This window comes from Myotis yumanensis, unplaced genomic scaffold (assembly GCF_028538775.1).
Source record: "Myotis yumanensis isolate MYYU_CA2020_CCGP unplaced genomic scaffold, mMyoYum1.0.hap1 SCAF_2, whole genome shotgun sequence".
In the NCBI taxonomy this organism is placed as follows: domain Eukaryota; kingdom Metazoa; phylum Chordata; class Mammalia; order Chiroptera; family Vespertilionidae; genus Myotis; species Myotis yumanensis.
Window position 1 is genome coordinate 190280792 of NW_027223753.1, and position 144179 is coordinate 190424970.

At 37.7% G+C, this 144179-nt stretch overlaps 1 protein-coding gene and 1 long non-coding RNA gene across 4 annotated transcripts; one reads left to right on the plus strand and one right to left on the minus strand.

Annotated features, from left to right (window-relative positions):
- Positions 1-773: 773 nt before the first annotated feature.
- Positions 774-97950, minus strand: LOC139004127 (uncharacterized). The gene is made up of 3 exons (XR_011470336.1): positions 97883-97950; positions 65912-66018; positions 774-928 (listed from the first exon to the last, which is right to left on the minus strand). It is a non-coding gene; the product is annotated as an uncharacterized lncRNA (long non-coding RNA).
- Positions 97951-109062: 11112 nt separating this feature from the next.
- SLITRK3 (SLIT and NTRK like family member 3) lies at positions 109063-121077 on the plus strand. 3 transcript variants are annotated; one of them, XM_070406874.1, is made up of 2 exons: positions 109063-109147; positions 114966-121077. In XM_070406874.1, exon 2 carries the CDS (start codon positions 114984-114986, stop codon positions 117930-117932), a length of 2949 nt encoding a protein of 982 aa, XP_070262975.1. In that variant the 5' UTR covers positions 109063-109147; positions 114966-114983; the 3' UTR covers positions 117933-121077. The 3 variants fall into 3 exon arrangements, with proteins under 3 accessions (XP_070262975.1, XP_070262974.1, XP_070262976.1); XM_070406873.1 differs by lacking the exon at positions 109063-109147 and adding an exon at positions 110206-110420; XM_070406875.1 differs by lacking the exon at positions 109063-109147 and adding an exon at positions 112422-112560.
- The last annotated feature ends 23102 nt before the right edge of the window (positions 121078-144179 follow it).

Genomic DNA, 144179 nt, shown 5'->3' on the forward strand with positions numbered 1-144179 from the left:
TGTCAAAAATGTCTACTTTGATAATTTAAAAAATTTGAAAGTATTGAAATAAAAATTTATAAATAGATAGAATAATTTTTATATATGTATATATAATGTGTCCATTCAGCACTGTCAGTTAGGAGAAGCGTAATATATATCGAGAGAAGGAGACTATTTGTACAGATTTAAGAACACATGCTGCATTTTCATACTTAGACAACTGGGCAATCTGGGATTTTTAGAACCATGAGAGCGAAATTCTTCTAAAGTACAACATTGATCACAAGACCAGTACGCAGATGAGAAAGCTGAGATCCAGGATTCGTGAATATATAGAGAAAATTATTTAAAACAATAATCATCATGTTCATTTTCTGACAGAATAGAATTGAAACTATTAGATAAAATTGAAATTAGTGTTCTTCGGCAACACTAAGATGAAGCCAATATGTTTAGTACTAGAAAGAAAAACATATAAGTATTCCAGAACATAAACATTATTCTGAGTATTAAGTTTTATAACCAAAAATAATCCCTAAATTGATATTCTCCCATTTTTTTGTGTCTCAGTTAGAAATTTGTTAAAATTTTTTTTTCCCCCAAATGGTTTTCTTGAGAAATCCTACTTTATGATTGGATACAATCCCCAAACAGCTACTACTGACATAAAAACAGAGAAATATTCTGCCTAAATCATGGGCTCCATTTCACCGCATAAACAGCCAATAGTTTTCCAGTAGAGAAACCAGCAATGATCACACAGTTAAATAATAGCTACATACCTGCCAGGTTACTGTGATTTTTGGCATCCTTGGCATACACTCTTAATTTGGCCAAATACTATTTCAGTTGCTGCCATGCCATTCCCAGAGGTACTCTTTGGCTTTGTAAACTGATCTGACATCTGCAGTGCTTCCAGGAATGAAGTTTAAAAATATAACAGTGTCTGTGGAGAGGTATATAGAGACATGAGAGTTAAAAATAAATATACTTTTTTTCATTTGGGAGTTAAATATATTCTTTATCCATGACAAATTTTTGAAACATACATATTTACTTTTCATCTAAGCCTTAAAGCAAAATATAAACATACTAGAGGCCCAGTGCACGAAATTCGTGCACAGATAGGGTCCCTAGGCCTGGCTGGCAACCAGGGTTGATCATGGTCTTACTTCTCTATGCTGCCAGTTGTCAGCTGGGGCTTTCTTCCCCCAGCTGCCTTCCCCCAGCTGCCAGCTGCCGACTGGGACCATCCTTTGCTTTGCGCCACCCCCTGGTGGTCAGCACACGTCAAAGCGAGCGGTCGAACTCCCGGTCTCCCGATCAAACTCCCAAGGGGATAATCTGCATATTAGCCTTTTATTATATAGGATGATGAAAGCTCAAAGCACTATAGCCATGTTGGCAAATTTTATTAGCTGAAAATCAGATTTTTTACAGCAGCTTTTTAAAACTATCCCTCATATTGTAGTTAAGTATAGATTTTATGGACTTATTCCTCTCAGTTTAATCTCACTAATCCTTCCCTTGATTTAACTTTGAATTTCTGGTTTTACATCACTTTCCCTAACTATAACCAACATAGTCATGTTGATACTATCCCACCTTTTTTAGACTTTCTAAGGAACAAGTTTGATAATTATAAATTTTTATCAGACTATATTACTTTTGTGTTCAAAATTTCCCAATAATATTCTTCTAAATCTGGAACTACTTGAGAGTATCCACTTTTTAAAAAAAATTTAAAATAATTTGCTATTATTGTTTTGTGGATTTTTACTCTTGTTTACTTACCTGAATATTTTTCCTCTTCTCTCAATGCTGTTATTTCTAATTTCCTATCAAATTTTTAAAAGTAAATGTGTTTTTATTTATTGAGGTTTTATTAAAAAATGTTGAAAAAAGATGTTGTCTTCTTGCCACCTTATTTTTCAAGGGAATCTGTGTTGATTTAGACCAGTATTTTCAAAGGCTAATATGTTAAATGATGAAAGAAACCATTTCCAGGCCAACTAACTTTGGAATTCATTTCATTAAATTTGATTAAGTAAGGTCCTTTGCTGTAAAACTTTACAGAATAATAGACAAAAAATTTTATAATTCTCTAATAGAATTATACAAACTCATTTACCTAAAGAAACTTCTTGTGTCTAAGAGTCACTTAGACTTGCATGTTACTAAACCAGTTTAGGGAGAATGTGGATTAAATGTCAATCACTTCAATATCATATTGTCATTAAACTATTTCTGTCTTTTGTTTATTTTGTTTGTTTGTTTTATATATATTTTAAATAATTTTCGAGAGGAAGGGAGAAGGAGGAAGAGAGAAACATCAATGATATGAGAGAATCATTGATCGGCTGCCTCCTGCATGGCCCCAATGCAGATCAAGCTCACAACCAGGGCATGTGCCCTGGCTGGGATTCAAACTGTGACCTCCTGGTTCATAGATTAATGCTCAACCACTGAGCCATGCTGACTGGGCTCTCTGTTCCTAGTAAGACATTTCATGTGCCAACTAGAGGCCTGATGCATGAAATTCGTGCAAGAGCTCAGCCCTTGCAGCCTCAGTTTCATCCAGAAGGTCATCCAGAAGGATGTCAGGAAGGTCATTTGGCTGTCTGGTCTAATTAGCATATAATGCTTTCATTATTATAGATACCCTCCCAGGACAAATATTGAGTGTATCCTAATTATTTTTCCACAGGTTGAACACAGAGTCATGAAAGGTTGAACACAGAGTGATGAAAGTCAGAAAAGGTCACTGTTTAAATAGAATTTATATTTTAAAGGATAAAAAATAACATACAAGTAGATAAATTCAAGTACTGATGAGTGCCATGTACAAAATAATAGTGGATAAAATGGGAAGAACTGAGAGAAGTTTAGACAGATTCTCAGGAAAAGTGTCTATTAAAGGATGACATTTGGGCTGAGACTGGGATTAAAAGAGGAAACCATGCATATGAAGATTATAGGCCAGAGAGCTCAAAGTAAAGGGAAAAGCAGCAATGCTGCAAAGGTAGAAATGAGTTTGGTGTTTTCTAATAATTTACAGTGTCCTGACATGGTCAGAGCAAAAGCAAGGAGAAGGTAAGAGAGAGATAAGCAATAAGACTGGAGAGGGAGGCAGTGACCATGCTATGTAGAGCCTGTGTGGAGCTTGGATTTTAGTCTACGTGCAATGGGAAACCATTGGAGGGTTTAGAGCAGAAGGATGCCATGAATTTTAAAACACCACTATGGCTGCTGTGTGCAGAATGGCTAATTAGGGAGCAAAAGTAGAAACAGGCAAACCATTAAATAGACTATTGCATTAGCCCAAATGAGTGAAGATTTCTTGAACTAGAGGAGTAGCGATGCAAATAAGGTATATTTTAGAAAGAAATAACAGGATTTGCTGCTAGGTAAGGTATGGGAGCTGAGAAAAAGAAAATTAATGATAATTTCTACCTTAGTTTAATCAATAGAGTAGATATGGTGTTATTTATTGATATGATGAAGATTGGAGAAGGAAAATGAGGACAATAGGAAGACAAGAGCATACTTATGTTTTGAGATCTTGGTAAAGAAATCAAGTAGACATTTAGATATATAAACTTGAAGCTGAGAAGAGAGATAAAGGCTGTAAAGTATTTAGTATAGATTGGAAGTTATGGGATTGAATAGGTTACCTAGAGGGATAAAGTTAATAGGAAAGAATGAATGACCTAGGCCCATGGTCGGCAAACTGCGGCTCACTAGCCACATGCAGCTCTTTGGCCCCTTGAGTGTGGCTCTTCCTAAGCCTTAAGAGTACCCTAATTAAGTTAATAACAATGTACCTACCTATATAGTTTAAGTTTAAAAAATTTGGCTCTCAAAAGAAATTTCAGTCGTACTGTTGATATTTGGCTCTGTTGACTAATGAGTCTGCCGACCAAAACCTGGGAGGTAACATATATTTTGAAATTTATAATATTATACATTTTTTAAATGACCTTGTGTCTTGAGAAGTGGGTGCCGGAAGCCAATTCCAGCAGGTCAGCAGGGCTGAACCATCTGCAGATGGCTGAGGGCATTTCCCCAAAAGTGAAAAGGATGCAAAAGTGATTGCTTACTGCCAGATAGCTAAGGGCATCTCAATCTACATGTTCTTGCCTCTTACTGGCCAAACACCTGAGCAGCCATAGGCAGTTTTTCACCAATCTGACAATGGACTCTGTACCTAGCCCTACCTTTGATGTGCATATCTACCTTGCCTTAGGACAAATTGTGTTAATAAATAGCAAGGGGTCCAGCTACAAGGAGAACTTGGTTTCTTTAGCTAAGCTCCTCTGGCCCCCCAAATGCCTTTCAAAATTATGTTTCGTCTCTGGACTCTTATTTAATCTACACACAGCTCCTTCTCCAGATTCCTGAACCCTTCTAGATGCTGGATCAAGAACCCCAGCATTAGGTGGGCATAGTCAGGAAGCTTCAGTATTATCTGAGAATGTGTAGACACAGTTCTGGGGAAACCAAAGGGAAAAAACACACCAGATCAGACCAAAGCCAGATATTGGAATTATGTTCTCAGTCAGAATATATAACTCTGTGAAGGCAAAATCCTGAAGTCATATCATTCAGAAGAAGTACAACTGATAGGTTTCTTACTCCTAGCTTATTAAAAAAAAATTTTAATTTCTGATATATTAAGTCATAACACTTGATTTTCTGAGAGCAGAACTAAAACATTAGTACTGATCCAGGCAAGGAAATTCAACACAGTTATACAGGTCATACACTAAGCAAAACTTTATTTACATTAAGAAATCTATTATGAAAGGAGTTTTTAGCGGTAAAATAGGCAGGTTTATGGAGTTTTAGAAATAAAGAGGGTCCATGGGGGGAGCGCTACAAAGGTGAGGTCTATGAAGCTGCCAAAAGGCATATATTCACAAAGGACAAAAGGTGCCACCGGATAAGGGGAGAGGAAGACACCCATTCACAGAAGACAGGGAAAAGCCATCACAGAAGATAGGGACAAGCCACCTGAGATAGAGAAATGCTGACAAATGGGAGAAAGAGGAAAACAGATTTTCACAGGAGATAGAGAATTCTACCACTGAAGGGGGAGAAAAAGATGGGGTTCCCATGTTGGGTTTGAGCTCTGAAGCTGTTATAGTGACCAATCAGGGGGGAATATCAAGAAACAAATAACTGCAGCCTTTATAAACCTTAGAAAAAGGGGCTTATTGGGTCACCCCCTTGGGACCCCCTTCCTACGTGGGAGTCTGTACTTGTTTCCAATAAATTTCCACCTTTTCATCTACCACCTTTTGTTCGCGGCTTCATTCTTTGAATCCACCTGGACAAAAACCCAGGAAAGAAATCACCTTTGCATCCAGCTCAAAAGAAGCCACGCGTTTCAGTTAGAATATATGCTTCATTGCTATAAAGGATTTAGGGACTTCTTTTAAAATGCTACTGTTAGCATAGGTAGCTAGTTAGTTATTAATAAAGGAAGGGAACAAATGGAATCAGACATCATCCTGCTTAAGTAGGAAGTGGCAGCTTTGCAACCATAGGGTGGGGAGTGGGCGGGGGGTGGGGGGGGGGGTAGTGAGGGATAAACATAAAAGGGAAATTACTCTGTTGAGGCAAGCACAGTAGAAGCCAGATGACAGGCAGAACTGTGAGGCATGGGCAGTAGGAGACAAAATGGCAATCACAAAGGGAAGGAGTCTACCCTGGAAGATTCAGGAAAGGCATTGGTTAGGGGGAGGGCCCAGCACAAGCCCACAAAGAACTAGGAAGAAGATTGGTTAGTTTGAAAGAAAGCTTATCCTTCCCAAGTCCAAGGTAATATCTTCAAAGCTTAACAAAGGCCTGATGTTTGTTTGTGTGCTCTTTCTCCCTGGCAGCCCTGTGGGCCTGGCAGCGGGTGGGCCCAAGCGTATCACAGTCCCAGGTACCATCAAGCCTTGAGGCAGAGGTACAGAGAGGGAAAAGAGACACCGAAAGTTGTGCATCTTTGGACCTTGGCCCTCCTGGGCCTGACAGGTGTGGGTGCAGAGCTGAGGCCCCAGAGGTTGGACTTCTGTACCAAGATGGAGCTGAGCCACCTGGTCCTGGATGAGACATTGAGCACCTGGAACAGCCCTTTGTTTTCACTCCAATAAATCATACCACCATGCCTCAAGTGCTCCAATGCATGGGTCCCTGAAATGCATTTTAAATATATATATATATAAATAAATTTCAGAGAGGAAGGGAGAGGGAGAGAGATAGAAACATCAATGATGAGAGAGAACCATTGATCAGCTGTGCCCTGAATGCCCCACACTGGGGATTGAGCAGCAACCCAGGCATGTGCCCTGATTGGGAATGGAACTGGGACCTCCTGGTTCATAGGTCAATGCTCAACCACTGAGCTTTGCTGGCCAGGCCCTGAAATGCATTTTTCACAGCTCCATGGAAGAATGTTATTTTTGCCAGCAACACCACTGCTATTGCAATGCATACCATCCGATATAATAAAAGACTAATATGCAAATTGACCAAATGGTGGAAAAACCAGTCGCTATGATGCACAATGACCACCAGGGGACAGACGCTCAATGCAGGATCTACCCCCTGGTGGTCAGTGCACTCCCACAGGGGGAGCGCCACTCAGCCAGAAGCCAGGCTCACGGCTGGTGAGCACAGTGGTAGTGGCGGAAGCCTGCCTCTGCAGCAGCGCTAAGGATGTCAAACTGACGTCTTAGGCCTGCCCCCCTAAGCCAGCAGTTGGACATCCCCCGAGGGCTCCCAGACTGCAGGAGGGCACAGGCAGGGCTGAAGACCCCACAACAGTGCACGAATGTCATGCACTGGGCCTCTAGTATTTAATAAGTTCCAATCTGAAAATCTGTTTCAGCAATTAAAACAATTGAATAGAAACCGAGTTGATCCACAATAATGAAAATCACCAGCACTTATCAATCTATCTATGATCTATCTTTTTATTACTTAGTGCATTATTATATTATCCATAATCAATTAGCCAGTTTATAATGCCCTTTAAATTGGATCTTTAAAAAGCTGACCTGGTCATTCCAGTTGCTTGGCTTTTATATATGTAGTTGTATAATCACTTTCTGGCTTTGCACTCTATAGGTGCTGATGGAATCAGGAAATGTTTATAAATTATAGTAGAGTATTATTTACAGTCCATCTGCTTTAGATTAGATACACTGGGCTGTGATTATTCTTTTGAACAATGACCTAACATTGTGGTGGTGAAGAGTAGGGGAGCAGAGGAAAACAGTGATAAAACTGAGACTGGAAATATCAGAAGCATTGCAGCAGGTCGATGAAAAGGCAATAAAGTATCACCAACAATTGGTCTGGAGCTCATCTGAAAATCAGTTATTGTGATAAAAATATTTTTTTACTCAGTTATAAAGAAAGACTTTAATTTAGTCAACATTTTCAAATAACCAAAACTGTATTATCTCCATCTTTTCATTTTTCCACTTTTTCCTTCTTAATGAAAGCATAATTATTCACTATTAGATATTCTATAGCTCAACTATTATATAAATTTTCTTAAAATCTGTTATATTATTATCTATTAAAAATAAATTTAATTATTGTGCTTATATTTTTAATCCTACCTACATTTACTTTACTTTAGTGTTTATAAATAAAATCAGATTAATATATTTGAAGATTTTATTGGGCTTGTCAAGGATAATAAACAATGGTCTGATCCTCAAGCATCTTAAAACTTGGTTTGGAAAACAAATTAAAATCATGTGGAAATATAATTCCTACAGAACAGAAATTATACTGCAATTTAAATATATTTTTTATAGATTGTTAATAAGCCAATAATCATTAATAAAATATGAAAAGCACAGAAATGCTCAGAGTGACATTACAAAACAGTGGAATAGGAGGTCCCAGCCCTCAACTCCCCACAGAAACAACAAATAGAACAGAACTCATAGACAAGAATTACATTATGGGAGTTTCAGAGTGGAGTTGAAAAGTTCAAGCACCTCAGTAGAGCAAGACATTCAAGAATAGATTCAGAAAGAAGGTAACCATACCTCAATAAAGTAATAAAAAAGAAAATGCAAACATCCTGATATATTTTATTCACATTTCTTTTTTAAAAATATATTTTGTTGATTTTTTACAGAGAGGAAGGGAGAGGGATAGAGAGTTAGAAACATCAATGAGAGGAACATTGATCAGCTGCCTCCTGCACACTCCCTACTGGGTATGTGCCTGCAACTAAGGTATATGCCCTTGACCAGAATCAAACCTGGGACTCTTGAGTCCACAGGCCAATGCTCTATCCACTGAGTCAAACCAGTTATGGCATTATTCTTGTTTTTATACACTAATAACACATGTCCCAAAAATAAATTAAGAAAACAACCCTCTTTATAATAGTATCAAAAGAATAAAATATTTAAGAATATTTTTAAAAAATCTTTTTTGTTGAAAGTATTAACTGAGTAAAAGGTATGCACATTGAAAACTACAAATCATTGATGAAATAATTTGAAGACAAATAAATGAAAAGATATCTCATGTTCATTGATTGAAATAATTAATACTGCTACAGTGTCCATACTTAAAGTGATCTACATATTCAATTCAATCTCTAACAAAATTCTAATGGCATTTTTCACAGAAATGGAAAAATCAATTCTATAATTCATATGGAACCACAAGACTCCAAAAAGCCAAAGTAATCTGGTAAAAGGAGAACAAAGTAGAACATATCCCATCTACTGATTTCAAATTCTATTACAAAGTTTTGGTAATCCAAAGAGTATTATGCTGGCATAAAAACAGATATAGAAACAAATGGGACAAAATAGAGACCTCAGGGAAAAAAAGCAACTATATATATTATATATATATATATATATATATATATATATATATATATATCCTATCTAATAAAAGGGTAATATTCAAATTAACCATCACTCTGTCTCAAAGATGGTGGCGCCCAGTCCTCTCAGCCCTGACGGAGTCATCCAGTCCCAGGGGAGCAGCCACTGAGAGTGGGCAGCATGAGCGGCCTGGCGGAATGCTTGCTTCATTGCCACACCTGGCTCAGGTCAGCCCCCTGGAGCTGGAGCGGACACAGACAGGGGCAGGGGGGCCAGCCCGCAGCCTCCGCGGCTGAGTGCAGGCCCAGATAGGAGACAGCGGGCCCACCTCCCGCGGAAGCAGCAGGGGTCTCTCCCGCCTCCTGTGGAAATGGTGTGGCTCCCTCCTGGCTTCCATGGGTGCTGCAGCTCGCTTCCGCCTCCCATGGAAGCAATGCGGCTCCCAGCGGAAGCGGTGGGTGGCCTACTGGACGCGATATTGCGCGATGGGCTACTAGTATATATATAGCCAAGTAATCTGTCAAAAAGCCTCCTTGACTACAAAATGGGGACAGTGTAGTATCTTCAATAAATAGTACTGGGAAAATGGGGTATCCACATGCAAAAGATTGAAATTGAAACCATATCTTGCTATATACAAAAATCAATCAAAATGGATCAAGGACCTGAAGCAATGAAACATTAGGGGAAAAAACTCCTTGACATCAGCCTTGGAAGTGATTTTTTTTTTTTTGTAAATAAAACCAAAGGCACACAAAGAAGCAAAAATAATTAGGTGACATTACATCAAGCTAAAAAACTTCTGCACAGTTAAGGTAACCCACAGAATGGGAGAAAATATGTGCAAAGCACATATCTAATAATGGTCAATTTCAAAAATATATAAGGAACTCATACAACTCAGGGTCTAAAGGAGGAGAAAATGGGAGGTGGTGGTCGAAGGGTACAATGTTTCAGTTATTCAAAATAAATAAATTCTGGAGCTCTATTATATAACACTAGTAGCCCTGTGCAAGAATCCTCGTGCCAATAGGTCGCTACCACCCTCCTGTAGCTCTCCACCCGCTCTCCTGCCCTCCTGTAGCTCCCCCCACTCCCCCCCTCCCTCCCCTCATAGCTTGCTACCCTGTCCCCTCCTGTAGCTCTCTGCAGCCGGCTTGTACCTCACTGGCCCACCATCCTGCTGATCTGTGATCTGGTAGTGATGTGCTTGGTTATTATGCCTCAGGTCATAATGGCTAATTAGCATATTCCTCTCTTATTATATAGGAGGATAGTATCTATAACTAACAATACTTGAAAGATATTGTTAGTTAGAACTTCATGGTTTCTTCCTATCACACATCACATGCATGCATGAACCATGTCCAGCACAGCCGGGGTGAACCTGAGGAGAGGCAGTGAAGGATTAAAGAAGACAGACAAGAGAATACAGTTAGGGCCAGGTAGGATCACTATGCCTGGATGGGGAAACAGTGACATTGCCTGTAAGTGGAAGCTTTATTTTATAGTCAGATCACACAAAGCAAAACAAGGGGAGTGGTCAACATGTTTACAATGTTCTTGTGAGTTTCAAATCTATTTTGTTACTCAAGCCTTGTTTTGGCAGCACTCCCTGCACTTCCCACAGCCCATTAGCTACCTAGGAACAAGGGAGGACTATAAGGTTAAGCTTAATTGTTCTAGGAGGGCTCTGCCCTCCAAGCTGGGACTTGTATGTGGCTCTGCCACAGGTCAGTCTGAGGCTTGACCCGATAGCTGCTCCCTACAATCCACACACATAATAAAAGCAATCAAGGGGTAGGAGGAAAGTTTGGGAGATGATGGAATGTCTACGTCCATGTTGATGGTGATGATGGTTCCATGGGTGTATGCTTACCCCTAAATACATTGAGTTGTACATGTTAAATATGAGCAGCTTTTTACATTGTAATCATACCTCAATAAAGCAATAACAATAAAATGCAAAAATCCTGATATATTTTATTCAACAGTTTAAGTGGAAAATGGTTATATGAAAGAATTCTGTGTTCCCCTCCAGTGCTGTAAAAAATTCTAACATTTTTGTAATCCATGTTTCTGGCTTTCCTTCCTTATGAGACATTTTAGTGAAATAGATTAAGAAAAAGAAAATCTTACCAAGAAAGAAGTTTCAATAAATCCATCTCCAATTCAATTGAAAGAAGCAACAAATCAATTAAATTGAACAATTATTCATTCTGTGGCTAATAAGTGCAAGGAAGAATGCTAGACTTTTATTGTAATAGAATTTGAATATATTTGCTTATTTTGCTTACTTATAGGATCAACTAAATATAGACTTTGGAAATGTGAAAAATAGTAGGCTGCAAGACTGACCTAATCCAGAAAGGGCATTTATCTGCTACCTCTGAAAGTGTTCAGGCTATTTTGCATACCAAACAGCTCTGAATTGGACTTATGGATTCCATGGAAACAGGGTTAAAAGGTGAAAGAATACAAATGAAAGCTCACCATCACTTTCTTTTAAGGTATATAGACAAAATGACTACAGTTTACAAATTAGGCATTGTTTAAAGCCTTAAAATTTTTGCATTGAAAAAACAAAGGAAGTATGAGAAAATTTAAAAATAACAAAAGCATACAAGTAGAAACCCTCTCTTAGATGTGTGGCAATATTTTTCTGGAACTTTTTAATATAATAAAATGGGGATAAATCCTTGAAGAATCAGGAAAAAGAGGTAAAAATGCTAGATTTTGGGAAATGACTAGGATAAAAAGTAAAAGTGACAACTGTATTTGGGTAAAATTCTATAATGCAGGCGTTTGTATAATGCCTCATTAAGCAAATATTGATTGAATCCTATATAATAAAGAGCTAATATGCAAATGGTCATCACACCCTCACGCCATCACGCCATAACTGCTCAGACACTCAACACTGGGGAATGGGGAATGGGGACCAGTCAGGCACAAATGAGCTCACAAGAGAGGAATGGGGACCAGCCAGGCTGTGGACCGGGAGAAGGACAAGCCATCTGCCCCACAGTCCCAGGAGCCTGAGGTTGCAGCCTGGGCAAAGCTGCCTGTCCACGGTCCCCTGCAGCTGTGACCAGCCCAGGCAAAGCCTGCCTGGGTCCTGGGTGCCTGCAGCCAGCCAGAGGGAGGGAAGCCCGGGTCTCGGGTGCCTGCGACCAGCCAGAGGAGGGAATCCTGGGTCCCAGGTGTGGGGTGAGGCAGAGGCAGTTAGGGGCAATCAGGCCAGCAGGGGAGCAGTTAGGGCAATCAGGCAGGCAGGCAGGTGAGCGGTTAGAAGCCAGCGGCTAGGAGCCAGTGGTCCTGCATTGCAAGAGGCAGTTGGACATCCCCGAGGAGTCCTAGATTGGAGAGGGTGCAGGCCGGGCTGAGGGAACCCCCTCCTGTGCACGAATTTTGTGCACCGGGCCTCTAGTGTATAAATAATCTAGGTTCCCTACTCAAGTGACACAAAACTATACCAGCAAAACAAATGTTGCCTAAATTAGCAGAATAATTCACCAAAAAGTAACATATAATCTCTATGGACAAGGAGGAATTTTTTTAGTAACCATTGTAGGAGAGGATATTCCAGGCAGAGCAAATAGCATAAACGAGTGGATAAGAAAGGACTAGACACTTGAAAGATGCTGAAAATCTCCATTACTGCATAGATTGCTGGCAAGGATGGGCAGCAATGTATTAGAAAAAACTTAATTAACATTTATTAAATACCTCCTGTGTTCCCAACACTGTGGTGTTTTACATGTACTTATTCTAATTGTCAAGACATTTCTTTATGACTCCATTTACAGAGGGGGATCCTTTTCTTTAAAGAAATAATATTTTTTTAAAACTCGACACAACTAGTTACATTGTTTTATCAGTTGCTAACCCAAGACTGATTACAAGATTCTGCTTTTTTAAAAATAAATATATTTTTATTGATTCCAGAGAGGAAGGAAATGGGAGAGAGAGATAGAAACAACAATGATGAGATAGAATCATCGATTGGCTGCCTCCTTCACATCCTGCACTGGGGATTGAGCTTGCACCCTGGACATGTGTCCTGACTGGGAATCAAAATCATGACCTCCTGGTTCAGAGATCAATACTCAACCATTGGGCAACACCATTGAGGCCAAGGTTCCATTTTTGAATATCATGTCTCAAGGTTTGTGAGAGGGATTTTTTTGGATATTGTGATACATGGGGGGAGTAGATTACTTTTAAATTTATATTTATATTTTAAGAAGGCAAACCAAATTAATGCTGCTGCTTGTGACCTGAAGGCTTGGGAAGTAAAGAGCCATTTGGAAGGTTCCTGTGATAGATCTGACAAGAATCAATGAAGATGCCAACCAAGTCAGTGGAAGTCAGAATAGAAAGTAGGGGTAGGTTTCCAATCTGCATAATGATTAGAATAAATAATATTTGGAAACTACCTACATTTAGATAATTAAGGAGTGAGAAAATTAAGGAGAGACTACTACTTTTCAAACTTGAGAAATACGGTATTTTTGAAAAAAAATGCATGGTATTTTACTATTTCCAAATACAGCTACTCATATAATTTTTTTCAAAAGAACAATAATTCTCTTTGTGGGAAAATTTCAGCACCTTTGAATACAAGGAGAGCAAATCTAAGCCTTAAAGTCAGTTCTAATTCTAAACCCCACAAGCTTTTGGATTTATCATAGGAAGCCTCTTTTATCCATCAAGCCCTGGTTATTTTGGACAGTTAGGGGGAAGTTGATGTTCAGAAGAATTACCCTTGGATTTGGTATTTGGGCTTAAATAAATCCTGGACCCGCTATGCACAAGCTGTGCACAAGCTGTGTGAGCTCATTCTCTTGTCTGAACCAGAGGGTAACAATACCCTTCCTTGAGCTTGACTGTGAAAATTAAACTTGAAAGCAAGTGAGAAACATGTCATAAGGAGCACTAAATGTCTTCCTCTAAGTTCTGTAAAAGAAATAGTGCCTGCTTATTTATAATATGACAATATTGTTAGTAATAATTATTGTATTAGCTAAGCAAGTGCAATAAATACTGCTAAAATTCTGGTATTAAAAAAAAATGCAAATGAACAGGGCTATATTCACAATCAGAAACAATATCCTGTTATCCAGTCTCTGCAATTGCTTTACAGGCCACCCCGTATAGGATTGGGTATTTCAGATTTAAATATAATTTAAATAAATTTAGATGCTAAAATTCTCAAAAGCATTTATAATCCCTATAAAATGTTAAGGAGGATACAAAACAGAGTATTTGAAAGTACTTAGCACTAGTTAATATTTAGGTGGTTCTGAGAAACTTAAATGAAAGGAGAGAATAAACAGTGAAGAAGCAAACTGTATTTATTCATTTCAGATGCATAGTGAAGTATATTGGCATTGGTTAAAAGCAAAGATTTGTGCCGAAACCGGTGTGGCTCAGTGGATAGAGTGTCAGCCTGTGGACTGAAAGGTCCCAGGTTCAATTCTGGTCAAGGGCATGTATCTGGGTTGCAGGCACATCCCCAGTAGGAGATGTGCAGGAGGCAGCTGATCGATGTTTCTCTCTCATCGATGTTTCTAACTCTCTATCTCCCTTCCTCTCTGTAAAAAATCAATAAAATATATAGAAGAAAAAAAAAGCAAAGATTTGTGAGTCCAAAGGATCTGAGTTTAAATTAGTTTATTGCCTAAATTGTACTCAGCAACTTAACCATTCTAAGCTTCAATTTTATCTAGAAACTGTAGAAAATAAAATTAATTGCTGATTAAATTAATTATAAATATATGCTAATTACTTAGCATATTTTATGGATTATAAAGAGTACTAAAATATTGATAGCTATTTTGTTGTTGCAGCAAGCACTGCCATGATCATCATCACCATCTTTAGGTGCCCATTATCTTTAATCAAAGATAATTGATGAGCTCGGTCTTCAGATATGGACCCAGCAGTACCCTTAGATTTATAACATCGGCGTTGTCAGAAACACTGTTTACAGAATGTTTTATACAGAAACACTTTATACAGAAACACCCTCCCTGGAGGCCATATCCATTGAATGCAGAGGCATGGGTATAAAAGCCCTTTGTAAACTTTCTATAAACTAATTTTAGATTTTTGTCATATATTAAATATTTATATTTGTTGGAGGAGACACAGGTCTGAAATCATTTACGTGAGTAATACTCCAGACTCTGGGAAACAAAGTACAATTACTACCATTATTACTGTGATTCTTTTCATCAAATGTCACCACAGGCCACAGAAAAATTTAAAGGTTAATTTCCCAGTGAGTTAATATAACTATCATCCAGAACAAAGATTATCTTTACTGCATTTAAAACATTCCTGAGCTATAGAACCATGTAAAGAAAATGGATGAAACTATATTAAGACATTGGATAATATCTGGTATAATCTGAAGGAAGATATAGTTGAATAAACAAAAAGGAGACATAGTGTCAAATAAACTATAGACACTGTAATAGCAAACAAATTTGGGAGCTTATTATCTGTAAAACTCCATGTTAAGCCCTTCAGGATATACAAAGATGAATACGTTTACAATTTAGTATGCAAGAAATAAAAGTGCACAAAAATCAGAATATAGTAAGTATAAAAATATTGCTAGCAGGGATCAAGAGAAAGAGACATCAGCCCTAGCTGGTTTGGCTCAGTGGATAGAGTGTCCACCTGTGGACCAAAATATCTTGGGTTTGATTCTGGCCAAGGGCACGTACCTCAGTTGCAGTCTCCATCCCATCCCAGGCACTCAGGGGCATGCAGGAGGCAACCAGTTGATGTGTTTCTCTCACATCGATATTTCTCTCTGTCTTTCCCATTCTCTTCCACTCTCTCTAAAAATCAATGAAAAAAATATCCTCGGGTGAGGATTAAAAAAGAGAGAAATAGATATCACATGTGTTTGGTTGAAGAATTCAAACAATAATGATAAAAATAGCTTTCATAAATGGTATCTGTGATCTCAACATTTAGGATCGGGGAGAGACAGGGTGGGAAAAGCCTACCAAACAGAAAAAAGCAAGAACAGATTGCTCATGCTCAGGATTATACAAAGGAAAATGTTTTGTGAACAGAAAATAGTAGAATTGAGAATGTGGGGTTTGTTTAAAGAAGTAGGTAGAGATCAAGGTACCAGAGATGATTGGGTGGTAAATTATTGTTTAACTAGAGGCCCGGTGAATGACATTCATGCACCCTTTCGCAGTCTGGGAGCCCTCGGATATCCTCAGCTGCCAGGGAGGTGGGTCGCTGCACTCACCAACTGTCAGCCCGGCTTGTGGCTGAGCGGCACTGCCCCTGTGGGAGCGCAATAACCACCAGCGAGCAGCTCCTGCGTTGAGTGTCTGCTTTTTGGTGGTCAGTGTGTGTCACAGTGACCGGTCGTTCCACCATTTGTTCAATTTGTATATTACCTGTTTATTATATACTAGAGGCCCGATGCACGAAGATTCATGCAAGAATAGGCCTTCCTTCCCCTGGCTGCCGGCACCGGCTTCCCTCCAGCACCCAGGACAAGGGCTGCTTTATTCTGGCTGCCACTACCACCCACTGGGCCGCTCGGAGCACGTTACCACCCCTGGTGTGTGTCCGTTGGGATGCGGGTGTTCTCCAAGTCGCGCTGCAGCTGCTCAGAGCATGTCCTCACCCCTGGTGTGTGTCCGCTGGGCCTGGGGGCGGCACGCAGTCCCCTCCCGCCCATCTGCGTGCGCAGCTCCTCCTGAGCCATTGTGACGCAGTCTCCTCCTCACCTGGTCATGACCGTTATGGTGTCCCAGCCTAATTTGCATATCACCCCTTTATATCCTATATAATAAAGAGGTGATATGCAAATTGACGCTCACTTCGTCACACCATCACAAGATGGCTGCACCCACAGCGGAGGCGGGGTTAACGAGCCTTAACGAGCGATCAGCAGGAACCTGAGGCTGCATGGTGCTGGGCTAGGACGGGGGACCTCAGACCACAGCCCTCACCCCAGCACTGGGCAGGGGGACCAGAGGCTGTGCCCCCTGCCTGGCAGGGGTTGACGGGGGTAGGGATAGCTGGGTCTGGATCTCACACAATTTTGAGGTGCACGCGGGTGGATGGGGACTTGACTCTGGGTCCCGCGGCGTGCCTCAGACTCTAATAGGAGGAAGATTTTCATATACATTTTACTAATTTTCTTTCATCTCTGACACTTCTATTATAAAGGGCAAATAGCAATATTAAAATATTTCCTCATAGGCATGCCCTGGAAACCCACCGGGTCTTCTGCCGAGTGCTCCTCTCCGGGACTGTATTCCCAACTCATGGCGTGACTGCGGCTGCCCAGTGTTAGCTGCTTGGCCCTACTTATCTGGGTCTTCTCTGGATTCACTGTGATACTCGGCATCTTTCTAATAAATGCTCTATTTGCTCAAAAAAAAAAAAAAAAAATATTTCCTCATATTCCCTTTCAATGTGCATGAATTTTGTGCACCAAGCCACTAGTGTATATAAATAGAGAGGATAAAGATATACATTCATACAATCTTATATTCTAAATTTAAAAATATGTCCTTAGTAAATAAGTGCATGTTTGCCTCATTTATACATAGACATTCTTAGAACGAGAGAACATGTAATTTAGAATGATTTTTTTTTTAAAAAAACTCTTCTTCCCTTTGGCTTCCAATATCAGTTTGGAGATATATCACTAACAGGGATGTGGGTAGAAAAGGTGGGTTCCTAAAGTGCAAAATAATAACTTCTTAAGATTCACCCTGTCTGCTTCATCCTATTGAAACCTCTAACACATATAAATGTGTGTGCTTGTAACTTTGAAGGCTCAGCCTCTCCCGAGGACTCAAATTCAAATGAAAGGCTGTGATCATTTTAGAGGTGTTGTAACCTTCCCCTCTACTAAACAATGGAATATCTCAGAAACGTGACTCCTTTGGCTAAAGAACGATGAACAGCTGGATTATTTTTCTCCTTTTCCATTTTCCCATCATCTTTCAATCCCACTTTTCCTATTGCCAATCCATTTCCTACCTATTAACATCTTTCCTTGGCATCTGTTATCTAATGTATACTCTGAAAGAGGATATAGTTGAATCAACAAAAAGAAGACATTAGGATCAAATTAAAAACTATAGTCATATTATGTTCTGCAAGTTCCACAACATACTCTCATCAGCATGTACATCACACAGAACCTCTCCACCTTTAAGATCTCAAATGAGGTGTCTTCTCTTCATTATTATAAACCCTTTACATTTTCTTTTTTTCAGGTTCATTAAATTTGCTTTTTTTCCCTCTCAGTGTGAACTCCTTTCACTCACTCCTGCCAAATTACTCAGTTCTTTAACCTCTAATTATGATCAACTCCAGAATTCATCTTGACCTTTGTTTCCTCCACTGTAAACATCTCCAATCTCAAATTTCCCCAGAGTTTACTGCCTTTTCTCTGCTTCCAGGACATGAATTATTGTTGATTAAAGATTTAAATGCATTAAGCCAAAGTTCTCTGAAAAAAAAAAGGATGACATTCATCTCTTACTGGGAATTCACTAATGCAAAACATTATTTAATTCACACATTTTTTTCTCATTTCTTAGCATACTTCCAAAGAAGCAATACCAAAATTTACATATCCCCATATCTTTCAAAATTTTCAATTAACATATGCATATTTTAAAAACATATTTTCATTAATTTCAGAGAGGAAGGGAGAGGGAGAGAGAGAGAGGAAAAACATCAATGATGACAGAGAATCATTGATCGGCTGCCTCCTGCACGCCCCCTACTGGGGATGGAGCTCACAACTTGGCGTGGAACCCAAGGAATGGAACCTCATCTCCTGGTTCATAAGTCCATGTTCAACCACTGGGCCACACTAGCCAGGCATCATATGCACATTTTAATAACAATTTTCATTATAAACTTTTTTCTGGCAATATGTCCCAAACTCAGAAAATACATTTACCATATTTATCTTTTATTCTATCATGTGGTATCAGAGGAAAAGGTGTTTCCCTTCTGAATTTTAATCCCAACATTTATATTTTTAAATGCTCAACTTACATACATAGCCCCTTTGTCACCAATGTTTATCCCCCAAACTGAATGTCTACCAGAATGTTGCACAATAAACCCTATTGAGACAAAAATATAGTTCATCACCTAACTCTCTTCTTTTCAGATAATCAACATAGTAAACCAGTAAACTTTTAAACCATTTCTTATGTACCCTCAGATCATCTATCAAGTTCTTTTAAACCTCCTCACACAGTAAGTCCTGTCCCCAACTGTTTTCAATGTTGCTGCCTCCATGACCGAAAAGCGGGACTCATGAGATATTAGCTTCACCATTGCAAAAATCTCTTAACTAGTTTAACTGATTCTGTTCTTATTTCTCATCCATATATTACCGACAGATTAATCTTCTGAAGATAATGCACCATTACATTGTTTGCCTCCTTGCTAATATTATCATTTGCCAAATAGTTTTAATTCTTAAGACTCTCCTGAATTGGCCAGCTGTATTTTCCAACTTTACACTATTCCTCAAATGAGCTTTATACTCCACTGAAACAGGAACAAACACACACTGTCATAGTAGAAATTGCTTGTGTATTTTCAGTTGCCCAGTACCTTTTGAACACACTTCATGTGTTGGAATTTTTTACTATATGAGTCCAGCCTCCATGGCTGTCAGGAAACAGGCATATAAAACTGGTTCTCTAATCAGATATACTGGCTTGAAATGAAAGAAGAGAAAAAACAGATAAGAAATTGTGTGAAGTTTAAGGCGAGGAGGCTAATGAGATACTCAGCATTAAAAGGCAAAAAAATAAACTTTTCTCCACAAAATTCTGAATTTGGTGTTTTGTGTCAACTATTTTTATTATAACCCCTTCATTTTTATTGATTTCAGAGAGGAAGAGAAAGTGAGAAAGAGATAGAAACATCAGCGGATGAGAGAGAATCATTGATCACCTGCCTCCTGCAAACCCCACAGTCCAGGGATGGAACCCTCACTGGAAATTGAACTGTGACCTCCTAGTCAGCCCTCAACCATGGAGCCACACTGGCTGATCTAGCAGTTGTTTTTTGAATAAAGTTTTATTGGAATAACACAACATTTATTCTTTTACCTATGACCTATGACTGTTTTTGTGCTACAATGGCACTTAAATAATTAGGACAGAGATAATATGGACTGAGAAACTTAAAATATGTACTATCTAGCTCTTTATAGCAAAAGATAGATGACCCCCTAAATACTTCTTGGTTTCAAATGCATATTTGTAAAATAAAATTCATATTACTATAGTTTAAAATTTTTCAAATTCTTAATAATAAAAACAAAAGCTATATTTTGTAATGTTCTTTAACAGCTTAAAACTTCTAAAATAAAATAGGTTTTCTAAGTACCATTTTAATGAAGTATTTAGTTTTATTAATTTTATATATCTGAATTACCACAAGGGAATGCAAACTCTACAATTATTTTTTGTGAAATGAACTTGGCACCTTCATGTACATATGCAAAAATAATCTAGTCTACATCACTGATTAGTTTTATCCTTCTTATTAGCAATTATTTTTTAAATTTTAAAAATATTTATAATGAAACATTTTCTCTTATATGTGCAATTACCTGTATTTTCACATTTGTTTAAACAGATATGCACTGATTTCACTTTTTTTAGCCAACCAAAGAAAGGCTATGATTAGAATAAGTATATGTTTTTATAAATCTATCCTAATAGGCCTCATTTTTTTTCTGATTTTTTTTAATTAGCAATTCTTAGCTCCTGTCAATCCGTAAACTATCTTCATTTCAAGAAAGGCACTTTTTCTCTGCTACACAGATATCTTTCTAAAAAGCATAATTTCTGATGATGTGGAGATTAACATATGTGCGAGTCACTCAAGTAGTCATTATTCAATTTAAATCTAACTTTTGCATAATTACATAATGTAGCTTCCAATCAGCTGCTTAATATTCTTGATATAATGTAATCTCAGGGTAATCACTAACCTAAGAGCAACCTCTGCTGGCAACCAGAGGCTGAGGCCCTACAACTATTTTCACTGTAGTTTTACAATGTAATTTGACCAAGTCAGATATAAATATAAAAAGTATATTTGGGGGAAGGTCTTAACATTTTTATTACATACAACAGGGCTATACATTGTATATTTTTAATATTAAAGTGAGGTGATTATGGTATATTTGTTTTAGGACTAAACAAAAATCAGAAGTTCTACACTAAAGGCTTGTTTCTCAATTCTCAGCTTTGTGGCCTAAGAGTCATTTAGAAAGGAAAATTAAATCAAGTGTCATATTTCATAAGACTCTTAAAATGTTGAATGAGGGGTTGATGTACCCAAAATATTTACTGTAAAATACAAAGTTCTGTATAAATAACTTAATTCTAAATTGTAAAGATGGTTTCAGTATAATTCATCTAACCAAGGTGAGCACCATAATGCATTTTCTTTTCCAGATAAATATAATTGTAAATGAGAGATCATACAGAAGGGATAAGATAATACTTCCCTTTTAGAATCATATAAAAGAAATGCCACCCAGATAGACCTTTCAAAAATTACAGCTGTTAAGAACAACATCACTCTTCCTGGGTTTATGTTACTGAAGTATACACAGAGTTTGGCTATAAAATATGTCTTGCATAGAAGTCATTCATTGTTCAGTAAGTATATATAATTAACTTGTCCTTTGGGCTTGGTGCATAAGGATATATATCATGGAAAGACATGTGCATCTACTGTAACAAAACTAGATACACAAAAGTAGCACACTTGAACAAAGTGAGCATCTCAGATTCGCAAACACTGTGTGGACTATTTAGTTACATGGCCTATATTCATCTGACTGCTGTACATATTTTAGATAGAATCATTACTCTATGTTTTATAGGTACATTCTGATACAGTCTGAAAAACTAGTAAAATGTTAGGTCTTGTTTTATTTGTTTCAATACAATAAAGCCACTTAAACAAAATCTGGCTCTTATATTTCCAAGTATATTTCCTACATGAATATGCCATTCACATTTATCTACTCTTGCACAGACCATGCTTCTTAATAGTAATGATAGCTAAAATGAATGCCTCGTACAATAGTTCTCAAAGTGTGGTAAGAAATCATGGAGATCCCCAATACACTTCCATGGGGTTCATGAGATCAAAAATATTTTTGTAATTTTTTTTGGTAAATTATTGTCTGCCATTTTCACTATTTTGACATTGGCACCAAAAGTGCACAAACAATAGTGGAGAAAACTGATAGTGTCTTAGCACAAATTAAGACAGTGGATGCAAACTGTACTATTTTTTACTGTATCCTGTCCCACCACACACACAGTCAAAAAGTAAAGAGAAAGTCAGATGCACTTAAGAGTATCCACGAAGTAGTAAATATTAGTCTCATTGAATCACAATTCTTGAATGTCTTTTTTTACTTTTCCATGTGATCAAATGGGAAGTTTACCTAAGTACTACTTCTGCATACTAAAAATACAACAGTCATCTCCAGAAAAATCAGTTGTGCAATTATTTGAGTTGAGAATGGAACTAGCTACTTTTTACTTGGTAAATCATTTTACTTGAAAAAACAACTGACAGACAAACTACAAGTATTCAGGTGGTTATTTGGCAGCTTTCTCAAAATTAGATAAGAAAGTTTATACTTCAAGGAAAACAACTGATGTTATTTATTAGTAACAAAATTCAAGATTTCAAGCAAAAACAAGAAGTATAAAAATGTTGTATTCATTTCATAAGCTTAAGATCTTCACCATAATTGAAGACCTTTCTAATGTGATTAGTGGTGGGTGACATTATTGAATGTGATTTTCTGATATAGTATAATGAAATGTGTCAACATTTGGAAGATCAGCTTGATTCAATCAACCAATGTTTTTCAAATGACCGATGCAAGATGCTAATTCTGCATTGGTAAAATACCCATTCAGAGTGCATGATAGGTCAATGGACTTTAATATGGCAGTGATAAAAAAAGTTTATATAGTGTTTCAGATTCCACATTTCAATTAATCTTTAAGAAAATCCCATTTATTGACTGCTTGTATAGTATCGAAGAGGAAAATTACTATTATATGAAAAGCTTTTGAAAACATTCCTCCATTTCCCATTGCATATCTGTGTGAGACCAGATTTTCCCACATACTTCTAAAAAGTAAACATATCACAACAGACCACATACAGAAGATATGATAATCCAGATGTACTTTATTAAGGCACATGGTAGAGACTCGCAAAAATATAACAATGACACTTTTTACACCAAATATTTTTTATGGACAACATAGTTATTTTTTCTTAAAAAAAATGACTTATTTTAGCTTGTAATGGGTTTTATTAAAATATCTAATTAATAGTGAAATATTTTTAAAGTCTTATATGGTAAGTATTGGTAGCTATGACCCACATAAATTTCCTTATGTGGAACATAATTTTTAAGTTTATCATAGGGCCCTAAAAGCCCAAACTTGAGAACTACTAACCTAATACAGGCTAAATATTAGACTAAGTACTTTGCAGATATTATTTCATTTAATTCTCAAAACCACCTTATGAATGAGTCAGATTATTTTTATAATTTATATTTGAAGAAGAGGTGTAGCATTTGTCAGAAGTCACAGAGCTCAAATGGAATAGGGCCAGGATCTGAACGCAGGTCCCATACTCTTTACCATTATAAGTGCCTCCATGTTTTGGTAATAAAGTTTCCCACAAATGGCCTACCTGATGGTCTAAGAGTCCTGCACTGAATAGCATTGTGTCCCAAATAGAATAGGTAACAAAACAGAATGCCTGAATTTGATTCCCAGTTCTATCAAAGAATTCCTTGAGGTTCAGTTGCTTAAAAAATGTGCAAATTAATAATGTTTATGATTCTTGTAAAAAGCAAATTAAACAACATATGGAAAATTTTTGTACAACCATGAAACATGCTAAAATTATCACTGCCTTTGCTTTATGTCCCAACTGAAGGCATCCTTCTCCACAAAGCCTTCCTGTCACATATCTTTATATCTGTGGCCTTCCGAAAGAATTATGGCACTTTTGAATGCACTCATTTATAACTCACTTTTCTGTTTATGTGTGTCGCCTATCTCCCAACTTAAATTATAGGTCCTACGTAGCAGGCAATCTCTTATACCTAAGTGTATCCCCAACATCTTATCTAAGGCCCTATCTCAATAAGCACCCAATAGGAATTTTCTGATAAAATCAATGATTACTTTCATCACTCTGGTTTAAGATTAGTCAACTCCAAGCTTTATGGGTCTGACCTAGCTTTTATTAGGGAAGAGAGCCAATAATGATCTTCTTGTTGAGTTATATAAAAGCTAGAGGTAGAAGAGATTTTAGAAAGGTGTTCATCTACCTTGATACATTAAAGTAGACAAAAATGAAACTACAATTAAAAGGAAAGAGTATTTATGAGCTATATGTATAATAACATATCATGAAGAGCTATCTACATCTGTTTTGACTCTTAAGTCCCTGTACCTGCATTTATCTCCCTATTTGTTTAATCTGCATGTAGAATATATCATATGAAAAACAGGGCTAAAGCCCAGCCAGTGTTGCTCAGTGGTTGAGCATTGACCAGGAGGGTCACGATCCAATTCCCAGTCAGGGAACATGCCCAAGCTGAGGCTCGATCCCCAGTGTGGGGCATGCAGGAGGCAGCCAGTTAATGATCCTCTCTCATCATTGATGTTTCAATCTCTCTCTAACTCTCCCTTCCTCTCTGCAATCAATAAAAATATTTTTAAAAGAACCAAAACAAAACAAACAAAAACAGGGCTAGACTCAGAGGAAGAAGAAGTAAAAATTGGTGGAAGGAATATCAATAACTTAAGATATGCAGGTGACACCATTGTATTGGCAAAAGTAGCAATACTTTGAAATGACTTATGATGAAATTGAAAGAAGAAAGTGCCCAAGCAGGACTGCATTTGAACAACAAAAATAATGACTACAGAGCAAATACACAACTTTAATATAGACAATGAAAACAATGGAATTTTTGAAGACTTTTGTGTACTTTGGGCCATTCAAATGTAGACTGCAGCCAAGAAATCAAGAGAAGGCTGAGTGTTGGAAGGGCAGCAATGGAAGAACTAGGAAAGATCAAGAGTAAATATTTGTCAACAGAGACCAAGGCTAAGGTCGTCTACACCCTTATACTCCTTTACTATGTATGGATGTGAACGCTGGACTGTGGAAAAGACTGATAGGGCAAAAAATTCATTCATTTGAAATATGGAAGAGGAGCGCTCTACAGACACTCTGGCCCATCAGAAACATGAACAAATGGGTCTTTTGGCAAATATGCCTGAAACATTGCTGGAGGCAAAAATTACAGAACTGAAGCTGCCCTACTTCAGGCACATGATGAGAAGGCATAACTCTTTGGAACCAATAATAACTCTTAGAAAAATAGAAAGCAGCAGGGAAAGAGAAAGACTGAATATGAGGTGGATTGACTCCATAAAAGAAGCTACAGGCATGAGTGTGCGAGGTCTGAGCAGGGCTGTTGAGGACAGGACACTGTGGCCATCCATATGGTCATCTATCCTCGAAGTTGACTCAGTGGCACCACACACACACACACACACACACACACACGTTGTAAATATTTTCTGTATTGCCTTTGAGGTGTACAAATCTTGAGAACTCAGTGTCTAATGAATGCTCTTAAATACATCACAAAAAATGTACTGGGTCTCTGGATACCACATATATGAAACTAAAGGGTTGAAGGTTACAAAGTTAATGAACTGGTTTCTTCATAAACCCTATAACATGATCAATGTCAGTGTCTAGTAAAACACTGGGACTCCCTCCTCTCCACTCAGCTGGAGATTTTCCAATAGCCTATTTTCCCCTCCTTCTGATAAAATGCCTTGTGGTATCTGCCAACATTACCACCCTCCATTTCCTGTTACAGTACTTACAGTTTATTTTTAAACATTTTCCAAATTGAGATAAACTCACGTATTCTTCTGGACTCACTAGTAAGATTTGTTTATCCCCTGAGTATTCTGTAAACAATGTTTGGGTCAAGAACACCACTCACTTGCTATATCGTAAAATGTTTGAGTGTATCAAAAAGTATATATATATTTTTATTGATTTCAGAGAGGAAGGGAAAGGGGGAAAAAGATAGAAACATCAATGATGAGAGAGAGAATCATTGATTGACTGCCTCCTGCAAGTCCCACACTGGAGATTGAGCCCACAACCCTGGCATGTGCGCTGACTGGGAATTGAATCACGATTTCCTGGTTCATAGTTTGACACTCAACTACTGAGCCATGCCAGGCAAGTGTATCTTTTTTTATAAAAAAAAAAAAAACACACAAAACAAAATGAAACAAAAACAGGCTTCATTTTTCTTGTATAAAATTATGTGGTGGCCACAGCTGGAGTTTCCTCTGCTCAGAAACTGTGGTGTGAGTCTTCACAATATTTCTGATAGGGTGACTTAGTGAACACAGTCTCTTCCCAGAGATCAGGGGTAAAATAGTTGTAGGTCTTAGAGATGACATCAAAGTTGGCCTAGCCCTAGGCAAAGTTGCCTGGGATGGCAATGCACTCCCTGGCTGAGGTGTTGCAGTCCTTGATACTGGCCATCAGCAGCAGCGTACTGGGCACAAGGGCAGGTTTGAGGCACAGGGGCTGGTCACCTTGCAAGGAACTGTATGGAGCTTGCCAATGTTGTTTCCCCAATAGCCTCGCCGCACAGGGACAATAGAGAGCTAGATAGTTCTTAATACTGATATGTTTTATAATATTCACGAATTACTTTCCAAAAGTTAAAAACATCCAATTAATTCAAAATAATCACTTTTTTAAAACTCCACATTCCTTTATAAGTTTTAACTACTTCTGAATAACATCAGACCTCTTTCATTGGAACATTTAATTGTTCATCTTCAGTTCACTGATGCATCAGGGTGTCGTTTTTGATAAAATATCGGCTCACTTACTGTATCAAAACAAAATTATTGTGCAGTAATTTAATGACATAGCTCTTCCCTTTTATGAGCTCTGAAAATATCTCATTAACAGTTTCACAAATTACCACAATAACTTATGCTGACATGCTCATTTATTCTCATTTATGAATAGATTTGGTTGACAAGCCTAATGAAATATTGCAGGGGAATTCCCATCCTCTGATATGGATCAGGCATCAAGAGAAAAATCTCAGCGTGGGGATTATTTGAGCCCAATCACTTCACTGTAAATGTAGAATGTTAGGTTCTATCAACTATTCCAGTAAAAACGTACTTGTTAGCTGACACTTGTCCATGGTACAACATGGAAATGTTCTTACTTCCCACTCACCAGGAACCACAGTGATCTCCACCATCTGCCTAATGCTTAATGAGAGAAAACAATCCTGTAATGTAGAAGTTTTCAGTCTTTAGAATATTATTTTGTGATAGTTTTTGCTTGTTAATCATGATGTCATGCTCAATAATTAATTTCTATAAAAGAAAAATTATTTTGAAGTTGATCCAAATCCACTTTATATAGAAAAATAGCAAAACGTATTTAACATTGCTATGATGAGACTAATTAGACAAAAGGTTATCCTGCAATCTTTGAGATTTTAAAAATAATTTTAATTGTTTAAGCAAACAAAGATGAAATTTTAAAACATAATTTGCTGTATATATTCATTTAATTAAATATGTATAGGAGATAATCAAATATCATACAAAGACTAATAAAACAGGTATAGTTCCTACCCTTAAGTAATTATAGTTTAATACATTTTGAATGTGTCCATACAAAAATTTATATTCACAAGTGCATTAAATGTATGAGCTGCACCTTAAAAAAGGGATGATTATATGATGTTTCATTCATATTGGGATATATTTGAGAGAACAAGATTATATTAAACTAGAAAATAAAATATTGGGTATGTGTGGAAGAGGGCAGAGAAGCTGGAAAGGAGAAAATTTTGGCATAGCATGGGGTCAAATTACAAAGTATATACAAAAGAGTGTAGATTTTATCCTGGAGGCAGTGGGTTTTATTAAGGGCATGGGAATGGCAAGATGACATTTGTGTACTTAAGATGCTTCTCAAACATGCAATCTCTTCATAGAACTCCCCTAAGCTCCCATAGGTCAATTTGAGAGTGAAAAGAATGTAGGTGGGTAGAAAGGTAGAGAAAGAGTTGAATAATGAGATGATAAAAATGGGGTAGTAGTAGCTCAGCCAGTATGGTTCAGTTGTTGAGCATCGACCTATGAACCAGGAGGTCATGGATCCATTCTCAGTCAGGTCATATCCCCAGTTGTAGGCTCGATCCCCAGTGTGGGGTGTGCAGGATACAGCCAATCAATGGTCGTCTATCATCATTGATGTGTCTATCTCTCTCTCCCTCTCCCTTCCTCTCTGAAATGAATAAAAATATATTTAAAAAAGAATGGGGTAGTGGGGTTGCTCTTCTGTGCTACAAAAACTTGGTTGCACATGTCCCCTGGTCTTCTCCTACATCCAAGAGTCTTTGGACTGCATTCAAACCAAATGAATTAAAACAGAGATCTGAATTTCAGGTGGAGAAAATGCAAAAAAGAAAATCTTGGAGTTCAAATAAATGTGATAGCAATGAAAACAACTTTTTAAAATTATAGGCAGAAAAATGTCCTATTTCAATAGAAAATAAGAGAAAAACAAATAGAAAGCCAGATTGTGCTCATTTGTTATATACCGTCTGATGACAGCTAAACTGATCACATGCACTAACATAATAAGTATTCAATATATATTTTTAATAGAACAGTGAGCTTTATTGGCCATTTCCAACATGAAATAAGACAACAACAACAAAAATTCCCTCTACTTTAGTTAAATTGATTAAACAAGTGTAAATCTGATGTATACTTTTGATGATTTCATGCTCTATTTTAAATATCATTTGCTTAAAATTTCACTGCAATTGGAGAATGAAAGCTATTCTCAAGGTACAGTTTTCTGTTAGAATTTAAGATAACTAAGCAAGATAAGGATATAGAAGCAAAATACAAAGTGAATGTTGGGTCGTGTGCATTAGCTTGCAAAAGCAGGACTGGATTACTATATTTCATACCCTTAAAGAATATTAGGCTCTTAACAGGCTGTTTATACAGTGGTCCTTTCTCCCCTTGTTAAAATGCAGAGCTGTTTGATCTGCTCGGACATCTTTTTTGCCATAATGGCTTTACCAGTAGCAGTGAAGAATAATTCATCTAATTGAAACTTAGCATGCTATAGATAGGCAGAAAGTAATTACCTATGATACAAACTACCTGGGTTCCTGGGAAGAACATCCATATCTTTAAGAAAAATGCTGTGAAATTATTCAAGACCATAAGCATCAGGACACCCATTTACATCTTATCTGCACCTCTCAGAGTTCTACGGGCTGCATAAATAAAAGTAGAGTAAATAAGAACAGCAAGGTAATCCTCCTTTTATATTCAGCACTGATGAGATCCTACTGTGTCTAGTTTCGCATCCCAGAACTTAAGAAGGATGAAGCCAGTTTAGGATAGAGGAAGATAAATGATTGAAAAGTTAAAAAAAAAAATAAGAATTCCAAGAAGGGTTAAAAGATTTATGTTATTCAGGATAAAGAAGAGGTGCTTGAAAAGTCATTTTTAATGGTCTTCAAGGAAGGGTTTTTCCTCAGACTGTGGGGATCAGCTATTTTCATTTTTGTTGGAAACATAACAGACAAAAATAAATTTGAATAGCAAAACAAGGGGAGAAAGAAAGAAGCTTTTGATCATGGAAAAGGCTGCCCAACACTAAATGGGTTTCCAAGGAATTTTAGATCATTGCAATTGTGGAAATCTTTTAAAAATAGAATTTCAAATATGTAAGGGTTGGAGGTCAAGGGAAGGACAAGATGACCTTTTACAATGATTTCCATGAATGCAATTCAGAGACTATTGAAAAAGAGGACAGAACTTCCATTATTCAGTAAGATGGATTGTATAGATAGGGGAAGTAAAAATAAGTGCAAAATGCAGACAAATGTGGTATCTCTTCTTGACACTATTTACCTAATTTCATTGTACAAAAGTTTTCTTCATGTGAGGGCAAGAGAAGCACTTTAGTTTTCCTTCCTAATATGCACTCTTCAAAAAGCAAGAAAAGAAAAAGAAAACAATTGCTTCTAACAATAAGAATTGTCCTCTTAAGACAATTTCCTTCCTGATTCATATGTGATGGAATCTCTCACATTATGTTATAGCAGAAATAACAAGGAAAAACCTTGCACAACTATTAACATAACCCCTCTTGGCAATGTGGGAAAGCCTACACTGTCATAGAAGTGGCCCTATATTCATAACATATTTTTTAAATACATGTTTATTATTGTGCAGAAGCTTTTTATTTTGATGTAGTCCCATTTGTTTATTTTCTCTTTTGTTTCCTTTGCCCTAGAACAGTGATGGCGAACCTTTTGAGCTCAGCGTGTCAGCATTTTGAAAAACCCTAACTTAACTCTGGTGCTGTGTCACATATAGACATTTTTTGATATTTGCAACCAAAGACTTATATTTTTGATATTTATTTTATATATTTAAATGCCATTTAACAAAGAAAAATCAACCAAAAAAATGAGTTTGTGTGTCACCTCTGACACACGTGTCATAGGTTCGCCATCACTGCCCTAGAAGATGTATCAGTAAACACATTGCTACAAAAGATGTCTGAGATTTTGCTGCCTATGGTTTCTTCTAATATATTTATGCTTTCATGACTTAAATTTAAGTCTTTTATCTATTTTGAGTTTATTCTTGTATATGGTGTAAGTTGGTGGTCTAGTTTCATTTTTTTGTATGTATCTGTCCAGTTTTCCCAACACCATTTACTAAAAAGATTGTCTTGACTCCATTGTATGCTCTTGCCTCCTTTGGCAAATATTAATTGAACATAATGGCTTGGGTTGATTTCTGGGGTCTCTGTTCTGTTCCATTGATCTATATGCCTGTCCTTGTGCCAGTACCAGGGTGTTTTGATTAGGGTGGCTTTGTAGTGTAACTTGATATCTAGTTTTGTGATTCCTCCAACTTTGTTCTTCTTTCTCAAGATTGCTTCAGCTATTCTGGATATTTTTGGGTTCCATATAAATTTTTGGAGTGTTGTTTTTTTCTATATCTATGAAATAAACAGTTGGAATTTTAGTAGGGAGTGCACTGAATCTATAGATTGCTTTGGTTAGTATGGACATTTTAAGGATGTTGATTCTACCAATCCATGAACACGGTATATTCTTCCACTTTTTTTAACATTTTCTTCAATCTCTCTTTTCAACATCCTGTAGTTTTCCAAATACAGTTCTTTTACCTCCTGGGTTAAGTTTATTTCTAAAATATTAATTTTTTGTTGTAATAGTAAAAGCTTCTGCACAGCAAAAGAATAAATCCTTGCTTATAACATTAAATCCCCACACAATTTTAAAATACTTATCTTCTTAACAAAATACATATGTTCTTTCTCTATTTTTTGCCAACTATTTGGAAATATAAACTACTAATGTCTGTAGTCTTACGTTCATTTTCTTAAAACAGATTTTGGCATCCTTTTAATAGTTTCTGATAAAGTAATGCAGATTTGAATAAGCATTTCTGACTCAAATAATAGAAATACATTATATTGATAGTGCTATTAGAATGCAGACATGAGATGGTATTTTCATTATAATTATTCAAAAAGATAATATGTATCACTTTCCAATATTTGGGAGAGTATCACTTGATATGTACATTTGAATTCAAAGAAAAATGAATCCTTATGCCTGTTTAAGACTTATTTCAGAACCTTTACTATATTTTTGTTTATTATATGAATTTTGGTGGGTTATAATTCTTCTCATAATGTATTAACATTTCAAATAAGGAACTCATTGTTACACTTGGTGGAACTCAGCCTATTTCTTCACAGGGAAAAAATAATTAGGATGAAGGAAAACTCTATCTTTTGTCAATCCAGAAATGTCAAGAGTAAAACAGAAGCCCTAGCTTGTTCTCAAGGAGGAAGTTCTCTTTCCAGGGGGGTCTGGTTCAGGGATAAATAAGGACATTCCTATTCTAGGAGGCAGGCTGTTCTCTGTCAGATACAAATGACCCAATGAGAATGAAGAAAAAGTTGATTGAAGGGAAAAAACTGGGGCCCTTCTTGAGGCTAGAGTTGTGTCTCAGACCTCCTGCTGTCTAGAGCTTGTGTTTACTCTTAAGTTGAGCAGCCTTGGCTAGTATCTTTCTGTAGGGTTTGGACAACAGGGGAAATAGGAGCGTTAATCTGGGAAAAAACAAAAAGAAACAAAAACAGAACAGAAAAGGAACTGCCTTCTGTACAGGCACAAAAAAAAAGGGAAGATTTTATTCAAATTAATACGTTATTTTTCTGTGGCAAGTGTTTTACCCCCCAGTCACAAGCTTTTATTTGACTCTTTTTTCCCCCTCCTTTGGCTATTTGTGTTTTCTTTGTCATTTTGCACAGAAAAAAAAACAATAAAAATGAAAATAAACTAGGCATTCACATGGTACGAATCCCTTGAAAATAAAATGAGTATCACCTTTCTATATGGTTTCTAATGAATTCATCAGTTTAGCTTACATTTATATTGGAAATTACAGCATGTCAACTATGAAAAATGCTGTTTATTTACAAAGCAAATCATTTACATTACAAACCGATTAAGAAAGGGAAGCTATGCCACAATTGGAAATTCAATAAACTGAGAGATCCCACCATACCTGGGGAGCCTGAAAGCAAACTGCAACCAATTTTGCAGAAATTCTATATTCAAATACAGTAATAGTAGTATGAGACCTTACCTTTAGGCCAACTTCAATGTAACACTTATTAATAATACTAAAAACAGCAATAACCTGAATAAATAAAATCCTTTTTTTCCTAGGATCGCAGAGTGCTTTCCCTAAAAATTATCTCATTTATTCTCATGACATATTTCTGTAGGGAGAAGAAAGCAAATATTGTAGGTATTCTTAGCCTGCACTTTACTAAACAACTTTGAGAGGATCCTATGACATCCTGGCACTAAAATCTACGGGTCGATAGCCAACTGGCTGCATGCCTGGTAGGCCGACAGCAGCCGGGCTCTCTAATGGATGTCTTGGAGCTGGAGGAAGGGTTGGCTTTATAGAGACGGTGGAATAGGTGATTAGCCAGACAGTGTGCATGAGGGATGCTTAGAATATATGCTAACATTTTAAAGCATGCCCTACCAAAACACACTATGTGCTGATAGTGGAATTTCACTATTCGTTGGGGTTTAGGCAATACCCTAGTTTAATGCAAGCCCTTCCCCATAGGTTACACATTCACTTAGGAGGAACTATAATGATCTTAGCATGAGTTATTTTACCAATACTTTTATTGATAGTTTACAATGGGAGAAAAAAATGCCAATTTGGTTTGGGTAGGAAGATAAAGTTTATCTTTTCATAAGAATTTCATAATTTAGCTGTCATTTATGATCTTGACATTGTAATATGTCTCATAGAGAAAAAAAAACAACAACAACAAAGGGAACCAAGGACATTCAGGCACAGACAGGGCTCCAGAATTCTAAAGAGGTGGTAGGAGAGCCTGGGACAAAATACATTAACTAAAGAGAAGATTTATCAAGAGGAAAGATGATGAAGACACATTGTGATATATTTTATAATTTGTATCTCATTAGAGCTAGAAATTATATGCCCATGACTCTGGGTTTTGTAGATTGTTCTAGATTTTATGCTTTAGTAATAACCTTCATATCTAGAATTATTATGAGATTTGCTCTCTGATGAGAGAACCAAACATATAAATAAATTCAAGAATGTCCAAGCAACTCTGGCTAACCCTCTGGGCACAAAGCAAAGTCCATGTATTTTTCAGGTTTGCCAGGACAGAGTGAAACTCCTAGAGAACATAGCTTGCAGTAGCCATCATCCAAGAGGAATTAGTTACATAAACTAAGTCTACCATCATTAAGGTCACCCCAACTATCATTAAGGTAACCCCAACTACAACAAGGTTCTTTTAGGTATAGCAACAAGATAGCAGAATGGTCTATCTTAGTCTTATTTAAACTGTATGGAGTTAATAGATGAAAGGTTAAATATATCTAAAACCATATCAACCTTTCCACTTACTACAGCAAAGAACTTCACATTGCTATACCCATTTTACAAATGAGGACATGACCTATCCAGGAGAAAGAAGCAAGTTGTCAGTGGTCTTTCAGAAGACAGTTTATTTCTTGGTCCACTACATACACTGTCCAAGTCTTCCTCACACGTAATTTCCCTCAACTCTCTTTCTCTCATTTTCTTCTTCTACATTTTTCTTATTTTTAATGAAAAACTGATAAGTTAAGCTAGGAATCTCTTTACACAGACTCTCCAGTGACAAACTGTATTCCCATTTAAAGTGCCCAGTAGAATGATATACTTTTATTTTCAATATCCTTACTCTGAACCCCATAATCCTATATAATAAAAGGGCAATATGCTAATTGACCCTCATGCTGTTGCAAAGATGGTGGTACCTACAGCCAATAAGGAGGGACTATGCTAATTAACGGTCCCACCCTCAAAGCTGGTGGCACCCACAGCCAATAAGGAGGGACTATGCTAATTGACTGCCCTGCCCTCAAAGATGTTGGTGCCCACAGCCAATAAGGAGGGACTATGCTAATTGACTGCCATGCCCTCAAAGATAGCGGCTCCCACAGCCACAAGATGGTGGCGCCCAGTCCCTTCATTCCCACTGGGGCAGCAGGCGCACAGCAAGGCTCCACACACCTGCCTCCGGAGTCCCCCAGTCCCCTCAGCCCCCAGCCGCCAAGAGCCAGCCCATGGCACAGGCAAGTCTCGGATGGCCAGTCACTATGAGGTGCACTAACCACCTCTTGGTCCCTCCCCACAGCCAGCAGGCTCCAATCACTTAATGGTGAATGGGGAACTGGGGGTGGGTGGCAGTGGGGGGCGGGGCTGGCTGCAGGAAGCCAGGGAAGATGGCCCTGATCACAGCCAGGCCGAGGGACCATACTCGCACACGAATTCGTGCGTCAGGCCTCTAGTCATATGATAAACTTTTAATTAGCTGTGAGCTTGCATTCTGGCTCACTTTGTCAGTAGTGTCACACAGAGGATGCCATTTAGGGTTTTGAGTATAAGTCAGCACACCTGCTGAAATGGAGAAAATCAGGGTGATATGATGGCTAAAGCTTTAAGTTGAAAAAGAAGAGAATGAGATTTAAGTACTAGCTCTATATGTAGGAGCTGTTAACCTCAAACAAGTCATTGAAAGTCTGTGGACTTCAGGGTTTTTTTTCTATGTAAAACATGGACATGATCTGTTTTGTTTTCATGATGAGATTGTTACAAGAATAAAAAAGGGCCTGGCTGGTGTGGCTCAGTAGTTGAGCACTGACCTATGAACTAGAAAGTCACGGTTCAATTCCTGGTCAGGGCACATGCTCAGGTTGCAGACTCAATCCCTGATGGGGGCATGCAGGAGGCAGCCAATCAATAATTCTATCTCATCATTGATGTTTCTTTTTTTCTTTATTGATTAAGGTATTACATATGTGTCCTTATCCCCTCATTGCCCCACCCACTCGTGCCCTCATCCCCCTAGTGTCTGTGTCCATTGGTTATGCTTATATCATGCATACAAGTCCTTTGGTTGATCTCCCCTTCTTCCGCCCACCCTTTCCTGTCTTCCCTCTGAGGTTTGATGGTCTGATCGATGATGTTTCTATCTCTCTCTCCCTCTCCCTTCCTCTCTGAAATCAATAAAAATATATTTTTAAAAAGAATAAAAAGGGCATGTAAATGTGTTTGAGAGCATTTCTAAATATAAAACTTTATTACTGTGGGCCTCTCTTGTACTAATTACTCTGCCAAGTCTTTCCTAGGCTACAAAGAGATAAAAAGATTAGATCATTGGTCTCTGTCCACGTTCTTATAAAAAAGGAGATTAATGAGAAAAATTAATATGATAAGGTAAAGTGAGAAAGTTAACAAATTTATAAACTCTTTATTTCAGGGCCATATTCAGCAAGGGTCATCTTCTCTGGTATATAAGATCCATCATGACGGTGCATTAATAGTTATCACAAATTCCTGTAACCTTTGAAAACCACTTTCTCATGCCATACTGCTTAAATACACTTGCAGTTCCTGTGCAAAGGCTTGTCCCCCTCGTTACATAAAAAATCTAGAAGTGATCGTTCTCACTTTGATATCTGGCTGTCAGTTTCTGGAACTCACTGTACCAGAACACTATCTCAGACCATCAACAGCTACATTTCAGGTTGTTAGCACATCATTTCTGATGCCTCTTGGGGCCAGTCCCCTCTACTTGCTTTCAGTCCTGTGTATTAAACTACCCAAGCATTCATTTATTAGTAGCTAAACCAGACGCAGTGAAATTCTGCAGATATCTCAAGATCAGCATCCATCTGTGTTGAGTTTTGCCACAGGGTGTTGCATTGATTATGAGCTAGGATAAATCCCAAAAAATTGTGTTCTCTAAAGAGAACCAGAACGTGGCTTTGAACCCAGAGTAGCTCTGCTGTTAGAGAATTAAAATTCATCTGCAGAATGAATGCACTCATATTTGGAAAGAAGACCATTACTAGTCTTTGTTTTTTGGGTGTTTTTTTTTTAATCTTTTAAAGTACGCTGCTTTATGAAGGATTAATAAACTCATTTGCTTCAATAATTTAAATATGCTTGCTTAAGTTGGTTGGCGAATTTTCCTAAAGATTTTGTAATACATCTGTCTGTTCTATTTACATTGTAGGATTCTTATAATTATAACACATAAAGGCCATCTAGTCCATTGTCTCTTATCTTTACAAAAAACAACAACAACAGCAATAAAGCTTATAATGGAGTAACTTGTGCAAAACTACCCTCCTGGTTAGTAGAAATTGTTTCCTGAATATTGTTTTTACTGCAAAAATGCTGCCTTCATGAGGAGAGGCATCATTTTTATTACTTCAAATATTATTCCCTCTTTTCCCTATATTCTTCACTCTCTATTATACTAATAAAGAAAATAAGAATATCTTTGGTGTGTGTATTCAAAGTAGGGCTGAAGGGATGGTGGAAGAAAATAAAAATGTGGCATTAATAGATAAAAATTTACACATAATTTGAATTAAAATTTGTAGAAGACAGAAATGAGAGCTACATTTAGAAAATATCGATAGAAACTAATTAGAAATATTCAATAATAATTGATGATTACTTAAAAAGTCTACTGTAGAAACTTTTATTATCTCCTTTTAATCTCAAGACAACTCTAGCCCTGGGCGGGTGGCTCAGTTGGTTGGAATATTGTCCTATACACCAAAAATGATGTGGTTTGATTCCTGGTCAGGGCACATACCTAGGTTGAGTTTTTGATCTCTGATTGGGGTCTGATTGGGGTCTGTATGTGAGGCAACCAATAAATGTTTCTCTCTCTCTCTCTCTCTCTCTCTCTCTCTCTTCCTTCCTCTCTCTTTAAAAATCAATAAAAATATCCTTGGGTGAGGATTAAAAAAAAAGGATAACCCTTTGTCTATGAGTTAGGTCTTATTTCTACCATACCATTTTGCAGAAAAGTGAGGTGCTATATGACTTCACTGTTAAAATGTACATGACAATTATAAATATTAAAGTATTTATTACAATGTATGGATCTATTTAAAATGCATAGTACATGCATACCATATATTGGCAATTATCACATATTGTAACACTTTGTGTTCATGTAATCCTTATTTTTCTGTATTCTAAACTTCTTGAGGGAAATATCTGGGTAGCTCATAAGATAAATACTGCAATAAATACTAACATAATAAATTATTAATTTTGTAAATGCCAGCATTTGTTATAATTGGGGTAAATGATAAATTGAAACAGTGTTGAGGACAACAAATAATTTTCTTTCTTTTTTTTTTTACCTGTAAGTCATATTTACAAGGCTTAAAAATATTGACTTATAAATTTCCATCTCCTAAATATATGATTTATAATAGTTTGTGCTTCTCTTACTATTTGTGTTTTACCTCATTAGGAAATTGAGGTCAATCTGATTACTTTTATCTAAAGTAATTGTTATTTAACTACCTCAGAGACCAATGAGCTAAGCAGAATACAATTATAGACTTAATGAAATTATGAGTAAATATTTTAACAAATGACTGTATCTAATTTATTTTTACAAGTACATAGTCTGTCTACAGGAATACACTCATAATCTGTCATCATATATAGAAGATATTACTTTTAACTTTTCTTATTGAAATGATAAATTAGGAAATAACATTCTTCATCTACTTTATGAAGGAACAGAGATGAGAGCTTAGTTAATGCAGAACCTAAGGACTTCAAAGCATGCCTGTTTCATAATGGATGGAACATGTAGTGCTAATGTTACTCAATAAATCTTAACAGTTATAAGTTAGGGCAAAGCAACGGAGTGAGGAGCATTACTCATTCATTCTCTCAAAAGGAAGGATGTTATCCATTGTTTATATTGCTAGATATTTTAACTCCATAAAATTGATTAACTTGTGTTAGTACACAGGATGTAAGTGGAACTAATCGCTCCCAAAGACTTAAATTTAAGTTACTTTTTAAAGCTAGAGTTAAAAATTAATTTTGTAGACTTTTGACTCAGCACATCTGACACACTTCAATGCTATATTCTGTTAATGGAGTTGTCAACATCTCAAGAGAAATTGAGAACTCATGAAGTAGTGAGTTGTTCTTTCCTAGTGTTAATCAAACAAAGGTTCTCCTAACATTCATCCTTGCTTCCTACCAGCCAGAGTCTATGTTTAGCAGGGATATGATATAGCAGAATTGCATCCCTAGGGTTTATGCTAAATAAATCACCACTAATCACTACATCACTACATTGTTCCTATTTTGAGATAGAACCATCCTCACTTCCATTCCATAGCACTGAATTTACTTTCTGTTTTGCTGATGCTGGATAAGAAAAAGCCCCAGGCATTAAGAGCAATACAAAAAAATTATCTTTGCTATCTCAGTTATCAAAAATTACTGTGTTAAAATAAAGATACTACAAAATCAATATTTTGTTATATTTATTATTTACAAGACAATTACTATTTGCTTTCATAAAACAATTTCTAATACAAAAATACAAAATATTTAATTCCCTTAAAATATCTCTCTTTTAAAATGAAGTTCACATAGATTAAATTCACTAAAATAAAGCACATTTCACCAAAATTACAGACATTCTTGGATGATCTAGTACCACAGACCATCCTATGATGCTCCAGTGTCAGATGCTGTGAGTAAATCAGTTACACATTTAACCCTACAAAAAAAAATACGAGGCTGGTAAATGGAACTTTCATGAGTCAACAGCATAAGCTTCCAACTATGTTCAAAAATTGTACCTAGGAAATATGGCTCAATATGAAGTACATACATGAAAACACGTTCTTTAAATCACATTAATTTTAAAGAAAAAAGAGTGCAAAACAGGATGGGTGGAGGTGGAAGAGGACATAGAAGGCATAAATGGTGATGGAGAAAAACAAACAAATAAACAAATACATAAAAAAGTGTTCTAAATGGACAGTAGCCTGTAAGCCAGCAGCCCTACCCTAGCCTCCACCTGTAAACTCTATTCATAACTGAAAGCTCTGATTTAAACTGAAAATAAGCATTTGAGACACATAAGTGAATAGACTTTTCCTATGTATTTTCTGTCACATCATATGGAGGTTTGGCTGCCACACACAGATTATACCATGTAGATGTAAAGAACAAGGTACCTCAGGAGTAACAGTGCAACAGGACCAAACATAATTATTGCATATACAATGGCAATACTTGTTTTTAGCAGAGTTAACAAGCAGCTGCATTTTCTCTTTACATAATACAAATACATTGCCTCTTGTTTTAACTTTTTATTTTCTCTCTGTAGTGACGTAGATAATTCATGTCATATTGTTTCCTTTCATGTTATAGGCTATATTATATACAACTGCTAGTATTTTATTTGACATAGATTTATTTTTCTTAATATACTTTTATTGTTTTTAGAGAGGACGGGAGAGGGAGAGGGAGAGAGAGATATAAACATCAGTGATGAGAGAGAATCCCCTTGGGGATCAAGCCCACAACCTGGGCATATGCCCTGGCCGGGAATCAAACTGTGACCTCCTAGTTCATAGATCAATGCTCAACCACTGAGCAACACCGACCAGATTTAAAGTTTTCATTATTTTTTTTTCTGAGTTTATGGAGGCTTTGTCCATTATATATTCAAAACTATAACTAAGGTGAATATTTTAATACTGGTAATATAAAGATTCCAATAGTGAAAATGCATCCTATTTTAACTATTATCTATATCCTATATAATAAAATGCAAATAGACTGAACGGTGGAACAATCAAACAACCGGTCTCTGTGACATGCACTGACCACCAGGGGGTGTGAACGGAACATGGTGGGCATCGGCAGCAGGCAGCAGAGCACTGAACATGGCGGGCATCGGCCATGGCGTGATGGTGGAGCAGGTGAGCAGGGGCTGCAGACCAAGGCAGTGTGCTAGTCGCTGTCATTGGGGCAAGCCTCTGGTGGCTACTGAAAATTCTTTGCTCCCGCATGCCACAGTCCCACCTGGCACTTGCACCTGCTGCAGCCACCAGCCCCGCTCACACCCGCTGCCAATGCCTGGCGCTGGCCCCGATCTCTCAGCACCATCAGCAGGTGCGAGTGGCAGCTGCTGGCCCTGATTGTCCCTCAGGGTTTCTCCAACTCCCCCTGCTCTTGAGGGGTGATTGGGGCTGGCAGCGGCCTCTCACACCAGCTGCAATCAATGGCCCCACTTGCACCTGCTGCCAGCACCAGAGCTGCCACTTGCACCCACTGCAGGCGCCCAGGGCCAGTCCTGATCGTTTTGTGCCATCAGTGGGAGTGAGTGGTAGCTGCCAGCCCCAATCACCCCTGAGGGCTTCTTCACCTCTCCCTGCTCCTGAGGGGTGATCGGGCAGCAGCCACCTCTTTCACTCACTTCTGGCACCAGCCCCAATCGCTCCACGTCATCAGCGGGTGTGAGTGGGGCCAGCGCCATCAGCATATGGGAGCGGCGTCAGCAGGAGTGGGGCTGCTGGCAGAGAGGAGACCAGGGGCCACGGCAGGAGGGGCCAGGTAGGGGCACAGAGGAGGGGACAAGACCCGCCTGAGTGTCTACCGCAGCCTCGTGGTCCACAGTTCCTTTCAAGGTGCACGAATTCATGCACTGGGCCCCTAGTCTACACTAATAAAAGAGAAACATTGTAATTAGCATACGACCGCTACCCTTCCCATTGGCTAATCAGCATATCCTTATGCAAATTAACTGTCAGCCAAGATGGCGGCCGGCAGCCATGCACTGAAGCAAACAGGGAGGCTTGCTTGCTCCAGTGGCTGCGGACTCCAATGTTCCCCTCCTGACTTGCCGGCCTCTCAGCTGCAACTCTAAGCAACTATGTACTATGTTGCAAATAAGAAGCTAAATAAAACCCCAGAAACCGGCTTTCAGTCAGCCGGGCTTCAGCCAGCTCACTGCAACATTGTATCAATGTTTTCAGCAGCGAGGCCTCAGAGCTAAAGCTGGCCCAGAATAAAAAAAAAAAAAAAGGAGCAGTTGGGAGCTTCAGTCACCCGCCAACCAGAAAATGGCCCTCAGCCCCTCAGCCAGGCACCCCAGTGGGGACCCCCACCCTGATACAGGACACCCTTCAGGGCAAACCAGCCGGCCCCCACCCATGCACCAGGCCTCTATTCTATATAGTAAAAGGGTAATATGCCTCCCAGCACCAGGATCAGTGGAGCAGTGAGGCTCCCGGCACCTGGATCAGCGTGACAGGGGGCAGCGCCCAAACCCCCTGATCACCCTGCGGCTCTGTGTGTGACAGGGGGCAGCGCCCCAACCCCCTGATCGGCCCTGCTCTATGGGTGATAGAGGGTGGTGCCCCAACCCCCCTCCACAGGCCTTGCTCTGTGTATGATGGGGTAGAGCCATAACCTCCCCTGATCCGCCCTGCTCTGTGTGTGACAGGGGGTGGTGCCCCAACTCCCCTATGGGCCCTACTCTGTGAGTGACAGGGGGGAGCTCCTCAACCCCCTGATCGGCCCTCCTCTGTGCATGACAGGGGGGAGCTCCTCAACCACCTGATGGGCAATGCTCTGTGCGTGACAGGGGGGAGCTCCCCAACCCCCTGATTGACCCTGCTCTGTGTGTGACAGGGGGTGGCGTTGCAACCTCCCCATCGACCCTGCCTTGAGTGTGACAGGGGGCGGTGCCCCAACCCCCCAATCGGCCCTACCCTGAGCGTGACTGAGGGTGGCATCACAACCTCCCGATCCGCCCTGCTGTGTGCATGATGGGGAGGTGCCCCAACTCCCCAATCGGCCCTGCTCTGAGCCTGACCAGGGGCTGCATCTAGGGATTGGGCCTGCCCTCTGCCACCCGGGAGCAGGCCTAAGCCAGCAGGTCGTTATCTCCTGAGGGGTCCCAGACTGCAAGAGGGCACAGGCCGGGCTGGGGGACCCCCCTGCCCCCCCCCCCAGTGCACAAATTTTTGTGCACCGGGCCTCTAGTCTATATATATAAAAGCTTAAGCAACCTAATGACCAAATGACTGCTTGACTGGTTGCTATGACATACACTGACCACCAGGGGGCAGACGCTCAATGCAGGAGTGCACGCTCACAGTGGGAGCTCAGTTCAGCTGACTGATAGGTGTCAGATGAAGGGCTCATGGCTGGCTGGCGAGCGCCACTGCGGTGGCGTGAGTCTCTCCCGATTGGGATTGACTGGGCACGAGCCTGCAGCAGGCACATTGGGGCCAGGATAAGTGGGTGCAGCAGGCAGGAGCAGCAGGAAGCATTGTACTGCTGGTTTCAGCCTGTTCCCCGCAGGCCATGCCGAGTGCATGAATCTGTGCACCGGGCCTCTAATTATAATATAATTAAGTTGAATTTTGGATTCTGATACATGCAAATAAACATAAATAAAACTTAATCTATGCACTCTCAGAATTCACATTCTAGAATTTAATTTATTAAATAGAATCACTATATTAGAAAAACTTATTTTAAGATGTTCCTTGTCCTCAATTAAGAAATGAAATAGTGCTTATATATTATACCTGCTAATTAAAATCAAAATGTTCTAGATGAAAAAATTCTGTGTAAATATACTTATTTGTCATAAGAAATATATATGAAAAAGCACAAGTTAGTCAGTACCAAGGAGTATTAGAGTTTAGTATTAGAATTTAAATTTGGAAACCCTGGGTTTCCAAAATTATTCTTAGGGCATAATCTGTCAATAACCCTGGGTATGTGCATTGGAATCTGGGACTTTTCCAAGTCTCTTAGTTGTTTTGTTTTAGATTCAGCCAGGAAATGGCTTAAGGTACCAGTATAATAATTAAAGTGGGGGCAGGGGGGAGCATATATAGGGTCTGGGTAGATCCAGGCAAGTTTCAAATGATGATAATGCCTTAACTTAAATATGATGCTAGAGTGTCATACACAAGTATGCTTCTATAATTCCCTTCAAACACAACCAGGTGAACAGTAGGAGATAAATGTTAAGTAAGTAAATAATTAATTAAATAGTTAGATGGGGCCATCAATCCATCAACTCACTCTAGCAGATTTAAGTTTGTGGAGGGGATGGTTTCCTTCTGACAATTCTAACAATATTGTTGGTGCTCAGATTTTTATTTCAGCCCTATGCATTTATCCTATATAATAAAAGCCTAATATGCTAAGTGTCTGGTCATCCGGTTGGCTATTTAACCAATCAAAGAATAATATGCTAATGATATGCTAAGGCCGCTCAACCGCTCCCTATGATGTGCACTGACCACCAGGGGACAGACAGTCAACTGGTTGACCAGTCGCTATAATGTGCACTGACCACTGACCACCAAGGGGTAGACACTCCGACTGGTAAGTTAGCTTGCTGCTGGGGTCCAGCCGATTGGGACTGAGCAAGACCGGATGGACACGCAATTGCACCCTTCCACGGTCCATCCCTGGCTGGCCAACCTCCCATGTCCCTCCCCGGACCCAATCATGCACCAGTGGGGTCCCTCGGCCTGGCCTGTGCCCTCTCACAATCTGGTACCCCTCAGGGCATTTTGGAGAGCCAGTTTTAGCCTGATCCCGCAGACCAGGCCACGGGACCCCACTGGTGCACAAATTCGTGCACCTGGCCTCTAGTTGATCTATAAAATTTCCCCAAGCAACCAATTAATCCACATTCCCTTTAAATTCATGTACTTGGATTTTTTTCAGACAACAAATCTGGAAGAATCTATTAGTAGAAGTTATGTCTGTGGAAACTAAAGCCTTGGTGAGTTAATATTTCCTTACTAGGGTAGTCCATAAACTCTTAAACATGTTATTCAGGGTTTCTACCAAAAATAGTATGAAATACTCAAACCAGTAGGTAATTGTTTCAAGCAAGCTGTGTACTCCTATATCTAGGATTCTAGTCTGCCTATGCTTATGGTAAGATTTTTGTTTCAACAATGTATTATTTAATTTGGTTTGAATACTTTGTTTCCAAGAGAATTCTTCCAATAAGGCTAAAAAAATCACCATTCTTTAATTTATGAGGAACTGGTCTCCCAAGATAACTTGTTCGATCAGCAAAAATCTGATGAGGATCAACCAAGAAGCCAGGTTTAGAAAGATAAAATAGTTGGCAGTGAAAATGTGTTGTGTTCTCAGACTATGGTGAACATTGGCATATAAACAGACGAATTACATATAAGTGAGGCTTACTGTGACAGAGATATAAATTTAATGCTTCAGAGGATTCATCTCTGTGTGAGTCGGAAAAAGTCTCACAGTAGATATGGCATTTAAATAGCACTTGAAAGCAGAGTTTGCCAGGTGAAGAGAGGGTAAGTGACTCTGAAGGGGAGTGGGGGGGAACCTTGGCAAAGGGCAGAGCCAAAGAAAATGTCTCATGTTTGTGAATCAGTGAGAAATGTATACTAGTAAATGGCATAATGTTTATGAGGGGAGAGTACAAGGGGTACGAAAGAAGGCTAGGGACTGGAGGAAGGAATAGATCGGCCAACATGGGAAGAGGCCTATTGCTGGCCAAAGGAATTCTGATTTACCTTTGTAGCTAATGGGGAGTGTACATAACTTTTTTTAAAAAGTAACTACTGTGGAAGACGGTTAACACCTGGAATGACCAGAGAGGAAGACCAAATGGCAAGTAGTTACTACTAGGCAGACCAAAGGGTACACAGTTACAAGAGGCCCAGTGAGGGATTATGAGCTGTTTAGCTGGCAGCGATCCTGTAGGTCTAGAGAAGCCAGACCTGAGAGGCTCTCAAAACTCAGTCAAGGACAGTGTGAGCACAATGTCTGGGGTTTTTTTTTTGTTTTTTTTTTTTTGCATGTTTCTATGGCTGAAATCTTTCAAGGACCACCTGAGGTGCCTTAGAAAGTACTAGATTTGCACAATCTAAAATTTCCATCTGCCTTTGCTGTCCTACACCCATTATTCTCCTTTTTGCATTTTCTGCAGGGTACCCTTTACAACTAAGGGCTGTTTCATCCACCAAAGGCCATCTCCCATCTTTGGAGAAACCCCAGTTAATCATGAGATTGTTTCTCTCAACTATATTATTCTTGGCGGCTGTAGGAGATACTCTTCCTCTTCTCTTATGAGAATTAGTCTAGGTGCCTTTATCATGCTGTCGCCTGTCAAATTTTCATGAGTACAAAAAGCCGGAGTCCCTCAATTTAGGAGTTCTTAAATTACTGAGATGTATAAGTAAATGCCCCAACAAAGTATCTGAGAGCCAATGGTTTTTAGGCAACTAGTTTTCAGCAGTCCTTGAGTGGCAGTTGCAAATGTGAGTAGCACTACATATTTAGTTTAATAATTAGCCTCCTAACCAAAGATTCTGGTTTGGTTGAAAACACACTGAAGCATTGATGGCCAATGTGAGTTAATGGCAAGTTTGGTGCACAGATCAGGTAGATTCACCAGACAAAAAAATAGTTTCCAATGTAGGGTCACTTTCCTTTTTCTAGTAGAATTAAACAGACCTATGCAAAGCTAATTCATTCTATCAACATGTTTTAACTGTGTGCTTCCTATACACATTTACCAGGTTACAAATTTGATTAAAGTAGACATGGCCCTCAGCTCACCTGGGGATTATACCCAGAAGAGATGGAAGACACACCATAAGCAAAGTAGCAAATAAAACTATTATAACTTGTGAAAAAGACTATGACAGGAAAGCTCCATCTGATCACACTCCAGATCAGACAGACACCAAAGACTCAAGTGATTCTACTTTCTGCCCGTCCTGCAATTCATCTCTCCCATGACATTGAGCTCAGAGGAAAGTATATTTATTCATTGTAATCATATTTATTCATTCCACAATTATTTGTTAATTTCTTATTATTCACTAAGTTCTGAAAATTGGGAAAGCTGACACAAATCACTTTCACATACTAAGTAGTTCCTCCAATTGTGCTTATTCTTTCTTTTTGATGCAGTTCTTAATACAAATGCAACAATTATGCATTTTTAAAGGTTCTTTTCCTGGTGATGGCTAAGAAAAAAAAAAGTAAAAAATAAAAACATAAAATGTTTGCTTAAGTGCATAATGACCAATAAAAGTGTAACTTGAGAACAGATTAAACAAGATAAAATCCAGAATAATACATTTTCTACCTTACTTTGAAAGAGGTAGAGGATTCATTGTCATAAGAAAAGAATAAATGGCTATAGTTTAACATATTCAGAATTATAAAATCTCAAATTTCAATAAAGTGCAGTTTTATCAACATTAAAAATAAAATAAAATTTCAAAGTAATGATTAAGGTAATTGAAAGTATTTTTCAGATGTACAAAAGTGGTTTTAAGAAAGTTATAAAAATAACTTTTTGTAATATTATACAAAATAGATGCATGGGATTGATGTCAAGAATCAAAGAGAAGACTAATCTATAAGAATGAAGAAAATACAGTATTACATAGGAGCAATATACATTGCTATTTTCAAAATACAAAAATGTGTTAATCTACTGAAACAACAGAGAGCCAACATCCTCTTTTCTATATGTAGTATTTATTCAAATATATCCTACTGTTTATTCTAACAAGTACATGCTTTCCTTAAATAAATTAATGTTCTATTTTCTTCTGCCAAGATTAAGAGCAGCAGAGTGTGAACATTTTGGTTACACACTTCACTTTCCAATTTACATAGTTTCCCACCTACTTCAGAGTACCAGTGGATAACTCCATACAAACTACTACCAACATGAAAATTAGAAAGCCAGTGTTTTTATTTAATGTGACGAGATATGTATTTTATAAATATTTCAAAAAGAAAACTCATAGAAAATAAAATAATAAAAAACTATAAGAAAGATGTAGGAGGTGGCCGATCAGTGATTCTCAGTCATCATTGATGTTTCTATCTCTCTCCCTCTCCCTTCCTCTCTGAAATCAATAAAAAATATATTTTTTAAAAAACTGAAATACTGAAACCCTTGGTTTCACATGTTGAAATTATTTTTGCATCATTATTTCAACTCAGATGCAGTTTCACTTTACTCGTTTTTGTTATTCTGAAAAATAATAAGCCATAAGCTAGTCTTAGGCTCCTTCACTCTGCTGTTTAATAGGGGTTTCTCATATTTTCTATTGGTAAATCTCTCTGGCCTCATTCAGTGAAGCATTATCCTTCATTAAGGAGTTGGTTTGCAGGCTATCAGGGAACACCATGGTAGGAAGGGAACTCAGAGATAATTTGCCCCTCCCTTTTATTGTAGAGATTAAAAAGGGATTTCAGAAAAATGCTGCCTTTTCAAAAATCTCCTTTGTTCTGATTAAAGTTTATCCTTTTTGGTATACAAATAAGTTTCTCATGTCTTCTTTACATAAACAATCTCACTATTATGTAAGCCCTGCTCACGGGAATTGAACTTCAATCAGATATCATTATCATGTTGGGGAAGGAAAAAAACACACACACAAAAAAACAGAAAACATCAGCAACATGTGTGGGTTTTTTTGTTTGTTTGTTTGTTTGTTTGTTTGTTTAAAATTTCACACATAAACTCGATGTTCATAAATTACACCTATAAGTTACAGTTATCTTAAGCAAGTTCTCAACTATGAGCCAATAATCCCTATCATGTCTTACTTTTCATTTTTTTTTTTATTCTATGTTATTTAAGTGGAATGAACTAGAGAGATTCCTGGGAGTAGTCATTTTAGTGATATTTCTAAAAATAAAGAGATATTTTAGTACATTTTTTCTGATCAGTAAAGTAATGCAAATTGTGGAACTAAAAAAAAAAGTAATAACAGTGATCCATTGTGTCACTATTCCAGAGGTGGAATATCTTGAGACATTTCTGTTTTGTCTTAATCCGATAATTTTATAAGCATATATCCATGCATATTAAATTTGCAAGCCAGGTTACTATCTTAAAAGATACTTTATCAGATTTTTAAAAATTGTAATTCACCAAGGACAGGCCTGCAGGGTCATTGTCAACAATTCCTCCCTCTGTGTCTGCCATTAAGTCTTAGCTCAACTCAGGAAGAAGGGGAATATGACTTAGAAGAAGTAAGGGAAAAGTTTCCCTCAGTTTCATCCTGAAAGAAATTGTAGAAAGAAGAAGTGTTTTGCTGAAAAAATTAGTACCACCAGGGAAATCTCCCCTGACTACCTACCTAAACCACTGTCAGGAGGTGACTGCTGGGTATTTTGTAAATAACCCAGAGTAAAGTGTGATCAAGAAGAGAGAAACTGAAATTTCTCTTTCTCAGGCTGATTTCACTTCCTGTATGAATTGGAAGTAAATTGAGAACCAGAGGACTTCCCTTGGTATTGTCATGATGGTGAGATGACATATTCAGATTGCGGTAGTTAGCAGGTCAAGAGTCCTGAGGGGAAGGTGAGTCCTTAACAGTGGTTCTCAACCTTCCTAATGCCGCGACCCTTTACTACAGTTCCTTATGTTGTGTTGACCCCCAATTTCATTGTTACAAATTGAACATAATTAAAGCATAGTGATTAATCACAAAAACAATATGTAATTATATATGTGTTTTCTGCTGGTCTTAGGCGACCCCTGTGAAAGGGTCGTTCGACCCCCAAAGGGGTCGCGACCCACAGGTTGAGAACCGCTGCCTTAGTAGGAAGATGGCTGAGAGGGTTCAGTACCCATCACAAAAGGACAGAATGCAATTTCACCTGCAGGATATGTCCTGAGCAAAGATTTATTACCCAGGACACCAGCAGGTACTTTTACACCTAAAGACCGACACAAAAGCCCTTTATCCTCAGATTTACAAAGACACAGAAACCTCACCCTATCATTCATATGGATGATAGTGGTTTCTAGGGGTGAAGAGGTAATTCAAGAAATTGAAAGGTTTTGTGCCAAAATAAACAGACCACTACATAATACTTTAAATAATTGAATTGTTTTTGACAGAAGCATTTGAATAGTCGCTCCTCTTCGCCTCTGCCACACACTCACTGTTCCAAGGTTGGGATTCAGGAGAAATATTCACAGATGAATATGATAAATATAAAGCAGTTCCTTTTTTCTGTACAACCACACTGTGAAATGAGTTAAAATTCACAGATTTTCTTCATCTGAATTTGCTTTCCTTACATTTGTTAGAGCATTTCCTGTTAGTGATAAGGGCAGGGATTTAATGTCAATGTCAACTAATTTGCCATCTGTCTATCTAGACTTGAACTGTTTCTAAAAGCCATCAGGCAAAAGCATGCCATTGTGCAGAATACAATAGAGCAGTGGTTCTCAACCTTCTGGCCCTTTAAATACAGTTCCTCATGTTGTGACCCAACCATAAAATTATTTTCGTTGCTACTTCATAACTGTAATGTTGCTACTGTTATGAATTAAAATGTAAATATCTGATATGCAGGATGGTCTTAGGCGACCGCTGTAAAAGGGTCGTTCGACCGCCAAAGGGGTTGCAAACCACAGGTTGAGAACCGCTGAGAGAGACACTGTGAGGATGGCTCACCTCCACTCTTTACCAATGGGAGGAACACAAAGAGAGGCCAATCTGATTTGATGAGACTAGAATAAATAGTGGTTTTATATGAACGTTTTATACGAAAGGTAGTGAAGCACATAGTTTTGTCACTGCTTAAATTATGTTTATTTTTAGTTAAAACCTAAATCCTTTTGTCATATATATATAAAATAATTATAATATAGAAGATATGCTCAAAGCAAGATCTCTATCACTGAAAATGTAATGTATTTTTTCAGTGATCCATCTCTTTTTTTCAAAAGAATTCCCTGGAGTTATGAATTCAGGATTCCTGGTCTCGAATAGAGCCCATCTTCTAATCACTTGGTTAACTGTAATTAGTTGCTACAGGTTGCTACCCCAGGATTCACCCCTCTCTTCACAGCAAGATTAAGAGAAGTGCCCATTGCTAAATAAAATAAGATCTAATTGAGACTTTTTTGTTGTTGTTAATCCTCACTCGAGGATATTTTCCCGTTAATTTTTTAGACAGAGTGGAAAGGAGGGGAAGAGACAGAGAGAAACATCGATGTGAGAGAGACCCTGACCAGTATGTGCCCTTGACCCAAATGGAATCCAGGACCTGTCGGACCACATGCCTATACTCTAACCATTGAGCCAAACCGACTAGGGTCTTAATAGAGACTTTATAATCCAAAGTCCTAAAAGAATGTAAAAAGGGCCGAAACCAGTTTGGCTCAGTGGATAGAGCGTCGGCCTGCGGACTGAAAGGTCCCGGGTTCGATTCCAGTCAAGGGCATGTACCTGGGTTGCGGGCACATCCCCAGTGGGAGATGTGCGGGAGGCAGCTGATCGATGTTTCTCTCTCATCGATGTTTCTAACTCTCTATCTCTCTCCCTTCCTCTTTGTAAAAAATTAATAAAATATATATATAAAAAAAGAATGTAAAAAGGGACATCTTGAAAGAAAGAATGGAGAATTTTCTTAAATATTTTATGCAAAAACAATATTTCATTACTTTGCTTATTTGAGTGGTTCTGTGACTGAACAGATCTTCTGTATTATAAATATATATATTTTTAGAATGTTCAGAGAGGGATATTTTTCCATACCTCTAGATTTGAATTTAGAAAACAGAGAGCCATAAGGTTAAGTAGTGTTATTCTTAGGCACAGAAACAGTGGACAATTTAACATGGCACCTGGTTCTGGAAATTTTGTCTTTGAATTTAGTTTGGGTCATCTACAGACTTGAATGCTAATGACAATTGGCTAAAATATCCTTATAAAAGGTTACCATTTACAAAACGCTTTCACAATTTCTAAAAGAAAAGGCAGCGTGAATATCCTGAATCTTACTTATCTATATACTAGAGACCTGATGGATGAAATGTTTTTCCATGGGCTCAGCCCTCGCAGCTGCGGCGTCTGCCTTGGCCCTCGCAGCCCCAGCTCCGTCTGGAAGGTTGTCTGGATGGTTGTTCCACTGTTTGGCCACCTGGTCTAATTAACATATTATGCTTTTTTTATTATGGATATAAAAGCCTAAGTGACCAAAAAACCATTCAACCGTTCAACCATTCGACTGGTAGCTATGACGCGCACTGACCACCACGGGGCAGACGCTCAATGCACAAGCATAGAAACATAGAAAAGACTGATGAATCTCAGAGGAAAGGAGGGAGGGGGAAGGGCGGGAAGAGAATAACCAAAGATCTTATATGCATACTAGAGGCCCAATGGATGGATTGGTGCACCATTGGGGTCCCTCGGTCTGGCCTGTGGGGATTGAGCTGAATTGTGCACCAGGCCTCCGACATCCCCAAGAGGGGTCCCAGATTGTGAGAGGGCACAGGCCAGGCCGAGGGACCCCACCGGTGCACGAATCAGTACATCAGACCTCTTGTTAATAATAAATAGCATTTCTCATGTTTAGTTGATCCTATTTTCTTCTATTTAGAACCAGAAGGCTTAGCATGGTTAATTAACTCTCCCTAAGTAAAACAGCTTGTAAATGTTAGAGTTTAAAAAATGTGTTTATTAATTTTTTTTAAATAACAAAAATTCATTACATATTAACCAAAAACATTTATAAGGACAAAAATTATACTTTTTATAACAAAAATATTGAGAAGCATGACATTTTATCCTTTTGTAAATCTCTTTATTGGCTCAGTAGAAGGCAGCTGGACAAACCTTTGGCATTAAATCCGGTAGCCTTTGGAAAACCCATTGTATAATCATGTGAGAATAAAAGTTAAAAACAAATACTCTATTAATAATGATTATTAAGAAATTAGTCTTGACCTTACACTGTCCCTGCAAGAATCTCAGAGATGCCCGATTTTGATTAGAAGATTTCTATAGTCCTGGATTAGAAGATATCTATGGCTTTTTCAATTATGTAATCCTAAATCTGAACTGGTGATTTACATCTCAGAAACCAGGATTTTGCTTTGTAGTTATGATCAGAATCTTTTTTTTTTTAAAGACATCTTAAGTCAGCAATGTTTCCAGCATTGAAGGGAAGAGCCTGAAAGGAAGACAGAATTCAGAAAACTACGGTAATAAGACATACACAATAGCAGTAACAGGAGTGCAGAGTAGAATAGATTCAAAAATAGTCTAAATAGAATCAGACCCATCGTTGAAGCTGCACTGAATACAGATGGCATAAATGCATGATTGGATATTGATTAGTTCAAAGTCACCAACAAGAGGCTGACAGATGATTAAATATTTGCCAATGTTAGTCCAGTCTATGACATCCAGCTAAATGAGGACTACAGATATTTGCCACTGCCTTGCTATTAGAACACTGCCCAGTTTTCTTAGAAGATATGCTGAAATAATTGGAAATTGAGGGATAGCAAAGGCACTAAAAATGATACACCTGCCAAATATCTCTCACCCAAGATGAGATAATGTTTTAGTATAAAAGTCCTTGAGCAGGGTACAGAAGTTTCTATCTACTGTGAGGTAGAGGTATGTAGGTTACTCTCTGTAGGCTTTCATTTAGTAATTCTTTCATTTAGTAAGTATAAGTGAAAGATATGGACAGAATGATTTTTAACATTTTTAAAAAGTCCAATAAATTATGTAACAAACAATAGAGAAAAAAGACATTTAAGAAACATCTGATTAGTGTTACCAATTTTAAATAACAAAACATGGGGTGTCCCAAAAATGTATACACACTTTGAAAGATTATTAAGTCAATGTTTCTTAAAATACAGATCACTTTCTAAATTCAAAAGAATCTACAGAAATATATATATATTCGTGAATACCTGTTTCAAACTGATGACCATTCTGTCCAAGCACTGCTGATAATGCAAAGCAATGGAATTGCAAACATCAAGAATACATTTTTTTTTTTTTTTTTTTGGTATTTGTGCCCTCAATTTGTCAACTGTTACTGTCAATTTTACCTTTTATGTAGCCCCATAAAAAAGTCCAGTGGATAAATTTTCTTTGTTCAAAGCTTAGTCTGGCTTCACCCATTCTTTCAAATCAGTTAAAACTGAAAAGGAGTTATCAGCTGTTACCATGGGTATACATTTTTGGGGGACACTATGAATAAGTTTACAAACTCTGAATAATTATAAAGGCAGTGTTTGTACTTCAACTGAATTTTCAAACTTCCAGTAGCATTTTAGGATGAATTTCTTTTTTTCAAAGCTTAGTCTTGCTGGGGAAAAAAAAAAAAATTGAGCTATGAGCTGTTAAAGTGTTTATACATGTTTTTGGGACACCCTGTAAATTTAATACCCTCATTTTGTATGGAGAGGCTCTGGTTATTTTATCATTGTTTTGGGGATAGCTTTAAAATATTTTCAAAATATATATTGAAGAATATTTTAACTACTGTAAGAACAGTTTTATTTCCTCTTAAGAACTGAGAGAGACAGGCAAGTGACCAGTTTAGAAATATATTACTGGGAATTAGGAAAGTATAAAATAAGATCTATGTCCTCAGTAAGAAAAATGATGTAAAAATGTGACAAGGACTCAAAACCAATCCCTGTAGTCAGACAGCAGGCACACATAAGCAAAGGAAGACGAAGTAGATTCTATGAGGAATTGATAAATTAAGTAGAGAGGAGATTACTAAAGAACTTGCATTTCCTAGTAGAGCAAGGAAAAGGGATAGGGAACATGGTGGTATTTCCAAGAAAATGTTTCCAAAAAGGAAATGAACTGAAGCAGAAACAATAATCTATATTATAAATTAATCATAAAATTTTTCAGATGAAAGAAGATGCAGATCCAAATTATTACTACATTCTAAGAAAAAAAGAAAAAAGGATATAAACTATGTGTAGCCTCGCAAATGTTGATTTATAAAGATACATAAATCTGAGGCATTCATATATAGAAATAAATAAAAGGTTAGTGCCAGATCCCTTTTCCACAGAAAACAATGCAGTAACGTGGTATGATTTTTAAAATAATGTTGAAAATCAGAAATTTTATGCCACTTCAAACAATTTTCCGTTCATGCAAAAAAACTAAAAGACATCCTTAGGATGTATTGTCTCAGAAACAGTGGCATTAATAAATCTTTTAAATTAAAAATAAAAATGCATTGAATCTAACTCCAAAATATCAGGAGGTAGATTATATTTTATAATTTAAAAATAAAAAATGTCATATTAAGAAATTTACAGAACTCTGTATTCTATTTGTGCCCTAAACTCAAAAATCAATTCTAAACTGTGCAGCTGTATTTTTTTTTTCTCTCCCTACATCAGGAAATATCTCTTGAGCATACATCCTTCATCAAGAGTGCAGATGGAATATTTTTCTTGACTTGATAGATGCTTAAAACATGAAACCATGCATTTTTCTTCAAGCACTTGCTAATGATATATAAAATATACAGTTGAGTTACTAGGCTCAGTGAATTATTAAAACCAAAGTTCTGTTTTATTCTGTTTGCCTCTCTCAAAGTTATTAGTTTGCTTAGAGCAACATAAAAGGCATTTTAATAGCCAACAAACAATATCTTTTGATAATTAAAATGCATAATGGATTACTTGATCTATTGTGTTCCTTTGATTTTAATTGAAAAATATTAACATATAATTTAGGATGTAATATTGTCAGTTGGTCTCCTTTTCATATCCTCTTGAATCTCAGATCAATGATGTTACTTCAGTAAATATACATATATATATATATTTAATATATAAATACACTTGTATATACAAAAATAGTATATTCAAGAGTGTGCTATAAATATTGAGTTGTTATTTAAATTCTAAGACAGTTTTAGTATTTTGAATGTACATATTTTTCTAGTGAAAATTTGGTTTCCTACATAGAAATCAAGATGGAAAGGTCAATATTATATATATATATATATATATATATATATATATACATATATATATATATATATATATTCATAACTAAATAAGATCAGAAAACTGCAGCTAAAATATTAACAGTTTTCTCAAGATGTTGGCATTGTGGGCATTTTTATTTTTATTTGTAAAATTTTATAGCTTCCTATATTTGTCAGATTTCTACAATGAACATTCATTTTTATAATACAAGAAATACACTAATGAATATAGTATGTTTTGTCATGTTAATCTACCTTCTGCCGTGACTGGGCATAGCTAGCGTTTTGGAACATGCCATTAGAGCTCTTCACAAATACACAGATACTTGCTTGGGTCGTTGTGTACATTTTTCTCCTCAATTAAACTGCTGTCTCCTAAAAAAGCAAATCTGGGCTGCCCCTGGCATTGATAGGACCTGGGACATGAGTACAACTGCAGGCCCACATATCATACATCTTAATATTTAAAACTATAAGTTAAACTAACAAACTGTAAAATAACGTGTTCTATCCTCTTACATTAGCAAATTTACCTTCCTAATGAAACAATGAAAAAAAAATATCTCAAGCTATCATTTTCAAAGACTGAGTCAGCATTATATCAAAGATATACAAATGAAGCTATCATTGCACATATCTGGATGCTGTGTATTAGATAGCTGCATAAGTACATATGCATACTCTTTCTCTCTTATATATATTTGTGTATATATATATGTTTAATTAATGATTATATCTTGTTACATAAAACAGATTTTTCCTACTTTGTTTCAGCAAAGTTAATAATCATGGCGATAATAATCAAAATTTTCACATAATGGTCTATTAAAATGAATAGTGTAATTATTCCAAAGTATGTGAAAGTTTAAAACATTTTAATCAAATGTCTAATCAAATTGAACATAAAAATTGTTTTCATATATACTTATTTTTCTAAAATATTCTGAATAGTTTAGTAAAATAAAAAGAAATACATACATTATCGTTAATGGATATCAAAATTAAAAATATATACAGATGAATTTAATTTTATAAATTTTAAAAAAATTAATCTTATAAAAGTAGAGCTATTCACAAGTTTATCATCAGTGACCACCTCCCCATCCATGTAAAGAATAAATATCATGTTTTATGCACATTAGGCCTACATTTATTTAAGATTAAGAGTATATGAATTATTAAATATTTAAAAATTTGCTCTGGCAGAATGTGCAACAGTTGAAAAAATGTGCTTATTTTTGAGTACCTTAAGAATCACAAATTTAGGAACAAAGATGTAAGAAAATGAACACTCAGCATTCAAGGAAAATAGTTCTTTCATTACGTAAGTACCTAAAGCATTCAGCTAAACTGAAAGAAAGGATATTATAAATTGTCTTGTCATTTTCTTTTCTTATATTTTCATTTATTTATTTATTTATTTACTTACTTACTTACTTACTTATTTTTTGTTAATCCTCACCTGAGGATATTTTTCTATTAATCTTTAGAGAGGATGGAAGGAGAGGGAGAGACAGAGAGAAATATCAGTATGAAAGAGACACATTGATTGGTTGCCTCCTGCATGCACCCTGACCAGGGCAAGGAAGCCTGTTACCAAGGTACATGCTATTGAACAGAATTGAACCTGGGACCTCCAGTCAGCAGGCCAACACTCTATCCACTGAGCCAAACTGGCTAGGGCTGTCTTTTTCTTTTAAGTGCTTCTACTATTCAAATTTTCTTTGCATTCCAAAGCAGTATGTCAGTCTCTGGCATTGGCAATAGTATAGGCCACAAATCTTCAAAACATTCAATACAGTCACCTTTTGCATCAAGAACAAGTGCTGAGATAGGTAATGAAGCTTTTCCTGGGATCTGAACTGTCAATCATGAGAGCAAATGTTTAAGATTATGGGTTGTGCTGAGCAGAAGTGTTCATGTGATCTTTAATAACACTGTTATTTATTTTTATTCAAGGCTGTCTTACTTTGGAGCTCTTGTGCACTGATCTAACCCCATTACTGGTACTAACCGTGTCCTCTCCACCTTGCCACACAGTTATTAACAGAGCATCATATAGAACATTAAGTGCTCAGTAACTATAAGATTTTTTGAATTAACTTGAAATATAATAATCAAGAAGTTGCTAAAGATATACATGGGAGAGGGTCTTAAACCTGTATTATGATATTTTTGAAATCCATCATATGAATGTAATTAAGTATTTCAGATTAAGAAAGCAGCAAAACAAAAGGGGATGCATGGTCGGGTCTGCCTGCAATATTCCATAAATATCCCCTCCTTGTTTTACAGTATTGGCTATACACCTGAAAGTTTTTGACTTAAAAATAATAAAATAAATTATTAAAAATAATACCAATAAGAGTAAGAAAATAAATATGGACAGCCTTTTTCAAAAGCAAGTCCAACTTTACTTCTAAAATGGAATCTGTTTGCACTATATATTCAAAGCATGCCTCGTGAATCCAAATATGTCTTCTTTTGTGCCAGAAATGTCTTAAATTTTATAAGCGTGGAGCATGCTTAACATAATTGTGCCCCTAAGAGACATTAGGAAGTAGAGCTTAATAGTTATTGATTAAGGAAAAAAAGTATTTTTCATTGTCAATTTGTTGAAGCAAGTATCAGGCAATGCCACTCTACTATGGTCATAGTTCAAAATATTTCTATTTTTAGAATAAAATAAGAAACACTCTGCAAAGTATTTGTGTATCTCAAGATGATTTCACTAAAACCAGTACAGGGTTTCAATAAGGCAGTCAAATCCTTCAGAGACACTTCTAAATATAATTCTTGACTTATAAGGTATTTTATATTCTCTTAAAATAATACTGTGCAGAAATAAAATATGAAAGGATTTCTTTTTTAGTCACCAAAGACATGTAGTGGATCTGAGTCTGTTTCAGCCTGCAACAACAAAAGGTATTAATGGAAATACTACAACTCAGTATGCTCCACATTGCTGAAGTTGACAAAAATAGACTAAGGACAAAAAAACAAACAGGCTAGCAAAGTTTAAATTTTAGTGGCTCATTGTGAACCTTGAAAATTAAAGAGTTATTAAGTCTGTATTTTGATAATATATTATTTGAAATATATATTCAATATATTTTAAGGGAATATATATATTAAAGTGATTTATATAATCATGTTAATGGTTCAAAAAACTACTTCCTTAGGAATAATTATTATTTTAAACATTTTTTAGTGCCATATGACAAAATATAATTTTCTCCTGCTGTGTATAGTCACCTAAAATTCCAGTTAAATGATTTGTAAAATACTATTCTGTCAGTTTTTCTCAATAACTAGAGCATCATTTTGTTTTCCCAAATATTCTGAAACTGATAGTAATTTAACATTTAGAACCAGAGAAGATGTTTTAGCTAATTTATATTTGACTTATGGGCTGTTCTGAAAGATAGATCCTTTCTGCTATAATGTTTATTTTTCTATAAAGGATTAGTCAAATACTACTGGCAAATAGGAATGATGTCAATATGATGTGGAAATTGCATTGGTTCATACATGATATTGATTATTTTGTCTAACTTCCAGACTAATGCAGAAAACCTCTCTATAATATTTTGATTAGATTGTCCTCTAGTAACTGAAAATTTATGTTGAAGAAACACTCACAGCTTCACAATACAGCCTATTTAAATTAGTATTATAACCTTCTATGGTTTCTAAAGTACAACTTTTTGAAATATATTCAATCCTTACTTTTAATTTTTACTTTCTCTTATGCTAGTCTTTTTCTCTGATTTTGCATTTTTAAATAAATTTAAAATAGTGTTTCTTTAGGTAAAACAAAACTTAATGAGGTGACTAAGAATTTGGTATATAGCCTGGATGGTGGGCTCAGTGGTTGTGCATTGACCTATGAACCAGGATGTCACAGTTTGATTCCCAGTCAGGGCACATGCCCAGGTTGTAGGCTCTATCCCTAGCCTGGGGCATGCAGGAGGCAGCCGGTCAATGATTCTCTCTCATCATTGATGTTTCTATCTCTCTTTCCCTCTTCCTTCCTCTATGAAAACAATAAAAATATATTTTAAAAGATAAAAATAATTGGGAGAAAATAAACCATTTCAGAAATAGAAAAGAAACTAGGAATTTTATATTTCCTTTTAAGAGAAGTAGAAAATGAAAAGAAGGAAATTGTTTTGATTAAAAAGAAGAGACTAAGTAGATACAAAGTACTTAAAAGATATTGAGAGACACAGGCTAATAAAATCAAAGAAATGTAATAAACATTAAAAACTAAAATTTAAGAAACATTTTTCTGAAATAAAAGAAGACTTAAAACAATGTATTTTAATGATGGACTATGTACCTGGAAAAATTGACCTAGAAGAGCTAAAACACAATACAGCGGTAAAGTCATTGGACTTTCTAAACAGATACCTTTTCCCCATATAAGCAGAAATAAAAATAACAAAATAGTGACTTAAAAATAAAAAGATAGCAAATTACTATCAGATTACTTAACCTTAATGTGCCAGAAAGCAATAGAATGATATATTTATCAAACTCCAAGAAAGAAAATGTGAGCCAAATATTTAATTTGCAACTAAACTTTCAAGTCAATAGCTACAAACTATTATGAACAATGAATATTGTTCTTTCTTTTTTTTCTTTGGTGCTCAATTTCTCCACCCCCCAACACATCTCAATGATCCCTGACCTGAGTAGCATAAGTGTTAATCATACCTAAAATTAAATGATAGTTATAGGGTAGTTAAATAGTACACCATGTCTATGTAATCTGAAAATATACAACTATCAAAAATGGAGTGGGAGAGCTAAATGAAAAGTGAAGAAACTCACAAAATATCTTACTGGCATTAAAGTAAAATAATATTTCAAATTAGGTGTTTTGGAGATTCATTATACTTTTCTCTCTGCATTCACATATGTTTGAAATTATCTCTACATATAAAAGCCAAGCGACTTTACCAACTGGAATGACCAGAATGACTAGAACGACCAGTAGCTATGACACGCACTCGGCCCGATCTAGGGTGGGGCCGGCTGGCCAACCTCCTGTGGCCCCTCCCCTGGTTGGCCTGTCCCCAGTGGCCCCTATCGGGGCAGGCCAGCTGAACCTCACCCCACCCCACCCATGCACGAATTCATGCACCAGGGCTCTACTTTGTAATAATAGTGTAGCTAAAATAGATAACTTTGAAGTTTACAATTTAGACTGCCTACAGTAAGCCAAAAAACAGACAATTAAGACTTGAAGCACAGTAATAATGAGGAGAATTAAAAGGGAGAATAGATATATTATTAGATAGAATTGGCGGGAATTTGTGATCAGTGGCGTTAAAAAGAATAGAGATGCCAAAGATGACTCCAAGGTTCTGGCTGAGATGATCTGGTAGATTGTAGATGTCATAATTGAGACATGAGACAGATGAGGGAGACTGTGATGCAATTAACTTAGATGGAGTACAGAAGAATAAACTGCTACAAAGACGATAATATATACCTGGAGAGATTAAATTTACCAAAACACCAATATTGTATAGAAGAAATTAAAGAGATTTTTGAGTTAAGATCTGCTGAATTTTGGTGTATAATTAGTCTACCTTAGTTCCTAAAAATGTAAGCTGTAGGGAAGCATGGAAATCATCTGATTTAGCAGATTAACTTTTTTTCTATGAAGCAACTAATACCTAATATGTATTAGACATAATTCTTATTTCTAGAGAAATAAAAAATAATAACAGAAGAAGAAGAAAAAAAGAAGAGGAGGAAGAATGTATTACTTGTCCTCAAAAATCTTACATTCTACTGAAAAGAGGCTGATAAAAAGCAGATAAGGAGATTAGGAAGCATGCTATTATCAGAAAGTGATCATTTTAGGTAATGTGAGTAACCAGGAAGAGACTGTGAATTATTGCAACTTAAGGAAAAAAAGGAGAATAGTGGCATAAGGTAACCTTAAATAAGTAGTTATAATAGCATTTAAAATTCTAAGCCCAAATTAATAATAAAATCTATCAAACAACTTCAGAAATAACTCTCTTTCTCATTTACTTTGGTTGTGAAGAGCTTCACTTTGTCAATTAGTCTCTCCTGCTTTAGTCTCTACTTTTACTTTTTTAAAAAAACTGTTTTTAACAAATTTAAATGTGCATACTCTTTGTCCCAGAAAGGAATCTATCTTACAGAAATAACATTATTCACAGAATTTTTGGGAAGAATGAAAAACAAAAACACTCAATGTCCATCAATAATGAATGGTTAAAAAAAATATATGGTGCCGAAACCGGTTTGGCTCAGTGAATAGAGCGTCGGCCTGCGGACTGAAGGGTCCCAGGTTCAATTCCGGTCAAGGGCATGTACCTTGGTTGCGGGCATATCCCCAGGAGGAGATGTGCAGGAGGCAGCTAATCGATGTTTCTCTCTCATCGATGTTTCTAGCTCTCTATCCCTCTCCCTTCCTCTCTGTAAAAAATCAATAAAATATATTAAAAATATATATATATGGTATGTTTGTCTTAGGGAACACTTCATATTTAAAAAGTAAGATCTCATTATATAAAATCAAAACCACAAAAGACATTTTAATTACAAATTTTTGTGACATTAAATTTCCCTGTGAGGATTCATCTGTGAAATATATGGCAATTATTTCTTTTTTTTTAATTCAAAGTATGTCTGCCCTGAGCCCATACAGAAAAAGAATTGAAAAGGAAACAAACAAAAAGACTACTTAAAATAGAAATAGGAGAGATATATCAAAAGGGGGTTTACAATACTATTTTATAATACTTTATGTATACATTTTTATTTTCAATATGTTTTTATTGATTTTAAAGAGAGAGGAAGGGAGAGGGAGAGATAGAAACATTGATGAGAGAGAAACATCTATTGGCTGCCTCCTGTACACCTCCTACTAGGGATCCAGCCTACAACCCAGGCATGTGCTCTGACACAGGAATTAAACCAGCAACCTCTTAGTGCATGGAACAATGTTCAACCAACTAAGCCACCTGCTGTGCCATTTACTTTTTAAATACTAAGCACCTATTTGCCTTTTACTTTAGTCTTACAATATTTTTAAAATGTGTAAAGAAATATGGTAAATGTAGTTTCCAATTTCTTCGCGTCTTTGATGATTTCCCTTGCAGTAGTGTTATTATCCTCTTTTAGTGCCTATTAGCTGCTCTAGTTCCAATTACTTTGGTACTGCCTTTGTAGGTATACAAAATGAAATAAAGTTCAGTAATGGTTAGTAAAATGATGCAAAAAGTTTAGGAGAAGTGATGAAATGAGCAATATCACTAAGCTGCTGAAATGTGCTGAGATGCACTAAGTCCTATATGAAAAGAAGCAAAAAAAAAATAAAAAAAAAAACACACAGGACTTCATTACACAGTTGACTAAGCTGTGCGACTGAGGGGCAATCCTCATTGCCTTGTGACATTCAGGCTCTCATTAGAGATTTCAGGCCAGCAGAAAAGACAATAAAATTGAAAGCACGATGCCAAGGTGAAGCTTGAAGAGTTATGAATCTGAATTCATTAGGAATCATATAAGATTAATAGATGACAGTCACATTTAGAACTGTCCTTACATCAGAAGTTAGGGGGCTCTAGTCCTGAATCCAAAAAACATATATTTTTAAGAGAGACAAAGAAACACAGAAGTTGTCAAATAAAATCAACTTACATTTTCAGGATTTACTTTACATAAGAGATAATAATAATAAATAGTGACTATGCCCATAATTCTCCATTATTTTCTTCTAAATTTGATTTTAAGAAAATCATATTAATGCTTCATGGGGATGTGATATACAAACAAAAACAATACATTTATCAGTACATAAACTATAAGATATGTAGTAACATCTCTGATTGCCTGAAATGCAATTCAAAATCCAAATCTGTATATTACCATGAAGTAATAAACCTCTCAGCAAGAGAAGCACATCACAGGTCATATTTCTATTCTGTTAGTAGCAAAACCAAACAGATTGCTCTGTGAAGGCTTCTGAACTTGATTTTTTTTTAAAGTCACAGGTAACCTAGCTACCCATAATAAATCACAACCAAAGGATTCATAGAGCTTAATCTACTAGATTAAATTGAAAAGCAGTTTGCAAGGCTCTCTTGGTCTAAATAAGAGTGGTGTAAAATATTTCAGAAGCATTACTAGAGTTTTGAAAACCTGGTATTAGTTTACTAAAATTCTGGTTAATATTTCTGTTTTCATCAATCAATTTATCATGATCACATTTAGAGCTTTCTTTCTGAAAAGTAAGCTTTAGTACTATGCGATGCATAATATAAAGTCCTTTGACATTATCCTCTTTTGTATAAACCTAGACTGACTTCATTGTTTACTTTTAAAAATTCTAACTAAACCATAATTTTTTCTTGAATATCTTAGTTTTCCCAACCTAGATTGTAAGAATTATAAAAGCATATTATGTGAATTAAGAAGAAATAGTAATTTTAATAACTAAACAAAATTAAAACTATGCCAGTAAAATTATACTAACAATATTCTCAAATAACTAAGTGATCAAAAGTTATAGGGTCAGAATCATCAGGAAAGGCGGGGGCTAAGGGGTAAGAGATCAACCAAAGGACTTATATGCATGCATATGAGCATAACCAGTGGACACAGAGGTGGGCGGGGATGGTGGTGGTGAGTGCATGAGCTGGGGGTTGGGGACGGCCGGGGAGAGGTCATCATGGGGAAAAAAGAGACTTATGTAATACATTAAACAATAAAGAATTTAAATTTTAAAAAGTTATAAAGTAAATCTTAACCATATGACTTTAAATTTAGAATATTTTTCAATATAAATCTGTTTTTGAAACAATGTGTTTTTAAAATATGAGCACTTTTACAGTTTAATTTGGTATACCAAATAACTTAACTCTAAGCAAGGGTCATTTGAAAAAAGTATATATATATATATATATATATATATAAAATAAAGAGGCCTAGAAGTTGAAACTTATAATTTTAAATTAAAAGTTAAGTCCAGTGAGATTAAACAATTTAATATATAAAAAAAAACCCTATACAAAATCATACTGGTGGAAAGAAAGAAGCCAGCTCTAAGACCTAGGGTCTCCTGCCTATAAGTCTATATTTTTCTCTATTCTTTTGGGCTATTATTTTCAATTAAATATTAACTATTAAAAGTTCACATAGTTGGATAAATAGAAGCAAACCATCGAATATCATAAACTAAGCTTTGTTTATCATTGTTAATAATCTCATAAAAATTCAGTAAAGAAAATTTTTAGAAATTACAAGTTTAGCAGATATTCTGAACTATATCATAAATCATATCTTGTCACAGAAAGGCATTTTTAAAAATATCTATTTTTTATTGATTCCAGAGAGGAAGAGAGAGGGAAGAGAGATAGAAACATCAAAGATGAGAGAGAATCATTGATTGGCTGTCTCCTGCACGCCCCCGCTGGGGATTGAGCCCACAACCTGGGCTTGTGCCCTGACTGGGAATCAAACCGTGACCACCTGATTCATAGGTTGATGTTCAACCACTGAGCCATGCTGGCCAGGCATAGAAAAGCATTTTAAGGTAAAAATATAGCAAAACTCTAAACTTGATTTTAAAGGTAAATTTCATATAATGCAAGTATCACATTTTTTTAAAATTTTTATCAGCCATAATTAAACATTTATTTTTATCCACACACCTGGTGGTCTTTGGGTTAGTTGCATTATTCATCAGTCCTAAAATACTACTGTATGTTTAATCAACTTAAATCTACTCATTCTGTTAAAATGAATGCTTAAATGTGGAACTCCAAAGAAAATGTGACCCTAAACTATAGATAAGTATTCACAAAGACAGAAAGACTGTTTTTCACTTTTCTTATCAGAGATAATTTATACCTTACACGAGTTAGGACTAAACACCTCAAACTCACTCAATGGGGAACTATTACATTCAGCAAATAGCATTTCTCTATCCCATTTTACAGGTCATCTCCTATTAAGCCCAGTTCCTACCAAACTTCTGCTTAGTCACAAGGGCCTACTGCAGGTACAGCCCTTTCAGGCATTGATATACGGTGAGTTTACTCTCCAAATTCAAGCACATGAGCAGTTCAGCTCAGTGAAAATGCTGACTCAGGGCAATAAATGTTTTAGCACGAGGCTCTTCACTAGCAAAGAAAAGTGTGCTTCTGTATGTTGTATACTAAAAAGGTCAGTGATTCTCAAGTAAATAGCTCCCTCCACTGGCCCAACCATCACTTTATACTCTGAAGTCTATAAAGTCATGAGTTCTCCTACTACCAAGTTTGCATACAGACCACAGAAAGCTAGAGCTGCTTGAGAATTCAGAAATTCTCTATTAGAAGGTGAGTCAGCCAGCAGATAAGAGGTGGCAACCCCTGTTAGAATACTAAGAATTCAACGGAACTTTAATGAGATGCAGAAATACTTAATACCTATAAATGCCAGAACTTTCAGGGAAGCAAGACTGACAGTCCAAACTCTGCTGTACTAAGAAGTAGGTTCAAAAAGATGAAATGGTAACTAATATGTCCTTACCTGAGCCCTGGGCAGATGACTTAAGCTGGTATTCTTCCTAGGAGAACAGTAGTTTCACAGAGTGTAGTTCCTCGACCACCACAGCATCAGCATCACTTGGGCCCCACCTATAAATTAGAAACAAGGATGAAGGTCAGCCACCTGTATTTCATTGATTTTTTTTTTACAGAGAGGAGGGAAGAGGGATAGAGAGTTAGAAACATTGATGAGAGAGAAACATCGATCAGCTGCCTCCCGCACACCTCCTACTGGGTATGTGCCCGCAACCAAGATACATGCCCCTGACCGGAATCGAACCCGAGACCTTTCAGTCCGCAGGCCAACGCTCTAGCCACTGAGCCAAACCGGCTAGGGCTAGCCACCTGTATTTTAACAAGCCCTCCAGTTGATTATGATGTACATTAAAGTTTGAAAGCTTTGCTCTGATAAGTGTAATCAAAATGTTAAAGTTAATTATCAGCATTAATAAAAACAAGATATCTCAACAATTTTATGAACTACATTTTAGTGAGTAAAATCAACTCTTTTTTGTTCAACTTCCAGCATCATTTATTTTTCCTATAATTTGGATACAACTAATTACAGCAAGACAGCGCTCAATACTATTTAAGCCTCACTTTAGGTTCTTAAACCAGCTCAGCATTTGTAAATGTGAATTCACATTCCAGTAAAACTGAGAAACTAAAATTTGACATACCAATAAATTTACTCAATAGTGATGTAACTACAAAGTTTTATACGTAACACGTGGACTCTACAGAATTTGGCCTTTAGAAACCAGTTTACAACACATAAACAGTTACTCTTCCCTTACCTGTCCTAACCTACTTAGTGTTACACCAACAGACCCCCTTCCCATAGCTTTTACCATGAAGAGGCAGGTGATTCCTCCCTTTAAGACGAAGTAAAAAACAAACAAACAAACAAACAAAAAAACCCCAAACCCCAAAGTGTCCACCCAGAAAAAATGTTAACAGAACTATTCAATTGTAAAGTGTCAACATATATAACACTAGAAACAGGTCATGGGCAACTCTGAAGTCTTTTACCTAAGTAGCATAACAGAAAGTTACAGTGGTGACCAAAAGAACACACGGGTTTCTCATTAAACTTTGTTATTTTAATGGGTCTCACAATTCTGTGACAGATTTTTGGTCATGTTGTTTCCATTAAAAAGTACTGATTTTAAAAACCAATAACTTAAAAACTGCCACACACACACATGAAAGAACCAAGCGGTCCACAAAGCATTCCCCTTTTTTTCTGAAGGTTTTCCGATGCATTGTAATCATTAACCCGGTCTTTTACTATTAAACTTAAATGGCCAATTGAGACAAACAGTTCTGAGACGTTCTTCCACCACTGATTCAGACTGGGGTGGCAGGTGTTGGGAATAATATCCATTAGCTTTCTAAGCTTTCTGGGCAGACGTGATGACTTTGCCAGCTCCAGCTGCCTTCTTTTCCACTGCTTTGATGACACCCACAGCAACTGCCTGTCTCATGTCACAAACAGTGAAAAGGCCCAGAGGAGGGTAGTCAGAGAAGCTCTCTCTTGAGTTACATTCAAGTTGATTGTTTTCAGTTGACCAAAGGTGGACAAATTGTCCTCACCCATGGTGATTGTATCCCTCCCAATATCCCATTCCATTTGGTCCCAAATAACTATTCATTGTTCAGGTTCACTCAAGGACAGTTCCTGTGGGATTTTTTTTTCCCTACTAGAACTTAACTAAGTTCCAAAGCAAATTGGCTTTTCCACATTACTATAGGCATATTTCTTTTAAAAATATTTTTATTGATTTCAGAGAAGAAGGGAGAGGGAGAGAGAGATAGAATCATCAATGATGAGAGTCATTAATCAGCTGCCTCCTGCACTCCCCTTACTGGGGATAGATGCCACAACCCAAGCATGAACGCTTGACTGGAATCGAACTTGGGACCCTTCAGTCCGCAGGCTGATGCTCTATCCACTGAGTAAAACCAGCTAGGGCACTACTGGCATATTTTTAAGAAAGCAATTTTAAAACTTCTGTTACTCATTTATAACTGACTTTCATTATTAGATTCCATATGTTTGAGGGGCCAAAAATGTTCATTAATCTTCCCATATCCGCACAAACAAAGTATTATCTAGTATAGAGTCAGCATTTACTTCATATCTGCTACATGAATGATTGGATTGATTAACCTTATCTGGTCCTCATGGTATTAAGATTTTCATAGCCACCTGCCTTATGGAGAATTATAGTCAATATCATTTAGATAATTCTCTGCTCAACCTGAAGAGTTAAAATTTACTTAAGTCTGGATCACTCCAACACCCTACCAAAAGGCTCTTATTTCATTGTTTTGGAATGCAGTCAGAGAAACAGAATTTTTAAAAGTTCCCCAAGTGACTCTAATGTGAAGTCAAAGCTGAGAATCACTGACCTACAGTGATCTCCAGGTTGGTATCAAGACTTGTATTAAAATAACAGGAGTCCAGGTGTGTCACCACCTCTACAGCAAACGTGCTGTGTAAATACGTCTGGTTTAGGTCTACTGATACGGCTTACTGAGCTTATCTACCAACTTCACGCACTAAAGAAGGAAAAGGTATTTAGAAAATGAAAGATTTCAGTGCGTAGAAAACAATAATGAAGAGCAGACATTTCTAAAACTGAGAATTCACACTAACTGCTTCAAATGCCTTACCTAAGTCTTTCACCAAGGCTCAACGGTTCTCTCTTGTTGTTGATGTTTCTATCTCTCTCTCCTTCTCCCTTCCTCTCCAAAATCAATAAAAATATATTTAAAAACATAAAAATAAATAAAATGTAAATTATGGTTATTTTAAAAATAAAAACTGTAATGTTTAGCCACACTGGGCAGCAACCCTTCCTGACATGTGAGAAGAAAGCCAGAAGCTGTATCTCCAAAGCTTATTCTTTATAGGTCTCACAGGCCTCAGCTTGCCCAGGGTCCCCATGAAGTCTTCCTGACTCATTTATTAATGGTTTGGCTCTTGTTACTCTATGCTTAGGTGGGCCTCAGGTTTCACTGATGAGGGTATAAATGCTAAGAGGGAAAATGGGGGATGATAAAGAAATGTCTCCCTGTTAAGTGGACCTGATGACTTTACCTTTGTTAAAACCAGTTCTACAAAGTGATCAGAGCCAATCTTATAGAAATTTTACCCAGTCCAAGTATTTTAGAAAATAACTAAGGACAACATGGCTGGGAGGGGAGAAAAAAGAATGAAATTAAAAACATATATATATATATATATATATATATATATATATAAAGAGAGAGAGAGAGAGAGAGAAAGGAAATTTTAATTTAGAAAAAAAATTGCCTGGGTATAGAGATGGTTTATGAATTTCAACTGTCAACATGTCTTATAAATTATAATTTAGAAGAAACTAAATAAATCAGCTTATACATATGCATGTGCACACAAAGTAGAAATTATTTCCTCATAGTATCATATTTTCTCTTCATTCTTGCTTAAATTTCAGATAATTGACACCTACCACTGGCTTTATTTTGTCTTTACAAATGCTCCGAGGTGGGTGACTACAACTTTTGAAATATTTTTCTTGATACAATTCAAAATATGTCAATAATAGCTATTATATTTTGTTTTGAACTGCCTCCAACTTCACTGACTACATTTCCTTGACTATCTTTCTTTGATCACTTCCTGTGGTAGTCATTTACTATACCTCCCACCTCTAGTCCAGTTGAAATGTTCTCTTCAGGTGGTTACATGTCTATGTATATAAAATTAAATTAAAGAAAAAAACTCTCTCCCAAATATGCCAAGAGAAAAAGAAATTCTGAGAAACATTTTAATGACATAACTTTCAAAATCTTTATCTTTTCATTGCTTCTCTCCACACTGACAGAGTCAAAGGCTCAAACATAATGATATTCTAGAACTTTAGCATTTTACTTTGTACTGTGTCATCTATAGTCTATCATCATTTTTTTGTGGTATTTTGGACTAGGGATCTACTATCAGAATGACAGTCATTTCTTTGTCTACTCTATGTAGAACTAGAGAATATACACTCCATTCAAGAAAATTGCCAACCAATATTGCAGCATTGTCAGAGAAGACAATGATAGATTGTCATAGTTTTCTATCCAATAAAAAGGAGGGGCTGAATTTCCAAATTTCCAGAGAATCACTAACACACATACTAATACACATTATCTAGATATCTACTCACATATTTGCTCTCTCCATATATAAACTTATGTAGCCTGGGGACCCATAACTTCAATACTATTGACATTTGGGCCAAATAATTATTTGTTTTAAGGGACTGTTCTGTGTCCTGGACGGTGTGGAGTATCCTACACCCACTAGATGCCAGTAGCACCCTGAGTCTTATAGTCACAATCAAGAATGTTTCCAGCTATTGACAAACGTCCTTGTAGAGTAAAATTACCCACTGTTGAATACCATTGATTTAGTCCTTTCTAAATGTATATGGCTACTCATTTCTAATAAATAGATTTACATATGAACTTCAAATGAAACTTAAAAGACTATTAAAATCTAGTAATATTATTTGTGCTATATAGTAAATCATTATAGTCATCATTAATAAATAGTTATGGATCACCATAACTATTAATATGACCCAATATGAGATATAGGATCAAACTTACATAATCACTTAATCAGATATGGCATGATTTCAGGTAGTTAGAACATTAATTATGAACCCAAAAACTGTTTGCTGTACTAATTTCAGGAGACCAGACCACTCTTCACATTCATATCCGATATAATAAAAGCCTAATATGCTAAGTGCCCAGTCGTCCAGTCATCCATTCAACCAATCAAAGCATAATATGCTAATGAATGCTAAGGCTGCTCAACCACTCGCTATAATGTGCACTGACCACCAGGGGACAGACTCTCTGACCAGTAGGTTAGCTTGCTGCTGAGGTCCGGCCGATCAGGACTGAGCAAGATGGGCTGGACATGCCCTGGAGCCCTCCTGCAGTCCCTCCCCAGCTGGCCAACCTCCTGTGTCTCTCCCTGGCCCTGATTGTGCACAAGTGGGTCCCTCAGCCTGGGCCATCTCACAATCTGGGACCCCTCCGGGGATGTCAGAGAACTGGTTTCGGCCCGATCCCACTCAACACAGGAACTGCCCCGTGGTGGTCAGTGCCCTCCCACAAGGAGAGTGCTGCTCAGCCAGAAGCCAGGCTCATGGCTGCCAAGTGTAGCCACCTCCACTGCAGCACTAAGGATGTCCGACTGAGGGCTCCCAGACTGCAAGAGGGCACAGGTTGGGCTGAGGAACTGCTCTGCCCCACAAGTGCACAAATTTAGTGCACCGGGCATCTAGTTCTAAAATAAAGCCTATCTCTACACTTCTTCAATTACATCTTTGTTTTATGAAACCTCTACTTGTCTCTTTTTTTTGAGATGTTCCTCATTGATGAGAGGTCTTCCAGTTATAATAGCCAGAATAAAATCATAACCTTAATTGTTTGGTACATTCTGCCTTTCACATTGTTGTTGTTGTTGTTTGTTTGTTTGCATCGTTTTGTTCTCATTTATTTGTATTCAGGTAGGGTGAGTAGAGAAGTCCAGCAATCTCTGAAGATCATGAGACTATCTTGCAAGCTATACTTGAGCAATCTCTCATCATTTAACAAGATTCCTAGTTATTTGTATGCACACTCAAATTTGATTTTCATTATCTAAAATTTTTCCTGTACAGCCCTTCTAGTAATGTGTTAACTATTGCATTTTCTTGTCTTTCCTTGCTTTTTATATCCTGTGATTTTCTTCCATTAGTAGACTAATTTAAAGTGGGTAAAATTATGCCTGAATTTCAAGAGTGTCACCATTTGTGTATCATATTATTTCATAGCAGCCTTCTTATATGTTTCTCCACCTACAATGACCTCTTATCCTATCAAAATCCTATGTGTACTAATACAGCATTAAACATGTCTTTCTCCTCTAGATCATGAATGTCCTGGGATCTGAGACTGCATTGTATTCATTGTATCATGAACACTTAGGAAAACAATTGAAACACAGTGTGTGCTCAGTATATGTTTAGTTAAGCACCTGAACTGAAGAAAAAGAACATAGCAGAAGGAGATTTACTCATTTATTTATGCAACAAATAATCACAAAGGACTTGTTTCCATAGCAAACACTGTCTCAGGTCACAGGAAACAGAGGTGAACATGACATACAAAGTTTTTACCCACAATTCATGATTTCACTTAATGGTATGTACTTTGAAGTAATATGAACTATGAAGTGATAAAGTAGATGTATAGAAAGTAAGTATCTGGTTTACATAAAAGACCACTCACAGGACAGGGTAATTGAGCTGAGGCAGGACAAACAAAGGGCCAGTACATACACATGGAGAAGCAGGTGACAGTGTACTACAAGCAGAGGTAAGAAGGACAAAGTCTTAGAGATGAGAAAGAATTGGGTGTTTTCATCTGACAGAGAGGATGCCATTGTGGCTGGATCATGGTAAACAATTAGAGGAGTAATATGAACTGAGAATAGAGGGAGAGAGATTTCAATTTTAAAACATCTCTGTTATTGCTCTATGGAGAAAGGGATGGGTATCAAATGAAAAAGCAGAAAAAAACTATAATAATAAAAGGGTAATATGCTAATTAGACTGGACATCCTTCCAGACGTCATTCCGGATGCCCTTCCTGACAAAGCGGGGCCAGCGGGAAGCAGCCCGGGTACCAGGTGCCTGCTGGAAGCCGGAGGAGGAAAGCAGCCCAGGTCTTGTGTGCCTGCCAGTGGCTGGAGGAGGGAAGCCTGGGTCCTGGGTGCTGGAGGGAAGCCAGGGCCAGAGGGAAGCTGGTGCCAGCAGCCAGGGGAAGGAAGGCCTACTCTTGCACAAATTTTCGTGCATCGGGCCTCCAGTATAATATGAAATAGATGCATGCAATGGTAGACTTTACCTAATTTGAAACTTGCCTGAATCAGTAATGCTTAGAAGGATAAAATGACATTCCCAAAACAGAAGAAATTGACTGGACAGAGGTAGAAACAAGGAAAGTCACAAGAAAATGCCTTATCTTAAATGTCACCAGAGGAATCTTCTTTCCCAGAGACTAAGGATGAGGCCTTCAGATCAGTGCTTCTCAGATTTAATACACATGGGAATCAACTGGTGAACTTGTCAAAATGCAGATTCTAATTCAGGAAGGCTGACATAGAGCCCCAAATTCTTCATTTTAAACAAGCTAAACATAGTGGTCTGCAGACATATTTTGAATAGCAAGGTTTTAGATGGCCTAAGTAAAGATAAACCATCTTAAGAAAAGGAGCAAAGCAATTAAGGCATTTTGAAAATAAAATACAACCATTACTGGTTTTAAGAATTCTCAACTGCAGTTTCAAGTAGTTAGGCATAAGGGCATGAATAAGCTTTATTCTGATTTACTTAGGCCACTGTTAGAGACTGGTCATTTCTTTTTTCTATAATTGTTATGATCCCTTAAGTCTGAAAGCATTAAAAGAGAAAGAAGTTTCAAAATCATGTTGAATATCTACTGGAGGCTCGGTTCCTGGGTAGCCTTGTTTGGTGAAATCACATCATAAAATATTACTGTTGGCATTTCTTTTGACCTCTTGGGTAGATCAAAGACTCATTGATTCTTTGTGGAGCATGCTATGGTGGGGTTTGTGTATTTGTGAAATCATTTCCTTTTTAAAAAATATTTTTTATTCCATACTTCCATGTCTCCAGACCCACCCCATTCATCAGCGTATTTTGTTCCTTAGATTCCAGATATGAGTGACATCATATGATACTTGCCTTTCTCTGACTGACTTATTTCACTTAGCATGATACTCTCCAGGTCCCTCCATGCTGTCTCAAAGGGTAAGAGATTCTTCTTTTTTACTGCTGCATAGTATTCACTGGTATAAATGTAACATAGCTTTTTAACTAATTTCATTGTTGTTAAGACATTTGGCAGAGTTAGGAAAATATGCTGCAATAAGTAAAGATAAACACATCTACTACAATGTCCTTTTTAAAATTTATATATATATAATTTCAGAGAAGAAGGGAGAGGGAGAGAGAGATAGAAACATCAATGATGAGAGAGAATCATTGATCAGCTTCCTCCTGCACTCCCCACGCTAGGGATGGAACTCGCAACCCAGGCATGTGCCCTGACCGGGAATCTAACCATGACCTCCTGGTTCATAGGTGACACTCAACCACTGAGCCACACTGGCCGGGCTGTCCTTTTCATAAAAACAGTTTTACTTTACATATTTTGGGAATGAGTAAAGTGACAAAATGAACCTCAGAAAAAAATAAAGATTGCTATTCTGACTTTACAATTTAATTTGCTAATTTGGAACTATATCAGGCATCTCAATATTGAACTATGGACAGTCAGGTCAAGGAATTAGTCACATTTAATTTTAACATTTACTTTCTATTAATTGAAGATAATGGTTAATTGAATGATTTTCAATTTTTCTATGGTGTTTGAGTTTTATAATATACATTTCAAAGATCATTCTAAAATGGATGTAATTTGTATGATTAACATATGTTCATGCTAAGGATATTATTTGCAAATTTTAGACATTACACACTTGTGGGTTTCTCTGGGTAAAATTTTCAAAATAGTACATTCGAGACACAGAGATTAATAGATTTTCTATGTCTTTCTAAAACATTTCAGGAAGAACTCATTTAAAAATAACAAACCTCTATTTTCAGTATCACCCAGGCACACTATTAGAGAGATTTAAATTAAGAACAAATTGCAATAAATACCGTAATGATTTAGAGATTTGCAAGTCCAACAAAAGCAAAACATGATTTATTTTGTCTTTAGAAAGTTAATATGCAATTTAATGTCTTGCATTTCACACATTTCATCTTCATCTAATTTTATAAAAACTCTTAAAATATTACCTTTTGTTTGACAAAATTATAACTCATTGTCTTTGGACGTTTCAATCCTTCGATACTATTTATTGTTGTTTTATTTTTTTTCTGAAATACATTCAAACCTCTTCCCATTTTCATGTCTTTATAGAGTATGAAGTGTTTCACTTTAATTCACACGAATAACATGCACAAAGCTTAGTACACTACATTTCAACTCAGAAATTTCTTTCAATTTAATATGTAGGTCAACAAAAATGACCTCCAGTGCATTTGAAAATTTTTCTGAGACGATGTAACATAGAAACCCACACCTGAAACCTATCTGATCATATTAACCAATGTCACCACAATAAATTTAATTAAAAATAAATAAAAAAATATTATAAGGCAGCTGACATATCTATGTTTTAAGATAAAAGGAAGATATCAATTTTTAAATAGGTTAAAATGCACACCTTTCATATCTGTTACCTTTGACAAATTAATCTAATTATTGTTTTTCTATCATTTTCATCAACTAAAGGTTTTTATTGTCTCCAGTAGTCATTCTTTTCACAATTTTTCTCACTTTGTTTTATCATTTCTGAAAGCCCAAACAATAAGCTGTGAATTTTGTTGTCAACCTAAGAAATTTAACTTACATCTGTTTTCCATGACATTTCTTTTGTTCCAATAGTACAACCAGGATAATTTTTATCGAAGTAAATACAACCCATGATCTCCTAGCTTTCTGTACTGCTCTGCACTTTAAACATAATGATATACTTGCCCATTTTAGCTGAACTAAAGATGCTATAATTATTGAGGCACAAGCTGATAAAGGAAACTAGAGGATGAGTCAAAGGAAGAAGAATGGAGGCTGAGACACAAAGTAGTTTTAAGTGAGGAGAAAAGTGTAAAAAAAAAATGTAAGATTGGAACGCAGTAATTTACCATTATAAATATGTCCAGAATCTCTAACAAAATAAGCACTTGGGCCCTAACCAGTTTGGCTCAGTGGATAGAGAATTGGCCTGCGGACTGAAGGATCCCAGGTTCGACTCTGGTCAAGATCATGTACCTTGGTTGAGGGCACATCCCCAGGAGGGGGTGTGCAGGAAGCAGCTGATCGATGTTTCTCTCTCATCAATGTGTCTAACTCTCTATCCCTCTCTCTTCCTTTCTGTAAGAAATCAATAAAATATTAAAAAAACAAACAAAAAAACAAAAAATAAGCACTTGGTATATAGCAGGGATCTGGCCCTGTCAAAGCATTAGGGGTGAGTTAATTAATGTTTGGCCAAATATAGCAGGCTAAAACTTAAAATTAGCAGCTTAAATTTTTAAGCTGATAATTTTGTATACCCGTGAATATAAACATCCAAATGGCCTTTGGCAGAAAAAAGGTTTCCCACCTTTGGTATAGAGCAGTGGTAGGCAAACCGCGGCTCACGAGCCACATGCAGCTCTTTGGCCCCTGGAGTGTGGCTCTTCCACAAAATACCACGTGCGGACACGCACGTACAGTGCGATTGAAACTTCGTGGCCCATGCGCAGAAGTCGGTTTTCGGCCTGGGCAGTCTATTTTGAAGAAGTGGCGTGAGAAGAAGTGGGGGGTGGCAGTCAGTCGGAGATGAACAGGCGGGCCGCGGGATACGCAGCGCAGAGGAGGTACGATGTTTTGAGGTACAATGAGGTCAACCCCTTCCAACTCTCCCATCCACACTCCTCTATCTGAAACAAGTATACAAGACGACTGTGGATGGGAGGGTTGGAAGGGGTCGACCTCAGCGAACGTACCTCAATCAGATTGAGGACGTTTTTAGCAAAGGCCAGCTTAGGAGTACCCTAATTAAGTTAATAACAATGTACCTACCTAGATAGTTAAAGTTTAAAAAATTTGGCTCTCAAAAGAAATTTCAATTGTTGCACTGTTGATATTTGGCTCTGTTGACTAATGAGTTTGCCGACCACTGGTATAGAATAAGACCTTTAAGACAATTCAAAAACATTAGAAAATAAGTATAAAGGGACATGTCTCAGTTATGTTAAAATACATTGTCCCTGCATATCAATGTTACAGATATTGTCTATCACCATTAACATTGACAATTACTAAAATTTGTATCTAAGAGACTGAAGTTACTTTCATATATTATCATATATCAAGAGAGGCACTCACTAGACAGGTTAACGTGGACCTTACTATGTGTCAGCCACTTCACTAATTGACATAAAGTACAATCATTTAGTCCCCGGAAAATATCTACAAAGTAGCATCATCTCCATTTTATAGGCAATGAAAGTGAGACTCAGAAAAATCAAGCCACTTTCCCTAAGTAACTTAATCAATGGAATCACAAGAGATTTAAATTCACACTTGTCATTATTTAATAGAAATTTAAGTTCAGGGAGAAAACCAAAGAAAACATACTAGAGATTGTTAAAATTCCAAGTCAGGACACTTAACAATGTGAGACATAGAAATCATGAGCAATAATAGAAATCTGACTGACAAAAGTTCAAATAACAGTAATTTAGAAAAAAAATCCATTAAATTAAAGCAAGGTCTCCTTTGTTAATTTATGTCTATTACCCGCATCGGATTGCTACAAACTCCTGGTTCTCAAAGTTTAACTGTGTCAGAATCACCAGGAGGGCTGATAAAAGACTTCTCCCTTAGGGTTCAGATATGGTGCCTCTGGGGAACGAGCCTGAGAACTTCAATTTCAAACAAAAGTTCCGGTAATGCTCATCTGCTGGTACAGGGACCATACTTTGAGGAACGACTGTGTAAGCTATTTAATCTGCAATGTCCAGTTAACATAGGGTACTTGAAAGCCCCATGATATCACTTAAAGGAGTAGTTACTTAACAAAATAATTCATTTAAAAAACAAGTTAAAACATAAAAATATTACAGAGGATTAAAAAACTAATGAAATGGTCCGAAACTTATATTTTATATTTATTCAATATTACTCAGAAAGCATTTCTATAACATATTTTGTTGAAATGCCATGCAGAAAAAAAGAATGTGGGGTCATATTGTAGAATATTTTTACATTTAATTTACTTTCTTTAAGTACAGTAGACTCAGGGAATAAAGAAGAATGATGTTCATTGACTATAGGAATTTGAGAGAAATACTTTACATGAGAAAATAAAAAGCACTCACCAATGGAAATACAACTGTCACTCATTGGAGCCAAGTGGGAGTATGCCTTCATATACAAAGTTAGATTACACTGTTTGAAATACCTTCATATAACCATATAAATTATAAAACTCCTGGTTTAGTGCCTGCCTACTCAAGGCCAACCTTAAAAGAAAGAGAGCCTCATCAAAGTTAAAAGAAGAGAAAACATACCATAGAGGGTCTCAAACCACGATGGAGATAAACTAAAAATTAATAATGTGAAGACACCTGGGAAATCCCAAAACATGTGAAGATTAAACAACATACTTCTAAATAACACATGGATCGAAAAAGAACTATCTCCTTTTTATCCTACTTATCCCTGCTCTGTGGCTCACCGCATTCATCTGACACTTGTCCATGAAGGAGATAGTTAATAGTCTCCACTCTAAAAGTCTGATCCTGTTCTGGCATTTTTCTCTCAACACTTAAGAGATATTAAAATAAAATATAATGAATAAATGATAAATAAATGATCTCTGCTTCAGGTTAATTTCAATTTGTTGACTTCACAAATGGTCTTTGGCATAACAAAGACAACTAAATCATTGAGGCTTCCCTCCAACCCTTACCCCCACACAGAACACAGAGATAATCCCTTGGGTGCCAATTTCATGTCAAGGTTACAAAAACTCTTATGTACTCTGACTAGAGTGTTTTGTTTGTTTCAAACCACAGATTGATTCCTCCAAAGGAATGGTCTCAGGGAGAATGAGACTATTAGTTTGAGTGACTTTAAATCTACATAGTTGTTTCGTTTTGTTTTAAATATGCAAATTACACCTTGAAGGGTTTACAGCTAAACCACTCTCAGCTCACATCTTGATGGGGATTAGTTCTTGAAGAGTGGGAAAGTAGTATAAAGGATCTATGGGGTAGTGTAAGAAAGAGTAATTATTTCAAAACTCTAATGCTATATCTCAGATACTGGTTGCACAACTCGAGAAAATTGAGACCAGGGCACTGGATGGCTAGAATGTCATAGACCAAAATCTCTGATTCCTAGAATCTTATTTTTCTACTAATTGTAATAAAAGTCTAGAAAAGTCCCAAAGACAACTTCAAAATGGAATACTTAAAATCATCTTCCACACTAATATCTGCACTGGGTAAACATTATAAAACAACTTTTCATTTGCAACTGTAATTAGCACTATCTCTCTCGTTTCCCAAATTATAAAGAAAATATTTTTGGTAATTTTCCATTTACTATTTTTTGAGAAGAAAATATACTTTTACATTTAATGTGTAATTCACCCTACTTTTTCTTTAAAATAATTAGAAATGCATAGGTAAATGATTTACTAGTGTTAGCACTTGGATTTGAAAGATAGTAATTTGGATTCAAATATTAATCTCTGAATTCTATTTGAAGGTCTGCAGGCTTCCTTACAAAACAAAACAAACACAAAACAAAAGCAAAATGTCTTTTGTCTCTTTTGTTAACATTTTCTTTGGAGTCAATAATTTAAAAAACCTTTTAAATTAAGAAGCTACTTTTTCTCCTTTAAATATGATTTGTGGCAAGTGACATGAAGTTAATGGTTTTGAATCAACTGCAAAACCTGCTAACCTGCTGCTTCATAACCTTCTTTACAACTTGGCATTAAGTCTTCTCATCTCATTTAGACTAGTTAAGTCTTCTTTGATAATCAACCTGCCCCTGACTCATCATTCCTGGCTACGGAGCTATCCAATACTGCTTTCTCTGAATAGAAGTATCTTGCTACACTTCTCTTTCTAGACTCTCTTAAAGACTTACTGATTCCATTAAATATTTCTAACATCATCTTATCTTATACCATGCTTCTTTTAAATAACAGTCAAGCAAGGGTAGAAAGAAGGTAAAATATATGTGAGGCAGACTCGAGTGGACTTCCTTATTACCATCCTGAACAGGACCACAGGGAAAAAGCCAAGGTGCACAGCCATCTGACACCATTAAAAAGAGAAGCCGATATTACTTGAATGTTAATGCCAAGTTACCTTTCCTTTCTACATTGGTGGGTATGGATCTTCCATTCTGTGCCCAAGAATTTGAAAGCCCTGTCCAACTCCTCTCATCTGAACACCTGCTTCATTATTTCACTGATTACAATTCTCAAGGTGTATTATATGGAAAAGAAAGTCAAACATCAATTTTGGGTAGAACCCCAGAGCTATGATAGGAGACACACTACAAGGTTAAAGCTTAGAATATCTTGAAGAATTAAGTTCTTTCCCCCGATTCTATTTCTCTCAAATGATATTAATGGGACATTAATTATATAATTGAAATTCATAGGTAAAGGGGTAGTCATTGAATGTTTTAAACTAAGAAGAAATAAAATGAGTTATTCTGATTTGACAGCTACCAGAGAGTATTGTGATGGTCAAATTATTGATCATGAAGGCCTGAACTTGGTTTTAGAACTAAATAAGGAAAAAAAAAAAAACACATTCTCAGTATATCATCAGAGATTAAAATGTTAAGAGTTAAAAACTGTTGTTATGACGGGGATAAAGGATAGAGAAAGAAGGCCAGGCAGAACAACAACAACAAAAAAACACACCTAAAAGAGTGGGTGTTTTGTGTATTTGCATTGTGGGTGCTCAGTGCAGGGCTGTGGATCTGGTTAGGCTTTAAAAATGCTGAACTTGAGTGTTGAAGATAGCCAGAAGAGATGGTTAGCAAAGAGTCAAGAAATCTAGGACTGAAAAAGTCAAGACTAATTTAAAAGTGATCAGCACAGAGAAGATACTTTAGACCACATGAATCGATAAAATAAAATAAAGAGAGAACAGAATCAAGTATAAAATCTCAGAAAGTGCCGAAACCGGTTTGGCTCAGTGGATAGAGCGTCGGCCTACGAACTGAAAGGTCCCAGGTTCGATTCTGGTCAAGAGCATGTACCTGGGTTGCGGGCACATCCCCGGTAGGAGATGTGCAGGAGGCAGCTGATCGATGTCTCTCTCATCGATGTTTCTAACTCTCTATCTCTCTCCCTTCCTCTCTGTAAAAAATCAATAAAATATATTTTAAAAAAAAATCTCAGTAAGTGCCTAAAATTAGGAAGCAGAAAGAGGAGAAAATCAAATGCTGCTTATGACTCAGCAATAATATCCCCAGATCATTTGCTTCACCAAGATACAGAACAGCAGTGTTAGTACTTGATAATTTATAATAATACTATGTATTATTCCATTTATCTATACTAATAAAAGGGTAATATGCTAATTAGACCAGACGTCTTCCTGACGTCCTTCCAGGCAAAGCCACAGCGGCTACAAGGGCCAAGGGTCAGCAGCTGCGGCAGCTGTGAGGGCCGGTCCATCACTGAGATCCCTTTTACAGAGGCCACAGGAGAAGGCAGAAGGGAGAAAGTGAGAAGGCCAGCACCATAGGAGAAGGCAGAAAGGAGAAGGCAGAAGGGAGAAGGCCAGCACCATGGGAGAAGGGAGAATGTGGCAGTTAGGGGGATCAGGCCAGCAGGGGAGAGCAGTTAGGGGGATCAGGCCAGCAGGGGAGAGCAATTAGGGGTGAACAGGCCAGCAGGGGAGCAGTTAGGGGCATCAGGCAGGCAGGCAGGTGAGCAGTTAGGAGCCAGTGGTCCTGGATTGCGAGAGGGATCCCAGATTGGAGAAGGTGCAGACTGGGCTGAGGGACCACCCCCTCCGTCCGTGCATGAATTTCGTGCACCAGGCCTCTAGTCTTATCTCAATAAAAAGATAAGATACTATTACTATTACTATTTTGCAAATATTGACAGCAATGAGATTCATTTACTATCCATTCATAAGATATTTACTCATGGGTATAAGGTAATGTGTGAAGTGTTGGGAGATACGTTTATTAATATGACATGCAGCTTATCCTGCAGAGTGGTCAAGCAGTCCTACTATCCTATAAAATAAAAGGCTAATATGCAAATTGACCAAACGTCAGAACAACCAGTCGCTATGATGTGCACTGACCACCAGGGAGCAGATGCTCAATACAGAAGCTGCCCCTGGTGGTCAGTGCACTCCCATAGGTGGAGCGCCACTCAGCCACAAGCCAGCTCAGGGCTAGCGAGTGCAGCAGCGGTGGCGGGAGCCTCTCCTGCCTCCACGGCAGTGCTAAGGATGTCTTACTGTGGCTTAAGCATCAATGGGACAACATCCCTCGAGGGCTCTCAGACTGCTAAAGGGCACAGGCCGGGCTGAGAAACCGCCCGCCCCCGAATGCACAGATGTGATGCACTGGGCCTCTAGAATATTTATAAAACACAATGCTTACTCAAATTAAACTAACTACAATTTAAACTCCTTTCATCAACAATTTACCCTAGAAAAGGAATAACTAGTATGTACACATTTTCACAATTATCATCTCATTTGATCTTTATAACAATCTTGTTAAAATAGGTAGGCAGGTATATTCCCACATCTGACTGACAGCTTGTTCTGGCCTATCTAACCACATATGTCTTCTCTTAAGATATCTGTAAGCAGGGGCAGAGTGCTGATGATGGAAAATCTGGTACAATTCCAGCTTTCCTCCTTAGGAAATATTAAAATCCTGTGCCTTCCTTAGAAAGATTTCTCCTATCATTAAAGGTCAGGCCTTTTGGTTACCAAGGGACACAAGCATTTCCTCAGATTCTTTTTTTTAATTTTGTTTATTCAAACTTATATAATACAGAAGTATATTTTAATATTTATTTTTCATATAAAGGTGATGAATTCATTATGTAATATTTAAGACTAGAAAATAGTAATAAAAGCATCAATTATAATTATCTCTTTAGAGGCAACTATCATTAAGATTCTAGTGTTCTCTATAGATATATCTAAAGGTAGGTCTATATTTACATCTGTTTTATCTATATATATAATGATGCCATCTTTTGTATTCAAATGTATACCCTGCTTTTATCACTTAATAAAATAATTTGTCCATGTAACGATATACCAGAACATAATTTACCTTACCATTTGCCATATGAGGATTACATTTGAAAGTTTTGTTTGGGAGAGGTTGAACATAATGTTTATTCATATGGTTCTCATGTCTATAGTACTCCATGAAAGTAAAAAGCCCTTTTAAGTAAAATATAGCTGGAAGAGCACTGATAAGAAAATCCATAGCACTGTGTAATCCCATTAACTCTGCACTTAACCTACTCATTTTTTATTAATGACTTGGATGAATGTGCCTGATCAACTGTGTAGATGGCATGAAACTGGGAGAAATAATAAACATGTTGGATGATTAAATCATAATCCAAAAGGATCAGGCAGGTTGAAATCATGGGCTAAACGAAAGAAGAATGCACATTTAAAAGGATGAAAATAAATTTCTATGCTTGAGTTACAAACAAAAAAGCATCTCTAGTAGATGATATGGAATGTGATTAAACAGCAAGTTCATGCAAAATAAAAATAACAAAAAGATAATGGTGCAATGTGGCTGAAAAAAAAAGCTCATGCAATTTTGAGTGCTTTAATAAAAACCCAGGAACCTGCAGGTTTGTTTTTCTCAAACATGGATATTTCAAATGGTTGCCATCTAACAGAGAGTGCTCATGTTGCAAATAGTCTCAATATATAATATATAAAGGAAAGTTAAAAATATTAAGGATATTTATCCAGGAGACAATGATAGTAAATTTTAGAAATTAACTCAATAGCTGCATTAAAATATGTGGAAGGATTTAGGAAAAATAATTTGACTTATACTAATAGACTTATTTTCTGTTCTATGAAAGCAAAATTAGTACCTAAATAGGTTCTGGTACCAATTCCAATGGTGGGGAGGGGAAGTTCCTACACAAATAAGCAATTCTTGGGATACCATCTAGGCATCCTACAATTGAACTCACTTCTGACACTACCTATCCAGAGAGAGCATCAGGTTAAGGGCTAAGTCCTACAAGACCATCATTCACTTCATATGCCAATCACAAGCCCAGGTTACATGTGCTTTTGACCCTACCATTGAGTTTCCAGTGATCCCCTACAACTCAGGATCCAATTACAAGTCCATATCGTTCCCTGAACTTCTGACAGACTAACTGTAAATCAGAAGTCCCTAAAACCTCCATCTTAAGTTTAATTAATGTCCTAGAACAACTCACAGAACTCAAAAAAACAATTTGTTTACACACAAATTACCAATTTAATACAAAGGCTGTTAAAGGCTATAAATCAATAGCAAGATAAAGAGATACACAGGTTGAGGACCCAAACAAAGGGGCTTCTCTTCCTCATGGAGCTTGGAGCCCAGCACCATGGCAAGTGGAAGCATTCTGGTTCCCCAATGGGAGCTCTGCAAACTCTCTCCTTTTGTTTCTTTGTGGAGGTTTCATTACATAGGCATGACTGATTAACTCATTGGTGAGTAATTCAACCTCTAGCCTCTCTCCTCTTCTCTGAAAATCAGGGGGTGGAACTGAAAGTTCCAACTCTCTATTCATGGTTGGTCCCCCTAGCAACCAGCCCGTATCCTTAGGCACTTTCCAAAAGTTACTTTCATTAACATAAACTCAGTTTGGTGGTAAAGGCCTGTCTGAATAAGACATCCATTTCACCTTGAGGCTCTGAAGCACTTTCAGAAACTGAGGACAAGAAACCAAATCTATATATATATATAAAAGGGTAAGAGACTCCCCGACTGTTTGACTGGCTGGTAGGTATGATGTGCACTGACCACCAGGGGGCAGACACTCAAGGCAGGAGCTGCTGAGCTGCAGTGACTCAGCAGTGGCGATTCTTGGGTCAGAACTGCCCTCTTGCAATCCAGGACCCCTTGGGGGATGTCAGAGAGCTAGTTTTGGCCTGATCCCCACAGGCCAGGCCAAGGGACCCCATCTGCCAGAGGGACGCCACTCATTTCGCAGACACCCTTCCAGATGCTGCTCTGCCCCAGGTGCAGCTGACTGGGGAGGGACTGCAGGAGGTTGGCTCCAGGGCTTGTTTGTCCCATCTCGCCCAGTCCCACCCCACCGGCCACCTTCTAATTAATTTCTTTTCAAAGTGCACAAATCCATGCACTGGGGCATTAGTATTATATAAAAGATGCTCCCATTGCTCTTATAGCTCAGAAAATTCTAATGTGTTGAGAACTGTGAGCCAGGAACTATGGATGAAGACCAAATATACATGAGAAATACATTTTCATAGTGTGAATGACCAGATACATATATTCCTTTTAAACCACAATACCACAAAACCAAAGCAAAGAATTATGGAAAGATTAATTTTGACTCAATACAAAAAATTTGCCTAAAATGTAACAACATAGAACAATAATAATAAAATATTCAAAAGTATCCAAAAATAAAATGAGCTGCCTCAATTTAACTCAATGAGCTTAGAAATTTTTCAGTCTCTGGAGCTTCCAAGCAAAAATTACTGTACAGTTGACGCTTGAAAAACACGGGGGTTAGCGATGCTGATCCCCATATAGTCAAAAATCTGTGTATAAGTTTGACTCCCCAAAACTTAGTTGTCCCTGGGCGCCTGTGGAATATTTGTTCCAGAACACCCCCCCCCCCCCCACCATGGATGCCAAAATCCATGGATACTCAAGTTCCCCCTATGAAATGGCACATAGGTCAGTGCACAGAGTCAGCCCTCCTCATCTATAGACTCACGAATGCAGATAGAAAACAGTGGAGGTATTAATTGAAAAGAAATCCATGTGTAAGTGCACCAGTGTAGTTCAAACCCATGTTGTTCAAGGGTCAACTGTATAATCATCTAAATTTTTCCCATGCAGAATTCTACCTAATCACATTGTTTAAATTGCCAATATTGATAAATACTGATTTCATGTCTCATCTGAATCTGAAATTCTTATCACATAACTAATGGCCAGGTGCACAAAATTCATGCACAGAGGGAGGGGTTCCCTCAGTCAAGCCTGCACCCTCTCCAATCGGGGACCCCTTGGGGGATGTCTGACTGCTGGTTTAGGCCCAATCCCTGTGGGATCAGCAGTTGGACATCCCTCTTGCAATCTGGGACCGCTGGCTCCTAACCACTCACCTGCCTGCCTGCCTGATTGCCCCTAACTGCTCTCCCCTGCCGGCCTGATCTCACCCCCAATTGTCTCTGCCTGCCTGATCACCCCTAACTGCCCTCCTCTGCCAGCCTGATCACTCCTAACTGCCCTCCCCTGCTGGCCTGATCTCACCCCCAACTGCCCTCCCCTATAGGCCTGATCTCGCCCCCAACTACCCTCCTCTGCTGGCCAATTTGGTTCTGATTGGTTGGTTTCTATGCCAGTCAATGTCAAAAGCTCTGCCTCCTAGGCAGCCATTAGCTCCTCACAGTTGACCCAGATTTGGTTCTGATTGGTTAGTTTCTATGCCAGTCAGAGTCTCTGGCCCTATCAACGGGGCCTGATCAGAAATGCGGGGCTGATCAGCAGCAAGGGTGGAGGCCTGGAGAGAAATGGAGGAGTGGCTGCTGGCCCCGCTGGGAGAGAAAGAGAGAGGCAAGTGCTGATCAATAGCTGCCACACAGGCTACGAATCAGACCCTGTTTCTCTTTTCAGGCCTCTCTCTGGACCTGATTCGCAGCCCTCTCAGCAGTCAGTGCTGGGTCACCACGGCAACCCAGCACTGACTGCAGGACTGATTTCCAGTTGGTTGAGCCTCTGGTTGTGAGGGACCCAGGGTTTTTATATATTAGGATTGCACCACTCTCCTTTTTTTCTCTGTATCAGTGGTTTCCAAATGAAAGTGATTTTGTCCCTACCTCAGTGTATACTTGAACAGTTGGGAGACATTTTAGTGGATATACCTGAGAGGGCTGTTACTTGCATCTAGTGGTAGAGCAGGAGATATTGCCTAACATTCTACAATGCAAAAGGCAGTTCCCCACAACAAAGAATTATCCAGTCCCAAATGCCAATAGTACCAAGGTTAAGAAGCATATGTCCAACATGTAGTGAACAAAGCATGACCAACTACAAACTCACTATCTCCACTCCATTATCCTGCTTTCCCTTTAAAATCCAAAGTTTCCTTTCAATAAAACTTAGGTTCCTCCATATTATGATTAATGGCATCACTAGCTACCCAATCCTATGATCTAGAACTCTTGGAGTCATCCTTAACTCCGCACTTTCCATTGTCTATTGATCTACATCTAAAATGCCTTTCTAAATCTTCCCCTTGGTTTCCATCACTACTGCTGCTGACCTAGTTCAATCTCACATTTCCCCTCAACAAGATTTTCTTTTCTAATTCATCTTTCACATTGTTGCTAGATTTATCTTTCTGAAACACAAAAGCAGTAGTTCTATTATCCTATTGGAAACCACAGGTAAGCCTCCTGTGAATAAAAGTTTAGTGAGTAAAAGTCCAATGAGTAAAAGTTCTAATTTTAAATTGGCATAGAAGATGCTAAACAATATGAGCCCAAGTTCTCTCAACAGTTTCATCCCATACCATTACCTCCTCCCCTTGCATGCTAGATTGTAAAACAGTACTTTTAATCTCTTTTTAAAGACTGAGAATCCATAGCTCTAATACAGTGATTCCCAAAGTGGGTGCTACCGCCCCCCTGGTGGGCGCTGCAGCGATCCAGGGGGGCGGTGATGGCCACAGGTACATTTGGGGGCGATGAGTAACTGCTATTAAAATTTTTTTAAAAAATTAATTTTCAGGGGCTGAGTAATATTTTTTCTGGAAAGGGGGCGGTAGGCCAAATAAGTTTGGGAACCACTGCTATAATATTTTCACTTATGGATAAATGAGGCAAGTGTTCACATTACATATGTCCCATTATATATCTATCTTTATATAAGCATCTATAATCTTGTTTAGGTTGAGTTTTCAATTTTGTTTAGACATTCCTAGAGAGAATATATATTCCTAGAGAGAACAGAAAATGTAAAAAGGTTTCTTCTCTATCATAGTGATTATAGATGTTTGATCTATTTGGTAGCCAAATGAAAGACACTAGTTATTTATGGTTGGCTTTGTGATTTTTTTTTATTTTATTAACTATATTTTTATTGATTTCAGATAAGAAGAGAAAAGGAGAAAAAGATAGAAACACAATAATAAGAGAGAATCATTGATCGGCTCCTGCAGGCCCCACACCGGGGATCAAGCCCGCAACCTGGGCATGTACCCTGACCAGGAGTTGAACCATGACCTCCTGATTCATAGGTCGATGCTCAACCACTGAGCCAGCCAGCTGGGTGACTTTGTGTTATTTAAAATTATTTAGATTTTATAAATAAATACATCCAAAGACCAGGAATCCAACAGCCTTCACATGTTGTATTCTCCCACTGGAGGAATGAGAGGATCATTTGTTATGTTACATTTTCTTTGTTTGAAGTATTAAAACTTCTCCAGGGAAGTTTACAAACCTAATAGTCCTCTGAGAGCAGCACTGAAAGAAAAGCAAATATTTGACTATCTAATGCATGTAACCAGAGTGAAATCATTGGACATACAGATGGTTAAATGCTAAGAGTGAAACTAAGGGAGACCTCATGAAATACATTTGAGTATGCACTGCCCTGAAATATATTAATGGTACACAAATCCCAAAATCCCTTTTAATAAGGTGGAAACAGAGGCATGTTGTTGGGTGCACAGAACAGTGTACCCACATCCTTTCTATTTGCCTTTGGAAATTGGACTCATTGAGACTGTCACATGTAGGCACTCGAACACTGTCCTCTGCCATGCGGAAATGAATTCTTGCTAAAGAGACCACACTGCTGGCAGCCAAGAACAAAGTTAGGTGTTCCAGGGAAGCCAGTCTGGGGCTACAGCCAAATCTCCATAAAGCAGAGAGTTCTCTAAATAATAAGGAGTTGACTGTGATGGGAAAAGCCTTCTTGCAGGTGCGGGTGAATGTATTGTGGAATGCAAATAAACCTTTTCAAATGCTTGCCCTGTCCCACCACCACAACCTGATTGTCAGTGTCCTAATCTTAATGGAGTTCTTCACTCAGGGATCTCTTTACCCCAAACGGTTCCAGATGTGGGATGCAGCAGACAAGAAAGAAAACGAGGGAGTGTATTGTATAGAAATAAAAACAAAATAAAATAGAAATGGGGTCTGGGATAAAAGTCTTTCTGCTATTTCCAAGGCCTTCTTCTTGCCTTTGGCAATATAACTTGATGCATTCTCTTCAGATTGAATACCTGGAAATGAGCCTTCAGGCACACATTGCTGATATTTTGAATAGTTATTAATAGACTACTCTATCAAAATGAAGCCGCAGACATCAATTAAGATATCTGTGTCATCACTGTAGCTTTTGAAAGAAAGCATATTTCCTGGAGTTTTATTGGCTGAAATTCTTTTATTTCTATCAGTCTCCTGCATTTTACATTTATCTTTGTAACAAATTAGGTCTGACATAATTTAATTTGCTAAGATCCTAAGAAACCATTTCACAACAACGATTTTGGAACATTTCATTCCCTACAGGAAATTTCCATGCAGAGAATTTCCTCCTCAACAATGCTTTTTATAATAAAACCCAAATCAGTAATTGATCTGCTTAAGTAGAGTTTTAGGCAAAATTAAACAGAGCAATTTCTTAAGCTTTGTGGTTTGTTTATAAGCAGTAAATGAAAGTTAAAAATATAGCAGCGTAATTTGCAAAGCATCATTTTCTGATACCTAGCCCAGTAATTATAGAAAGCTAGATTTTTCATATTCTTCTCAATGCAGCGTTATTGTAGATCATCAAATCAGACAAACAGCATTTCTTCCTTACTGATTAAGTTTTTCATGTCTCACAAAAAACTCAATACATTATTTTTGTAATTTGCCCAATCTTGCATTCCTTCCAAGGCTAGGGTGACTCTCCACTTTTCTTTTCTGGAATAGTGAAGAACCAAGTGAAAAATAGACCTGCAGAGCTGAAAAAGATGTATTCTTCACAAATGTAATGGTGGACATGATTAGGGTCTGTGAAATTGACTTATGAAATCATAAGCATATAGCAGAATAATTTAGTACATGGATTATACCCAAATTTCATAAATGGGTACAAGTTTGACAAAGCCAGCCTGCAGTAAATCTAATTTCCTGTATGTGAGATATCCATTTGACATTGGCTAGAAGATTCTGTGTAAAAAGTGACAATCAATGAGACCCAAGCAACATTACCTAATTGAAAAGGCCATACATATACCAGAATAGAATGTACCTTATAAAATGAAAATAAGGAGAAAAACATGAAAATTTTGGTAACTCGAACTGCATAGTGGGAAATTATGGTGAAATTATTATAGATAACCTATTAAAGGAACAGCAATATTAGGTTACATTTTTAAGCTAAAGGGTAGAAGAGGTCTTTATTTTGACAAAAAATAATTACTCAGAAGCCAGTTGAAATTATCAGCAATGGTCATTTAGTCAGATGATACCCTGTTTTATTTTGTTTCTCCCACTCTATTCATAATATTATCGATCATCAGGATTGTTATCGGGATTCAATACACAGCAAGTGGGTGGTGATGCTATTGTTACTGTTACATACATACATACCTCAAGGGCAAGACTTACTCTTTTGCATTATTTATAAATCCACTTAATATTTTGCACAAAGCTCTGCATGTGAATACTACCAGCCCAAAGGACAGTGATGATAGGTGTCTTTGAAATTTATATACAAAATCATTAATATATGAAATCATACTGTAAAGTGCTTTTTAAGGATTCAGCTGCCAAATCTTTCATTTTTGATTAGGGCTGGTCAAGAGTGGAAGTGGGAAGGTCAAGAAATGACAGCTAAAAGTTTTTAGATAAAAATCAAAGCCAGGGTAAATGATTTTAAAAGATGGGAATAGGAAGGCGAGAAGGCCTGGAAAACCCCTCCTGCTGCTACCTGAATGTTAAGTGAGCAGCACTTTGCTCCAGACCCTTCATGGAAGGAATCATCAGGAAAACACAGGCTACATAGGAACTTGTCTGCAATATCTGCAGGGGAAGATTTCTATCATAAATACTAACATGTATGTGACATATATTAAAAGGACCGTGACTAGCTTATCTCAGTCTCCACTAAGATCATGCGAGACGATGTGAGCTTATGCGGTAGCAGGAGGGATTTAGAAAAGGGTTTAAGAATTTCACAATAATGCAGGTAACAGCACGTTGGGATGGATTAGCAAAGGCAGCTATGATCTACCTGAACTGAAAATGTTTTGAAAAATTAGAGATCTCATCTCACGCTGAAAATCACTTCTCAAACTCTTGTTTAGCCCTCTACGATTTTAAGACTGTGTGTCAAAGGTCAAATAAAAATACAACTATGTGAAACTTATGTTATATTTAATAAGAAAAATATATTCATAAACTAAGAATGACATTTTTCTATCAGTAAAATATCTAGCTTTCATTGATTTTATTATTCATTCGTCGATCCATAAAATTAATTTGCACAACTGAAATTTTTCTGTTGTTGACTGTACAGCAAGGGATTTAATACCTTTAATAATAATTTTAAAGAAATCAATACTAGACAGCTTACTAATTCCTGAAAAAAATCCACAGTTTTAGAAAACATTGGTGTTAGATATGAGAAATGTTTTCTTTAGAAAGTCACATCTAAGACCCACAATATAGGGGATAAAATGTCCTAAAACCTTTGGTATTATTTTAAAAAATAGCAATACATGTTTCAAGTAGATGACTTTTTAAAAATTACAAAGTGTTTCTGTCATGTATTAAAAATAATTAAAACATGGGTTGAAAACTAATTTACTTTAAAACTGTTTCTTGAGAGCTCTGTTTTTTTTAAAATTATATTTGTATTTATTTCAGAGAGGAAGAGAGAGATAGAAACATCAGTGATGAGAAGGAATCATTGATTGGTTGCCTCCTGCACATTGGACCTTGAACTGACCCTGCAACCTAGGCATGTGCCCTTGACCATCAAATCTGGGACCCTTCGGATTGCAGACCAGTGCTCTATCCACTGAGCAAAACCAGCTAGGGTGGGAGCCCTGTTTGAATCAGGCAGCATCCTTGTCCTTTATGAGTGCCTTATGTAGTAGCTGAGATCAATTTCATCAACAGCTACCCAGTATGAAAGGCTGGGGAAAAAAATCCAATGGAAATGCAGAGAAAGTAGAAACTAACCCTAATATACAAACTTTAAAAAAAAGTCAAATAAAAAAATTAAGTCAAAACAAAACTCCAATCAGATTTCTTAATTGAGATGGTGTACTTGTAATCACAGTGCACAGGCATCAAAGATCTAGTTCATTCATAATCCACCTACTTTAAAGCACATCCTTCATACCTCAGTCAACCTTTACTCTGCCATTTCTGTTCAATTTACCATTTGAATTTTTGATTGATTTTTAAAGAAAGGGAAAGAGAGAGGGAGAGAGAAACATCAATGTGGGGGCAAAACATTGATCTGCTGCCTCCTGCATGCCCTCTACCAGGGATGGAGTCCAGAACCTGGACATGTGCCCTGATCAGGAAGGTGTACAATTGCCCCAGATTGTAGATGAAGACACTGAGACTAAGTGACTAATTACTTTTCATCTCATATGTGACATTAATAGTCAATCCCACTGTTACTGACATCAAAGCCCATACATAGTCATTTAACTATTATGCAACAGACAATATTGATAAATATTCACACACCTGTTCTAAACCAGAAACAGACACTGGGAAATATTGGACAAGACTCAGCTCCTGCTTTTAGTCTAGTGAGGAGGGCAGGCAGGTCTTCATGTGCTAAATGTGATAGCAAGGGTGAGACTATGAGGCCCTAAGAGCACACAGAATGATGCTAAGGGTATTCTACAGAGGTTGGGCAAAGCTCCCTGGAGGAAGCAACACTTCAGCAGAGAACTGAGCCATGAGTCAGAGTTAGCCCGCGAGCTGGTGAGAAACAACAATAAGCTGGCATTTTCTCGCTGGTGTTCCGTGCTGGAACTCCAGAGCTGCCAACACTAACTTCATGCCAGGTGACAAACGACCTGAGTGCTCACGGCTGCAGCTCCTGCTATATACTCTCTCCCTCCTATTCCCATCGCTGATGAGCCTAAGACCAGAAAAGAAGGCATCTTAGGAACCATTGATGTTAGTCAGCCTTTGGAACAGAAATACAAGAGACGTTCTTCACTCTTGTTAGCAATACAGTCACAAATCCTTTGTATTTTCCTCTAGCACTTGCTGAAATAGAACTTTGCTGCTACTAACTCTCATGTTTATACATTTTGGTGGCAGGTTCTTGTATGCTTAGAAATATACTCATTATTAAAAAAAAAATACACGATTCTCCCTGCCACCCCCCCACCCTTCCAGGAACAGCTCTAAAGCATGTCAATGCCCCTCATGTTCCCTAAGGTTAATTCTTGCTGCTAGGAACTTTCTAATTTGCCCTAACTTTCAGCAGTTCTGACTTCTCAATATTCTGCCTGCAGTTACACAACACCCCAGGGACATAGGTATGCCAGAAGGTGTCTATTCCAGATGGAAATAGTTTTACCAAGTAAAGGCAAGCTTTGTTCCGTTATAGAGACCTCCTTATTTTAAATATCATTTTAAAAAAGATGTCCTGTTTCAAACAGTTAATGTGAAGAGAAGGAACTGTCTTTCTACCATGGTGTGCCAAGTGTAATATCCCCAGTAAACCGAGCTTCTCTAAAGATGTCCATTTTGCCCTTTAGAAGTCACTGCTATATGTCTAGAACTACTTCTTTGAATTTTTGTGAAAAATAAGAATTTAATCTTATTCCATTGTCAAAACAAACAAACTTCATTGCTGTTTGTCGCTGGCAGTGCCTTTAGTATAATAGAGTCAAAGGAAGCACAGAATTTATTTCCTCCCTTTAAGGGGTTTCCAGTATGGCTGAAAGGCTAAAGATCATGTGAAACTGATTCAGTGTATAACCTGCTGTATACACTGTATACATATATATGTATGGGCTTTGATGTCACAAGAGTGACATCCGGACACCGGAGGAAGAAGAAAAGCTTTCTCTACACTAAGAAAGAGGAGCACAATATGGGATCCAGTCCTGGACATTTCCCATTATCAGTGTATATTTTATATTTGCATACTTTTGAATGCCAGGCCTTCCAAAGAATACAGAAAAGTACCCGGGATGTCTTCCAAGACATTGTATTTGTATCTTTCAAAAGGGTCATTTAAAACAAAATCAAACACTCTCCTGAAACAGGTTTTTAAAAATATAAGTCAGAGAATCTTGACCGAACTAGCTCCAGTGTATGGAGAAAAGTCTATTTCCATGGTAGAGGCAACACAACAGCTTCAAGCCAACCACTGGGGGGGAAACCTGCAGTGTACACTGCAGTGCCTCTCTCTGAAACTGAATATCCAGCTTGATTTGAACAAGATATGCTTTTCCTAATCCATTAGGCTCCGGGTCAGGCTGCGCCCCCAGTACACAGCACAGGTGACAGTCTCTGGTCACTGATCTTACTTCCTCCTTTCACAAGGGCTACAAATAAAGTATTAACAGCAGGTCCAGCAGCATAGAGACCAGGACTGTCGTAAGTATTTGTCACTGACATTGATGTGAGAAAAAGCCCGACTCTGTGCAGACTCACTCAAAGCGAAACAACTTCTGCATCCTCAGTTTGGCTGACACATAGGAACCCCATCAGTAAATAGCTTTAAATTGAGAAAATCCACCCCTGTATCTTTTTAGACGAATCATAAAAATACATTAATTAATTACGATATGAAAATCATCGTCACAGTAGACAGGTTCTCTTGGGGAAAAGGAGAAAGTCCCTTTTGCCCGAGGGACTTTATTTTTTAATATTGTTGCTTCAATGACATTGTTCACTTGGCCTTTTACTTGTCCAACACTGCACATGCATTTGTAACTTAGTTGACTGACATTCCTATTAAAATGTCTATTTATTTGTATTTAGTGTCAGCCTTTCAAATGAAAAATATTTCTTCTTCACTACCTTTTTATGTATGCCTGTCATTGCCCATACAAGGTATTATTACACAGGGACAGAGAAAAGGACTACCTATGCACAGTAAGCTGGGAGCACAAATATGCTACCTTCATGCCCCACCCCCCAAACTATGGAGGTGACTACTTTGCACTCTAGAATTATAAAGAGACTCTAGAGAGTTTGAGCTAAGTTGCAGACTAGCAAATATTTGGAGCATTCATGTAGGAAGTTATATATATATATATATATATATATATATATATATATATACACATACACATATACATATATATATATATATATATATATATATATATATATATATATATCCTATATAATAAAAGGCTAATATGCAAACTGTCCCCTTGACTGGGAGTTTAACTGGGAGTTCAACCAGGAGGCAGCCAACCAACTGCCCACAGCCCCTCCTCCAGGCAGCCAGACCCCACCTGTGCATGAATTCATGCACTGGAACTTTAGTATATACACTGAGTGGCCAGATTATTATGACCACCTGACATTTGTAGGCAAATTAGCTATAATTTTATGCTGAAGTTGCTAGAGGGCCAGACCATTACAAATAGGGAAGCAGGTTGTTTACCGCGACAGTAGAAGTGATTTTTTTCCTGAAGATATGGGTAAACAATGTGATTTAACAGCCTTTGAATCTGGGATATATATATATATATCAGAGTACAAAGCATTTCTCAAACTCTTCAACTCTTTCTCTGAATTCATTTGTTTAACATATGTTATATCTCCATTATATGTCTACTGCAAAGATACAAGATGAGCTAGTGAATTCTGCCTGAGTTCTGCCTGAGTAATCATGTAGTGTGTAATTACCTTAATAACCCTTTTAAAAATGTGAAGGCAAGACTATTAATGTAAGAGGTTAAAACAGAGTGAGATTAAACATCAATAGTGGCTATTCCAGGGATCTTCTTTGCATTACCCGAGCCATAAAGGAGTTGGCTGGAACAACAGCTTCAAAGACTTGGTGAATTTTGAGGATGTTAGTCATTGATGACTATTAGAAAAACTAAATGTAAATAATACAGAATCCTGGCCTTACCCTCATCTACCATTCATTCACTCATTCCTATGGCAGATAAATAATTTCCAAGAAATTTCTAGATTCTATGAATACAATATTATAAAATACTTCTTTATGTTGGAGCCTATATTCTAAAATGGTAGGTAATAAATGAAGTATAAAATTATTGTAACACTTCATACTGGCTCTCACATTCATAGCACTGCGAATAAACTAATGATGAAATCCAAAATTTTCAGCCTGATGTTCAAGGCCATTTCTAATACTGCTATACTTAGTTAGGTAATATTACCTATTACTGCTCATCTGAGACCAATGAAGAAGGTGGTACCCAAGACAAACTAAATATCTTACTGGCCATTGTCATCTTCACCCACCAAAATTATTCTTTCCACTCATCCCCTGAGAGGATGCCTTCCAAAAAAAAGACCTCACTAAAATCCCTAAATTAGATTTCTCCACCCATCTAAGTGCTATACATCTTGGACATGTCCCTCTATAGTAGCATTTATTTTATTTTGATTTGTATTTTACTAGGTAATCATATTCATGAATATGTCCATTCTATGCATTTGACTGGCAACTTCTTGAGGGCAAGGACTGTTTCTAACTTTTCTTGGTATCTCAGGCTGTGGTTAGCATATTGACTTACATAGCTCCCATTTCATATTTTTTACATCAAACTGTGTTATATTTGCTTCCATGAAATGGCAAGACATAAAATTTAATATCTGCTTCATGTATACATTTGTTACAAGAGAATGCATACAAGTTGATAAGTAGTCTAACGTTAGTTATAGAGTAATGATACCGAGTAAAACCTCAGCCTCTGTTATTTCCAATTTAGTTCTGAACTTTTGAATCTTTCACTTTTCTGGCTAGTTCCTAATGTAACTCCCTTCGAGGACTCTGTAGCTTTTGGAGCTCTTATGGATTGCAGTCGTAGTAATCTCAAGTCCAGGGAATCTATATTTGGATATCTATATGTCCTATTTTTATATATTCCCTTCAGCCAATATTTTATGTTCACATATAAAAAAAAACTTTTCCCCAAATTTAAAAGCACAGAAAGTTAAGTACTGAATGAACCTGTAGAAATTTAATATATATGTGTGAAAGTACATTCTTTAAATTCAGATTTTTTTTCTGGCAATAGATGATCTTCATACTAAGTTATCTGGCTAGAAATATTGCATGTGGAAACACAAAAGTCCATCATATATATCACAATCCCTTTTATAACTGTGCAATAATTCTAAGTCACATATACATATTATTGCTTGCACATACACAACCCACATTCACATGGCATATTACACCATACAAAATGTACATACACAAGATATGCATTTTTCATCATAATGTTTGAATAAGCTGTATATAAAATGTTCTTTCTAGCACACAGATGTAAAAATAATTCATATTTTACAGATGTGTTTATATCTGCACCATAACTAAAATGATTTAATATCTAGTCCGCAGTAGTATGTATATATATACACATATATACATATATACATACATACATATATACATACATGTATAAATATATATATATATGATTTTAAAAGTCACATCTGGTAAAAGTATATGTTAATATGGTTTAGGTTTACTTTATTTATTTATTTTCTCTAACAAAGAAACAATTTAAAAAGTATTTTGGTGCCATTATTATGTGTTTTTTAGACCATAACTCAGGTCATATTTCTATCAATAAACAATGTACTGTAAAGCCTTTATTAAATCATGTTGGAAAAATGAAAGATTGTACTCGCAAGCCCCCATGATCTAGGTGAAAATGAAATGAGTGTATGCACATGGGCACAATTCAGGACACAGAACGTTTGGTACATAAAGAATGATCACACGGGTTCCTACCCAGCACAATTCCATTCAATAGTTTCGCACGTACCAGCTCAGTTGCCCATGATCCATGCTGCTTTAAAATACTACAAAGCAATTTACACTCCAACTGCCGCCCGCTTAAGTTCTTCCTTGTGCGCTCAAAAATGAATATACTTGGATAATGAGCGATGCCCTGTTGCAGCTGCCTCTCCGAGTCCTTCAGCAACCTACCTCTCAGCCGCGCCGGGTTAAGCCTGCCGCTCCAAGCTCATTCTCCCCAGCAGCTGGCAACTGGTCCGCCACGGGGCGGAGAGAACGGGCACTGGGGCGCCATCTGGAGGCGCCTAGAGGCAGCTACAGCAAACTTGGAGCAACTAGGTGGAACAAGAATGTCAGCACATTCTTTGTTAAATAAGCATACTGGTTTTATTTACACTTTCCTGTGCACACGAAACAAACAAACGCAAAAATCCTCATTCTGTTGCTTATGAATGTTCTATTTCTTTCATGCTTCACAATAAAGTAATTTCATGTATGTGATTTCATGTATGTACAAATGAGAGATGGCAAATTAATAATCTACACTTGACTCATCTCAAAGGAAAAGAATTAACACTGGATTCTATCAGAAGTTTCCAGGATTTTGGTATTGAACTCAAGGGCAGCTTTCCAAAAGAGAAATCAATGCCTCTAAGCTAACACAGCGTGGGTGTTAAACATGCTCTCTACTTTAAAAAATTGCAAACCTTACCTCTGGAAATCGTTAGTGTGTTCCTCATCAATGCATTATACTGACTGGAGTATAACAAGAAAAAAGAGTTTCTATTATAGCTCTTGTGATAGGATGTTCATATGGCTTTAATATTTAAACCAAAGCTCCTTGAATTATTTCCCTCTAAGCAACTCCCTAAGGTTCTTTACCTTAAAGGAGATAATTTATATACCTGAATGAGATATAAGCTTAATTAATTAATCAACTAGGGCATTTAGAGAATTATCTACTGTGATATGCATTTAAAAATGTGATTATTGGATGTTTTCTTACTCCCTACAGTTCAAAATGAACATGGATTGCTGTCCTTATTTCCCACTCCTATTCCTACTTCTGTCAGGCATCCAGATTTGGGATTTCACTTTTCCTTTAAAATTAAAATTCAACTTTGAAGCTATTGGTTGAGATTAGGGATTGTATGTATTTCCAGGCAAATGAGGATCAGAGCTTGATTACATACTCTGCGGGGCCCCTTTGGGAAATAGAAATTCTTTTTAAGATTTGTTTGTTTTTAATATGTTTTTTAAATTAATTTTGAGAGAGAGAGAGGAGGAGGAGGAGGATAGAGATAGAAACATCCATGAGAAAGAAACATCACCAATCAGCTGCCTCCTGCACACCCCCTGCTGGGCATGGAGCCTGCAACCCAGACATGTGCCCTGATCAGGAATCAAACCAGTGACTTCTTGGTTCATAGGTGGATGCTCAGCCCCTGAGCCACACCGGCTGGGCAGGAAATAGAAATTCTTAATAACTACAATTTTAAATCTGTGTTTGGGAATTTCTGGCAAGATAAACATAGAAGAAATTTGTTTCTTAAATATTTTATAGCAATTGTTTATTTCCATGTGAATGATAAATGAACATATTGGTTTTTTATACAAAGAGCATTAAAAATATTCTAAAGTAAGATTTTTTAAAAATAAAGAGTGCAAGTACCAAATATCTATGCCATAATTTTTGTGACTTTGCAAAGTCTCTGAAAGTTTATGTGCTTGTGGGTTTAAAAAGACTGCCAACTCTTCATGTCTCTATACCCTCATCGCCTAGCACTGTGGAATATAAAAATATATCAGTTTACTGACTCCTAAATTATAAGATATATATTCTGCATTATGATTAGTGGTGCATAGAACTTTTTATAAAGGCAAGACATTCAAACGCTGAAGATTGTAAGCAGAACAAAGTAATAATAAAGTAATAAATACTGACCCAACAAGATATGTCCAACTTTTCCCAAGTAAATTTTAGTATATGAACATTTTGATGTAACAAACAGATAAGTTATGAGATAGAAATTTCCATCATCAATTTTTAATGATTTTGGAAGTCCAAAATCTCCCCAGAATTTCAAAGATGAATTTATCAAAAAATAAAGTAAATATTCACATGCATAAACAGATAAAAATATTAGACATTCATGACAGGAGTAGACATTTAAATTTCATAGCCAAGGACATTGTGTCCATGCTCATCAGAAACAGAAGATCAAAATGATAGCAGTTGACACTACATGCAAAAGGGATGATTATGTGGCTAAGGGTGGAAGAAAGTATTATGGTCATATGTTATTCCCTGAAAGAGGGTCTAAAGTTAATCTTAAGACACTGAGACAACAGGAAATATAGGAAAATAGTAACTCCCCAAAGAGGAGTGTACTAAGGAAGTGAAGTAAACTCTTTTTCTACAATTTAGCATGTAAAGCTCAAAGAAAACAAAAAGGTCCAAGTCAAAGTAGCAGAGTGGGGTCTAAAGAACTAAAATAACATGGGGGCTTGAAATAAGTCTTTTCCACAAGCTAGGATAAGGAATCTATGTTCATGTTCTACTGCTACATATCAAAATACCATAACCGCAGTGGATTAAAACAAAGCACATTGATTATATCACCGTTTCAGTAAGTTAGCAGTCGATGCATGGCTTAGATGAATCCTCTGCCCCGAGTTTCACAAGTTGCGATCTAGGTATCAATTGGGCTGTGTTCTTATCTGGAGACTTGTTTAGGGAAGAACGTGTTTCTAAATTCAATCAAGTTCTTGGCAGAATTCATTTCCTTAGCTTCTCCAAGGCCACCGGGAAATGTGTCTTCCTATCATGATGAGCATTGGTCTCTTTTTAAAGAACTTTTAACTGATTAAATTAGGCTGACCCAGAAAAATCTCCCTTTTGATTAATGCAAAATCAACTAATTTAGAAATGTGATTACATCTGCAAAATTTCTTCACCTTTGCCATTGCCTATTGGGTAGAAGCAAGTCACAGGTCTCTCCCACACTAAGCTAAAGAAGAGGGGATTATGCAAAAGTGTGACACACTGGGACTCACCTTAGGGTTGTCTGTATAACTGGATCTCTGAAAAAACACATGGGATTTATTTGATGCCATTCAAAAGCACCAGTGGAACAGCCGGGGGAAAATGGTATTGCAAGGACATTTAGTTGCCTTTAGGATCAAGGCAGAGACATAGATACATTTATCAGAAAATTTTTGTAGATGCATAGTTATATCTAATAAAGAAACATAAAAAATAAAAGTTAGAGAATTCATTTGGTCAGGAGGCTGAAGGTAGATGCGTTGCATTGAGGAGTGATGTCATACTCATGAGCAGGGCCTGGGAAAATAAAGAACATTGGTGTCACGGTGGCTGCAATGGCTTTATGTACTAGACAGGTTTGTGCTGTCTGGCTGCCTGCCCAGAGCTCTTCACACCTAATCATCCATGCAGTGAAGTGGCTCAGCCTTATCAGACCAGGAGAATATACCTGACCAAAAAGAGTACATCCAGAGACTAGCCCCAGAAATGTATGGTTTTTGTGGCCTTACTGGAAAAATAAGCCTGCCCAATTAGATTTCTAGGAATCTGAACAAAAGTAAAAGAGAGAAGTCACCAGTTGGTGGAGAATACTGCAGCTAAAGGCCACATAGCAATTCTGAGCTGTATGCTAGCCGATGCAGAGAAAGCAGCTTAGCAGAAAGAAACAAAAACGGTGCAGACTCAAAGAGAAGTAGAGTTTAGAGAGAGCATTCCCTCATTTAATTCCTTCAGTACGTTTGTATGGAGTTCCTATTATGTACTGGCCACTGTTCTGGCTTTCAGAGATGTCACAATGAATAAGGCAAAGTCCCTGTTTTCATGAAGCTTATTCTTGTATTGGGAGATAGACAGTAAATATGCACAGTGTACAAACTATTTCATTAGGTGACAAAACTGTAGGAATGAAAACAAAGCAGTTATGAAGTTTAAAAGTAATGGGGGGAGTGTTACTAGGGTAACATGGTCAGGGAAGCCTCTGTGACCATGTGTTCTTCTAATAGAAACCTGAATGCAGTGAAGGCATCAGCCATGCTGATATTTGTAGAAAGGATGCTTCAGGGAAAAGTGCATAGTAGGTGCAAAGGAGCTGTCATAGGTGTGTTTGGTGAGTTAAAGGCAGCAAGGTGGAGGGATATGTCTGGGAAAGTGGGGTCAAGAGAGCAAGTGATTGGGTATGAAATTAGATCTAGAATGAGCCGGAAGATCACACAGGGCTTGTGAACCTGTGTCAGAAGGTTAGCTTTTACCTGCAGAGATGGGAAGGAATACTAGATGATAACATCAGACTTATGTTTTTAAGAACCATTCTTGCTGCTGTAGAGAACAGATGGGAAGTGAGGGAGGTGACTGCGGACCATGTGGACCCTGAGAGACACAAAGTGTGGCCTAATTTCCAATTATGTTTCCCAGGAAGTCTGGCTGTACTTGTCTCAGTCCTTGAATTTTCATGAGATAACAATGTAAATCATTTTTTAAATCTCCCTTTTCTTAAAAGAGATTGCCAAAGACTCTAAGGAATATTAAAACTATTCAAGAATTGGGTATTTTGTATTTTATATATTTTGGTATAAGCTAAAATTAGTATTAAAAAAACAGGTTAGCTTTGTATAAATGATAAGAAGTGCTTGCACATGGGGAGTTGATGCCAGTCTATTAAATTATTTACCAGAGTTGTTTTTTGGGGGTATTCTATTTTAAGCCCATAGAAAAATGTCAGTTCCTAAAGACTATCTTTCTGATCCTGTGTAAAATTAGTGTTCCAAAAGTATTTAACTCACTGAACATTATCATCCAATATCAATAAAAGGATATTTACAATATGTAAGTCAATTCTAATATCTTATGGATAACTATTTTGTTATACTATGGAATCTTTGAAACTAGGTATGTCTCCCTTTTTAGAGACAAAGCAATTTCAGAGACAACACAATGTAAGATTTTATAAGGAATTCATTAATTTCCAATTTTCTATCCTCCTAACCCACACAGATACAGAGACACACATGTATCATTTGTATATATGTAGGCATATTTGGGCTACTTTTTATGGCATTTCAAATGAAATATTACAAAATGAATCATAAAGTGTTTCAAAATGGGAGGCAGGGGAAGTTAGCAAACGCTCTGTCACTGTCTAAATCTCATGAAACATTTCACCACTACCCTTTCAATGAAAATTTCCAACTAAAACAAAAAATAAGATTCATTTTAGGTCAGATTATCCTTTGAAAATTTTAAGGGTACAACATTAAAACACATCTGAAAAATATACAAACATCTTTATCTTTTATTTATATTTTTGGTGAAGCTTTCTAGAAAGGGATACATTTATAGCAATATAGGCTCTACATTACTTGATAATTTTTACATTAAAAAACAGTGAATGGTATCTTAGCTATGCCACAAATTTATTATTTTTTTCTTCTTGTTATTTAAAATATTTGGTAAAAATAACATTTGTAATAAATTTTCCCATTCACCAAATTCTTAAAAACACTATCATCGAAGGAAAGATAATTCAGATTATTCATCTGTGAACTGTCTGTTTTGTTGGATATGATGAGAAAAATGTAGAACCCATGGAATCATAAATTTACCTTTAGATAGGCAAATATGAAAAAGAAAACCCACAAAACACTAATTTCAGTATTCAAAAGATAGGCTTACAGATATGGAAATCACTAAACATTAATTGTTGAACAACATAGAAATGCAGAGAGCGATTTAGAGTGAATGTAAAAGCTAAAATAATGTGTATGCATTAGTATCTCAGTATAGTAATATAGGAAAGGCAGGCAAATTCAAGAAAACTTTACTTTTTTTGGATTTAAGTCACTCTGGGTATTGCTAACTTTCTGATGTACATTCAGTGTATCATAATATCCTCGTTCTATCCTTAAAATGCATGGTTGTACCTAAGATTTTCATTTTCTATAAATTCCAGCACACAATCATATTAAAACCTTTTATCTTGTCCCATACTTGCTGGGGAATTTTTTTTTCATCAAGCTTTATATCAGCCTCATTTTAAAATATTCACTTCATATTCATGTTCTCAAGTAGCTTTAAAAAATGCAGAGACCAGGAGAAGTTTGATTTGACTTATGAATATCTGCGTGTATTGTTTAGGCTTTCTGGGTTCTTTAGCTGATGCCAATGTATTATTCTTCTATGAATGAATAGTTGTAGGTGATTTTAAATTGGTAGATTAAGAGGACACTCATAGAACTTCCCATGTAGCTCCAAAGGGACTTCCATGAAAAACAGATAAAATATTTTTAATATTTCAGTAATAACTTTCAAGCATTTTAATACCATCTAACATTCTGTCACTTTAGTAGTTACAACAAATTATGAGTTTCATGGTTTCAGTTATCAACTTAAGTGACTTCTTGGCTAGCCCAAACTCATATCTTGAAGATTGATTCTGCATTTCTACCTGTCAGGTGAGTTTCTCTGCACGAATATATATAAACCTAACTCAAATAAGTAGGAAGTTTATTACCTTATATTTTAAAACAAATCTTCAAGGGGTAACTAAAACAAATTAATAGGAAGTAAAAGAAACCTCCCCCCCAGTTTGATTAATTTTTTTTTATCTCTCAATTAGATTGTCCCAAAATAAAATGAGCTGCCCCGAAATGTACTAAGCTCCACATCACAGGCAATTAAAGCTTAGTCTGGATAACAACTTGGCAAGGGATTGTGAAGTCAGGATTTGAATATCACATAATTGGTCAGACTAGATAACCTTTCAAGTCCCTCCTGATACTAAGATTCTCTGATGTTACTAAATAATTCTCATTATATACTTTAAAACTACCTTCACCGCTAAAACATGTGATTTACATCTTTCCACTACATTTCTGCCTATCATTTATTTCCTGATGTATTATTCAACAGTTTAATCCATTTAAACAAATACATGTTTTTAAAATTTCTCCATATCTTTGTCATTTTAAGGCTTTCTTTTTGCCTTCTCAGAAGTTTTAATCCTAATGTTTACAATCTATGAATTCCACATAATTTTACAAAATCTCCTATAAAAGAAGCAATAACTTTCTATACTTAATCTAGATGAAAACTTTGTTCATATTGAATAGATTAATGTTGGGAGTCCTAAAATAGTTCACTTAATTTTTGAGATTAAAACACATATTTACTTCAAAAATAAACCGTGGTATCATTAAGCAGATGCCTATAATGTGCTCCTAAACATTTCAGTGAAAGAGGATAGAAAAGACCAATATCTAATTGAATATCTTGTAATTTTATCATATTTACCAACCACAAATCTATGTTGGTCCATTAAATTTTATGACACTTTTGGAAAAACAAAGTTTTATCAATTGCTTTGGAATTTTTACAACATGACATAAAATGTTTCAGACATGTTTCTTCCATGGAGTCATAGAAACATCCCACATAAACATTTATGTTTATAGTAGAGGCCCAGTGCAAAAATTCATGCATGGGTGGGGTCTGCCGGTCCGGCCCCAATCAGGGTGGATCAGGGCCAGGCCTGTTGGGAGGAGGAGACAGGGGAGGTTGGACAGCTGACCCATCCCAATCGGGGTCCAATCAGGGCTGGGCTAGCTGGGGGGAGGAGCCGAGGGTGATTGGCCAGCGGGCCCCGCCCCTGATTGGGGTGGGGGGCCTGATTGGGGGTCAGTGGCCAGGGCAGGGACCAGGGAAGATTGGCCAGCCAGCCCCACACCCAATTGGTGTGTGTGGGGCCAATCAGGGGAGGAGCTAGCTGGGGGGAGGGGCTGCAGGAGGTTGGCTGGCCAGCCCCACCCCCTATTGGGGTAAGAGGGACAATAAAGGGTGGGGCAGGTGGGGGGAGGGGCCACAGGAGGTTGGCCAGCCAGCCACACCCTGATCAGGCGGTTTCACTGGCTGCAGTGGGCATCATAGCAACTGGTCATTCTGGTCATTACTGCGCTCCGGTCACTGGCTTTATATATATATAGATAGATGTAGTACTGAGTTTGAATTGTTCAATCCTTTGAATTCTTTCAAAAAATACTAACAATCTCCAAAACTGAAAAAAACTAAAAAAAATAATTTTTGTTTTATCATATTTTTAATTATTTTTACAGACAAAATCCCCATTTATAAAATGGCAGTAACTATATTTACAATTATTTTAATAGTAGCATCAAAAGTAAATCAAATAAGGATACAGTTAGTTTTTTGATAATTACCAAGCACATAGTTTATTGGCCTAAAAACAGATGAATACAATATATTGATAACTTTGGCATGCTGTATATCATCATAAATTGCAACAAAATTTGGAACTTTCTTGTGTAAATGCTCCATTGTTCTCCAAATTCTCTAGTACCACTTAAATTAGCATTAAATCTTTCTAAAGATACATTTATTTACTTTACTTAAATCAGAATGGGTAAAATATATGCTAGACACATACACACAATATATGTATATACCTACTTGATTTGCTTTAATACCATTGTCCCTGTCTGGAAAATGACAGTCATTTTAAACAGTTGTGAAATACTGTAAAGTAGTTGTAACTAAATATATACATATGTCAATCAACAATTTAAACATATTTTTGTGGAACTGAAAAGTGCATTCTGTATGTTATTTCTCTGTATTCATTTTATCCATTATGCATCATCAACAAAGAACAGTTTTTGACTGGCTGGTATGGCTGAGTGATTGAGCATTGACCCAGGAACCAAGAGGTTACTGTTTAATTCCCAGTCAGGCCACATGCCTGGGTTGTGGGCTCGATCCCCAGTAGGGGGTGCACAAGAGGCAACTGATTGATGATGTTTTTATCTCTATCCCTCTCTCTTCCTCTTTCTCTAAACACTGACACAAAAGAACAACATTAAAAAAAAAGAACGTGTTTCTTTTTTATGAGAGTTCTTCTTTTTCACAATGTAAATTGCATTTGCATAAAATAAAACGATGGTCATGTAAATAAATAACTTTGCAGAATGCACTAAAAAGTCACAACATGGAATCACCCAAAGGTCCATCCCAATCACTTACCCCACAACATTTTTATCTGGCCTCAAAGATTTGTGTTGGAAGAAGCCACTTTCAACACTAACAACCCATCTTAGATACTTAATCTTCTAAAGCTCCCCAGTCCTGTCAGGTCACACCAACATCTGCTCAGAGTAAATCTATCAACATATTCAGAGTTCTCTCATCAACAAATAACCTTGAGGATCCAATCAAATAAAAATAGTCCCCCAAAGTTGAGGAGATTCAGCTATTTGGGGAATGAGGTTGCATGATTTCTTCCAGGGTTGCTCTAATATCCTCTAGCCATGAGGCTCAGGGGCATGTGTGTGATTTCACACTTGCCCACACAGAATATGGCGAACTCGGGAGTGATTCTCCTCCAATGAGGCAACTCCCTGAAAAGCCCAGAAACATCTCCATGACTCATCCGCCCACTGATGGAGTTTGGTTCCCCTAAATCAGACTGATTTGTTATCGGAATGGGTCTTTTTTGCAACCTTTCCTGGACACACCTCTTTAAAACGCGACTTGCAGACCCAAAACAAATTGTCCTTTTCATATACATGCCTTCATATCTGTAAAATTCACATGGAGGCATTTATTCACAAGAAAATACTGAAGAGAGGTTTGGAGTTCATGCCACTCGATTGTAAAAGCTGTATTTAAAAAAAAAAAAAGGTTTTGATATCACAGTGCTTTTCTAACTTTCTTGGTTCCTGTAGATACCTTGTTAATCTAAATAATCTTAAAGAACACTGAATATTTTGGAATAAAAAAATGGAAACATTATAAACATGTTATTTTTTTTTTTTTTTAAAAGCAATCTAAACTCTATACTCAAACTTTAGGCATAACCACATAGCTGCCATACTGAATTTGGTACACACACACACACACACACACACATTCCCCCAAATTCCACAGTCTCTTGGTTTTAAATGACCAGTCCTATCCTTTCCTCTCTTTTAATAAAGATAATATGGCCACTAGACTTGTGGCATTTTATAACATCGAATAACAATATAGAATAACATGGCATATAGGAAATCTATTAAATAAGTGCTAAAATCATACCACCAGGCCTGTTTCTCAAAGGTTTTCACACATAAATTAGCAGAGAGCACTGTTCCTTTGCAAGGGCTGAGTTAGGGCTCCTTTGAAAGCTTCTTAAAATAAGGTCGAGTTCATTTTATGTCGACAATTACGGTAACTACACAACTCCGCTTGTCGTGGACAATTGATTGCATTCCCTTCAGGAAGGAACAGCAAGAGAGACAGAGATGACTCCCCGGACTACCTCCTGTTCAGTTTGGGGAGTTAGTGGGAGGCGGCCTGTTCCCCAGCACAGTCGCCGGTGAAAGGGATCTATTAAAAAGAACTGTGTCGGTTTACACTGCAGGTTGAATGGAGCATTAAATGACTGCGTTAGTCTGACTGCAGTGGGGGTCATGGTCGCCTCCAGCGGGTATGTGATGTTGTACTAATACTTCCACGTAGGTGCAATCATTGTTGGAGCGCCTTGATTTAATTTTCCAGCAAATGCCCCATCCACCTCCCCTCACACCAGTTTTCTTGTCCTCTCTCTTAGCAAGTGTAAACAGAGGAGGACACATGTGTACTTCCAAACTGTCACCCATGTGTCATGCGAGTGGGGGGCTCCTGCCAGTCCCTTGGAGCCAGCTTCTAGGGGGCGGCCAGCGATGCTGATCACCAGACCGCGCAGAGTCTGTTAATCGGATCCCCCCGCCCGCCCCTCCTCGGGCCTGGGCTGTAATTTTCCAAACAGCCATCCCTCCTTTGCAAATAAAGTTAAAATCAATCCACAGATACAGAATGCTGACTTCCTGTCATTCAGTTTTACAGGGTTTCTCTTTGTAGAGCTGCCAGCTTGTGACCGATGAGAGAGAGAGAGAGAGAGAGAGAGAGAGAGAGAGAGAGAGAATCACTTGCTTCCTTGCTTCCTAAGCAGGGATTTGCCTGCGATCCGCGGCGAGAGGACTGCGGCGACTGATTTACACAGTTGGCGCGGAGGAGGGGCCGGGGGTGCGAGCGAGGGGAGGGGGGCGGGGGACAAGCTGGCGGAGGCTCCGGCGATGGGCTGATCTGGGGGCTCCCCAGCGCCTCTGCCTGCGTGCGCGATTTGGGGGCGGCCGATGGAGCTGCATTCGGGTTCCAGCCTGGCGTTTCGCATATTGCTTCCTAACCCCCGACCCGGCGCTCCCAGTTTGGGTGCAGACGTCGGTAAGTAACGTGTCATCCGATTTCAGTGATTTCCGAGGCCATTAAAGTGGCACTTTTAAAGCAGGTCAGTCTTCACAGATGCTGCCGGCGCGAGCGTCTCCTTGGCCTGAAACGTTCCGCGGCCCCCTTCCCCGCCCCCCACCCCCCCTCCCCACCCCACCCCACCCCACCCCGCTGGAGAAGTGAGGGTGCTTGAATAGTGAGCTGTCAGGGGGGCCCGCTGTCCTCCCACAGTATAGCCCCACCTTGGTGCTTGGCCCGAGATCCCCCGGTTCCAAGTGGCATGTGTGTGTGCAGCCATACTGTGGTATTTGTATCCTCTTCCTCTCGCCTTCCTCCCAACCCCCCACCCCCTTCGCCGTCTGGCCAATGCTGGGATCTGGGATCTGGTCGCCCCCTTCCTGCATCCTGCCTGCCCCTCCCACCCTCTCCTTCTCTCCTCTCCACGCCACCCCACCCCACTCCCACGGACCCAGAGAATCCGGAGCAAAGACACCCGGCGGAGGCGAGGGCTAGTCCCGTCTCCCATGGAAGGAGGCCTCGGGCAGGGATCGCGCCGGGAGCGACAACCTTTCAGGAAGCAGACGAGAGGGAGACCCAGACACCAAGCCAGGGCTCTCCGGGACCGCGCAGCTCACCGCCGAACCGAGGGCTCCGAGCTTTTCCATTGAAAAGGAACCCCCGGTTCTGGGACACTCGCTCCGCCCGCCCGATTGCCCGCCACCCCGCCCGCCCGCCCCCCGGGGCGCGCCGAGCCCAGGTCGCCGGCTCCCCGCCGCCGGCCTCGCCGCGCTAGGTGAGCGCCCCGCTCTCCCGTGGGTGTGCGGCGACCATTTCCCCGCAAGTCTGCAAGGTGGGAGCACTTCGGATTACCAGCCTGATGCGCGGGCCTTTCTGAAAGTTGGCGGCCGGAGGAGAAGAGGCGGCGAGGCTCCGGCGCGATGGATACAACGCCGCCTGCCCGGGAGTTGGCGGCGCCCGCTGGGGAGTCCCTGGGAGCGCAGCGCGCCGCGGAGGTCGTGCGCGCTCTGCCCTGCTAGGTACCGGCCGCCATCCTCCCCCACTTTGCCTAATTGAAAGCGGGCTGTCTTGGACGGAGGATGTGCACGGCAGAGCCCACGGAGAGTTTGGCCGCGGCGGCCCCGGTACGCTCACAGGTGCTAGGGGTCTGTGGGCTTTTCTGAGCCGGATCGTTTAGCGGTCAGGACGCCGGGCGGAGGAGAGGTGCGGGAGACCGGCGGGACCGCGGACCCCTCTGCCGGAGGAGGAAATCGTGAGTAACTCCATCAAATAGGGCAGGTGGAGGAGCGGAGCCTCCGCCCCTCCCCCAGCGGATCGCTCGCTCTGGTAGAAAGAGAGAGAAGGAAGGAAGAGGCTCGGGCTCTTAATCGTTTTCCATTTCTAAACAGACCCATTGTGTTTTTCGCCTGGTTGATGAGAGAACTGATGGGCAGAAGGCTCCGCGCTCTCCAGAAAATGAATGATGCAGCATTTTAATGATGTTCCAGGGGAGATAGTTTTGCTTCCATATTGGAATAGTTAATTGTGCATGTGTGGCAAGGAGTGGGCTCGGGGACCAGGCAAAGGGGAGGGGGAGGGAGGAAACGGGTCCACTGGGGAGAAAGGGCTTCTTGTCCTCCCCGTGGACAAATGATGCCGGGCGCTCCCAGCAGGAAGCGGACAAACCCAGAGATTTCCCCCCCACCCTCCCCTTCATCCCAACTTTTGGAGCTCTTCCTACCGCCCAGACACGCTATACTGAGATCAAGGAAAGGACAGGGGTGACATGTCCTTTAGGATGGGGCCCTAACCAAGAATCTGGGGAGCTGTATGTAGTTCAGGATAGAATGATGGCAGGGAGGGCCCTTTACCATCCCGGGGATGCTAACGGAGGTCTCCAGGTTACCCATGGATTCCATAGCATCATGGGTTGCCTTAAAATCCATGAGACAGTTACCGCCTCTGCACGTTGGGTACAAAAGGTGGTGTGTGTGTGTGTGTGTGTGTGTGTGTGTGTGTGTGCGCGCGTGCGTGGGAGGGGGAGGTTGGCAGCTGGTGATGGAGATGGGATCGCTCTGGTTCTGAGCTCAGGCTGTCGGGGTTGGCCTGAGAGCTCTCTGAGGAATAGGGTGGGTCTGGAAGATTAAGGACATGGTAGAGTACAGAATCCTACCCACCTGCTTACTTGGCCTCTGATGGCTGCTTCCAATCTTAGCTACTGTGGAGCAACGGGCACTTGCATTTTTGAATGTAAAATATCAGGCACATGTACTATGACTGACATTAAAGAGACATGTTGTTGACCTGGGGGATTTACTGGTATATATATATATATATATATTTTAGGATGTAAGACATTGACACATACACTGTGTTTTTCTTTAAAATTTGGTTTTGTAAAAAGAACTTTAAGGGAAAGGCACCTTTACTGCCTAACTTTGAGCCCTTGGGCAATTGAGGTTCAATCATTCAGTTGAGGATTTTAGCCACCAGAGTCCCTCCCTTCCCCATGAGTTGGTGACAGGATTGGTGTGTGTGTGGTGGGGGCGGGGGGGGGGGGTGGGTAGGAGGTGTGCATCCATGATGGATGTACAGTTTCCACTAGCTAAGTGGACTTGCTTGCTGCACACTTGCCCCCACCCAGTTTCTCCACTAAGAGGCATTCTGTTCCCCAGCAGAGAGGACTGTAGAACTGTCAGTTGAGCTTTAAAAGATGTCTCATACAGGGGTCCTGTGAACTGTAATCTGGTAGCCTCTCAATACTGCGACGTCTTCCGTCTTCCCTCCATCACCCCCACCTCACGACTCTCTACCATCCACTTTCCCAAAATAGTTGGACCAAATATGTATACTGCTCCCTCCACCCCCCATCCCCGCGAGGTCTTTCCCAGTGGAGGCAAGTGAAATGTGTCATTGTTACCCAAGTGTTCTTCGTCTCCTTCCAGAACATGGGTTGCTCTCTGTTTGTAAAAAGGTAGAAGGAAGCACATGGCTGTTGAATCCAGGGGCAATCAGAGGTTTTGAGCTGCAGCACAATAGAAGGATTCCTGGTGCAAAGAGATCGAAGCAAAATGCAGGACAAACTCTGTCCAAGTCGCTAGCATGCCTGAGCGCTTATATTCGGGACACCCAAGCAGAATTAGCTCGATTCAGCTCTTCTGTTTCAGAGACCTGGATTTTCCTTTATCCCTGTCTTTGCAGAGAAGTGTCTGTGCTGTGAAAAGGATAATTCTGAAAGATAGTCATAGTTTTGAGCCTGTCTCCACCGGAGAAAGGAGCTTTGGGAACTGGAGGAGTAAACCACTCAGGCGATAGTTTCCTTGAGAGTTAAGAAAAGAAAAAGGAAAAAAAAAAAATGCCAACAGCTCTCCCCCCTAGCATCTCCACCTTTCCCACCAAAGGAATGTTTGCTGGTAGGTTGGTCCTTCTTCCTTCTGTTTCTTATTTTGACAATTTATCTTGATCCCTCCACTTCTTTTCTCTCTGCTTAACACACACACACACACACACACACACACACACACACACACACGTACACAATTTAGTCTGGGCTTCCTAGTGCTCATGCCTGACCCCGTGCTAAGCGCATCCCCCTTCCTCTTGGAGCTCATTTTCGTGACGTGGAAAGCTGGTTCCAGGTTCCAGCACATATTGAAGTGGGGGGGAGCCAACGAGAGAGAAGTGTGAGGTTCAGCACTGTGACTGAGCCTGCCTTCCCCCCTGCCTTCCTCCCAGTGCCCGATTCAGTGATGAGCTGCTGGTACCCAGAGAAAGCAGCCTCTGCAGCGGCGGTGGCGGCAGCAACAGCGAAGCTGGAAGCCTGCAGCAGCCCCTTCTCCTCCCTCCTCCACTGAGTGTGCCAAGTGGCAGTTCTGCATCCAAAAGGAGCCCATTGAAAGGCCCATTGCATTCCCAGCACGTCTCCAGCTGGCTGCCTTTGCCTTTTTTTTTTAAAATCTTAGTCTATCCCCCACCCCATCTATACCCCTTTGCTTCAGCTTTAGCAAAAGGAAGGGAGGGAGAGGGAGAGAGAGAATCCTTAAACTCAAGCCTTTCTTCCCCTACCCCCAATGTCCAAATATGTATATATTCTCCTGCAAAATAGGTGAATCAAAGACATATGGAGTCTTGTTTACCTAAATCTCAGGGACCTCAAAAATAAAATAAAACATTTAAAGTAAAAAAACAATGGTGAAGAAAGAACTTAAGTAGATTTTAATATTTTATAAGGGAGACTAACTGATACTGCAATGTAGTCTCATCTGCCTTCTCTCTCCACCCCCCTCTTTTTCATTTAATTGTTTCTAAAAATTGAGTATTGAACGCCTGAGGCAGATTCCTCTTTGCTTTCTCACTGGTTCTCCTCTCCTTACAGCTGTGTACATTCTGTGCAAGTTGACCGCGAAGATTTATTCTTTTCACTCCCCCTATAAATTAAAACATTATGCTTTAAGTTAGAGGGTTGGCTGAATATTTCCTTAATGCATGTATCCAAGTGTGGAGAGAAAATTATATGCGAAAAACTCCAGTTTATTTTTATTGATTAAAAACAACCCCTCAATTTCGATGGACAGTTCAGTGACTCCTAAAGGGCAATGTAATAAAGCTGCATTATTATAATTTATGTATGTATGCGTTTTCATATACTGATGACATTAGGCAAGGGGAAAAAAGCCATGGGGGATGCTCTGTATTTATTATTAGCACTGTGTTTGCTTCTTCGGATTGAAAAAGAATGATATGTTTCCTTGAAATGTATCTCATGTGATAGATCATTTATCAGCAGGTATGTGTCAAGGTTCCCCCCTTTCTTGCCTTTAACTACTCTAAACAGCCACCTGCCGTTCCAGTTTCAGCTTTTGACAGGGTTCTTGAGTTGATCATGAAGGCACAGATGAGCTGTTAATACAGACACTCCCAGGTCCAGCACCCTTTCACTGTTATTCTCTTTAGCTCTGACAAGTGCATGGACTTGTTCTTTAGAAAGGATAATCACTGCTAAAAGGTTTAGCCAAATGATGCACGTATATAGAAAATACTTAATTAGAGGACACATCCATAATCTGTGTTTGGGCAGAGGGAGTGGAGGCACAGTGTGTTACTGAGCAGACACGATGAGCATGATGTGATCATTTCTTAGGAGAAATCTGACGTTTTCCTGAGATATCAATCATGTGATACTTCCCAACATCGGATAGTTGGGCAATGAGCTCATACTTTATCATACTCTTCAATCTAATAACTTTTATTTTCGTCATGTATTTTCATGAGAAGAAACCTATAATTTAAAGGATATTTTTTCCCATCAGAGTTCCAATCAGATGGGGCAATGAGCTCAGACTTTCTCATGCTCTTTAATAACATGTCTTTTCATGAGTAGAAAACTATAATTTAAAGGACTTTTTCCCCCATACGAGTTCCAATCAGATCTATAACGGGCACCTCTGAGGCCAATGTGAGTTTTAACAGGCAAGCAGGTGTAATGGCCAAATTATTGCCATTATTACTGAATCTGCCTATATTTAAATGCATCACTTACCAGTCCCCTTACTGGCTATAAGTGACAATGAAGGCTTCTTTTGTATGACATACCCTTTACCAAGTATGGCTGGGTAACGTCATCACATGATACAATATTTCTGTTTCCTAAGTGTAAAATATAGGGCAAAGTAGGCATGTTGCTAGGTCCTTTTGAGTGTCAGTTCCACAACTGCGGAGGTTTTTACTTCACTCTTACTAAAAAGCCCCGATGTAGGAGTCAATTAGAACAGTGCGTATGACTAACAGCTAAAAATCTGCATCTTTATTTCTGTTGCAGTTCTGTAATCCACCACGAATGATGAAACCTTCCATAGCTGAGCTGGTTCACAGAGGGAAGATGCTGTGGATTATTCTTCTAAGCACAATCGCTCTGGGATGGACGACCCCGATTCCCCTGATAGAGGACTCAGAGGAAATAGATGAGCCCTGTTTTGATCCATGTTACTGTGAAGTCAAAGAAAGCCTCTTTCACATACATTGTGACAGTAAAGGATTTACAAATATCAGCCAGATTACCGAGTTCTGGTCCAGACCTTTTAAACTATATCTGCAGAGGAATTCCATGAGGAAATTGTACACCAACAGTTTTCTTCATTTGAATAACGCTGTGTCCATTAACCTTGGGAACAATGCCTTGCAGGACATTCAAACAGGAGCTTTCAATGGTCTTAAGATTTTAAAGAGGCTGTATCTACATGAGAACAAACTAGACGTCTTCAGAAATGACACTTTTCTTGGCTTGGAGAGTCTCGAATATCTGCAAGCAGATTACAACGTAATTAAACGCATCGAGAGTGGTGCATTTCGGAACCTCAGCAAACTGAGAGTTCTGATTTTAAATGATAATCTCATCCCCATGCTTCCCACCAATTTATTTAAGGCTGTCTCCTTAACGCATTTGGACCTCCGTGGGAACAGGCTGAAGGTCCTTTTTTATCGAGGGATGCTCGACCACATCGGCAGGAGCCTGATGGAGCTCCAGCTGGAGGAAAATCCCTGGAACTGTACGTGCGAGATCGTGCAGCTGAAGAGCTGGCTGGAGCGCATCCCTTATACTGCCCTGGTGGGAGACATCACCTGTGAGACCCCCTTCCACTTCCACGGGAAGGACCTGCGAGAAATCCGGAAGACAGAACTCTGTCCCTTGTTGTCCGACTCGGAGGTGGAGGCCAGTCTGGGGATTCCCCACTTGTCATCAAACAAGGAGCATGCATGGCCAACGAAGCCTTCCTCCATGCTGTCCTCTGTCCATTTTACTGCTTCTTCCGTTGAATACAAGTCCTCAAATAAGCAGCCCAAGCCCACCAAACAGCCCCGGACCCCAAGGCCGCCCTCCACATCCCAAGCTTTCTATCCTGGTCCAAACCAACCTCCCATTGCTCCTTACCAGACCAGACCACCCATTCCTATTATCTGCCCTACTGGGTGTACCTGTAATTTGCACATCAATGACCTTGGCTTGACTGTCAACTGCAAAGAGCGAGGATTTAATAACATTTCTGAACTTCTTCCAAGGCCACTGAATGCCAAGAAACTCTACCTGAGTAGCAATCTGATTCAGAAAATATACCGTTCCGATTTTTGGAATTTCTCGTCATTGGATCTCTTGCATCTGGGGAACAATCGTATTTCTTACGTCCAGGATGGGGCCTTCATCAACCTGCCCAACCTAAAGAGCCTCTTTCTCAATGGCAACGATATCGAGAAACTGACACCGGGCATGTTCCGAGGCCTACAGAGTTTGCACTACTTGTACTTCGAGTTCAACGTCATCCGGGAGATCCAGCCTGCAGCCTTCAGCCTCATGCCCAACTTGAAGCTGCTATTCCTCAACAATAACTTGTTGAGGACTCTGCCCACGGATGCCTTTGCGGGCACATCCCTGGCGCGGCTCAACTTGAGGAAAAACTACTTCCTCTACCTTCCCGTGGCTGGTGTTCTCGAACACTTGAACGCCATCGTCCAGATAGACCTCAATGAGAACCCTTGGGACTGCACCTGTGACCTGGTCCCCTTCAAGCAGTGGATCGAAACCATCAGCTCCGTCAGTGTGGTGGGGGATGTGCTGTGCAGGAGCCCCGAGAACCTCACCCACCGGGACGTGCGCACCATTGAGCTGGAAGTGCTCTGTCCCGAGATGATGCACACGGCACCAGCTGGAGCCTCCCCGGCCCAGCCTGGGGAGCCCCACCTTCCCGGGGGGCCGACGAGTGCATCGCCCTATGAGTTCTCTCCCCCGGGGGGCCCGGTGCCGCTTTCTGTGTTGATCCTCAGCCTGCTGGTCCTGTTTTTCTCCGCCATCTTCGTGGCTGCGGGCCTCTTTGCCTATGTGCTCCGCCGGCGGAGGAAGAAGCTGCCCTTTAGAAGCAAGAGGCAGGAGGGCGTGGACCTCACGGGGATCCAGATGCAATGCCACCGGCTTTTCGAGGACGGTGGGGGCGGGGGAGGTGGGAGCGGGGGCGGGGGCCGGCCCCCTCTCTCCTCCCCAGAGAAGGCCCCCCCAGTGGGCCACGTGTATGAGTACATCCCCCATCCCGTGACCCAGATGTGCAACAACCCCATCTACAAGCCTCGCGAGGAGGAGGAGGCGGCGGCGGCCGTGGCTTCAGGGCAGGAGGCAGGGAGCACAGAACGCGGGGGTCCCGGGACACAGCCGCCGGCCATGGGCGAGGTGCTCCTGGGGAGCGAGCAGTTTGCCGAGCCCCCCAAGGAGAACCCCAGCAACTACCGGACCTTGCTGGAGAAGGAGAAGGAGTGGGCCCTGGCCGTGTCCAGCTCCCAGCTCAACACCATCGTGACGGGGAACCATCACCACCCGCACCCCCACCACCCAGCCGTCGGGGCGGTGTCGGGGGTCGTGGCAGGACCTGGGGCAGACTTGGCTGGGTTCCGCCACCACGAGAAGAATGGCGGGGTGGTGCTGTTCCCCCCCGGGGGAGGCTGCGGGGGAGGCAGTCTGCTCCTGGACCGGGAGAGGCCGCAGCCAGCCCCCTGCACGGTGGGCTTCGTGGACTGCCTCTACGGCACGGTGCCCAAGTTAAAGGAACTGCACGTCCACGCCCCTGGCATGCAATACCCAGACTTACAGCAGGATGCCAGGCTGAAAGAAACCCTTCTCTTCTCGGCTGGAAAGGGCTTCACAGACCACCAAACCCCCAAAAATGATTACCTCGAGTTAAGGGCCAAACTTCAAACCAAGCCGGATTACCTCGAAGTCCTGGAGAAGACAGCATATAGGTTCTAACAGAAAAAAATACAAATAAATTACTACTTTTGGTTTTGTTTTTTTTTTTCCCAAAAGAAAAGGAAAATGAAAGAAATATATCCCCTGTTCCCTTTCCACGGTTCCCAATCAATCCATCCTCACAGACGTTCCTGCCCCGAACGGAACCCACACCGCATGGAAACTAGAAAATACAAGCTGTATGCGCTCCCCTCCCCGATGCAATGGGGAGGGAGGGCCATCCGGAGATCATTAATCAATGAAGTGCCTTCGCAGACTTTTGCCAGCAAATGTTATCATTATTTTTTTTATACTGAAACTTGAGACTTTGACTGTGCCATGTATAAGGTATATTGGGGATCGTTGTATTGATCCTAATGAAGTAAAATTCAATGTATCTTTTGATTTTCAGTAACCCCCTCCCCCCCCCCCCCAATTGAGTTTTGTTCAACAGGGAGCGGAGAAAACAAATTGACATCCGTGGCTCTCTTTCCCCTTCCCATCATGGCACAGATCCTGTACATGTATTACCAATGCAGTTTGCTGCATGCCTGGAAACTGCAAGCCGGGGAGGGAGGGGGCGGGTCTTGCTCGAATGTTCTCACCCACTCTTCTTTCTCTCCCACACATACCCACAGGCCAATCACCAAGCCCTGCCCACGGGTCCCTAAACCTGCCACCTGCACCCTCTTGCTTCTGGTGCAGGTACACAGGCACACACGCACACACACATACACACACACATATACTCACACACACACACACACACACACACTCACACACACACACACACACACACACACACACCCAGATACCACTCCCATTCAAGTCAATGTAATTATTTCGGGTTTGACCCATTTGCCTCCTCTCCATAGCTCTACCTTCCCCTCAACCCTAGTGTATAGCTCACAACATCTTTCCTACCGCCCAGGAAAAGTCCTATTCTAGGCTGGATCCCGGGGCAGGGGAGGCCCGGTGGTTTCCCAGCCCGAGGCGCACACCTAGGGATGAGCATCCTCTTTGTGACACTTCATCCTGATGCCAAGATATTTTGGAGAACATCTGCACTTTCTTATATAAATATATATAATATTAAAAAAACAAAAAAGCAACTGGTATATATCACTAACAGCTTTGTAGGAAGCACTTTTAATGTTTTCTCTCACACACAGATTCAAAAGAAATGTGCATATATTTATTCTGTAATTTCAGTTATAAATTGTAAAGGTAATGTTTAATCATTGTATAGTGATTATGCGTCCGGTATAGCTTTCCTAATAAAAAGTTTTTGAAAAACATAATACATTATATATAGAGGATACAAAGCTTGAACCTTAAATTCCAGCTATGCCATGCCTTTCATGATCACATTAAAAAAAAATCTTTCTTTTCCTTGTTATACAGAAAGCTAGTTTATTAACAAGTTTGATGCACTGTGATGTTGATAAATCTTATACCCCCCTCCCACCCCTTCCCATACCAGGATACAATTGGGACTTTAAAAAATCTGATTTATACCATTTGCTTCTTGTCTCTTGGATTATATATTTCAAACTTAGTACCCCAATGATGCACCACTTTTCCTAGGCAGGATGTGATTGGGAAAAATAAGGTAACCATGTTGCTAAGACGTATAGAATTAAATAAGAGGAGGACCCAGGCATCTTAAGAGAATAAATGACAAAAAGGAAAAGAAAAATTGCTATTCTTATAAAAAACGTGCACTAAAGTTACACACACACGCACACATCCCAATAAAAAAATCAAAGGCCTTGGAGCCAATTTGTCAGAATCCTGTTATCTGTGAAAGTTGTCACATATTTAGCTACTGGTTTTGCCAACCACATACCGCAACTGGCCCCAGTCATGCTTGAACTAAGACAAAGGATGTTGGATGAGTTGTTCATCCCTTATGACACAAAAATGATGTTTCTAAATTAATCTGACAATAATCCAAGTTATGATCCATTTCTGGATCGAAACCAAAGAAAATCGGATTTTTAAGGTGCCAGTATGTTATTTAAGAAAGAATACCATACAGAGCTCGGGAGGCACTTGTCTCATTGTGCCATTAGAGGGCAGCAGAGCTCCAGAGAGTCAGAGACCCTGAGCTGCAGAATTGTGCGTTGACCCCGCGTTCTCTGCTAGTGTTTCCTCAAGCTGCCCTTAGTAGAAATTATCATTATGTGTTGAATGTAATTCACAAGTCACTGATGCCTTACATCCCATTTTTTCCCATACGAAAGAAGACTAGCAGCTTCTAAAGCTGTGTAACTGGTATAAAACTAAGGCATTGTACTTTAAAAAAAAAAAAGCCCCATAAATGTCTATGATATATTTATATATCTTTCGATTAGTTATACATGGATATCAACATAGGTATGCATAAAATAAAATAAAAACACACAAGTATATCAATATAAAAAAAGCAATTTTTCAGGGCTACTTTGCATTTGACACATTGTACCTACACCTTTTGTCCTTCATTATTTGAGGTGTGTTTTGGAATTACTTCAGATGAAGAGAAGCCCACCGGCAGGATTCACTGTTTCTCTACATACAATATTGAAATGCAGCGCTGCTTATGCGAGAGAATCAGACCCACTGTTAAATAGGTGTTATTGTTCTTTTAAAATTCTTTTCCTTTTCTTTTCACTTTCCCATAAGTCAGCTTTTTCATAGTTATTTCGCTATCCTCTTTCCTCATTCTTTTTAAACACTTCTTTCTTCTCTTAAAGTCTTTTCCCAAGGCACAGAAAGTCAGTACTAAACTTTAAGTGTTTTCAAACCTGATCTATGGAGCCCCTCCAAACTAGTGATTTATCATGTCCCCATTCCTCTTAATTAAATATTTTAGTGGATAGTAGAAAGCATGTGTATAATAAAAAACTCCAAGTGCAAAGCTAGGTACTTCTGACAATATTCATCATTTTCTTAATAACTGCACACATTCATAACATGGTAAATTATACAAATCAGGTTAAAGTGCAATCCCTAATGATCCTGGTGCTTTTGACTTTTGAGAAATGAGTATCCATAAACCATATTAAATTCAAATATACCTTGATAATTATAATGTTTATATTTTATTTATTAAATACAGAAAGTAAGACTGTCTTAAATATAGGTAATAATTTTACCCTTGAGTGAGAAATAAATTTATTTAGTGAAAATAAATTTATATGAGAATGAAATTTTGTATTAAAGAAGATATATTTTTTTTTTTTTTTGCATCCATGGAGTTTTCTACCCCTTGGCTAGGTCACTTATTTTTGTTGTGTATTAGAATTACTTAACTTTAGTTCATAATACCAGATATATTTTCTTAAAGTACCATGGGTATTATTATAGGTACTACTATTAGAACTTATTTCATTTTTTTTTCTGTAGTAAAGTGCTTATTTTTGAGAAAAATGCACATTGCTATTCACTTCATAGTGATGGTCAATTCGAATGAAGCAGACCTAGATCAAGTGGATATTTGCTAGTATTTCATTGCTATTTTATTATAAATTTTAGTAATAATATTTAAAATAAAATGTATTGTAATGTCCCTTTTACTATGAAATGGTGAGTGAAATATGATTGAAAGTGAAATATTGGTCTGATTCAGTAATAGTTTTGACATATTACCATAACAGTTTTATTTATGTGGATGCTTTTATGTTTTTATTTTAAAAGCAGTATTATTTCATCTAATTGCAAAATACTAAAAATATGATGATGATGATGACAACCATATTTTAAATAAAAGTTTAGAGAGAAATCACAAGAAAAAGTTTAATGACTGAATTTAAAAAGTTTTTTTTAACCTAGAAATGTTAGTTGTAAACCATTGATATCTGAAAATAATATTTGTGCTTAGCATTATGAACATTGATAATGCAATTGCAGAAGATAAGGACTTTAACTACTGAAACACATTATTTTGATTTGTTTAGTGCAAATTAATTGTTCATACTGTCCTATCCTTTGGAAGTTATGTTGTGTAGGCCAACAAATGTTGCATTTTTGCAAAATGGCCATGACAAAGAACACACTAATGAGATGCTTCACAGTATGTGACACCTGACTGTAAGGAGTCAAAACAATATGAGAGGAAATGGTAATAAAAGAATACTCCATTTTAGGTTATTTGAGCTATAACTTATATTTAGCTCAAAATCCTTAACTATGAAACTTCAGGTGAACAGAGCATAAATAGCTATCACTAATTTCACCATATAAGTATCCTGTTTAATATACTATAGGCCTTTTAAAAGTAATAGGAGCAATAACAATCATGTATGTGTGTGTGTATACATATATATTGTACTATTATATATGTATATACGCTGTATATGCATGTATATAGTTTATATATGCTGGATTATACTTACATGTAAATTAGGCATTTTCTCACATGTATAACAATTTCAATTTTATGCATTTATTTTCTTTGCTTCTGTCTAGCTACTGTCCAAGTGAAGCTGGATGAAATTATGAGTCTTCACTTTAGGAATAGACACGTGTAAAAAGTAACACTGTAATTAATATTTCTGAATTTAAAATTTATTTTATCTTCCAATTTGCTTCATTTTGTTATTTAAATCATAGAGGAGAAATTTCAGTCAAATTGTGATTTATTTTAAGTCTTTATAGTAAAGAAGTCAATCTCTTATAAATATGCAACGTAAGTCAAATGGAAAACAAGTGCTCCTTTTTCATTTTTCTATTTCTAGAATAAATTTTATAGGTGAAACAATTTCGGTAGATTTATTTGATAAGACCTTTGTAATTCATCTAGGTATGTAGAAAAAGTGAAATCTTGAAGGTCAATCTAAGAGAAGTAAAGAAACTGTTTAATACATTCATCATCCTATTTTACTTCTTTTAAGATCACCCTTCATTTAAAATGTATAATAGTATAAGTAATAATAAAAATACAGCTGGTTATTTTTAGTATGCTTTTACAAAATCTAAATTGAAGGGGTTAATGTTTTCAGCTCAAGAAAAAGGTGTACACCATGTGTTGCTAGTTGTGAAGAGGTAAATTTTTGGGTAGCTTCTTTTTAAAAATTTTTATTCTTATGCTTTATTTTTTTTTAATTTTTATTGTTGAAAGTATTACATATGTTCCCCCCTTTCCCTCATTGACCCCTTCTAGTCCATCCCCCCTAACCCAGGCCTTCACCACCCTATTGTCTGTGTCCATGGGTTATGAAAATATGCATACAAGTGTTTGGTTGATATCTTCCCACTCACCTACCCCCACCTTCCCTCTGAGATTTGACAGTTGGGTAGCTAATTTAATTTGGATAATATTTGCTCATGAAAATAACATACACATTTTTAAGAATATGGTTGTTTCCTCTATATTGTATTGATACAGATAACTTTTCACATGTTCTTAAAATTCTAATAGAAAATAATACTTGTGGTAAACCTTCAATGATATATAGCCAAAGAGGCATAATCATAAATCTGTGGTTGATCCTACTCTTACATTTTTTAAACATTAAAACACAAATGAACACTAGTAAAAAGAAGGCTTTGCTCCTTCCCACCCAGTAACAAAAAAGGCCCAAGATATCCAATTAAGTGTGTGCGTGTTTTTTGGTGGGGATTTTTTTGGGGTTTTTTTGTTTTGTTTTTTAGTATATTTAATCCATCTACTTGTTTATGAGTAGTACAATGAATTGATAGAGGCTGCACTACACAAAATTGTATCAAAATCAAATAGTTTCATCATAAAAGATGTGCTAATGACTAGTAAAAAAATGGAATACTTTAATTAAACTGCAATAATTAGCAGGTTGTTCTGATGGTGAATGGTACCACATTAGAATACCATAGTATATGTGAATATAGGGCTTTTGTGCTTTTGACACATTTTACTATAAACTTTTCAGTTTAGAGTTTGCTTGAATAATAGAAGAATATATAATTGTTTTTGAAAGCATTTAAATTTTATAATTTTCCTAACCTGGGAGTGGCAAAGTGAGCTTTGAAAAAAGATGCTGAAACAAAGATATCATCTGATGGTGTGGGGAAGTTCTCTTCTCCCTCCTGACCCTTCTCCTTTCACTGTTCCTGACAACCCTGCTTCCACTTCTGTTTCTGACTCAGTACCAGATATTCTTGTGACTGAGGACACATTCATTGAGCTCAAAGTAAGTGCCAAGGCGAGATCAGGGATTGATGAGAGTCCTTGTACCCAGTGATAAAATGTCCAATTCACTTATCTTTGTCCCTAGACTGAGAAAATAATTCAACATATCTCCCTTCATTGTAAAGTAATTTATAAGAATGGTGGAAAAAAGTCAGAACCTACAAAAATAAAACTAGAACTATTTCTGGAAATCAATAGAAAATCAGCAAATGCTTTAAAAATGTGGAACTTTTCCTTAAAATCTCAAAGCTTTGCTTTTCCTGCTCTGAAATGCCCTCTGTCTTTGCTGTGGCATTCAAAATATTGGTATAATTGAAATTAAAATACAAATAAAATGTAATTGTATTAAGACCACCTCCTCTTACTGGAATCCACACATTCTCAGCAATTTTTCCTTATTTACAGTGTAAACGTTCTTACTATTCAGCTGTTACATTGTTGCTTGGAATTCTAATTTGCCCCCCCGCCAATAATTCAGGTAAAACAATTTATTAAAAATATCTTTTGGGGTTTTTTGTTTGTTTGTTTGTTTTTGGCCTGTGGCAACTAACTTCATAACAAAAAGGTCTATCAATATGTAAACTATTAATCATATGCTGTTAATTAGATAAAAAAAGGAACTCTAAACTCTATCTAAATTGGATATTTTATATGTATTAAATTGAGTTGTTTTTTTTTCCTTACTTGTGCTCTTTTTCACCAGATTTGAATTCAAAAGTGAAATCTGTTCTTCTATTTCTAATTAGCAGTGTGTTACATGCTTTACTTTTCTAGCTGCCAGTATAAGGGAGGTGGATTAGAAAATGTTGACAAGCATAAAAAATCTGTCTGTGGAATGATTAGACCCATGAATCTCTCAGTTTTCCTTCAGGAAACCTTCTTCAGCAAGGACAATGGAAAGAGAAGAGGAAAAATGAAAATGCTCTCCCTTTCTGAAGATCATTTGATGAAGGTTTAATGCAGAAAGTTTGAACTACACTCTCATCTTAACTGTTAGGTGTTCTATCTTTGGAAGAGTTTAAATTCCATTATGGTTGACTATATCTTTCAATATGATTTTAATCCATTTCAATTACCATCTATTAACATAGCCATTGGACATGAAATCAAATCTTAATAGTAACTAAACCAACTATCTTTAAAGTAAGTTCTAATGTAAAAGAAACCACAAGGATAAACTGAGGTAACAATTCATATTAAAACATTTATTTTAATTCATGGTATAGATGTGTAAAACGAATTATGAAGTCTTCTTTTTTCATTTTTTAATTAGTATTTTTTCCTGTACAAATAAGAACTCTTCCTTATCACTTACTTAATTTTTTGGCCATGTTATCCTGAGCTGCATACCAGAATTCATTTAATGAACATAAACCAATTAATACTTATTTAAGAAGACTTAATTATTTATCAAAAATTGATAGTAATCTATCATGTGGTATATCCCAGAGATACAACTATTCCAGAGCCAAACATATGTAGTTTAAAACATTTTTATTACTTGCAATAGTATTCTCTTCTATTTATATTTATGATTTGAATTTTAACAGTGTAAATGGTATTAAAATAGTTCCTTAATTTGGATCATATACTTTTTTCTCTTTAAAAATGTGCATAACTGATAGCTAAACATTGCTCAAATGAAATCTGGATACCTATTTTATTTACTAACATCTTTACCAAATAAGTAACAGCTTTCATAATGCATGATTGCACAGATGTAATTTTAAAAAAAGGTTTTAACTTAAGGGTCAAATGGGGTAAGATATAATATGGAATCCTGAACAACATATAAAGTCCAGCTGCTAGTGTTTTATTTGTTAAAGAAACCAGGCTTTACTTTGACAATAAGTCACCTCATCTCATGTTACTTCCAACATGGATACCCAGTTCTGAGATATCACATTCACTGCTTCCACCTCATTTCAAAAATATAAGGTAACATTTCTATAAACCATTTGTCTTAAACGGAGGGTAGAGATAGTGATTTTGGGGAAACTTTTCTGCAAACTACTCTTTACCTATCCTAAGTGCAACATACATAGCTTCACCCATTTCCACTGTAAGGAGGCATCACAGAATAATGGAAAATCATGCTGCAAACAGAAAATGAAGAGAGAGAAAAAAAAACAATAGGTAGTCAGTTGGCAAAAGCTACTGAGAAAATTCTGATATGCCCACTCAACAATTCCCATTGTGGGAACTACTGTTCTCAGCAAGTACCTGTAGTAGAAACCAAGCAAATACTTTGTCTTTCAGTATATGCAGCTTGTTGATTTGTATGTTTGTACGAATCACTGATATTCTTTTATTTTCTGAAAATATACATCTCTGATGGGCATCAACATTTAGTTTCAAATTTTCCTCATCCAGTAGGCCTTTACTGATACATAATCAATAAATTTTGAGTACTCTCTCAAATAGTTATCCACAATATATACTCCATGGTGATTTGGGTATGTTGGACTATTTCGATTTAAGTGTCCTTCAGTCACTTTTCCTGTCTGTGCCAAGAATTCTGGCTTTTCAATTATATTATAAGCACTTGAGAACACAGACTGTCTTCAAGATGTTTTGTAGCCCAGGGTCTGGGGCTATATTTTGCACAGCTATAGGAAATGGATTCAGATAAAACATCTGAGTTCCATGGATCTTATCATGTTTCTTGAATAGCAACATTATTACCTTTCTTCCCATCATTTCTAACACCCAGCCTTAACAATAAACACTAGATAAATATTTGCTGACTAAATGAATGAAGTTTTAAAGTATGTGTGGCCTATGAGTTCTTGTAAAAATTGGTAGTTCTTTGGAATGTAATGAAGAGTGAAAGAGGACTTTGGAGTGCAAGAAATGTGGTAAGAAGTGTAATAGTGTCAGGAATGTAGAAGTTCTTTTCTTGGATTTCTTTATTAGTTATATATACATGGATCTCAAGGAAATAAGATTGAGGAAACAGTATTATGAATATATCTCCTGGGAGGAACTAATGGAGGAAGGGAGGAAGGAAGGAAGGAAGGAAGGGAGGCAGGAAGGAAGGAAGGAAGGAAGGAAGGAAGGAAGGAAGGAAGGAAGGAAGGAAGGGGAAAGGAGAGGAAAAACTATTAACCCTGGTTTTATCCTCCTCATTAGTAGCCAAAGCAGAAAAAGGAGCATGCCCAGTCATATGCAGATCTGCTATTAGTGAAGCTTGTGCTCAGTTGCTTAAATGTTTACAAATAAGAGCAATAATTTAGTAGGCTTTGTTAAAATCTTCTTGCTATAATAGCTTAACTGAAGGTTCTACCACTTTGCTGATAATTCTACTGGAATGTTAATACAGCCAAGAATATTAAATAAAGCAAGGCCCACATACAAGTATTCTACATACCATCTTCCTTTAGATAAATATTCAATTTAAAATATTTACTGATACCAGCCAAATGTACAAGATTTCACACTTACCGTGAGAGGACATGACTAGCTCTATCCCTATATTTCAGTCTCTGATTCTGTTGTGCACAAAGTGGGGTAAAATTAGATGATGAATAAAGAATTGAGTGGATGATCTTGTTGGTGAATATATAAAATATATTACTACCTTTCAAGGTCCAAGTTTTAATGCATAGCTAACCACATTTTTACTTCAGTAAAGTGAGACTTTCAAAAGGAAATAAAAGTGTCTGTGTTCTTATTAAAGTCTGAATCTTGGAAATGCTACTATGATCATATTCTCCTCTATCTTACCAAAAATATAATAATCAGTGAAACTTTAATTGGTCATAAATTTAGTCTAATAAGAAATACTTAAGGCAAATGCATATAGATTATTTTATAAATTACAGGCATTTATTTTATTTATTTTCATGAAAACTATGAATAGCCATGTAGAAATTCAAAGTCCATTTGAAGCTTACCATTGTGATACTAGACCTTCGCTGTCTTGGATGTTTGGCTTTTTGTAAAATTGCATAATCTTGTTTATATTTTATATTATACTTGAAGTATACTTGTGTTTGAACTCTAATTCTATTAGAAAAGATATGACCCTAAACTGAATCATTTTTTGAATAAACATATTTTAGTGCATTTAGAGTATAACTCAAATAATTTATAAGTTGTAAAAAAGATTGCAGAATTTCAAACTGTTGTCAAAGCAAATAAATTGCATGTAGCCAAGCATGTCTTAGAAGATGTAACATAGTCTACTGCCATATCTCCCTGAATGCACCCAATCTTTCTGATCTCAGAAGCTAAGCAGGGTCAGGCCTGGTTAGTACTTGGATGAGAGAAGATATAACATAAGAGTGTCTTGATAGTCAGTGGCAACAGGGATGTAGAGATAATAAATTCTTCAAACATCAAGTAGGTTTATCTAAAATTAAGATCTAAAAATATTTTATGTTAGAACTATGTAATATATTGAGATTTTAAATGAAAATATTCATATGTATAGGTATGACTGTATTTATACCCATATCCCACACACCTTTATCATGATTTTCATTATTAAAAATGCAATGATGATAAAATACAAAGTTAATATACCTTACAAAAGTTATGAACATGAATTGTGTTTTATCTCTTGACTCACTATAAAGGTGGACCTACCATTTGACCCAATGATCCCACTTCTAGGAATATATCCTAGGTAACCTGAAACAACAATCAGAAAGAAAATATGCATCCCTATGTTTGCAGCAGCATTATTTACAATAGCTAAGATCTGGAAATAGCCCAAGTGCCCATCAGTAGATGAGTGGATAAAAAGCTGTGGTACATTTACACAATGGAATACTATGCAGCTATAAAAAAACAAGGATCTCGTACCCTTTGAGACAATATGGAGGGACCTGGAGAGTATTATGAGAAGTGAAATAGACCAGCAAGAGAAAGACAAATATCACATGATCTCCCTTGTATGTGGAATCTAATGAACAAAAGAAACTGATAAACAAAATAGATTCAGAGATATAGAACCCAACAACAGACTGAGAAATCTCAGTGGGAAAGAGGGGGACAGGAAGAGGTGAACCAAACAATTTATATACATACTAGAGGCCCGGTGCATGAAATTCGTGCATGGGTAGGGTCCCTAGGCCTGGCTGACAATCAGGGCCCATCTGTGGGGCAACCGGCAGGGCAATTGGGGGGCTTCTGCTGGCACCCGCCTTGGCCTGTCTGATGCTGCCTGCTCACCAGCCCCTCCCATCCCTCTTCACCGCTGCTGGTCATCTCCCTTTGCGGGGCGACCAGCGAGGTGATCGGGGGGTTCCCACTGGCACTCACCTTGGCTGGCCTGGGGCCTGCAGACTGGGGGCAGCTTCTGTGTTGAGCATCTGCCCTCTGGTGGTCAGTGTGCATCACAGCGATCGGTCGTCTGCTGTCTGGTCGATTTACATATTAGGCTTTTATTATATAGAATATGTATAACCCATGGACACAGACATTAGTGCAGTGAAAGGGGAGTGAAGAGAAGGGGGTTAATGGAGGAGAAAAGGGGACATCTGTAATACTTTCAATAAAAAAGATGATTTTCTTAAAAAGTTAATAAATAGCCCAAACCAGTTTGGCTCAGTGGATAGAGCGTTGGCCTGTGGACTCAAGGGTCCTGGGTTTGATTCTGGCCAAGGGCATGTACCTTGGTTGTGGGTATATACCCGAGGGGGTGTGTGCAGGAGGCAGCTGATCGATGTTTCTGGCTCTCTATCCCTCTCCCTTCCTCTCTGTGAAAAATCAATAAAATATATATTTTTATAAAATTAATAAATATTTCAACTTGAATTTTTGTGAATAAACAGCTGTGTACAATATGATGCTGTACAAAGGCAGATAGGGTAATAAGAACTCCCAATGAAAGCTTTCTCATGCCTTAAAAATGCTCACAAAGTATAAGTTCTATTGGAGCTTTACAGAGTGCTTATATCGAAGAAACAAAGCCTTTTGCACTGTCTATTAAAATGGACTTTTTTGTTTCATTTTTTATAGTTCTGAAATTGTGATATAACCAAATTTGTTTTAAATAGGCGAGGTTCTCCCTCTCACTAAGTATGGAAATTCTGCTCTGAGTCAATGATATTTCATTATGGATTGTGCTCTGATCTTAAAAGGCTAGTGTCAAAGACAAACAAAAAATATATTTTTAAAAAACTGCCACAACTAACAAATATTTGTTAAATGAATACTCTAGGGACTTATATTCCCTCTGCCCCCTGCTTTTATCAGGTGAAGGGATGATTGATTGGATAAGAAAAGACTATTGCTGCTTGTAATCTCATACTTTTGTCCAAATTTCTCTATGTAAAGCTACTATGATTTAATAGAAAATAAAATCTAAAGAGGATCTGACAGATAACCAGAGATAAAAAGTTTAACTGCTAAATGCTTTTTGTCCCTATAAACACTGAACTTGGGATGCTGGTGCTCATTTTTGTCTTAATAATTAAATTATATAGCTTAAAAGTTCTTTTTTAAAAAATTTAAATTATTTATTGTTTAAAGTATTACATAAGTCTTCTTTTTCCCCCATTGACCCGGCTGTCCCCAACCCCCAGCACATGCCCTCGCTACCACCACCACCACCACCACCACCACCACTTCCTGGGTCTGTGTCCATTGGTTATGCTCATATGTATGCATACAAGTCCTTTGGTTGATCTCTTAGCTTGAAAATTCTTGACATTTTTATATAGTTTCAGTTCTCCACTAATCTAGATTGTGGGATGAGGCTAAACTTTAAAAGGAGGTAGTCATGATCCAGCTATTGTTTCATGTGAATGGAGAGGAAAAAAAGCTCCATATTTAGAATGTGTGACCTCTGCTACTGGCCATTCTGCTGGTGTGTCTTTTACTTGTGCTTTCCATTTTTTAAAAAAATACAGTTTACATTCAACATTATTTTGTTTGTTTCAGGTGTACCCATAGTGGTTAGACAATCACCTATTTTACAAAGCGTTCCTCTCGATATTTCATGAACCCACCCGGAACCATACATATTTATTACAATATTGTTGACTATATTTTCTGAGCTTTACTTTCATCCTTGTGGCTATTTTGTAACTACCGATTAGTACTTCTAATCCCTTCACCTTTTTCACCCCAGACTCCAATCCCCCTCCACTCTGGCATCCACCAGTCTGTTCTCTGTATTCATAAGTCTGTTTCTTTTGAATGCCCATCCCTATAAGCCATCATGGTGAAGGCAATTGTGACTACTGAAATAACCTCACAGGAAGACCTTTTCTCATATCTTGCAAAATTTTCCAATCATGCATCATCTCAAACCTTATAATGAATCGTAGCTGAAAAGCATAAAGGACTCTTTCTTACACTTCTGGCCTACTAGTTTATTTGGTATTGATAAGGAATTTTTAGAATTTTAAATCAGAACAAATGTAAACCATGAATGGGATATATGTAAAATGGGAGATGTCAAATTCTTCCTTATAAGTGCCAAATTGATATAGAGAACCCAGTAGTATAATGCTTAAGAAACAATAAATCCTTCAGAAGTGGGTGAGAATCCCTGTCCAGCCATTAATACCAACATCATCTTGGACAGGTTGTTTTAATCTTCCTGAGCTGCTTAAACATGTTAACTTACATGGTCAGGTTTATATTATTAAAAGATCAACTCTAGCTGTTGTGAAGAATGGATTGAAGGGACTAGAATGCCAGCTAAGAAAAGAGTTAGGTTTTAAAAACAATTTATTGTTTGCTATCACTTTAGATGTACAGAAAAGTTGCAAAGATAGTAAAGAAAATTCCCTGTATATCCTTTAATCAGACTTCCTTAATGTTAACATCTCACGGAATGGTGGTGCATTTGTCAAAAGTAATAAATTAACAATAGAGCAATACTATTAGCTAAAATACAGACTTTAAATTTGGGCAATTTTTGCACTTTTGTCCTTTTTCTGTTCCAAAGTTCAACCAGGATGTCACATTGCATTTACTAGTCTCACTATTATTTTCTCCACATTCCAGCCTATAGATACTGGTGGCGTGGACTACCTAGTAGCAGTGAAGATAGAAAGAAGTTGATGTGAAATATATGCTGAAACTATGAACAATGGGATATGTTACTAAATGAATGAGTCATGAAGCAAAAAATCAAGGATGATTTCCAGTTTGGGCTTGAAGAACTGAATGAATGGTGTTTATTAACACATCATGATTGGAGGGTTAGGATGGGGACATATTTAGAAGGAAAATCATCAGTTTCATTTTAGACTTGTTAAGACGTATTAGCAATAATGTATGTAAAACATCTAAATCAATGGCTGCCACTTGGTAAGTGTTCAATAGTAATGGTCATTATGAGATGTCTATCATCATCATCATCATCATCATCATCGTTATCATCAACATCCTTATCTTCAGGAAATAATTTCAATATTGCTTCGGGTTGCAAAGAAACTTTCTATGAAGGTAACGATGAGAGAGGTATTCTTTTTGGTTCTACACTTTTTTCTCTGAAGTTTTTCAGATACATATTCAATGAGAGTGTAAACTAGGAATTCCAGGACTTCTTTTGGGCAGCAGAAAAGTATACATATAATGTTCCCATTCTTTTCTATCCTGAATTGGCTTCTAAATAGAGACCCTCTACAGTAAGATGCCAGGTTAAGAGGGTACATACTACACAACTTTGACAAAAGCACAGGGTATAAATGACACTAAATGTTTAAAAAAATGGGAGAGATTTAATGAGTTGGAGGGAACAAAGATGAGATTAATAAGGCAAATTAGGACCATAGTGAGAAGGCTTTAAATACATACTAAGGAGTTTGAAAATCATCCCAGTAGAGGGCAGATTATATAATTTTGTAATATCAGTGGGAAAACTACATCAATATAATAATGAAATTCTAATGTAAAAAAAATTCTCATATAAGCAATACAATTTCTTATGTTCAGACCATTCTTAACCATAGTGCTCTTCAGAGTATTAAGAATAAATATCTTGAAGATGAGAATTGTAAATTTAGTAAAAGAAGTCATTTTTGCTTTCTATAAATATTTAATAGATTCCTATGCTGGAAAAGGCCCAGGAATGCTGTAAAGATTCAATTATGATATACGTTACCTCTATCCATCTTAAACCATTCCCTTCAAGTCAGGGAGAGTGAGAAGAGTAATGTGCCAACAACAAGGAGTTACACTTAATTTCCTATGTAGGATGGTAAAATATTTAAATCCTACCATAAGTTTTATTCAGGGCAAAATAATATAACTTGATTCTGGTTGAGCCAAAAATGTGAGGCATCTGCAGCTTAAGAAAGGGCAGTAGCTATGCAGGATGCTATGGGACACTTTCTTTGTGCTGTACATAGCCAAATGACCCAGATTTTACAAATGTCAGCATGTATCTAGCCTCTGTGCTAATCTTATATAATAAAAGGGTAATATGCAAATTGACCTTAATGGCGGAACTACTGGGAACAACCGGGTGCTATGACATGCACTGAACACCAGGGGGCAGACACTCAATGCAGGAGCTGCCCCCTGGTGGTCAGTGCACTCCCACAGGGGAGGCTCTGCTCAGACACAAGCCGGGCTGTCAGCTGTGAGCGCAGCGGTGGTAGCGGGAGCCTCTCTTGCCTTCACATCAGTGCTAAGGATGTCTGCGGCTTAGGCCCACTCCCCCTGGGAATGGACCTAAGCCAGCAGGTGGACATCCCCCGAGGGGTCCCAGACTGAGAGAGGGCACGGGTCAGGCTGAGGGACCCCTCTGAGTGCACAAATTTTTGTGCATTGGGCCTCTAGTGATAAGATATTCTAAATATAATTATAGTTTATATTTAATCTTGGGTTTGGTTCATTCTACATGTGCCTTGAACATGAAGGAGGAACCAAAGGGTAGCTTCAATGTGCTGCTGAATGTAAAAATAGGAAATAAGTTGTACACATACTAAAATTTTAAAAATTAAGAGTTAGTCTACCATTCATTAGGTGGAAGGTGGGTGCATGTAAGTTGGTAGAGGGAAATCAAACAAAGGAACAAAGATTATTTCATAACTATGAATAATCTTTCCTGCTATATTCATATTTTGCCAGTGCTTGCATTACTGGGGATTATACACATTGCTTAGAATTATTTAATTGTGTTGACATAGGTCCTGGGACTCAAATTTTTCAGGGTGAATGAAGTATTGAAGATGACCTCACTTACTTTTCTGTTTACAACCTTATATTTGCTCTCTTCCATGGGGCCTTAAGTATATGTTTAATTTATTAGATCTGCTTATAATTTATTCTCTGAGTACATGTGCATGCTAAGCTGCAGAGAAGAATAATTAAGACTTACAGCATTTACAAACAAGGGAATGTTGTTAAGAAAATGATTTTTTTTTTCATTCAGAACTACCATAGGAGAATCCAGGTTATGAATCCTATTTGCAGATTTTGTCCTTGAACAGCAGTCCCTGGCAAAAGACAGAATGCCAATACAGAAGGACTCCATATATAGGCTGAAAGTGTGATGTTTAAAAACATCCACACTTCTTCTTAAACCACAGGATAATTTAATCATACTGGTGTTATTTGAAACACTGGTCTCAACTCTCTCCTTTGCTTCTCCTATGTGGACACAGCCACAACAGTGTTGAGTGGAGGAACCACTGTTTTCATAATTTAGATATTGTTAGAACAGGAATAGGAGAAGAGCCTACAATAATATGTGTGCCATTTTAAAAATATTTTTGAAAGTTCTCTGGGAAAGTTCTATAGGCTTCTTCTTCCTTAAAGTAAGAGATTCCATTTTTAAAAACTTAATTTTGAGTGACTTTCGCATTGCTGTCTGTGATACTGCTGCATGATCTTTCTCAGCCACGCTGGTCCTGTTTCTTCACCAGTAATGGTGAAGAATTAAGTTCTATCACTTTAAATTTTAAATTTGCTATAAAACAGGCAACAAAGATGCAGCAATTTTATGACTAAAATGATCTGATGCCTCCTAAATTATGTTTAAAATGTGACTTTGGGGTGTATTGTCGGAATAATGCAAAGTTTCATATTAAGAGGTTACTGGAGTAGTGACAAGAATGTATAGAGTCATATTTTGCACACAATTATTGAACACCGACTGCTTCAAGGCAAGCCATTGTGAATAGAAATCTACATGATCTCAAAGAAACGATAGACTAGTTTTGGTGAAATTTGTGACTTACACATGCAATATTATTTTAACGTATTAAACATGATGGGTATAGACAGAATGCATAGTAAGAATTAAGAAAGAGTTACATTTCTGTTTGACAGAAAGTCCTGTGGTATCTAATCTGATATCCTCAACACCCAGGTCAGCCCTGCAAAGGACCTTTTAAAATGCTAAAGAATGGAGCCTTAGCTCCCTGTTCACAGCTCCTTTCTGTTTTCAGTCTGTGAACAAACTCACACCAACTACAAAGAGTGTAGAACAGAAAAGTATGGACATTATTAGAAGGAAAGAATAACCACAGTTCTACACTTAAAAAGCCTTAGCTGCAGATCACGTAAAGGCACAGTTATAATTATTCAAAGTTTTGCAATGTTTTGCAAAGGGTTCTGGATTTGAAAAAAAATGCTGACTTGTTCAAACAACTGCGTCTGAAATCATTAAGCACCCCTTTTGCAAGGAAAAAAGAATCTCATATCATCCTGGTTTAAAATATGCATTCAAGCATATTTTATGGAAATAAACTCCAGCTCCTTGAATTTGGTTGTATTGTCATCATTATCTCTGGATTCATAATCATTGTGTCCATGCAGCCATTTTTTTTAATATATATATTTTTATTGATTTCAGAGAGGAAAAGAGAGGGAGAGAAACATGAATGAGAGAGAATCACTGATCCGCTGTCTCCTGCAGGCCCGCTACGGGGGCGTTGAGCCTACATTATCGGGAATCAAAACGTGACCTCCTAATTCAGGTTGACTCTCAACCATGGAGACACAGCGAAGCCACACCATTTTGGCCACCCTTTTATGAATGATAGAAAATGACTCACAATGAGATGAGAGAATGACTGAGGTTATAGTGGCTGTACAGTTGGAGATCAGGTTTTTCTCGAATCTTCCAGATAGCTATCACTGCTATCATCTACTACTTTCAATAAATAATTATGGATCTTGGCAATAAACCTATAGGAGTCAGCAATATTCTGATTCTTAGAACTTAGAGGTTTTTAAGGTAAAAATAATAAGCACAATGTAATCAGTTCACAATCAGCACAATAACCCATGCCATGATTTCTGTGGAGGAGCTGCTTATATAATCATATTTGGCCAGAATGATTTAGGTGTAGTCTCAGGAATCCATGACAGGAACAAGATAAAAATAGCCTATCGATTTTCTATCCCATATATTTCTGAAATTATTTATCTCCATCTCTAAGAAACCATTCTTCAATTCATCATAATTTATTCCTAAACTACAGCAATAGCTAATTATTCTAGCCATATTCCCTTTTGACCCTACTCTCATAAACAATTTTTCAACAGTAACAAAATTGATAATTTAAAAGTGCAATTCTAATTATTTCCTCCCTTCCTTGAAAACCCTTCAGCTACTCCCTGTAGTCCTTTCTTAGAAAGTCCAATATCTGCAATATATTCAGAAATGTCCTGCATGGTCTCCAACTCCCAAATCCTTATCTCTACCCTCTCATCAGTAATCACTCTTCCCCTCATTCACTAAGCTCCAGCTACACTTTCTATCAATTGTTTAAAATATTCAAGTTATTTCCCACCTGCAGAACTTGTTCCTACTGCCTAAAAGTCTCTTCCTCTACTTCTATGTTGGGTTCATCCTACTAATCCTTTAACTCTGAGCTTAAAAATCATTTCCACAGGGAATCCTTGCTGCAAGCACTCACATCAAATAAAAGTAATTAGTATTTTTGTGTGTAATTATACAATAGCAACTGAATGATGCTCACTTCTTTTGAAAGACTAGAGGCTTGGTGCACAAAATTTGTGCACTCAGAGGGGTGGGGTCCCTCAGCCCGGCCTGTGTCCTCTCACAGTCAGGTAGTTGAACATCCTTAATGCTGCCGCGGAGGTGGGAGATGCTCCCACCACTGCCACTGTGCTTGCCAGCCATGAACTTGGCTTATGGCTGAGCAGCACTCCCCCTGTGGGAGTGCACTGACCACCAGGGGCAGGTTCTGCATTGAGTGTCTGCCCTCTGGTGGTCAGTGCACATCATAGAGACTGGCGGACTGCCCCCTGGTGTTCAGTACATGTCACAACGAGCAGTTGAGCAGCCTCAGCATATCATTAGCATATTACACTTTGATTGGTTGAACGGATGACCGGATGACCGGACACTTAGCATATTAGGCTTTTGTTATATAGGATTCTGAGCATTATTTATATAATTGAGAAATTTAAGATTTCAAAGATAGAAACTGCATCAGAGGAAAGAGAAAGATCATTGTGATGAAAATAAAAGGAAGGATCAGTTCACAATCATTCTCATTTATTTTAGGCAGGTGCGTGGCCATTTGAGACAAACTATAATAGCTATTGAAATAGGACATTATATGAGCAAGGCTATCAAGTCAATATTGTACAATAAAACACAAAATAATAATTTTAATTAATAATAATAATAGTAAGTCATCTTGAGCAATTTAAAGCATATAGGAATAGCGAGTGTTAGCAGTAATACAGGAACATATTAAGTCAGTATAGTAAAAAACTGTTATATAACTCAGTCAAATGCTGGTTTCGAGTTTTGGGGTAAAACTATACTGATAGATATTTTGGAATGAGACTGAAAAGAAGGGACAAGCGAGCTATTAAAGAGTGTGCCTGAAGATTTGGCAGGTGTGTATGTGTATGTGTGTGTGTGTGTGTGTGTGTGTGAAATAAATATACTTGACAGAAAGCAAAACAAATGAAAATTCAACTAATTAGAAGAAAGCAATAGCCAATCCAGTGTGGCTCAGTGGTTGAACATTGACCTATGAATCTGGAGGTCATGGTTCAATTCCCTGTTAGTGCATATGCCCAGGTTATGGGATAGATGCCCAGTAGGGGGTGGGCAGGAGGCAGCTGATCAAGGATTCTTTCTCACCATTGATGTTTCTATTTTTCTCTCCCTCTCCCTTCCTCTCTAAAATCAATATAAATATATTTTAAAAGTAAAGCAATAATATTCCAAATAAAAAAAAATGATGTAAGGAATCACAGCTGACTACATAAAGTGACCTTACAAGTTTGATAAAAATTTCCCACTTCCTAAAATGGCTGCAAATAAAGGCCAGAGGGATCTCACATACCAAGATCCAAGACCCACAGGATTAGATGAATGTCAATTCAGCAGAATAATCAAACCTAGAGGCCAATTTACTGATTACAATATACCAAACCAATATTAATACATCTAAATGTTCCAAGGTATTAATGTGTTTTGATCTATATATGAACCATGTTTATTTCTGCATCTGTTATTAATAGGCATTTAAGTTATTTTGAGGGTGTTTTTTGTTTTGTTTTGTTTTTGCGATTACAAAGAATGCTGCAAACAGTATCTTTATACACATATCTTTGCACACTTGTATGATTAATTCTATAAGATAAAATTTCTAAAGTAAAATTGCTGGATAAAAAAAAAAGATGCTATAAAATCAAAGCATAATCTCTGAACCTATATATAGAGGCCTTGAGAAAGGAAATTCCTGGGACAGTCTATCATCACTACAACTATAGGTAGGGCTGGTTCTGGCTTCATTAAAACCACAAGATCCACTCTAAATGCTGAACAGTAGTTAATGGTAATAGTGAAGTCTGACTGATGGGTGTTCAGGTACCAAATTAAAACTATAAAACTTAAATTCCACATAAATACTATGCCCAGAATTTTTCAAAGGGTTTGTATTAGTATGTCTTTTTATCAAAAGCATTTATTTTGCTTAATAATTTTATATTTGTAGAACATTTATCATCTGAGGTCATACCATCCATGAAATAGACATTTGTGTTCTAAAAGCTTTTTCAATACTGAATCATTATAATTTAAATTTTAATTTATTAGTTTGATATACCAAGTTGCATTGATGCCTTCAAAAAGTTTTGTTTTTAATGTAGCTTGTCTTTAAAATTTTATTTCAAATGAATAATGGAATGCAATTCCATTTATGCAAAAGTAAAATTAAGTACCAGTGAATTTTTTTCTTCATAGAAAAATCTCCGGCAAAATTCGGTGCTGGAGAAGAGACAGATACTGCATATACCTGTAAAACAAAGATCATAACAGATTGAGGCCTTTTTCCCATTTCAGTAAACTAACAACAAGTAATGATCTTGCCTTCCTCAAAAAGGTTAAATATAATTCCTTGTTCAAAAGGTCATACTCAGTATTCAGCTTTATAGAATTCTGTTCGTATTACTTAAAATGGGATTTCTGAGGTTCATGGGAGAGCAAGGTCTTTCCCTTAAGATATATCCTAATCAATGAAGGGAAAAATACAGAATGTAGTTATGAAAAAATCTATTTATATAATTAAATTTTACATGATATGAAATGTCCCAAACTTTCAAAATAGAATTTTTTTTTTCAAAATCAAGCTTTTGGAGGAACCCACATTAATGATTCAGTATTAGTAGAACAGAACTTCAGTCCTCTGACTTCTTAAAGCAATGTGTTTTATCATCTTAACTAGCCCTTTGTGAAATATTATGTTGTGGGCTAGAAAGGGTAAAATGAAATCATGAATTTTTAAACATGTGCTTTACTTGTTTTAATACTGGAATACATATGAGATGATCACAAAACAATTGTATAAGGTAACATTTTAGATATATTTTTAAAGCATAAGGTAATGAATATCATATTCCTCTCAACTCTATGGTAGTTCTCCTGAGGGGGAGATATGCTAATGGGAGAGTATTTTCAATTCACTTTGTTTTTCATACTTGGTCACTTTTTTAGCTAGTTATTCATGCACTTAAAGGGAAAACATCTATTTTAACACAAGTGACTAATATTTATTCAGGGAATTTGCTAACAATGAATTGTCTGGGTATAAAAAAGAAATTTTAAATCAGCACATATTTATTTCTAACAAGAAACTAAATAAAAAATATATGAATCACTACTATCTAGCATAACTAAAGAGTGCAAACATTTATAAAAGTGATTCACTCTGGATTTGTACTCTGAAAATTGGTAGCAAACCTGTGGAAGGCTTTGTCTTGTAGGTTCACATTGTTGGAGTCATTATTTTAAGCCTGAGAATACAACAACTGGGTAGGCTGGCCTTCTTTTTATGGGTGTAATATAGACTAAATGTTCGTACCCCCGTCCCCGCCCGCCCCAACTCATATGCAAAGTCCTAATGCTCAATGTGATGGTGTAAGGAGATGGGCCTTTGGGAGGTGATTAGCTCATAAATATAGATCCCTCATGAATAGGATTAGTGGTCTCCAACAAAGACCCCAGCCAAGGGAGCACCCTTTCATTTTCCACCATGTGAGGACACAGTGAGAAGACCTCAGTCTATGAATAAGGAAGCAGGATCTCACCAGATATCAAACCTCCTGGTGCCTTGATCTTGAACTTCCCAGACTCCAGAGCTGTTAGAAATAAATTTCTGTCGCTTATAAGCCAAGTATTTTTCATGGCAACCCAAATGGACTAAGACAGAATGGCTAGGTTGACATGGAATATGCATGTTTCTTATCATTACATTAAACAATGGCTTAATGATTTCTGCTTCAGCCAGTCCTCAGGAATGATAAGCAAGTTCAAGAGAAAAGATTTAAAAAAAAATATTCGGCTACATAGATTGCATGTGTAAATCTTAACAGACCAAAGGTTTCCCTAAAATCAACGAACCAAACAAACAAAAAAATTCTGTCTGTGTCTGTCTTTCTGTCTCTTTCTTGATTTTTTTGATAATGTATGCTTGTAACTTTCAGAACTTGCATAGGTAGGGATAATGAAAAGATTACAGACCAGAATAATATTTCTGAAATTTACATTTTGGTGCAATAATATATCTCCATTGTCTGTAAAATGTATGTTACATTTACTACCAGAAAGATTATGAGAGTGTATAATAATAAAATTAGTTTGCTTTTGTTTCAAGATCACATGAAGAGTGGGGCACATGTGAACTTTATCATAAATTCTCATTCATTGGAAGTATATGTTGAGGATGTAGACTTCAGAAAAGTTATAAAGTGCTATAAAAGAATATACATGCAAATCTTGTGATCATATACAAATACCTAGTGTTAGGGGCTTTTATGATTGTATCTAGAGATACCTGTGAGAAGGTCATGCTCTCAGGGATAGTTTAATGTCTTTAATAAATTTCATCATTTTATTCAAGCCATTCCTGACCTCTGATGGAAAACAGTAGAAGCTTGAAGTTCTTTACTTATTGCTTCTGCCAGTGGTAATATTGGAACAAATTAGCTGCCTGTCTTTCATTTTATGAGCCAACCACCTGCCAAGTAAATACTTCTGGGAAAAGTCTGAGTAACTGAAAAAGAATTTAAGAAATGGTGCTGAGCAAGGAGGGGGAGCTAAAACTAAGGAAATGTACAGTAGCAAATTTTCCTAAACTAACTGGCGACACTGACATGGTTTGTTTCAGTTGGCTATGATTCCCCAGATTTGGATAGACTGGACTAAGGTTTGGAAGGAGCTAGAGTAGGATAATTAGCTTTTCTAGACTAGAAACAGAAAGAACGTTCCCAGAATGTATAACAGAGATTATACTTGCCTTATTAGACTACAGTGAAAATCAGAAATGGGAGGGTGTTTAAAATCTGGCCTGGCCCTAGTCCATTTGGCTCAGTGGATAGAGATTCGGTCTGCAGACCGAAGGGTCCCAGGTTCAATTCCGGTCAAGGGCACATGCCCGGATTGTTAGGGGACATGCAGGAGGCAGCCAGTTAATGATTCTCTCTCATCACTCTCCCTTCCTCTCTGAAATCAATAAAAATATATTTTAAAAATAAACAAACAAAAATAAAATTTGGTCTGAATGAGATGACATAACTGATAGTCTTAAAGGAGACAAACTGAGATGAGACAGGACTTTAAAATTGGGTAGCTGGTTATTTTGTTTGTTTGTTTGTTTTTAGTAATTTACTTCCAAAAGTTGATGCTTAAATATTAATGATTAGAGTGAATAAGAGAATGATTAGAATGACATTTATCATGCTATCTGTTTCAAGTTTAAAATTTTTTTTTTTAATTTTTTTACATCAATGATGAGAGGGAATCATTGATTGGCTGCCCCCTGCATTCCCCGCCCTGGGGATCAAGCCCGCAACCTGAGCATATGCCCTGACCAGGAATCGAACCGGTGACCTCTTGGTTCCTAGGTCGACACTCTATCGCTGAGCCACACCCGGCTGGGCTCAAGTTTTAAAATTTAAAATCTGTATTCATGGTAGATTAATATTCTGTGAACCTGGATTGTACCATAGATCTGTGTTGGAATGCAACAGAATAAATACCTGGCTCAAAAAATAGGCTATCTGAATTTAATGCACTTGTTTCAGTTTCAAGGAGTAGAAATTAACATATTTGTTAGGGTTGAGTAGTCATAAAGTGTCAATTAATTTTTAAAAATTAGCACTATATCTAGTTAAAAGTCATTTAAGCTCACTAATAAGACAGTAGTGGCTCTCTGAGATTTTAGTAGCTTCTACTGAGATTAGAAATAATGGGAAAATCAATGTAGATGCCATAATAAATGTTATTTGGTATTAAAAACAGAACTGCAAGTGTAAGAAGGAGATACAGTTAACATAAAAAAACAGAGACATCCAGCCACAAGGAAATAAGTAATTTTAATTAGTCCCTTAAGTCAGTTAAAGCACAAGGCACACCCTTACTAACTGTGTGCTGTGGTTAATTTTGGAAGCCATAAAACAGAGAGTAGGGGCTTTGCTTTGGTAACTAGATTGAAAATTGTAAAAAAAAAAAAGGATGAATATAAAATTGGAATTATTGATATGTTTCCTTCACCCCTAGGTATTACTTCTTAGTAGAAAAGCAGTAGGAATAATCAGAAGAAAAATAGTTTCTGTGGTTCAAAAATTCTAGATAAGGGATGGATTCTCTCTCCTTTGACTTGAGATAAACAACAACAACAACAAAAACAAAACAAAAAACTTCTACTAAAATAGCTTTTCCCACTTGACTGTAATCCCTTTGGGGTCAGAGGCTGTGCACATCTTAGTATCTAGCAGTATTTAGTGTTGGCATATAAAACATTCCAAAAATATTCTTGTTTGTCCAAGTAGTAATGCTCTAAAAGGACAGGGGGACAATGAGTTAGTAAACATTGAACTGTTGTTCCTGAGGGAAATACATGTATATGTATATGTATATGTATATGTATATGTATATGTATATGTACCCTAGGCACATACATATTTCATATAGTTTATAATCTTAAACCCTGAAAATAACTCATTCTGATCAATATCTATCTATATATCTATATCTATATCTATCTATATCTATATCTATATCATCTATATCTATATTTATATTTATATCTATATCTACCTATATCTATCTTTCTGTGTATAGATATATTTAATTTTACAAAAGAGAAAACAAGGCTCAGAAATGTTATGACTTGCTTGAGGCTGCCTTATTGATAGGTGCCAGAGTTGGGATCCAAAACCCGTCTAACTGACCCCAGAGCTGGAGATTCTAGCATTGCATTCCCTATGTCTCCATCTTCTAGTCATCTCTGCAGTAGAAATGAACCCAGGCAGACTGTTGCCATGTTTGACCTCAGCTGGGAATATGTATATTTTTAACTAACCTGCATATGTCCAACAACTACTCCAGAAAGTACTTTAAGGATTAACTGTGGGGTTACAAATACATCTTAGTGAGTAGGTGGATTCACAAATATGGGCTCTGTGAATAACAAGTATATGACTATATTCAATTCCATCTTTAAAAGAAGTATAATGTAGTTTGTTTGTCCCTACTATGGAGGTGGCAGTAGTTCACTGAAGAAGCACTTTGACATCCATTGTTCTACTTAGCGTAAAGAAATTGTAGAGTTTGGAAATCAACTAGAACATTTTTGTTCCTGCTGGTGAGTAACCAACAATTCTGTTTTCTACCAATTCTGTTTTCAACAAAAGTTTCACCAAGATGACTGTTC

What these genes read in the sequence shown, in the direction of transcription:
- SLITRK3 (XM_070406874.1), top strand. Translation starts at nt 114,984, where the DNA reads ATGATGAAACCTTCCATAGCTGAGCTGGTTCACAGAGGGAAGATGCTG.